The sequence below is a fragment of the Lactuca virosa genome, chromosome 9 (genome assembly GCF_052849685.1).
Source record: "Lactuca virosa cultivar CGN04683 chromosome 9, Lactuca_virosa_CGN04683_v6, whole genome shotgun sequence".
Lineage (NCBI taxonomy): Eukaryota > Viridiplantae > Streptophyta > Magnoliopsida > Asterales > Asteraceae > Lactuca > Lactuca virosa.
Window position 1 is genome coordinate 193,027,478 of NC_136434.1, and position 141,161 is coordinate 193,168,638.

General features: G+C 34.1%; 25 protein-coding genes across 28 annotated transcripts; all 25 read left to right on the forward strand.

Annotated features, from left to right (window-relative positions):
* Positions 1–4,169: 4,169 nt before the first annotated feature.
* Positions 4,170–4,862, forward strand: LOC145138416 (putative germin-like protein 2-3). The gene is made up of 2 exons (XM_079072507.1): positions 4,170–4,212; positions 4,393–4,862. Exon 2 carries the CDS (start codon positions 4,404–4,406, stop codon positions 4,860–4,862), a length of 459 nt encoding a protein of 152 aa, XP_078928633.1. The 5' UTR covers positions 4,170–4,212; positions 4,393–4,403.
* A 4,322-nt stretch (positions 4,863–9,184) lies between these two features.
* On the forward strand, positions 9,185–9,946 carry LOC145140776 (putative germin-like protein 2-1). The gene is made up of 2 exons (XM_079074164.1): positions 9,185–9,296; positions 9,411–9,946. Exons 1-2 carry the CDS (start codon positions 9,185–9,187, stop codon positions 9,944–9,946), a joined length of 648 nt encoding a protein of 215 aa, XP_078930290.1.
* Positions 9,947–14,258: 4,312 nt separating this feature from the next.
* LOC145137630 (putative germin-like protein 2-3) lies at positions 14,259–15,020 on the forward strand. Of its 2 annotated transcripts, none has more exons than XM_079071758.1 (2): positions 14,259–14,370; positions 14,485–15,020. In XM_079071758.1, exons 1-2 carry the CDS (start codon positions 14,259–14,261, stop codon positions 15,018–15,020), a joined length of 648 nt encoding a protein of 215 aa, XP_078927884.1. The 2 variants fall into 2 exon arrangements, with proteins under 2 accessions (XP_078927884.1, XP_078927885.1); XM_079071759.1 differs by having other exon boundaries at positions 14,328–14,370; positions 14,551–15,020.
* A 4,319-nt stretch (positions 15,021–19,339) lies between these two features.
* Positions 19,340–20,101, forward strand: LOC145140894 (putative germin-like protein 2-1). Its single transcript, XM_079074281.1, has 2 exons — positions 19,340–19,451; positions 19,566–20,101. The coding sequence occupies exons 1-2, from the start codon at positions 19,340–19,342 to the stop codon at positions 20,099–20,101; spliced, it is 648 nt and encodes a 215-aa protein (XP_078930407.1).
* Positions 20,102–24,423: 4,322 nt separating this feature from the next.
* Positions 24,424–25,185, forward strand: LOC145140888 (putative germin-like protein 2-1). Its single transcript, XM_079074273.1, has 2 exons — positions 24,424–24,535; positions 24,650–25,185. Exons 1-2 carry the CDS (start codon positions 24,424–24,426, stop codon positions 25,183–25,185), a joined length of 648 nt encoding a protein of 215 aa, XP_078930399.1.
* A 4,018-nt stretch (positions 25,186–29,203) lies between these two features.
* On the forward strand, positions 29,204–30,271 carry LOC145140147 (putative germin-like protein 2-1). The gene is made up of 3 exons (XM_079073738.1): positions 29,204–29,265; positions 29,500–29,621; positions 29,736–30,271. Exons 1-3 carry the CDS (start codon positions 29,204–29,206, stop codon positions 30,269–30,271), a joined length of 720 nt encoding a protein of 239 aa, XP_078929864.1.
* Positions 30,272–34,590: 4,319 nt separating this feature from the next.
* Positions 34,591–35,352, forward strand: LOC145137728 (putative germin-like protein 2-1). Its single transcript, XM_079071867.1, has 2 exons — positions 34,591–34,702; positions 34,817–35,352. Exons 1-2 carry the CDS (start codon positions 34,591–34,593, stop codon positions 35,350–35,352), a joined length of 648 nt encoding a protein of 215 aa, XP_078927993.1.
* A 4,315-nt stretch (positions 35,353–39,667) lies between these two features.
* LOC145137761 (putative germin-like protein 2-1) lies at positions 39,668–40,429 on the forward strand. Its single transcript, XM_079071900.1, has 2 exons — positions 39,668–39,779; positions 39,894–40,429. The coding sequence occupies exons 1-2, from the start codon at positions 39,668–39,670 to the stop codon at positions 40,427–40,429; spliced, it is 648 nt and encodes a 215-aa protein (XP_078928026.1).
* Positions 40,430–44,749: 4,320 nt separating this feature from the next.
* LOC145137834 (putative germin-like protein 2-1) lies at positions 44,750–45,511 on the forward strand. Its single transcript, XM_079071970.1, has 2 exons — positions 44,750–44,861; positions 44,976–45,511. The coding sequence occupies exons 1-2, from the start codon at positions 44,750–44,752 to the stop codon at positions 45,509–45,511; spliced, it is 648 nt and encodes a 215-aa protein (XP_078928096.1).
* A 4,324-nt stretch (positions 45,512–49,835) lies between these two features.
* LOC145137911 (putative germin-like protein 2-1) lies at positions 49,836–50,597 on the forward strand. Its single transcript, XM_079072051.1, has 2 exons — positions 49,836–49,947; positions 50,062–50,597. The coding sequence occupies exons 1-2, from the start codon at positions 49,836–49,838 to the stop codon at positions 50,595–50,597; spliced, it is 648 nt and encodes a 215-aa protein (XP_078928177.1).
* Positions 50,598–54,909: 4,312 nt separating this feature from the next.
* Positions 54,910–55,671, forward strand: LOC145137987 (putative germin-like protein 2-1). Its single transcript, XM_079072131.1, has 2 exons — positions 54,910–55,021; positions 55,136–55,671. The coding sequence occupies exons 1-2, from the start codon at positions 54,910–54,912 to the stop codon at positions 55,669–55,671; spliced, it is 648 nt and encodes a 215-aa protein (XP_078928257.1).
* Positions 55,672–59,981: 4,310 nt separating this feature from the next.
* LOC145138094 (putative germin-like protein 2-1) lies at positions 59,982–60,743 on the forward strand. Its single transcript, XM_079072242.1, has 2 exons — positions 59,982–60,093; positions 60,208–60,743. The coding sequence occupies exons 1-2, from the start codon at positions 59,982–59,984 to the stop codon at positions 60,741–60,743; spliced, it is 648 nt and encodes a 215-aa protein (XP_078928368.1).
* A 4,317-nt stretch (positions 60,744–65,060) lies between these two features.
* LOC145138240 (putative germin-like protein 2-1) lies at positions 65,061–65,822 on the forward strand. The gene is made up of 2 exons (XM_079072351.1): positions 65,061–65,172; positions 65,287–65,822. Exons 1-2 carry the CDS (start codon positions 65,061–65,063, stop codon positions 65,820–65,822), a joined length of 648 nt encoding a protein of 215 aa, XP_078928477.1.
* A 4,318-nt stretch (positions 65,823–70,140) lies between these two features.
* Positions 70,141–70,902, forward strand: LOC145140148 (putative germin-like protein 2-1). Its single transcript, XM_079073739.1, has 2 exons — positions 70,141–70,252; positions 70,367–70,902. Exons 1-2 carry the CDS (start codon positions 70,141–70,143, stop codon positions 70,900–70,902), a joined length of 648 nt encoding a protein of 215 aa, XP_078929865.1.
* Positions 70,903–75,215: 4,313 nt separating this feature from the next.
* On the forward strand, positions 75,216–75,977 carry LOC145138321 (putative germin-like protein 2-3). Of its 2 annotated transcripts, none has more exons than XM_079072423.1 (2): positions 75,216–75,327; positions 75,442–75,977. In XM_079072423.1, the coding sequence occupies exons 1-2, from the start codon at positions 75,216–75,218 to the stop codon at positions 75,975–75,977; spliced, it is 648 nt and encodes a 215-aa protein (XP_078928549.1). The 2 variants fall into 2 exon arrangements, with proteins under 2 accessions (XP_078928549.1, XP_078928550.1); XM_079072424.1 differs by having other exon boundaries at positions 75,285–75,327; positions 75,508–75,977.
* Positions 75,978–84,265: 8,288 nt separating this feature from the next.
* LOC145138461 (putative germin-like protein 2-1) lies at positions 84,266–85,027 on the forward strand. Its single transcript, XM_079072544.1, has 2 exons — positions 84,266–84,377; positions 84,492–85,027. Exons 1-2 carry the CDS (start codon positions 84,266–84,268, stop codon positions 85,025–85,027), a joined length of 648 nt encoding a protein of 215 aa, XP_078928670.1.
* Positions 85,028–89,342: 4,315 nt separating this feature from the next.
* LOC145138736 (putative germin-like protein 2-1) lies at positions 89,343–90,104 on the forward strand. The gene is made up of 2 exons (XM_079072767.1): positions 89,343–89,454; positions 89,569–90,104. Exons 1-2 carry the CDS (start codon positions 89,343–89,345, stop codon positions 90,102–90,104), a joined length of 648 nt encoding a protein of 215 aa, XP_078928893.1.
* Positions 90,105–94,423: 4,319 nt separating this feature from the next.
* On the forward strand, positions 94,424–95,185 carry LOC145141020 (putative germin-like protein 2-1). Its single transcript, XM_079074379.1, has 2 exons — positions 94,424–94,535; positions 94,650–95,185. Exons 1-2 carry the CDS (start codon positions 94,424–94,426, stop codon positions 95,183–95,185), a joined length of 648 nt encoding a protein of 215 aa, XP_078930505.1.
* An 8,286-nt stretch (positions 95,186–103,471) lies between these two features.
* On the forward strand, positions 103,472–104,233 carry LOC145138884 (putative germin-like protein 2-1). Its single transcript, XM_079072898.1, has 2 exons — positions 103,472–103,583; positions 103,698–104,233. Exons 1-2 carry the CDS (start codon positions 103,472–103,474, stop codon positions 104,231–104,233), a joined length of 648 nt encoding a protein of 215 aa, XP_078929024.1.
* A 4,314-nt stretch (positions 104,234–108,547) lies between these two features.
* LOC145140717 (putative germin-like protein 2-1) lies at positions 108,548–109,309 on the forward strand. Its single transcript, XM_079074124.1, has 2 exons — positions 108,548–108,659; positions 108,774–109,309. The coding sequence occupies exons 1-2, from the start codon at positions 108,548–108,550 to the stop codon at positions 109,307–109,309; spliced, it is 648 nt and encodes a 215-aa protein (XP_078930250.1).
* A 4,320-nt stretch (positions 109,310–113,629) lies between these two features.
* Positions 113,630–114,391, forward strand: LOC145141299 (putative germin-like protein 2-1). The gene is made up of 2 exons (XM_079074592.1): positions 113,630–113,741; positions 113,856–114,391. The coding sequence occupies exons 1-2, from the start codon at positions 113,630–113,632 to the stop codon at positions 114,389–114,391; spliced, it is 648 nt and encodes a 215-aa protein (XP_078930718.1).
* Positions 114,392–118,710: 4,319 nt separating this feature from the next.
* On the forward strand, positions 118,711–119,472 carry LOC145140912 (putative germin-like protein 2-1). Its single transcript, XM_079074295.1, has 2 exons — positions 118,711–118,822; positions 118,937–119,472. Exons 1-2 carry the CDS (start codon positions 118,711–118,713, stop codon positions 119,470–119,472), a joined length of 648 nt encoding a protein of 215 aa, XP_078930421.1.
* Positions 119,473–123,791: 4,319 nt separating this feature from the next.
* LOC145140149 (putative germin-like protein 2-1) lies at positions 123,792–124,553 on the forward strand. Its single transcript, XM_079073740.1, has 2 exons — positions 123,792–123,903; positions 124,018–124,553. The coding sequence occupies exons 1-2, from the start codon at positions 123,792–123,794 to the stop codon at positions 124,551–124,553; spliced, it is 648 nt and encodes a 215-aa protein (XP_078929866.1).
* Positions 124,554–128,865: 4,312 nt separating this feature from the next.
* LOC145137927 (putative germin-like protein 2-3) lies at positions 128,866–129,627 on the forward strand. Of its 2 annotated transcripts, none has more exons than XM_079072066.1 (2): positions 128,866–128,977; positions 129,092–129,627. In XM_079072066.1, exons 1-2 carry the CDS (start codon positions 128,866–128,868, stop codon positions 129,625–129,627), a joined length of 648 nt encoding a protein of 215 aa, XP_078928192.1. The 2 variants fall into 2 exon arrangements, with proteins under 2 accessions (XP_078928192.1, XP_078928193.1); XM_079072067.1 differs by having other exon boundaries at positions 128,935–128,977; positions 129,158–129,627.
* A 10,241-nt stretch (positions 129,628–139,868) lies between these two features.
* Positions 139,869–140,630, forward strand: LOC145140152 (putative germin-like protein 2-1). Its single transcript, XM_079073741.1, has 2 exons — positions 139,869–139,980; positions 140,095–140,630. The coding sequence occupies exons 1-2, from the start codon at positions 139,869–139,871 to the stop codon at positions 140,628–140,630; spliced, it is 648 nt and encodes a 215-aa protein (XP_078929867.1).
* Positions 140,631–141,161: the final 531 nt, after the last annotated feature.

Here is a 141,161-nt window from a genome sequence, read left to right on the forward strand (position 1 = left end):
TACGTAAGTGTGTGCAAGAAATAGACTTAGAAATCAGAAAGACAAACCTAAGTTTGTGCAAGAAATAGACTTAGAAATCACAAAGACAAACCTAAGAGTGTGCAAGAAATAGACTTAGAAATCACAAAGACAAATTTACGTAAATAACCCACTTGCTTTAGAAAGACTAGAAGTTCAACCATCAAATTTTTCAAAAAGATTAATATGGTCCTTGGTGTTTCGATCAGTTACTAGGTTAGCCAACCACCTTGACCTATACAAATTTAATTTTTTATCCTTTTAACTCTTTTATTTTAGTTGTCATAATAAAAATGAAACTAAATAATCACCAACCCCATCCACCTCACTTTACGCCACCCACCTCCCATTCCATTCCCTTCTTCTGTCGCCTTCCACCACCACCACCACCTTTGTCAACCAGAAGGTGGTTAGGGTTTTACCCAAACCTATTTGAATCGTCTATCTTCAACATATCCATCTATAATCAAAGAAAAAACCTCCCAAGATCCAAGCCTAAAAATAGAAATCACGAAGTGGTTTGGTCTCCGACCAGCCTTTCAAGATTTTGTTAACTAAAAGAAAATGAAGTATACATAGCAAAACATAAAAATCTATGTTTGAAAAAGCCACAGAAGAGCTTCTATTGGCATTCATTGGTAACTAGAAAGTGAGAGCATCAAACATAGAAACAAATATGTCAAAAATACAATGTCACGGACAGAAAAAGAAAATGTATGGATGTTGTCTACTACTTCAAACAAATTAAACACATGTAGCTACATCCATATCAATACCCAATAACATACAAAATGAAAAATCTAAGTTTCATAGATTAAAGAACAAAACCATATGTTACTCATGACATAAGACGATCGGTTTGAATAGCCGATTACAACCACATGAACACAAAGTAAAGAAAATAGAGTTTCAAATACCATTCTTTATTAATCAAAATCAAATCCTAAAAGTCAAAGGCGGCTAACCTATTTATAATTAAACTAAAACCCTAATATGACTCATAATTATGATTGAAATCATCTAAATTAGGAGATTACATAAATCTAAATATTTTATGAATATAGGGCATAAAAATTCCTAATAAAGATAAATCTTAACCGAAAAAATTATAAAATAAAATAACCTTAATAAAATTAAATCATTGATTTATCTTTCATATACCTTCCATCATCTTCCTCATAGTGATGCAACTCATCATCGAGTGTACATCTCTCATCCACGGTTTCCAAAGGACAAACAACTTCCACACTTTAAAACAAAGACGGATAAATCAAACAAGACAACATGCACGATTATAGTTTCCACCTACATATATTCCTACTGATTGTCTCATTTATGAGTTCTTGAGTAACCTTAGGAGGACAACCATGTTTATAAGAAAATGCAATATATTATAACATTCGTGCCTTTATTTAATTTTATTGAATTTCCCTTAAGAGTTATAATAAATATATAAATAATATTAAAAAATAATTATTATTAATTATCTAACATAAAAAGATGTATATTTTTGGCAAAGAACTAAAATCTATAATATTAAAACTTAAAATGCTAAGATCTTGGAAGGAGGGACCAAAGTTGACAAATTCTTTTTACTTGCATGAAATCACATGGGGGAGGAGATCCTTCATCGAGGCCGATGGTAAGACTTATCTCTCTTTCATCCCATGTAAAACTCGACCTTTTGAATCCTTATCAGACCATATCGTAACCTAAATGTCCCCGAAATCGGTTTGTTGTGTTTCAAGATAAGAGTGTAACGAGAAAGTAGAGAAATATGAGGAAGAGGGTAATCAAGTTGAAGGCAGCAGGACAATAAAAGGTCATATGACCTTTCCCTTCGTTAAACCCAAATTTTGCAAAAGAGAACTCGATTTTTTCAAAAACCATGTCTTCATTTACTTGTCTTATGTGCCTATTTGTATTAGATTAAATCATACAATGTGCTTTAAAAAAGTGAGAAGTTCAGTGCTTATTGTTTTTATCTTGACGAGTATGGTTGTTATGGTTTCACTTACTTGTGTGACCGATACATAACTATGTAAACTGACTTTCGTATATTTTTAAATATGTTTTTTTTTGTCTTTTTGTTTTACTTTTTATAGTTAAGAAAGATAACTAATAAACCCAAACCCTACGCCCCCCCCAACCTACTTTATGTCACCATACCTACCCCCATTCCATTCGTCTACCTTCATCGGTCTCCGTCAACCGCCACCGTCCCTACCATTACCATCCTCAATCACCATTTCAATGCAGAAGGTTTTTAGGGTTTAATCCACCCTTATTTCCGTTATTTGTCTTCAAACTGAACATGAATAAATAAAGCAACAACCTCCCCATACCCATGGCAAATAAATAGAAATTATGAAGCCCTATGGTAACTGGCAAATGAGAGCAAAACACATACAAGGATTCTCTTGAAATTTATTAGTAACTAGCAAGTGTGAACCTAAAACATATGAACAAGTAAGCCAGAAATACAATGTCACTAGAAACAAAAAGTGGAAGTGTGGACGTTGCCTACTACTTAATTAAATTAAACACATGTAGCTACATCCATATCAACAGCCAATAACATACACAATTACGAATCTAGGTTTCATGGATTAAAGAACAAAACCTTGTGTTACTAATGGCAAATGGATTAAGATGACACAAGTTCCCCTATCATTAAAACTCGTAGGGAATGGAGTCGAACAAGGGGGTGCACATATCGCCTGATCAAGCAAGGAAGACGAGAATCACTATGAAATAATTTATTTTTTCCAGATTTTTTTAGAGTTGTTTAATAATTTAACCATTCCTCAATCTTCGCCTCTTTGCTCGGTGTTCTATCATCGCTGAAATCTAGGGAGATCGTTGATCCAACATCCACACATAAATCAAAATTGGTGGTTGGGGTGTGTTTTAGAAAAAGGTTAGTGGAAGAGACATATGATTAGATGTAGATTATTGTAGGATGTTCCTTCCAAATTCTTCACTAGAAAGCACACATAGAGATTAGGCACATGAAACATGGTTTTAAATCTCAGCCATTGGTTGATCAAACGGCGTTAATTAGGCATTGCTATTTAGCAACCTACCTTGCTTTTTCCTAGTAGTTTAGTTTTATGGGTTCTTTTTTTTGCAAAATTTTGGACTTATATTTACTGTTTCCATTCATACTATAAAATCCAAATATATTTTTTGTTATAATTTATCTTTCTTTTATTTATTCAGGAAAATTAAGATTTTTTTTTTCTTTTTTTTGTAATTTTAGACGTCAAATTAATACAAGTAATTTACAGACAGCTAGTAAAGACGCTGTGTTGGTAAATGGATCTTAAATTTGTGTGCAATACATCGCTATAAAGTTTATGATGATAATCTGTAGTACGTATTGTGCATTTGTCAGTGAAAGTAGTAAGTTTGTAATGTTTGTTATGTATGTGTACAAGATATTGCCCACGTACACCTTCTTCTAACCAATTTTGATATGTGTCTAACAAACCAGTAAAACCCATTATCAAACGGACTATACACATAAATGGTTTTTGATAATTGTGCACATTTTTGTAGTGCACGTAGGTAATATTTTGTTTCAAGAAAAGCCTGGAATGCATCAATTGAAAAATAAAATATACATAAAGCATTCTTTAACTATAATATTGATCTCATTTGGAAACGGTCAATATTGTTCTTCAAGACTTTTTCATTTTCTTAAAAAATTGATATAAGTAGAAAATTCCTATGCATAATAAACATTCAAGGTTCTATTAAAATTAATCCTAAGTATGGAAGTTATGAAAAAGTACATAAGTAAATATACGAAATGGAAGGATCATAGACATATAAGGTTAGTAGTTGCAACCTTTATGAAATTAAGAACCAGACAACGTAAGTTGAATGTATCTTGCTTCTAGAAATTGAACAGCAAAATTTGAATGCATCTCAAGATGATAATGATGACGCTATGATGGTATTAGTCTTAATGTTCCTATATTTTCACTATAAAAGCATGGCGAGTTCCATTCTTTATTTCATAGATTTCCCAGCTACCATAATTAAGTCATGAAAAACAAGTTTTCGGCTTCTCAACAATGACGTCTCATTTGCTTTTATTTGGTCTCTTGGTGGCGGGTTGCTCCCTTGCGTTTGCTTCGGACCCTAGTCCTCTTCAGGACTTCTGTGTGGCAGACCAAAATAGCAGAGGTAAGAATTTATTGCTGAAAGTCGAGAAACTCTCCTGCATTCATGCATGATTTGAAAATATATTATATTTAATTGTGATTAATAGTTTATTTATTTATTTATTTTTCTTGGTAGTATTGGTGAATGGCTTGGTTTGTAAAGAGGCGAGGCTTGTACAACCTGATGATTTCTTTTATAGAGGACTGCAGCTAATGGGAAATACCTCGAATGCGGTTGGGTCTGCTGTGACTCCGGTGACCGTAGAAGAGTTGCCAGGACTTAACACTCTTGGTATCTCAATGGCACGTATTGACTTCGCACCACAGGGTATTAACCCCCCACATACACACCCTCGGGCCACTGAAATTTTGACTGTTATGGAAGGCCGTATTCTAGTCGGATTTGTCACGTCCAACCCTCAAAACCGACTCATCACAAAAGAACTTCAGAAAGGCGATGTTTTCGTGTTCCCAGAAGGCCTGATTCACTTCCAGAAAAACGTGGGAAATGGCTATGCTGTTGCTATTGCAGCTTTGAGTAGTCAAAATCCAGGTGTTATTACCATTGCAAACGCTGTTTTTGGGTCAAATCCCGATATCGCTGGAGATATTCTTGCGAAGGCCTTTCAAGTTGACATCAACGTCGTCTATCAAATTCAATCGAAATTCTAGCTTTTACATGCTTCTAAAATGTTGATTTTCTTATCAATGTTGTGATATTTGTTATGTTTATGTTGTTATATTTAAAATCGAATAGTATATATACTACTGTCATAGTGATTTTGATTTACTTATGTGGAATTAACTACTTCAAAAGTAAGATATAAACTATCAAAACCCAAGAGTGTGCAAGAAATAGACTTAGAAATGACAAAGTTAAATTTACGTAAGTGTGTGCAAGAAATAGACTTAGAAATCAGAAAGACAAACCTAAGTTTGTGCAAGAAATAGACTTAGAAATCACAAAGACAAACCTAAGAGTGTGCAAGAAATAGACTTAGAAATCACAAAGACAAATTTACGTAAATAACCCACTTGCTTTAGAAAGACTAGAAGTTCAACCATCAAATTTTTCAAAAAGATTAATATGGTCCTTGGTGTTTCGATCAGTTACTAGGTCAGTCAACCACCTTGACCTATACAAATTTAATTTTTTATCCTTTTAACTCTTTTATTTTAGTTGTCATAATAAAAATGAAACTAAATAATCACCAACCCCATCCACCTCACTTTACGCCACCCACCTCCCATTCCATTCCCTTCTTCTGTCACCTTCCACCACCACCACCGTTGTCAACCAGAAGGTGGTTAGGGTTTTACCCAAACCTATTTGCATCATCTATCTTCAACATATCCATCTATAATCAAAGAAAAGACCTCCCAAGATCCAAGCCTAAAAATAGAAATCACGAAGTGCTTTGGTCTCCAACCAACCTTTCAAGATTTTGTTAACTAAAAGAAAATGAAGTATACATAGCAAAACATAAAAATCTATGTTTGAAAAAGCCACAGAAGAGCTTCTATTGGCATTCATTGGTAACTAGAAAGTGAGAGCATCAAACATAGAAACAAATATGTCAAAAATACAATGTCACGGACAGAAAAAGAAAATGTATGGATGTTGTCTACTACTTCAAACAAATTAAACACATGTAGCTACATCCATATCAATACCCAATAACATACAAAATGAAAAATCTAAGTTTCATGGATTAAAGAACAAAACCATATGTTACTCATGACATAAGACGATCGGTTTGAATAGCCGATTACAACCACATGAACACAAAGTAAAGAAAATAGAGTTTCAAATACCATTCTTTATTAATCAAAATCAAATCCTAAAAGTCAAAGGCGGCTAACCTATTTATAATTAAACTAAAACCCTAATATGACTCATAATTATGATTGAAATCATCTAAATTAGGAGATTACATAAATCTAAATATTTTATGAATATAGGGCATAAAAATTTCTAATAAAGATAAATCTTAACCGAAAAAATTATAAAATAAAATAACCTTAATAAAATTAAATCATTGATTTATCTTTCATATACCTTCCATCATCTTCCTCATAGTGATGCAACTCATCATCGAGTGTACATCTCTCATCCACGGTTTCCAAAGGACAAACAACTTCCACACTTTAAAACAAAGACGGATAAATCAAACAAGACAACATGCACGATTATAGTTTCCACCTACATATATTCCTACTGATTGTCTCATTTATGAGTTCTTGAGTAACCTTAGGAGGACAACCATGTTTATAAGAAAATGCAATATATTATAACATTCGTGCCTTTATTTAATTTTATTGAATTTCCCTTAAGAGTTATAATAAATATATAAATAATATTAAAAAATAATTATTATTAATTATCTAACATAAAAAGATGTATATTTTTGGCAAAGAACTAAAATCTATAATATTAAAACTTAAAATGCTAAGATCTTGGAAGGAGGGACCAAAGTTGACAAATTCTTTTTACTTGCATGAAATCACATGGGGGAGGAGATCCTTCATCGAGGCCGATGGTAAGACTTATCTCTCTTTCATCCCATGTAAAACTCGACCTTTTGAATCCTTATCAGACCATATCGTAACCTAAATGTCCCCGAAATCGGTTTGTTGTGTTTCAAGATAAGAGTGTAACGAGAAAGTAGAGAAATATGAGGAAGAGGGTAATCAAGTTGAAGGCAGCAGGACAATAAAAGGTCATATGACCTTTCCCTTCGTTAAACCCAAATTTTGCAAAAGAGAACTCGATTTTTTCAAAAACCATGTCTTCATTTACTTGTCTTATGTGCCTATTTGTATTAGATTAAATCATACAATGTGCTTTAAAAAAGTGAGAAGTTCAGTGCTTATTGTTTTTATCTTGACGAGTATGGTTGTTATGGTTTCACTTACTTGTGTGACCGATACATAACTATGTAAACTGACTTTCGTATATTTTTAAATATGTTTTTTTTTTGTCTTTTTGTTTTACTTTTTATAGTTAAGAAAGATAACTAATAAACCCAAACCCTACGCCCCCCCCCCCCCCCCCCCAACCTACTTTATGTCACCATACCTACCCCCATTCCATTCGTCTACCTTCATCGGTCTCCGTCAACCGCCACCGTCCCTACCATTACCATCCTCAATCACCATTTCAATGCAGAAGGTTTTTAGGGTTTAATCCACCCTTATTTCCGTTATTTGTCTTCAAACTGAACATGAATAAATAAAGCAACAACCTCCCCATACCCATGGCAAATAAATAGAAATTATGAAGCCCTATGGTAACTGGCAAATGAGAGCAAAACACATACAAGGATTCTCTTGAAATTTATTAGTAACTAGCAAGTGTGAACCTAAAACATATGAACAAATAAGCCAGAAATACAATGTCACTAGAAACAAAAAGTGGAAGTGTGGACGTTGCCTACTACTTAATTAAATTAAACACATGTAGCTACATCCATATCAACAGCCAATAACATACAAAATTACGAATCTAGGTTTCATGGATTAAAGAACAAAACCTTGTGTTACTAATGGCAAATGGATTAAGATGACACAAGTTCCCCTATCATTAAAACTCGTAGGGAATGGAGTCGAACAAGGGGGTGCACATATCGCCTGATCAAGCAAGGAAGATGAGAATCACTATGAAATAATTTATTTTTTCCAGATTTTTTTAGAGTTGTTTAATAATTTAACCATTCCTCAATCTTCGCCTCTTTGCTCGGTGTTCTATCATCGCTGAAATCTAGGGAGATCGTTGATCCAACATCCACACATAAATCAAAATTGGTGGTTGGGGTGTGTTTTAGAAAAAGGTTAGTGGAAGAGACATATGATTAGATGTAGATTATTGTAGGATGTTCCTTCCAAATTCTTCACTAGAAAGCACACATAGAGATTAGGCACATGAAACATGGTTTTAAATCTCAGCCATTGGTTGATCACACGGCGTTAATTAGGCATTGCTATTTAGCAACCTACCTTGCTTTTTCCTAGTAGTTTAGTTTTATGGGTTCTTTTTTTTGCAAAATTTTGGACTTATATTTACTGTTTCCATTCATACTATAAAATCCAAATATATTTTTTGTTATAATTTATCTTTCTTTTATTTATTCAGGAAAATTAAGATTTTTTTTTTTCTTTTTTTTTGTAATTTTAGACGTCAAATTAATACAAGTAATTTACAGACAGCTAGTAAAGACGCTGTGTTGGTAAATGGATCTTAAATTTGTGTGCAATACATCGCTATAAAGTTTATGATGATAATCTGTAGTACGTATTGTGCATTTGTCAGTGAAAGTAGTAAGTTTGTAATGTTTGTTATGTATGTGTACAAGATATTGCCCACGTACACCTTCTTCTAACCAATTTTGATATGTGTCTAACAAACCAGTAAAACCCATTATCAAACGGACTATACACATAAATGGTTTTTGATAATTGTGCACATTTTTGTAGTGCACGTAGGTAATATTTTGTTTCAAGAAAAGCCTGGAATGCATCAATTGAAAAATAAAATATACATAAAGCATTCTTTAACTATAATATTGATCTCATTTGGAAACGGTCAATATTGTTCTTCAAGACTTTTTCATTTTCTTAAAAAATTGATATAAGTAGAAAATTCCTATGCATAATAAACATTCAAGGTTCTATTAAAATTAATCCTAAGTATGGAAGTTATGAAAAAGTACATAAGTAAATATACGAAATGGAAGGATCATAGACATATAAGGTTAGTAGTTGCAACCTTTATGAAATTAAGAACCAGACAACGTAAGTTGAATGTATCTTGCTTCTAGAAATTGAACAGCAAAATTTGAATGCATCTCAAGATGATAATGATGACGCTATGATGGTATTAGTCTTAATGTTCCTATATTTTCACTATAAAAGCATGGCGAGTTCCACTCTTTATTTCATAGATTTCCCAGCTACCATAATTAAGTCATCAAAAACAAGTTTTCAGCTTCTCAACAATGACGTCTCATTTGCTTTTATTTGGTCTCTTGGTGGCGGGTTGCTCCCTTGCGTTTGCTTCGGACCCTAGTCCTCTTCAGGACTTCTGTGTGGCAGACCAAAATAGCAGAGGTAAGAATTTATTGCTGAAAGTCGAGAAACTCTCCTGCATTCATGCATGATTTGAAAATATATTATATTTAATTGTGATTAATAGTTTATTTATTTATTTATTTTTCTTGGTAGTATTCGTGAATGGCTTGGTTTGTAAAGAGGCGAGGCTTGTACAACCTGATGATTTCTTTTATAGAGGACTGCAGCTAATGGGAAATACCTCGAATGCGGTTGGGTCTGCTGTGACTCCGGTGACCGTAGAAGAGTTGCCAGGACTTAACACTCTTGGTATCTCAATGGCACGTATTGACTTCGCACCACAGGGTATTAACCCCCCACATACACACCCTCGGGCCACTGAAATTTTGACTGTTATGGAAGGCCGTATTCTAGTCGGATTTGTCACGTCCAACCCTCAAAACCGACTCATCACAAAAGAACTTCAGAAAGGCGATGTTTTCGTGTTCCCAGAAGGCCTGATTCACTTCCAGAAAAACGTGGGAAATGGCTATGCTGTTGCTATTGCAGCTTTGAGTAGTCAAAATCCAGGTGTTATTACCATTGCAAACGCTGTTTTTGGGTCAAATCCCAATATCGCTGGAGATATTCTTGCGAAGGCCTTTCAAGTTGACATCAACGTCGTCTATCAAATTCAATCGAAATTCTAGCTTTTACATGCTTCTAAAATGTTGATTTTCTTATCAATGTTGTGATATTTGTTATGTTTATGTTGTTATATTTAAAATCGAATAGTATATATACTACTGTCATAGTGATTTTGATTTACTTATGTGGAATTAACTACTTCAAAAGTAAGATATAAATTATCAAAACCCAAGAGTGTGCAAGAAATAGACTTAGAAATGACAAAGTTAAATTTACGTAAGTGTGTGCAAGAAATAGACTTAGAAATCAGAAAGACAAACCTAAGTTTGTGCAAGAAATAGACTTAGAAATCACAAAGACAAACCTAAGAGTGTGCAAGAAATAGACTTAGAAATCACAAAGACAAATTTACGTAAATAACCCACTTGCTTTAGAAAGACTAGAAGTTCAACCATCAAATTTTTCAAAAAGATTAATATGGTCCTTGGTGTTTCGATCAGTTACTAGGTTAGCCAACCACCTTGACCTATACAAATTTAATTTTTTATCCTTTTAACTCTTTTATTTTAGTTGTCATAATAAAAATGAAACTAAATAATCACCAACCCCATCCACCTCACTTTACGCCACCCACCTCCCATTCCATTCCCTTCTTCTGTCGCCTTCCACCACCACCACCACCTTTGTCAACCAGAAGGTGGTTAGGGTTTTACCCAAACCTATTTGAATCGTCTATCTTCAACATATCCATCTATAATCAAAGAAAAAACCTCCCAAGATCCAAGCCTAAAAATAGAAATCACGAAGTGGTTTGGTCTCCGACCAGCCTTTCAAGATTTTGTTAACTAAAAGAAAATGAAGTATACATAGCAAAACATAAAAATCTATGTTTGAAAAAGCCACAGAAGAGCTTCTATTGGCATTCATTGGTAACTAGAAAGTGAGAGCATCAAACATAGAAACAAATATGTCAAAAATACAATGTCACGGACAGAAAAAGAAAATGTATGGATGTTGTCTACTACTTCAAACAAATTAAACACATGTAGCTACATCCATATCAATACCCAATAACATACAAAATGAAAAATCTAAGTTTCATAGATTAAAGAACAAAACCATATGTTACTCATGACATAAGACGATCGGTTTGAATAGCCGATTACAACCACATGAACACAAAGTAAAGAAAATAGAGTTTCAAATACCATTCTTTATTAATCAAAATCAAATCCTAAAAGTCAAAGGCGGCTAACCTATTTATAATTAAACTAAAACCCTAATATGACTCATAATTATGATTGAAATCATCTAAATTAGGAGATTACATAAATCTAAATATTTTATGAATATAGGGCATAAAAATTCCTAATAAAGATAAATCTTAACCGAAAAAATTATAAAATAAAATAACCTTAATAAAATTAAATCATTGATTTATCTTTCATATACCTTCCATCATCTTCCTCATAGTGATGCAACTCATCATCGAGTGTACATCTCTCATCCACGGTTTCCAAAGGACAAACAACTTCCACACTTTAAAACAAAGACGGATAAATCAAACAAGACAACATGCACGATTATAGTTTCCACCTACATATATTCCTACTGATTGTCTCATTTATGAGTTCTTGAGTAACCTTAGGAGGACAACCATGTTTATAAGAAAATGCAATATATTATAACATTCGTGCCTTTATTTAATTTTATTGAATTTCCCTTAAGAGTTATAATAAATATATAAATAATATTAAAAAATAATTATTATTAATTATCTAACATAAAAAGATGTATATTTTTGGCAAAGAACTAAAATCTATAATATTAAAACTTAAAATGCTAAGATCTTGGAAGGAGGGACCAAAGTTGACAAATTCTTTTTACTTGCATGAAATCACATGGGGGAGGAGATCCTTCATCGAGGCCGATGGTAAGACTTATCTCTCTTTCATCCCATGTAAAACTCGACCTTTTGAATCCTTATCAGACCATATCGTAACCTAAATGTCCCCGAAATCGGTTTGTTGTGTTTCAAGATAAGAGTGTAACGAGAAAGTAGAGAAATATGAGGAAGAGGGTAATCAAGTTGAAGGCAGCAGGACAATAAAAGGTCATATGACCTTTCCCTTCGTTAAACCCAAATTTTGCAAAAGAGAACTCGATTTTTTCAAAAACCATGTCTTCATTTACTTGTCTTATGTGCCTATTTGTATTAGATTAAATCATACAATGTGCTTTAAAAAAGTGAGAAGTTCAGTGCTTATTGTTTTTATCTTGACGAGTATGGTTGTTATGGTTTCACTTACTTGTGTGACCGATACATAACTATGTAAACTGACTTTCGTATATTTTTAAATATGTTTTTTTTTGTCTTTTTGTTTTACTTTTTATAGTTAAGAAAGATAACTAATAAACCCAAACCCTACGCCCCCCCCAACCTACTTTATGTCACCATACCTACCCCCATTCCATTCGTCTACCTTCATCGGTCTCCGTCAACCGCCACCGTCCCTACCATTACCATCCTCAATCACCATTTCAATGCAGAAGGTTTTTAGGGTTTAATCCACCCTTATTTCCGTTATTTGTCTTCAAACTGAACATGAATAAATAAAGCAACAACCTCCCCATACCCATGGCAAATAAATAGAAATTATGAAGCCCTATGGTAACTGGCAAATGAGAGCAAAACACATACAAGGATTCTCTTGAAATTTATTAGTAACTAGCAAGTGTGAACCTAAAACATATGAACAAGTAAGCCAGAAATACAATGTCACTAGAAACAAAAAGTGGAAGTGTGGACGTTGCCTACTACTTAATTAAATTAAACACATGTAGCTACATCCATATCAACAGCCAATAACATACACAATTACGAATCTAGGTTTCATGGATTAAAGAACAAAACCTTGTGTTACTAATGGCAAATGGATTAAGATGACACAAGTTCCCCTATCATTAAAACTCGTAGGGAATGGAGTCGAACAAGGGGGTGCACATATCGCCTGATCAAGCAAGGAAGACGAGAATCACTATGAAATAATTTATTTTTTCCAGATTTTTTTAGAGTTGTTTAATAATTTAACCATTCCTCAATCTTCGTCTCTTTGCTCGGTGTTCTATCATCGCTGAAATCTAGGGAGATCGTTGATCCAACATCCACACATAAATCAAAATTGGTGGTTGGGGTGTGTTTTAGAAAAAGGTTAGTGGAAGAGACATATGATTAGATGTAGATTATTGTAGGATGTTCCTTCCAAATTCTTCACTAGAAAGCACACATAGAGATTAGGCACATGAAACATGGTTTTAAATCTCAGCCATTGGTTGATCAAACGGCGTTAATTAGGCATTGCTATTTAGCAACCTACCTTGCTTTTTCCTAGTAGTTTAGTTTTATGGGTTCTTTTTTTTGCAAAATTTTGGACTTATATTTACTGTTTCCATTCATACTATAAAATCCAAATATATTTTTTGTTATAATTTATCTTTCTTTTATTTATTCAGGAAAATTAAGATTTTTTTTTTCTTTTTTTTTGTAATTTTAGACGTCAAATTAATACAAGTAATTTACAGACAGCTAGTAAAGACGCTGTGTTGGTAAATGGATCTTAAATTTGTGTGCAATACATCGCTATAAAGTTTATGATGATAATCTGTAGTACGTATTGTGCATTTGTCAGTGAAAGTAGTAAGTTTGTAATGTTTGTTATGTATGTGTACAAGATATTGCCCACGTACACCTTCTTCTAACCAATTTTGATATGTGTCTAACAAACCAGTAAAACCCATTATCAAACGGACTATACACATAAATGGTTTTTGATAATTGTGCACATTTTTGTAGTGCACGTAGGTAATATTTTGTTTCAAGAAAAGCCTGGAATGCATCAATTGAAAAATAAAATATACATAAAGCATTCTTTAACTATAATATTGATCTCATTTGGAAACGGTCAATATTGTTCTTCAAGACTTTTTCATTTTCTTAAAAAATTGATATAAGTAGAAAATTCCTATGCATAATAAACATTCAAGGTTCTATTAAAATTAATCCTAAGTATGGAAGTTATGAAAAAGTACATAAGTAAATATACGAAATGGAAGGATCATAGACATATAAGGTTAGTAGTTGCAACCTTTATGAAATTAAGAACCAGACAACGTAAGTTGAATGTATCTTGCTTCTAGAAATTGAACAGCAAAATTTGAATGCATCTCAAGATGATAATGATGACGCTATGATGGTATTAGTCTTAATGTTCCTATATTTTCACTATAAAAGCATGGCGAGTTCCACTCTTTATTTCATAGATTTCCCAGCTACCATAATTAAGTCATCAAAAACAAGTTTTCAGCTTCTCAACAATGACGTCTCATTTGCTTTTATTTGGTCTCTTGGTGGCGGGTTGCTCCCTTGCGTTTGCTTCGGACCCTAGTCCTCTTCAGGACTTCTGTGTGGCAGACCAAAATAGCAGAGGTAAGAATTTATTGCTGAAAGTCGAGAAACTCTCCTGCATTCATGCATGATTTGAAAATATATTATATTTAATTGTGATTAATAGTTTATTTATTTATTTATTTTTCTTGGTAGTATTCGTGAATGGCTTGGTTTGTAAAGAGGCGAGGCTTGTACAACCTGATGATTTCTTTTATAGAGGACTGCAGCTAATGGGAAATACCTCGAATGCGGTTGGGTCTGCTGTGACTCCGGTGACCGTAGAAGAGTTGCCAGGACTTAACACTCTTGGTATCTCAATGGCACGTATTGACTTCGCACCACAGGGTATTAACCCCCCACATACACACCCTCGGGCCACTGAAATTTTGACTGTTATGGAAGGCCGTATTCTAGTCGGATTTGTCACGTCCAACCCTCAAAACCGACTCATCACAAAAGAACTTCAGAAAGGCGATGTTTTCGTGTTCCCAGAAGGCCTGATTCACTTCCAGAAAAACGTGGGAAATGGCTATGCTGTTGCTATTGCAGCTTTGAGTAGTCAAAATCCAGGTGTTATTACCATTGCAAACGCTGTTTTTGGGTCAAATCCCGATATCGCTGGAGATATTCTTGCGAAGGCCTTTCAAGTTGACATCAACGTCGTCTATCAAATTCAATCGAAATTCTAGCTTTTACATGCTTCTAAAATGTTGATTTTCTTATCAATGTTGTGATATTTGTTATGTTTATGTTGTTATATTTAAAATCGAATAGTATATATACTACTGTCATAGTGATTTTGATTTACTTATGTGGAATTAACTACTTCAAAAGTAAGATATAAACTATCAAAACCCAAGAGTGTGCAAGAAATAGACTTAGAAATGACAAAGTTAAATTTATGTAAGTGTGTGCAAGAAATAGACTTAGAAATCAGAAAGACAAACCTAAGTTTGTGCAAGAAATAGACTTAGAAATCACAAAGACAAACCTAAGAGTGTGCAAGAAATAGACTTAGAAATCACAAAGACAAATTTACGTAAATAACCCACTTGCTTTAGAAAGACTAGAAGTTCAACCATCAAATTTTTCAAAAAGATTAATATGGTCCTTGGTGTTTCGATCAGTTACTAGGTCAGCCAACCACCTTGACCTATACAAATTTAATTTTTTATCCTTTTAACTCTTTTATTTTAGTTGTCATAATAAAAATGAAACTAAATAATCACCAACCCCATCCACCTCACTTTACGCCACCCACCTCCCATTCCATTCCCTTCTTCTGTCGCCTTCCACCACCACCACCACCTTTGTCAACCAGAAGGTGGTTAGGGTTTTACCCAAACCTATTTGAATCGTCTATCTTCAACATATCCATCTATAATCAAAGAAAAAACCTCCCAAGATCCAAGCCTAAAAATAGAAATCACGAAGTGGTTTGGTCTCCGACCAGCCTTTCAAGATTTTGTTAACTAAAAGAAAATGAAGTATACATAGCAAAACATAAAAATCTATGTTTGAAAAAGCCACAGAAGAGCTTCTATTGGCATTCATTGGTAACTAGGAAGTGAGAGCATCAAACATAGAAACAAATATGTCAAAAATACAATGTCACGGACAGAAAAAGAAAATGTATGGATGTTGTCTACTACTTCAAACAAATTAAACACATGTAGCTACATCCATAGCAATACCCAATAACATACAAAATGAAAAATCTAAGTTTCATGGATTAAAGAACAAAACCATATGTTACTCATGACATAAGACGATCGGTTTGAATAGCCGATTACAACCACATGAACACAAAGTAAAGAAAATAGAGTTTCAAATACCATTCTTTATTAATCAAAATCAAATCCTAAAAGTCAAAGGCGGCTAACCTATTTATAATTAAACTAAAACCCTAATATGACTCATAATTATGATTGAAATCATCTAAATTAGGAGATTACATAAATCTAAATATTTTATGAATATAGGGCATAAAAATTCCTAATAAAGATAAATCTTAACCGAAAAAATTATAAAATAAAATAACCTTAATAAAATTAAATCATTGATTTATCTTTCATATACCTTCCATCATCTTCCTCATAGTGATGCAACTCATCATCGAGTGTACATCTCTCATCCACGGTTTCCAAAGGACAAACAACTTCCACACTTTAAAACAAAGACGGATAAATCAAACAAGACAACATGCACGATTATAGTTTCCACCTACATATATTCCTACTGATTGTCTCATTTATGAGTTCTTGAGTAACCTTAGGAGGACAACCATGTTTATAAGAAAATGCAATATATTATAACATTCGTGCCTTTATTTAATTTTATTGAATTTCCCTTAAGAGTTATAATAAATATATAAATAATATTAAAAAATAATTATTATTAATTATCTAACATAAAAAGATGTATATTTTTGGCAAAGAACTAAAATCTATAATATTAAAACTTAAAATGCTAAGATCTTGGAAGGAGGGACCAAAGTTGACAAATTCTTTTTACTTGCATGAAATCACATGGGGGAGGAGATCCTTCATCGAGGCCGATGGTAAGACTTATCTCGCTTTCATCCCATGTAAAACTCGACCTTTTGAATCCTTATCAGACCATATCGTAACCTAAATGTCCCCGAAATCGGTTTGTTGTGTTTCAAGATAAGAGTGTACCGAGAAAGTAGAGAAATATGAGGAAGAGGGTAATCAAGTTGAAGGCAGCAGGACAATAAAAGGTCATATGACCTTTCCCTTCGTTAAACCCAAATTTTGCAAAAGAGAACTCGATTTTTTCAAAAACCATGTCTTCATTTACTTGTCTTATGTGCCTATTTGTATTAGATTAAATCATACAATGTGCTTTAAAAAAGTGAGAAGTTCAGTGCTTATTGTTTTTATCTTGACGAGTATGGTTGTTATGGTTTCACTTACTTGTGTGACCGATACATAACTATGTAAACTGACTTTCGTATATTTTTAAATATGTTATTTTTTTTGTCTTTTTGTTTTCCTTTTTATAGTTAAGAAAGATAACTAATAAACCCAAACCCTACGCCCCCCCCCCCCAACCTACTTTATGTCACCATACCTACCCCCATTCCATTCATCTACCTTCATCGGTCTCCGTCAACCGCCACCGTCCCTACCATTACCATCCTCAATCACCATTTCAATGCAGAAGGTTTTTAGGGTTTAATCCACCCTTATTTCCATTATTTGTCTCTAAACTGAACATGAATAAATAAAGCAACAACCTCCCCATACCCATGGAAAATAAATAGAAATTATGAAGCCCTATGGGTACTGGCAAATGAGAGCAAAACACATACAAGGATTCTCTTGAAATTTATTAGTAACTAGCAAGTGTGAACCTAAAACATATGAACAAATAAGCTAGAAATACAATGTCACTAGAAACAAAAAGTGGAAGTGTGGACGTTGCCTACTACTTAATTAAATTAAACACATGTAGCTACATCCATATCAACAGCCAATAACATACAAAATTACGAATCTAGGTTTCATGGATTAAAGAACAAAACCTTGTGTTACTAATGGCAAATGGATTAAGATGACACAAGTTCCCCTATCATTAAAACTCGTAGGGAATGGAGTCGAACAAGGGGGTGCACATATCGCCTGATCAAGCAAGGAAGACGAGAATCACTATGAAATAATTTATTTTTTCCAGATTTTTTTAGAGTTGTTTAATAATTTAACCATTCCTCAATCTTCGCCTCTTTGCTCGGTGTTCTATCATCGCTGAAATCTAGGGAGATCGTTGATCCAACATCCACACATAAATCAAAATTGGTGGTTGGGGTGTGTTTTAGAAAAAGGTTAGTGGAAGAGACATATGATTAGATGTAGATTATTGTAGGATGTTCCTTCCAAATTCTTCACTAGAAATCACACATAGAGATTAGGCACATGAAACATGGTTTTAAATCTCAGACATTGGTTGTTCAAACGGCGTTAATTAGGCATTGGTATTTAGCAACCTACCTTGCTTTTTCCTAGTAGTTTAGTTTTATGGGTTCTTTTTTTTGCAAAATTTTGGACTTATATTTACTGTTTCCATTCATACTATAAAATCCAAATATATTTTTTGTTATAATTTATCTTTCTTTTATTTATTCAGGAAAATTAAGATTTTTTTTTCTTTTTTTTTTTGTAATTTTAGACGTCAAATTAATACAAGTAATTTACAGACAGCTAGTAAAGACGCTGTGTTGGTAAATGGATCTTAAATTTGTGTGCAATACATCGCTATAAAGTTTGTGATGATAATCTGTAGTACGTATTGTGCATTTGTCAGTGAAAGTAGTAAGTTTGTAATGTTTGTTATGTATGTGTACAAGATATTGCCCACGTACACCTTCTTCTAACCAATTTTGATATGTGTCTAACAAACCAGTAAAACCCATTATCAAACGGACTATACACATAAATGGTTTTTGATAATTGTGTACATTTTTGTAGTGCACGTAGGTAATATTTTGTTTCAAGAAAAGCCTGGAATGCATCAATTGAAAAATAAAATATACATAAAGCATTCTTTAACTATAATATTGATCTCATTTGGAAACGGTCAATATTGTTCTTCAAGACTTTTTCATTTTCTTAAAAAATTGATATAAGTAGAAAATTCCTATGCATAATAAACATTCAAGGTTCTATTAAAATTAATCCTAAGTATGGAAGTTATGAAAAAGTACATAAGTAAATATACGAAATGGAAGGATCATAGACATATAAGGTTAGTAGTTGCAACCTTTATGAAATTAAGAACCAGACAACGTAAGTTGAATGTATCTTGCTTCTAGAAATTGAACAGCAAAATTTGAATGCATCTCAAGATGATAATGATGACGCTATGATGGTATTAGTCTTAATGTTCCTATATTTTCACTATAAAAGCATGGCGAGTTCCACTCTTTATTTCATAGATTTCCCAGCTACCATAATTAAGTCATCAAAAACAAGTTTTCAGCTTCTAAACAATGACGTCTCATTTGCTTTTATTTGGTCTCTTGGTGGCGGGTTGCTCCCTTGCGTTTGCTTCGGACCCTAGTCCTCTTCAGGACTTCTGTGTGGCAGACCAAAATAGCAGAGGTAAGAATTTATTGCTGAAAGTCGAGAAACTCTCCTGCATTCATGCATGATTTGAAAATATATTATATTTAATTGTGATTAATAGTTTATTTATTTATTTATTTTTCTTGGTAGTATTCGTGAATGGCTTGGTTTGTAAAGAGGCGAGGCTTGTACAACCTGATGATTTCTTTTATAGAGGACTGCAGCTAATGGGAAATACCTCGAATGCGGTTGGGTCTGCTGTGACTCCGGTGACCGTAGAAGAGTTGCCAGGACTTAACACTCTTGGTATCTCAATGGCACGTATTGACTTCGCACCACAGGGTATTAACCCCCCACATACACACCCTCGGGCCACTGAAATTTTGACTGTTATGGAAGGCCGTATTCTAGTCGGATTTGTCACGTCCAACCCTCAAAACCGACTCATCACAAAAGAACTTCAGAAAGGCGATGTTTTCGTGTTCCCAGAAGGCCTGATTCACTTCCAGAAAAACGTGGGAAATGGCTATGCTGTTGCTATTGCAGCTTTGAGTAGTCAAAATCCAGGTGTTATTACCATTGCAAACGCTGTTTTTGGGTCAAATCCCAATATCGCTGGAGATATTCTTGCGAAGGCCTTTCAAGTTGACATCAACGTCGTCTATCAAATTCAATCGAAATTCTAGCTTTTACATGCTTCTAAAATGTTGATTTTCTTATCAATGTTGTGATATTTGTTATGTTTATGTTGTTATATTTAAAATCGAATAGTATATATACTACTGTCATAGTGATTTTGATTTACTTATGTGGAATTAACTACTTCAAAAGTAAGATATAAAGTATCAAAACCCAAGAGTGTGCAAGAAATAGACTTAGAAATGACAAAGTTAAATTTACGTAAGTGTGTGCAAGAAATAGACTTAGAAATCAGAAAGACAAACCTAAGTTTGTGCAAGAAATAGACTTAGAAATCACAAAGACAAACCTAAGAGTGTGCAAGAAATAGACTTAGAAATCACAAAGACAAATTTACGTAAATAACCCACTTGCTTTAGAAAGACTAGAAGTTCAACCATCAAATTTTTCAAAAAGATTAATATGGTCCTTGGTGTTTCGATCAGTTACTAGGTTAGCCAACCACCTTGACCTATACAAATTTAATTTTTTATCCTTTTAACTCTTTTATTTTAGTTGTCATAATAAAAATGAAACTAAATAATCACCAACCCCATCCACCTCACTTTACGCCACCCACCTCCCATTCCATTCCCTTCTTCTGTCGCCTTCCACCACCACCACCACCGTTGTCAACCAGAAGGTGGTTAGGGTTTTACCCAAACCTATTTGCATCATCTATCTTCAACATATCCATCTATAATCAAAGAAAAGACCTCCCAAGATCCAAGCCTAAAAATAGAAATCACGAAGTGCTTTGGTCTCCAACCAACCTTTCAAGATTTTGTTAACTAAAAGAAAATGAAGTATACATAGCAAAACATAAAAATCTATGTTTGAAAAAGCCACAGAAGAGCTTCTATTGGCATTCATTGGTAACTAGAAAGTGAGAGCATCAAACATAGAAACAAATATGTCAAAAATACAATGTCACGGACAGAAAAAGAAAATGTATGGATGTTGTCTACTACTTCAAACAAATTAAACACATGTAGCTACATCCATATCAATACCCAATAACATACAAAATGAAAAATCTAAGTTTCATGGATTAAAGAACAAAACCATATGTTACTCATGACATAAGACGATCGGTTTGAATAGCCGATTACAACCACATGAACACAAAGTAAAGAAAATAGAGTTTCAAATACCATTCTTTATTAATCAAAATCAAATCCTAAAAGTCAAAGGCGGCTAACCTATTTATAATTAAACTAAAACCCTAATATGACTCATAATTATGATTGAAATCATCTAAATTAGGAGATTACATAAATCTAAATATTTTATGAATATAGGGCATAAAAATTCCTAATAAAGATAAATCTTAACCGAAAAAATTATAAAATAAAATAACCTTAATAAAATTAAATCATTGATTTATCTTTCATATACCTTCCATCATCTTCCTCATAGTGATGCAACTCATCATCGAGTGTACATCTCTCATCCACGGTTTCCAAAGGACAAACAACTTCCACACTTTAAAACAAAGACGGATAAATCAAACAAGACAACATGCACGATTATAGTTTCCACCTACATATATTCCTACTGATTGTCTCATTTATGAGTTCTTGAGTAACCTTAGGAGGACAACCATGTTTATAAGAAAATGCAATATATTATAATATTCGTGCCTTTATTTAATTTTATTGAATTTCCCTTAAGAGTTATAATAAATATAAAAATAATATTAAAAAATAATTATTATTAATTATCTAACATAAAAAGATGTATTTTTTTTTGGCAAAGAACTAAAATCTATAATATTAAAACTTAAAATGCTAAGATCTTGGAAGGAGGGACCAAAGTTGACAAATTCTTTTTACTTGCATGAAATCACATGGGGGAGGAGATCCTTCATCGAGGCCGATGGTAAGACTTATCTCGCTTTCATCCCATGTAAAACTCGACCTTTTGAATCCTTATCAGACCATATCGTAACCTAAATGTCCCCGAAATCGGTTTGTTGTGTTTCAAGATAAGAGTGTACCGAGAAAGTAGAGAAATATGAGGAAGAGGGTAATCAAGTTGAAGGCAGCAGGACAATAAAAGGTCATATGACCTTTCCCTTCGTTAAACCCAAATTTTGCAAAAGAGAACTCGATTTTTTCAAAAACCATGTCTTCATTTACTTGTCTTATGTGCCTATTTGTATTAGATTAAATCATACAATGTGCTTTAAAAAAGTGAGAAGTTCAGTGCTTATTGTTTTTATCTTGACGAGTATGGTTGTTATGGTTTCACTTACTTGTGTGACCGATACATAACTATGTAAACTGACTTTCGTATATTTTTAAATATGTTTTTTTTTTGTCTTTTTGTTTTACTTTTTATAGTTAAGAAAGATAACTAATAAACCCAAACCCTACGCCCCCCCCCCCCCCCCAACCTACTTTATGTCACCATACCTACCCCCATTCCATTCATCTACCTTCATCGGTCTCCGTCAACCGCCACCGTCCCTACCATTACCATCCTCAATCACCATTTCAATGCAGAAGGTTTTTAGGGTTTAATCCACCCTTATTTCCGTTATTTGTCTTCAAACTGAACATGAATAAATAAAGCAACAACCTCCCCATACCCATGGCAAATAAATAGAAATTATGAAGCCCTATGGTAACTGGCAAATGAGAGCAAAACACATACAAGGATTCTCTTGAAATTTATTAGTAACTAGCAAGTGTGAACCTAAAACATATGAACAAATAAGCCAGAAATACAATGTCACTAGAAACAAAAAGTGGAAGTGTGGACGTTGCCTACTACTTAATTAAATTAAACACATGTAGCTACATCCATATCAACAGCCAATAACATACAAAATTACGAATCTAGGTTTCATGGATTAGAGAACAAAACCTTGTGTTACTAATGGCAAATGGATTAAGATGACACAAGTTCCCCTATCATTAAAACTCGTAGGGAATGGAGTCGAACAAGGGGGTGCACATATCGCCTGATCAAGCAAGGAAGACGAGAATCACTATGAAATAATTTATTTTTTCCAGATTTTTTTAGAGTTGTTTAATAATTTAACCATTCCTCAATCTTCGCCTCTTTGCTCGGTGTTCTATCATCGCTGAAATCTAGGGAGATCGTTGATCCAACATCCACACATAAATCAAAATTGGTGGTTGGGGTGTGTTTTAGAAAAAGGTTAGTGGAAGAGACATATGATTAGATGTAGATTATTGTAGGATGTTCCTTCCAAATTCTTCACTAGAAAGCACACATAGCGATTAGGCATATGAAACATGGTTTTAAATCTCAGCCATTGGTTGATCAAACAGCGTTGATTAGGCATTGCTATTTAGCAACCTACCTTGCTTTTTCCTAGTAGTTTAGTTTTATGGGTTCTTTTTTTTGCAAAATTTTGGACTTATATTTACTGTTTCCATTCATACTATAAAATCTAAATATATTTTTTGTTATAATTTATCTTTCTTTTATTTATTCAGGAAAATTAAGATTTTTTTTTTCTTTTTTTTGTAATTTTAGACGTCAAATTAATACAAGTAATTTACAGACAGCTAGTAAAGACGCTGTGTTGGTAAATGGATCTTAAATTTGTGTGCAATACATCGCTATAAAGTTTGTGATGATAATCTGTAGTACGTATTGTGCATTTGTCAGTGAAAGTAGTAAGTTTGTAATGTTTGTTATGTATGTGTACAAGATATTGCCCACGTACACCTTCTTCTAACCAATTTTGATATGTGTCTAACAAACCAGTAAAACCCATTATCAAACGGACTATACACATAAATGGTTTTTGATAATTGTGTACATTTTTGTAGTGCACGTAGGTAATATTTTGTTTCAAGAAAAGCCTGGAATGCATCAATTGAAAAATAAAATATACATAAAGCATTCTTTAACTATAATATTGATCTCATTTGGAAACGGTCAATATTGTTCTTCAAGACTTTTTCATTTTCTTAAAAAATTGATATAAGTAGAAAATTCCTATGCATAATAAACATTCAAGGTTCTATTAAAATTAATCCTAAGTATGGAAGTTATGAAAAAGTACATAAGTAAATATACGAAATGGAAGGATCATAGACATATAAGGTTAGTAGTTGCAACCTTTATGAAATTAAGAACCAGACAACGTAAGTTGAATGTATCTTGCTTCTAGAAATTGAACAGCAAAATTTGAATGCATCTCAAGATGATAATGATGACGCTATGATGGTATTAGTCTTAATGTTCCTATATTTTCACTATAAAAGCATGGCGAGTTCCACTCTTTATTTCATAGATTTCCCAGCTACCATAATTAAGTCATCAAAAACAAGTTTTCAGCTTCTAAACAATGACGTCTCATTTGCTTTTATTTGGTCTCTTGGTGGCGGGTTGCTCCCTTGCGTTTGCTTCGGACCCTAGTCCTCTTCAGGACTTCTGTGTGGCAGACCAAAATAGCAGAGGTAAGAATTTATTGCTGAAAGTCGAGAAACTCTCCTGCATTCATGCATGATTTGAAAATATATTATATTTAATTGTGATTAATAGTTTATTTATTTATTTATTTTTCTTGGTAGTATTCGTGAATGGCTTGGTTTGTAAAGAGGCGAGGCTTGTACAACCTGATGATTTCTTTTATAGAGGACTGCAGCTAATGGGAAATACCTCGAATGCGGTTGGGTCTGCTGTGACTCCGGTGACCGTAGAAGAGTTGCCAGGACTTAACACTCTTGGTATCTCAATGGCACGTATTGACTTCGCACCACAGGGTATTAACCCCCCACATACACACCCTCGGGCCACTGAAATTTTGACTGTTATGGAAGGCCGTATTCTAGTCGGATTTGTCACGTCCAACCCTCAAAACCGACTCATCACAAAAGAACTTCAGAAAGGCGATGTTTTCGTGTTCCCAGAAGGCCTGATTCACTTCCAGAAAAACGTGGGAAATGGCTATGCTGTTGCTATTGCAGCTTTGAGTAGTCAAAATCCAGGTGTTATTACCATTGCAAACGCTGTTTTTGGGTCAAATCCCAATATCGCTGGAGATATTCTTGCGAAGGCCTTTCAAGTTGACATCAACGTCGTCTATCAAATTCAATCGAAATTCTAGCTTTTACATGCTTCTAAAATGTTGATTTTCTTATCAATGTTGTGATATTTGTTATGTTTATGTTGTTATATTTAAAATCGAATAGTATATATACTACTGTCATAGTGATTTTGATTTACTTATGTGGAATTAACTACTTCAAAAGTAAGATATAAAGTATCAAAACCCAAGAGTGTGCAAGAAATAGACTTAGAAATGACAAAGTTAAATTTACGTAAGTGTGTGCAAGAAATAGACTTAGAAATCAGAAAGACAAACCTAAGTTTGTGCAAGAAATAGACTTAGAAATCACAAAGACAAACCTAAGAGTGTGCAAGAAATAGACTTAGAAATCACAAAGACAAATTTACGTAAATAACCCACTTGCTTTAGAAAGACTAGAAGTTCAACCATCAAATTTTTCAAAAAGATTAATATGGTCCTTGGTGTTTCGATCAGTTACTAGGTTAGCCAACCACCTTGACCTATACAAATTTAATTTTTTATCCTTTTAACTCTTTTATTTTAGTTGTCATAATAAAAATGAAACTAAATAATCACCAACCCCATCCACCTCACTTTACGCCACCCACCTCCCATTCCATTCCCTTCTTCTGTCGCCTTCCACCACCACCACCACCGTTGTCAACCAGAAGGTGGTTAGGGTTTTACCCAAACCTATTTGCATCATCTATCTTCAACATATCCATCTATAATCAAAGAAAAGACCTCCCAAGATCCAAGCCTAAAAATAGAAATCACGAAGTGCTTTGGTCTCCAACCAACCTTTCAAGATTTTGTTAACTAAAAGAAAATGAAGTATACATAGCAAAACATAAAAATCTATGTTTGAAAAAGCCACAGAAGAGCTTCTATTGGCATTCATTGGTAACTAGAAAGTGAGAGCATCAAACATAGAAACAAATATGTCAAAAATACAATGTCACGGACAGAAAAAGAAAATGTATGGATGTTGTCTACTACTTCAAACAAATTAAACACATGTAGCTACATCCATATCAATACCCAATAACATACAAAATGAAAAATCTAAGTTTCATGGATTAAAGAACAAAACCATATGTTACTCATGACATAAGACGATCGGTTTGAATAGCCGATTACAACCACATGAACACAAAGTAAAGAAAATAGAGTTTCAAATACCATTCTTTATTAATCAAAATCAAATCCTAAAAGTCAAAGGCGGCTAACCTATTTATAATTAAACTAAAACCCTAATATGACTCATAATTATGATTGAAATCATCTAAATTAGGAGATTACATAAATCTAAATATTTTATGAATATAGGGCATAAAAATTCCTAATAAAGATAAATCTTAACCGAAAAAATTATAAAATAAAATAACCTTAATAAAATTAAATCATTGATTTATCTTTCATATACCTTCCATCATCTTCCTCATAGTGATGCAACTCATCATCGAGTGTACATCTCTCATCCACGGTTTCCAAAGGACAAACAACTTCCACACTTTAAAACAAAGACGGATAAATCAAACAAGACAACATGCACGATTATAGTTTCCACCTACATATATTCCTACTGATTGTCTCATTTATGAGTTCTTGAGTAACCTTAGGAGGACAACCATGTTTATAAGAAAATGCAATATATTATAATATTCGTGCCTTTATTTAATTTTATTGAATTTCCCTTAAGAGTTATAATAAATATAAAAATAATATTAAAAAATAATTATTATTAATTATCTAACATAAAAAGATGTATTTTTTTTTGGCAAAGAACTAAAATCTATAATATTAAAACTTAAAATGCTAAGATCTTGGAAGGAGGGACCAAAGTTGACAAATTCTTTTTACTTGCATGAAATCACATGGGGGAGGAGATCCTTCATCGAGGCCGATGGTAAGACTTATCTCGCTTTCATCCCATGTAAAACTCGACCTTTTGAATCCTTATCAGACCATATCGTAACCTAAATGTCCCCGAAATCGGTTTGTTGTGTTTCAAGATAAGAGTGTACCGAGAAAGTAGAGAAATATGAGGAAGAGGGTAATCAAGTTGAAGGCAGCAGGACAATAAAAGGTCATATGACCTTTCCCTTCGTTAAACCCAAATTTTGCAAAAGAGAACTCGATTTTTTCAAAAACCATGTCTTCATTTACTTGTCTTATGTGCCTATTTGTATTAGATTAAATCATACAATGTGCTTTAAAAAAGTGAGAAGTTCAGTGCTTATTGTTTTTATCTTGACGAGTATGGTTGTTATGGTTTCACTTACTTGTGTGACCGATACATAACTATGTAAACTGACTTTCGTATATTTTTAAATATGTTTTTTTTTTGTCTTTTTGTTTTACTTTTTATAGTTAAGAAAGATAACTAATAAACCCAAACCCTACGCCCCCCCCCCCCCCCCCCAACCTACTTTATGTCACCATACCTACCCCCATTCCATTCATCTACCTTCATCGGTCTCCGTCAACCGCCACCGTCCCTACCATTACCATCCTCAATCACCATTTCAATGCAGAAGGTTTTTAGGGTTTAATCCACCCTTATTTCCGTTATTTGTCTTCAAACTGAACATGAATAAATAAAGCAACAACCTCCCCATACCCATGGCAAATAAATAGAAATTATGAAGCCCTATGGTAACTGGCAAATGAGAGCAAAACACATACAAGGATTCTCTTGAAATTTATTAGTAACTAGCAAGTGTGAACCTAAAACATATGAACAAATAAGCCAGAAATACAATGTCACTAGAAACAAAAAGTGGAAGTGTGGACGTTGCCTACTACTTAATTAAATTAAACACATGTAGCTACATCCATATCAACAGCCAATAACATACAAAATTACGAATCTAGGTTTCATGGATTAGAGAACAAAACCTTGTGTTACTAATGGCAAATGGATTAAGATGACACAAGTTCCCCTATCATTAAAACTCGTAGGGAATGGAGTCGAACAAGGGGGTGCACATATCGCCTGATCAAGCAAGGAAGACGAGAATCACTATGAAATAATTTATTTTTTCCAGATTTTTTTAGAGTTGTTTAATAATTTAACCATTCCTCAATCTTCGCCTCTTTGCTCGGTGTTCTATCATCGCTGAAATCTAGGGAGATCGTTGATCCAACATCCACACATAAATCAAAATTGGTGGTTGGGGTGTGTTTTAGAAAAAGGTTAGTGGAAGAGACATATGATTAGATGTAGATTATTGTAGGATGTTCCTTCCAAATTCTTCACTAGAAAGCACACATAGCGATTAGGCATATGAAACATGGTTTTAAATCTCAGCCATTGGTTGATCAAACAGCGTTGATTAGGCATTGCTATTTAGCAACCTACCTTGCTTTTTCCTAGTAGTTTAGTTTTATGGGTTCTTTTTTTTGCAAAATTTTGGACTTATATTTACTGTTTCCATTCATACTATAAAATCTAAATATATTTTTTGTTATAATTTATCTTTCTTTTATTTATTCAGGAAAATTAAGATTTTTTTTTTCTTTTTTTTGTAATTTTAGACGTCAAATTAATACAAGTAATTTACAGACAGCTAGTAAAGACGCTGTGTTGGTAAATGGATCTTAAATTTGTGTGCAATACATCGCTATAAAGTTTGTGATGATAATCTGTAGTACGTATTGTGCATTTGTCAGTGAAAGTAGTAAGTTTGTAATGTTTGTTATGTATGTGTACAAGATATTGCCCACGTACACCTTCTTCTAACCAATTTTGATATGTGTCTAACAAACCAGTAAAACCCATTATCAAACGGACTATACACATAAATGGTTTTTGATAATTGTGCACATTTTTGTAGTGCACGTAGGTAATATTTTGTTTCAAGAAAAGCCTGGAATGCATCAATTGAAAAATAAAATATACATAAAGCATTCTTTAACTATAATATTGATCTCATTTGGAAACGGTCAATATTGTTCTTCAAGACTTTTTCATTTTCTTAAAAAATTGATATAAGTAGAAAATTCCTATGCATAATAAACATTCAAGGTTCTATTAAAATTAATCCTAAGTATGGAAGTTATGAAAAAGTACATAAGTAAATATACGAAATGGAAGGATCATAGACATATAAGGTTAGTAGTTGCAACCTTTATGAAATTAAGAACCAGACAACGTAAGTTGAATGTATCTTGCTTCTAGAAATTGAACAGCAAAATTTGAATGCATCTCAAGATGATAATGATGACGCTATGATGGTATTAGTCTTAATGTTCCTATATTTTCACTATAAAAGCATGGCGAGTTCCACTCTTTATTTCATAGATTTCCCAGCTACCATAATTAAGTCATCAAAAACAAGTTTTCAGCTTCTCAACAATGACGTCTCATTTGCTTTTATTTGGTCTCTTGGTGGCGGGTTGCTCCCTTGCGTTTGCTTCGGACCCTAGTCCTCTTCAGGACTTCTGTGTGGCAGACCAAAATAGCAGAGGTAAGAATTTATTGCTGAAAGTCGAGAAACTCTCCTGCATTCATGCATGATTTGAAAATATATTATATTTAATTGTGATTAATAGTTTATTTATTTATTTATTTTTCTTGGTAGTATTCGTGAATGGCTTGGTTTGTAAAGAGGCGAGGCTTGTACAACCTGATGATTTCTTTTATAGAGGACTGCAGCTAATGGGAAATACCTCGAATGCGGTTGGGTCTGCTGTGACTCCGGTGACCGTAGAAGAGTTGCCAGGACTTAACACTCTTGGTATCTCAATGGCACGTATTGACTTCGCACCACAGGGTATTAACCCCCCACATACACACCCTCGGGCCACTGAAATTTTGACTGTTATGGAAGGCCGTATTCTAGTCGGATTTGTCACGTCCAACCCTCAAAACCGACTCATCACAAAAGAACTTCAGAAAGGCGATGTTTTCGTGTTCCCAGAAGGCCTGATTCACTTCCAGAAAAACGTGGGAAATGGCTATGCTGTTGTTATTGCAGCTTTGAGTAGTCAAAATCCAGGTGTTATTACCATTGCAAACGCTGTTTTTGGGTCAAATCCCGATATCGCTGGAGATATTCTTGCGAAGGCCTTTCAAGTTGACATCAACGTCGTCTATCAAATTCAATCGAAATTCTAGCTTTTACATGCTTCTAAAATGTTGATTTTCTTATCAATGTTGTGATATTTGTTATGTTTATGTTGTTATATTTAAAATCGAATAGTATATATACTACTGTCATAGTGATTTTGATTTACTTATGTGGAATTAACTACTTCAAAAGTAAGATATAAACTATCAAAACCCAAGAGTGTGCAAGAAATAGACTTAGAAATGACAAAGTTAAATTTACGTAAGTGTGTGCAAGAAATAGACTTAGAAATCAGAAAGACAAACCTAAGTTTGTGCAAGAAATAGACTTAGAAATCACAAAGACAAACCTAAGAGTGTGCAAGAAATAGACTTAGAAATCACAAAGACAAATTTACGTAAATAACCCACTTGCTTTAGAAAGACTAGAAGTTCAACCATCAAATTTTTCAAAAAGATTAATATGGTCCTTGGTGTTTCGATCAGTTACTAGGTCAGTCAACCACCTTGACCTATACAAATTTAATTTTTTATCCTTTTAACTCTTTTATTTTAGTTGTCATAATAAAAATGAAACTAAATAATCACCAACCCCATCCACCTCACTTTACGCCACCCACCTCCCATTCCATTCCCTTCTTCTGTCACCTTCCACCACCACCACCGTTGTCAACCAGAAGGTGGTTAGGGTTTTACCCAAACCTATTTGCATCATCTATCTTCAACATATCCATCTATAATCAAAGAAAAGACCTCCCAAGATCCAAGCCTAAAAATAGAAATCACGAAGTGCTTTGGTCTCCAACCAACCTTTCAAGATTTTGTTAACTAAAAGAAAATGAAGTATACATAGCAAAACATAAAAATCTATGTTTGAAAAAGCCACAGAAGAGCTTCTATTGGCATTCATTGGTAACTAGAAAGTGAGAGCATCAAACATAGAAACAAATATGTCAAAAATACAATGTCACGGACAGAAAAAGAAAATGTATGGATGTTGTCTACTACTTCAAACAAATTAAACACATGTAGCTACATCCATATCAATACCCAATAACATACAAAATGAAAAATCTAAGTTTCATGGATTAAAGAACAAAACCATATGTTACTCATGACATAAGACGATCGGTTTGAATAGCCGATTACAACCACATGAACACAAAGTAAAGAAAATAGAGTTTCAAATACCATTCTTTATTAATCAAAATCAAATCCTAAAAGTCAAAGGCGGCTAACCTATTTATAATTAAACTAAAACCCTAATATGACTCATAATTATGATTGAAATCATCTAAATTAGGAGATTACATAAATCTAAATATTTTATGAATATAGGGCATAAAAATTCCTAATAAAGATAAATCTTAACCGAAAAAATTATAAAATAAAATAACCTTAATAAAATTAAATCATTGATTTATCTTTCATATACCTTCCATCATCTTCCTCATAGTGATGCAACTCATCATCGAGTGTACATCTCTCATCCACGGTTTCCAAAGGACAAACAACTTCCACACTTTAAAACAAAGACGGATAAATCAAACAAGACAACATGCACGATTATAGTTTCCACCTACATATATTCCTACTGATTGTCTCATTTATGAGTTCTTGAGTAACCTTAGGAGGACAACCATGTTTATAAGAAAATGCAATATATTATAATATTCGTGCCTTTATTTAATTTTATTGAATTTCCCTTAAGAGTTATAATAAATATAAAAATAATATTAAAAAATAATTATTATTAATTATCTAACATAAAAAGATGTATTTTTTTTTGGCAAAGAACTAAAATCTATAATATTAAAACTTAAAATGCTAAGATCTTGGAAGGAGGGACCAAAGTTGACAAATTCTTTTTACTTGCATGAAATCACATGGGGGAGGAGATCCTTCATCGAGGCCGATGGTAAGACTTATCTCGCTTTCATCCCATGTAAAACTCGACCTTTTGAATCCTTATCAGACCATATCGTAACCTAAATGTCCCCGAAATCGGTTTGTTGTGTTTCAAGATAAGAGTGTACCGAGAAAGTAGAGAAATATGAGGAAGAGGGTAATCAAGTTGAAGGCAGCAGGACAATAAAAGGTCATATGACCTTTCCCTTCGTTAAACCCAAATTTTGCAAAAGAGAACTCGATTTTTTCAAAAACCATGTCTTCATTTACTTGTCTTATGTGCCTATTTGTATTAGATTAAATCATACAATGTGCTTTAAAAAAGTGAGAAGTTCAGTGCTTATTGTTTTTATCTTGACGAGTATGGTTGTTATGGTTTCACTTACTTGTGTGACCGATACATAACTATGTAAACTGACTTTCGTATATTTTTAAATATGTTTTTTTTTTGTCTTTTTGTTTTACTTTTTATAGTTAAGAAAGATAACTAATAAACCCAAACCCTACGCCCCCCCCCCCCCCCCAACCTACTTTATGTCACCATACCTACCCCCATTCCATTCATCTACCTTCATCGGTCTCCGTCAACCGCCACCGTCCCTACCATTACCATCCTCAATCACCATTTCAATGCAGAAGGTTTTTAGGGTTTAATCCACCCTTATTTCCGTTATTTGTCTTCAAACTGAACATGAATAAATAAAGCAACAACCTCCCCATACCCATGGCAAATAAATAGAAATTATGAAGCCCTATGGTAACTGGCAAATGAGAGCAAAACACATACAAGGATTCTCTTGAAATTTATTAGTAACTAGCAAGTGTGAACCTAAAACATATGAACAAATAAGCCAGAAATACAATGTCACTAGAAACAAAAAGTGGAAGTGTGGACGTTGCCTACTACTTAATTAAATTAAACACATGTAGCTACATCCATATCAACAGCCAATAACATACAAAATTACGAATCTAGGTTTCATGGATTAAAGAACAAAACCTTGTGTTACTAATGGCAAATGGATTAAGATGACAGAAGTTCCCCTATCATTAAAACTCGTAGGGAATGGAGTCGAACAAGGGGGTGCACATATCGCCTGATCAAGCAAGGAAGACGAGAATCACTATGAAATAATTTATTTTTTCCAGATTTTTTTAGAGTTGTTTAATAATTTAACCATTCCTCAATCTTCGCCTCTTTGCTCGGTGTTCTATCATCGCTGAAATCTAGGGAGATCGTTGATCCAACATCCACACATAAATCAAAATTGGTGGTTGGGGTGTGTTTTAGAAAAAGGTTAGTGGAAGAGACATATGATTAGATGTAGATTATTGTAGGATGTTCCTTCCAAATTCTTCACTAGAAAGCACACATAGAGATTAGGCATATGAAACATGGTTTTAAATCTCAGCCATTGGTTGATCAAACAGCGTTGATTAGGCATTGCTATTTAGCAACCTACCTTGCTTTTTCCTAGTAGTTTAGTTTTATGGGTTCTTTTTTTTGCAAAATTTTGGACTTATATTTACTGTTTCCATTCATACTATAAAATCTAAATATATTTTTTGTTATAATTTATCTTTCTTTTATTTATTCAGGAAAATTAAGATTTTTTTTTTCTTTTTTTTGTAATTTTAGACGTCAAATTAATACAAGTAATTTACAGACAGCTAGTAAAGATGCTGTGTTGGTAAATGGATCTTAAATTTGTGTGCAATACATCGCTATAAAGTTTGTGATGATAATCTGTAGTACGTATTGTGCATTTGTCAGTGAAAGTAGTAAGTTTGTAATGTTTGTTATGTATGTGTACAAGATATTGCCCACGTACACCTTCTTCTAACCAATTTTGATATGTGTCTAACAAACCAGTAAAACCCATTATCAAACGGACTATACACATAAATGGTTTTTGATAATTGTGCACATTTTTGTAGTGCACGTAGGTAATATTTTGTTTCAAGAAAAGCCTGGAATGCATCAATTGAAAAATAAAATATACATAAAGCATTCTTTAACTATAATATTGATCTCATTTGGAAACGGTCAATATTGTTCTTCAAGACTTTTTCATTTTCTTAAAAAATTGATATAAGTAGAAAATTCCTATGCATAATAAACATTCAAGGTTCTATTAAAATTAATCCTAAGTATGGAAGTTATGAAAAAGTACATAAGTAAATATACGAAATGGAAGGATCATAGACATATAAGGTTAGTAGTTGCAACCTTTATGAAATTAAGAACCAGACAACGTAAGTTGAATGTATCTTGCTTCTAGAAATTGAACAGCAAAATTTGAATGCATCTCAAGATGATAATGATGACGCTATGATGGTATTAGTCTTAATGTTCCTATATTTTCACTATAAAAGCATGGCGAGTTCCACTCTTTATTTCATAGATTTCCCAGCTACCATAATTAAGTCATCAAAAACAAGTTTTCAGCTTCTCAACAATGACGTCTCATTTGCTTTTATTTGGTCTCTTGGTGGCGGGTTGCTCCCTTGCGTTTGCTTCGGACCCTAGTCCTCTTCAGGACTTCTGTGTGGCAGACCAAAATAGCAGAGGTAAGAATTTATTGCTGAAAGTCGAGAAACTCTCCTGCATTCATGCATGATTTGAAAATATATTATATTTAATTGTGATTAATAGTTTATTTATTTATTTATTTTTCTTGGTAGTATTCGTGAATGGCTTGGTTTGTAAAGAGGCGAGGCTTGTACAACCTGATGATTTCTTTTATAGAGGACTGCAGCTAATGGGAAATACCTCGAATGCGGTTGGGTCTGCTGTGACTCCGGTGACCGTAGAAGAGTTGCCAGGACTTAACACTCTTGGTATCTCAATGGCACGTATTGACTTCGCACCACAGGGTATTAACCCCCCACATACACACCCTCGGGCCACTGAAATTTTGACTGTTATGGAAGGCCGTATTCTAGTCGGATTTGTCACGTCCAACCCTCAAAACCGACTCATCACAAAAGAACTTCAGAAAGGCGATGTTTTCGTGTTCCCAGAAGGCCTGATTCACTTCCAGAAAAACGTGGGAAATGGCTATGCTGTTGCTATTGCAGCTTTGAGTAGTCAAAATCCAGGTGTTATTACCATTGCAAACGCTGTTTTTGGGTCAAATCCCGATATCGCTGGAGATATTCTTGCGAAGGCCTTTCAAGTTGACATCAACGTCGTCTATCAAATTCAATCGAAATTCTAGCTTTTACATGCTTCTAAAATGTTGATTTTCTTATCAATGTTGTGATATTTGTTATGTTTATGTTGTTATATTTAAAATCGAATAGTATATATACTACTGTCATAGTGATTTTGATTTACTTATGTGGAATTAACTACTTCAAAAGTAAGATATAAACTATCAAAACCCAAGAGTGTGCAAGAAATAGACTTAGAAATGACAAAGTTAAATTTACGTAAGTGTGTGCAAGAAATAGACTTAGAAATCAGAAAGACAAACCTAAGTTTGTGCAAGAAATAGACTTAGAAATCACAAAGACAAACCTAAGAGTGTGCAAGAAATAGACTTAGAAATCACAAAGACAAATTTACGTAAATAACCCACTTGCTTTAGAAAGACTAGAAGTTCAACCATCAAATTTTTCAAAAAGATTAATATGGTCCTTGGTGTTTCGATCAGTTACTAGGTCAGTCAACCACCTTGACCTATACAAATTTAATTTTTTATCCTTTTAACTCTTTTATTTTAGTTGTCATAATAAAAATGAAACTAAATAATCACCAACCCCATCCACCTCACTTTACGCCACCCACCTCCCATTCCATTCCCTTCTTCTGTCACCTTCCACCACCACCACCGTTGTCAACCAGAAGGTGGTTAGGGTTTTACCCAAACCTATTTGCATCATCTATCTTCAACATATCCATCTATAATCAAAGAAAAGACCTCCCAAGATCCAAGCCTAAAAATAGAAATCACGAAGTGCTTTGGTCTCCAACCAACCTTTCAAGATTTTGTTAACTAAAAGAAAATGAAGTATACATAGCAAAACATAAAAATCTATGTTTGAAAAAGCCACAGAAGAGCTTCTATTGGCATTCATTGGTAACTAGAAAGTGAGAGCATCAAACATAGAAACAAATATGTCAAAAATACAATGTCACGGACAGAAAACGAAAATGTATGGATGTTGTCTACTACTTCAAACAAATTAAACACATGTAGCTACATCCATATCAATACCCAATAACATACAAAATGAAAAATCTAAGTTTCATGGATTAAAGAACAAAACCATATGTTACTCATGACATAAGACGATCGGTTTGAATAGCCGATTACAACCACATGAACACAAAGTAAAGAAAATAGAGTTTCAAATACCATTCTTTATTAATCAAAATCAAATCCTAAAAGTCAAAGGCGGCTAACCTATTTATAATTAAACTAAAACCCTAATATGACTCATAATTATGATTGAAATCATCTAAATTAGGAGATTACATAAATCTAAATATTTTATGAATATAGGGCATAAAAATTCCTAATAAAGATAAATCTTAACCGAAAAAATTATAAAATAAAATAACCTTAATAAAATTAAATCATTGATTTATCTTTCATATACCTTCCATCATCTTCCTCATAGTGATGCAACTCATCATCGAGTGTACATCTCTCATCCACGGTTTCCAAAGGACAAACAACTTCCACACTTTAAAACAAAGACGGATAAATCAAACAAGACAACATGCACGATTATAGTTTCCACCTACATATATTCCTACTGATTGTCTCATTTATGAGTTCTTGAGTAACCTTAGGAGGACAACCATGTTTATAAGAAAATGCAATATATTATAATATTCGTGCCTTTATTTAATTTTATTGAATTTCCCTTAAGAGTTATAATAAATATAAAAATAATATTAAAAAATAATTATTATTAATTATCTAACATAAAAAGATGTATTTTTTTTTGGCAAAGAACTAAAATCTATAATATTAAAACTTAAAATGCTAAGATCTTGGAAGGAGGGACCAAAGTTGACAAATTCTTTTTACTTGCATGAAATCACATGGGGGAGGAGATCCTTCATCGAGGCCGATGGTAAGACTTATCTCGCTTTCATCCCATGTAAAACTCGACCTTTTGAATCCTTATCAGACCATATCGTAACCTAAATGTCCCCGAAATCGGTTTGTTGTGTTTCAAGATAAGAGTGTACCGAGAAAGTAGAGAAATATGAGGAAGAGGGTAATCAAGTTGAAGGCAGCAGGACAATAAAAGGTCATATGACCTTTCCCTTCGTTAAACCCAAATTTTGCAAAAGAGAACTCGATTTTTTCAAAAACCATGTCTTCATTTACTTGTCTTATGTGCCTATTTGTATTAGATTAAATCATACAATGTGCTTTAAAAAAGTGAGAAGTTCAGTGCTTATTGTTTTTATCTTGACGAGTATGGTTGTTATGGTTTCACTTACTTGTGTGACCGATACATAACTATGTAAACTGACTTTCGTATATTTTTAAATATGTTTTTTTTTGTCTTTTTGTTTTACTTTTTATAGTTAAGAAAGATAACTAATAAACCCAAACCCTACGCCCCCCCCCCCCCAACCTACTTTATGTCACCATACCTACCCCCATTCCATTCATCTACCTTCATCGGTCTCCGTCAACCGCCACCGTCCCTACCATTACCATCCTCAATCACCATTTCAGTGCAGAAGGTTTTTAGGGTTTAATCCACCCTTATTTCCGTTATTTGTCTTCAAACTGAACATGAATAAATAAAGCAACAACCTCCCTATACCCATGGCAAATAAATAGAAATTATGAAGCCCTATGGTAACTGGCAAATGAGAGCAAAACACATACAAGGATTCTCTTGAAATTTATTAGTAACTAGCAAGTGTGAACCTAAAACATATGAACAAATAAGCCAGAAATACAATGTCACTAGAAACAAAAAGTGGAAGTGTGGACGTTGCCTACTACTTAATTAAATTAAACACATGTAGCTACATCCATATCAACAGCCAATAACATACAAAATTACGAATCTAGGTTTCATGGATTAAAGAACAAAACCTTGTGTTACTAATGGCAAATGGATTAAGATGACAGAAGTTCCCCTATCATTAAAACTCGTAGGGAATGGAGTCGAACAAGGGGGTGCACATATCGCCTGATCAAGCAAGGAAGACGAGAATCACTATGAAATAATTTATTTTTTCCAGATTTTTTTAGAGTTGTTTAATAATTTAACCATTCCTCAATCTTCGCCTCTTTGCTCGGTGTTCTATCATCGCTGAAATCTAGGAAGATCGTTGATCCAACATCCACACATAAATCAAAATTGGTGGTTGGGGTGTGTTTTAGAAAAAGGTTAGTGGAAGAGACATATGATTAGATGTAGATTATTGTAGGATGTTCCTTCCAAATTCTTCACTAGAAAGCACACATAGAGATTAGGCACATGAAACATGGTTTTAAATCTCAGCCATTGGTTGATCAAACAGCGTTGATTAGGCATTGCTATTTAGCAACCTACCTTGCTTTTTCCTAGTAGTTTAGTTTTATGGGTTCTTTTTTTTGCAAAATTTTGGACTTATATTTACTGTTTCCATTCATACTATAAAATCTAAATATATTTTTTGTTATAATTTATCTTTCTTTTATTTATTCAGGAAAATTAAGATTTTTTTTTTCTTTTTTTTGTAATTTTAGACGTCAAATTAATACAAGTAATTTACAGACAGCTAGTAAAGACACTGTGTTGGTAAATGGATCTTAAATTTGTGTGCAATACATCGCTATAAAGTTTGTGATGATAATCTGTAGTACGTATTGTGCATTTGTCAGTGAAAGTAGTAAGTTTGTAATGTTTGTTATGTATGTGTACAAGATATTGCCCACGTACACCTTCTTCTAACCAATTTTGATATGTGTCTAACAAACCAGTAAAACCCATTATCAAACGGACTATACACATAAATGGTTTTTGATAATTGTGCACATTTTTGTAGTGCACGTAGGTAATATTTTGTTTCAAGAAAAGCCTGGAATGCATCAATTGAAAAATAAAATATACATAAAGCATTCTTTAACTATAATATTGATCTCATTTGGAAACGGTCAATATTGTTCTTCAAGACTTTTTCATTTTCTTAAAAAATTGATATAAGTAGAAAATTCCTATGCATAATAAACATTCAAGGTTCTATTAAAATTAATCCTAAGTATGGAAGTTATGAAAAAGTACATAAGTAAATATACGAAATGGAAGGATCATAGACATATAAGGTTAGTAGTTGCAACCTTTATGAAATTAAGAACCAGACAACGTAAGTTGAATGTATCTTGCTTCTAGAAATTGAACAGCAAAATTTGAATGCATCTCAAGATGATAATGATGACGCTATGATGGTATTAGTCTTAATGTTCCTATATTTTCACTATAAAAGCATGGCGAGTTCCACTCTTTATTTCATAGATTTCCCAGCTACCATAATTAAGTCATCAAAAACAAGTTTTCAGCTTCTCAACAATGACGTCTCATTTGCTTTTATTTGGTCTCTTGGTGGCGGGTTGCTCCCTTGCGTTTGCTTCGGACCCTAGTCCTCTTCAGGACTTCTGTGTGGCAGACCAAAATAGCAGAGGTAAGAATTTATTGCTGAAAGTCGAGAAACTCTCCTGCATTCATGCATGATTTGAAAATATATTATATTTAATTGTGATTAATAGTTTATTTATTTATTTATTTTTCTTGGTAGTATTCGTGAATGGCTTGGTTTGTAAAGAGGCGAGGCTTGTACAACCTGATGATTTCTTTTATAGAGGACTGCAGCTAATGGGAAATACCTCGAATGCGGTTGGGTCTGCTGTGACTCCGGTGACCGTAGAAGAGTTGCCAGGACTTAACACTCTTGGTATCTCAATGGCACGTATTGACTTCGCACCACAGGGTATTAACCCCCCACATACACACCCTCGGGCCACTGAAATTTTGACTGTTATGGAAGGCCGTATTCTAGTCGGATTTGTCACGTCCAACCCTCAAAACCGACTCATCACAAAAGAACTTCAGAAAGGCGATGTTTTCGTGTTCCCAGAAGGCCTGATTCACTTCCAGAAAAACGTGGGAAATGGCTATGCTGTTGCTATTGCAGCTTTGAGTAGTCAAAATCCAGGTGTTATTACCATTGCAAACGCTGTTTTTGGGTCAAATCCCGATATCGCTGGAGATATTCTTGCGAAGGCCTTTCAAGTTGACATCAACGTCGTCTATCAAATTCAATCGAAATTCTAGCTTTTACATGCTTCTAAAATGTTGATTTTCTTATCAATGTTGTGATATTTGTTATGTTTATGTTGTTATATTTAAAATCGAATAGTATATATACTACTGTCATAGTGATTTTGATTTACTTATGTGGAATTAACTACTTCAAAAGTAAGATATAAACTATCAAAACCCAAGAGTGTGCAAGAAATAGACTTAGAAATGACAAAGTTAAATTTACGTAAGTGTGTGCAAGAAATAGACTTAGAAATCAGAAAGACAAACCTAAGTTTGTGCAAGAAATAGACTTAGAAATCACAAAGACAAACCTAAGAGTGTGCAAGAAATAGACTTAGAAATCACAAAGACAAATTTACGTAAATAACCCACTTGCTTTAGAAAGACTAGAAGTTCAACCATCAAATTTTTCAAAAAGATTAATATGGTCCTTGGTGTTTCGATCAGTTACTAGGTCAGTCAACCACCTTGACCTATACAAATTTAATTTTTTATCCTTTTAACTCTTTTATTTTAGTTGTCATAATAAAAATGAAACTAAATAATCACCAACCCCATCCACCTCACTTTACGCCACCCACCTCCCATTCCATTCCCTTCTTCTGTCACCTTCCACCACCACCACCGTTGTCAACCAGAAGGTGGTTAGGGTTTTACCCAAACCTATTTGCATCATCTATCTTCAACATATCCATCTATAATCAAAGAAAAGACCTCCCAAGATCCAAGCCTAAAAATAGAAATCACGAAGTGCTTTGGTCTCCAACCAACCTTTCAAGATTTTGTTAACTAAAAGAAAATGAAGTATACATAGCAAAACATAAAAATCTATGTTTGAAAAAGCCACAGAAGAGCTTCTATTGGCATTCATTGGTAACTAGAAAGTGAGAGCATCAAACATAGAAACAAATATGTCAAAAATACAATGTCACGGACAGAAAAAGAAAATGTATGGATGTTGTCTACTACTTCAAACAAATTAAACACATGTAGCTACATCCATATCAATACCCAATAACATACAAAATGAAAAATCTAAGTTTCATGGATTAAAGAACAAAACCATATGTTACTCATGACATAAGACGATCGGTTTGAATAGCCGATTACAACCACATGAACACAAAGTAAAGAAAATAGAGTTTCAAATACCATTCTTTATTAATCAAAATCAAATCCTAAAAGTCAAAGGCGGCTAACCTATTTATAATTAAACTAAAACCCTAATATGACTCATAATTATGATTGAAATCATCTAAATTAGGAGATTACATAAATCTAAATATTTTATGAATATAGGGCATAAAAATTCCTAATAAAGATAAATCTTAACCGAAAAAATTATAAAATAAAATAACCTTAATAAAATTAAATCATTGATTTATCTTTCATATACCTTCCATCATCTTCCTCATAGTGATGCAACTCATCATCGAGTGTACATCTCTCATCCACGGTTTCCAAAGGACAAACAACTTCCACACTTTAAAACAAAGACGGATAAATCAAACAAGACAACATGCACGATTATAGTTTCCACCTACATATATTCCTACTGATTGTCTCATTTATGAGTTCTTGAGTAACCTTAGGAGGACAACCATGTTTATAAGAAAATGCAATATATTATAATATTCGTGCCTTTATTTAATTTTATTGAATTTCCCTTAAGAGTTATAATAAATATAAAAATAATATTAAAAAATAATTATTATTAATTATCTAACATAAAAAGATGTATTTTTTTTTGGCAAAGAACTAAAATCTATAATATTAAAACTTAAAATGCTAAGATCTTGGAAGGAGGGACCAAAGTTGACAAATTCTTTTTACTTGCATGAAATCACATGGGGGAGGAGATCCTTCATCGAGGCCGATGGTAAGACTTATCTCGCTTTCATCCCATGTAAAACTCGACCTTTTGAATCCTTATCAGACCATATCGTAACCTAAATGTCCCCGAAATCGGTTTGTTGTGTTTCAAGATAAGAGTGTACCGAGAAAGTAGAGAAATATGAGGAAGAGGGTAATCAAGTTGAAGGCAGCAGGACAATAAAAGGTCATATGACCTTTCCCTTCGTTAAACCCAAATTTTGCAAAAGAGAACTCGATTTTTTCAAAAACCATGTCTTCATTTACTTGTCTTATGTGCCTATTTGTATTAGATTAAATCATACAATGTGCTTTAAAAAAGTGAGAAGTTCAGTGCTTATTGTTTTTATCTTGACGAGTATGGTTGTTATGGTTTCACTTACTTGTGTGACCGATACATAACTATGTAAACTGACTTTCGTATATTTTTAAATATGTTTTTTTTTGTCTTTTTGTTTTACTTTTTATAGTTAAGAAAGATAACTAATAAACCCAAACCCTACGCCCCCCCCCCCCCCCCCCAACCTACTTTATGTCACCATACCTACCCCCATTCCATTCATCTACCTTCATCGGTCTCCGTCAACCGCCACCGTCCCTACCATTACCATCCTCAATCACCATTTCAGTGCAGAAGGTTTTTAGGGTTTAATCCACCCTTATTTCCGTTATTTGTCTTCAAACTGAACATGAATAAATAAAGCAACAACCTCCCTATACCCATGGCAAATAAATAGAAATTATGAAGCCCTATGGTAACTGGCAAATGAGAGCAAAACACATACAAGGATTCTCTTGAAATTTATTAGTAACTAGCAAGTGTGAACCTAAAACATATGAACAAATAAGCCAGAAATACAATGTCACTAGAAACAAAAAGTGGAAGTGTGGACGTTGCCTACTACTTAATTAAATTAAACACATGTAGCTACATCCATATCAACAGCCAATAACATACAAAATTACGAATCTAGGTTTCATGGATTAAAGAACAAAACCTTGTGTTACTAATGGCAAATGGATTAAGATGACAGAAGTTCCCCTATCATTAAAACTCGTAGGGAATGGAGTCGAACAAGGGGGTGCACATATCGCCTGATCAAGCAAGGAAGACGAGAATCACTATGAAATAATTTATTTTTTCCAGATTTTTTTAGAGTTGTTTAATAATTTAACCATTCCTCAATCTTCGCCTCTTTGCTCGGTGTTCTATCATCGCTGAAATCTAGGAAGATCGTTGATCCAACATCCACACATAAATCAAAATTGGTGGTTGGGGTGTGTTTTAGAAAAAGGTTAGTGGAAGAGACATATGATTAGATGTAGATTATTGTAGGATGTTCCTTCCAAATTCTTCACTAGAAAGCACACATAGAGATTAGGCACATGAAACATGGTTTTAAATCTCAGCCATTGGTTGATCAAACAGCGTTGATTAGGCATTGCTATTTAGCAACCTACCTTGCTTTTTCCTAGTAGTTTAGTTTTATGGGTTCTTTTTTTTGCAAAATTTTGGACTTATATTTACTGTTTCCATTCATACTATAAAATCTAAATATATTTTTTGTTATAATTTATCTTTCTTTTATTTATTCAGGAAAATTAAGATTTTTTTTTTCTTTTTTTTGTAATTTTAGACGTCAAATTAATACAAGTAATTTACAGACAGCTAGTAAAGACACTGTGTTGGTAAATGGATCTTAAATTTGTGTGCAATACATCGCTATAAAGTTTGTGATGATAATCTGTAGTACGTATTGTGCATTTGTCAGTGAAAGTAGTAAGTTTGTAATGTTTGTTATGTATGTGTACAAGATATTGCCCACGTACACCTTCTTCTAACCAATTTTGATATGTGTCTAACAAACCAGTAAAACCCATTATCAAACGGACTATACACATAAATGGTTTTTGATAATTGTGCACATTTTTGTAGTGCACGTAGGTAATATTTTGTTTCAAGAAAAGCCTGGAATGCATCAATTGAAAAATAAAATATACATAAAGCATTCTTTAACTATAATATTGATCTCATTTGGAAACGGTCAATATTGTTCTTCAAGACTTTTTCATTTTCTTAAAAAATTGATATAAGTAGAAAATTCCTATGCATAATAAACATTCAAGGTTCTATTAAAATTAATCCTAAGTATGGAAGTTATGAAAAAGTACATAAGTAAATATACGAAATGGAAGGATCATAGACATATAAGGTTAGTAGTTGCAACCTTTATGAAATTAAGAACCAGACAACGTAAGTTGAATGTATCTTGCTTCTAGAAATTGAACAGCAAAATTTGAATGCATCTCAAGATGATAATGATGACGCTATGATGGTATTAGTCTTAATGTTCCTATATTTTCACTATAAAAGCATGGCGAGTTCCACTCTTTATTTCATAGATTTCCCAGCTACCATAATTAAGTCATCAAAAACAAGTTTTCAGCTTCTCAACAATGACGTCTCATTTGCTTTTATTTGGTCTCTTGGTGGCGGGTTGCTCCCTTGCGTTTGCTTCGGACCCTAGTCCTCTTCAGGACTTCTGTGTGGCAGACCAAAATAGCAGAGGTAAGAATTTATTGCTGAAAGTCGAGAAACTCTCCTGCATTCATGCATGATTTGAAAATATATTATATTTAATTGTGATTAATAGTTTATTTATTTATTTATTTTTCTTGGTAGTATTCGTGAATGGCTTGGTTTGTAAAGAGGCGAGGCTTGTACAACCTGATGATTTCTTTTATAGAGGACTGCAGCTAATGGGAAATACCTCGAATGCGGTTGGGTCTGCTGTGACTCCGGTGACCGTAGAAGAGTTGCCAGGACTTAACACTCTTGGTATCTCAATGGCACGTATTGACTTCGCACCACAGGGTATTAACCCCCCACATACACACCCTCGGGCCACTGAAATTTTGACTGTTATGGAAGGCCGTATTCTAGTCGGATTTGTCACGTCCAACCCTCAAAACCGACTCATCACAAAAGAACTTCAGAAAGGCGATGTTTTCGTGTTCCCAGAAGGCCTGATTCACTTCCAGAAAAACGTGGGAAATGGCTATGCTGTTGCTATTGCAGCTTTGAGTAGTCAAAATCCAGGTGTTATTACCATTGCAAACGCTGTTTTTGGGTCAAATCCCGATATCGCTGGAGATATTCTTGCGAAGGCCTTTCAAGTTGACATCAACGTCGTCTATCAAATTCAATCGAAATTCTAGCTTTTACATGCTTCTAAAATGTTGATTTTCTTATCAATGTTGTGATATTTGTTATGTTTATGTTGTTATATTTAAAATCGAATAGTATATATACTACTGTCATAGTGATTTTGATTTACTTATGTGGAATTAACTACTTCAAAAGTAAGATATAAACTATCAAAACCCAAGAGTGTGCAAGAAATAGACTTAGAAATGACAAAGTTAAATTTACGTAAGTGTGTGCAAGAAATAGACTTAGAAATCAGAAAGACAAACCTAAGTTTGTGCAAGAAATAGACTTAGAAATCACAAAGACAAACCTAAGAGTGTGCAAGAAATAGACTTAGAAATCACAAAGACAAATTTACGTAAATAACCCACTTGCTTTAGAAAGACTAGAAGTTCAACCATCAAATTTTTCAAAAAGATTAATATGGTCCTTGGTGTTTCGATCAGTTACTAGGTCAGTCAACCACCTTGACCTATACAAATTTAATTTTTTATCCTTTTAACTCTTTTATTTTAGTTGTCATAATAAAAATGAAACTAAATAATCACCAACCCCATCCACCTCACTTTACGCCACCCACCTCCCATTCCATTCCCTTCTTCTGTCACCTTCCACCACCACCACCGTTGTCAACCAGAAGGTGGTTAGGGTTTTACCCAAACCTATTTGCATCATCTATCTTCAACATATCCATCTATAATCAAAGAAAATACCTCCCAAGATCCAAGCCTAAAAATAGAAATCACGAAGTGCTTTGGTCTCCAACCAACCTTTCAAGATTTTGTTAACTAAAAGAAAATGAAGTATACATAGCAAAACATAAAAATCTATGTTTGAAAAAGCCACAGAAGAGCTTCTATTGGCATTCATTGGTAACTAGAAAGTGAGAGCATCAAACATAGAAACAAATATGTCAAAAATACAATGTCACGGACAGAAAAAGAAAATGTATGGATGTTGTCTACTACTTCAAACAAATTAAACACATGTAGCTACATCCATATCAATACCCAATAACATACAAAATGAAAAATCTAAGTTTCATGGATTAAAGAACAAAACCATATGTTACTCATGACATAAGACGATCGGTTTGAATAGCCGATTACAACCACATGAACACAAAGTAAAGAAAATAGAGTTTCAAATACCATTCTTTATTAATCAAAATCAAATCCTAAAAGTCAAAGGCGGCTAACCTATTTATAATTAAACTAAAACCCTAATATGACTCATAATTATGATTGAAATCATCTAAATTAGGAGATTACATAAATCTAAATATTTTATGAATATAGGGCATAAAAATTCCTAATAAAGATAAATCTTAACCGAAAAAATTATAAAATAAAATAACCTTAATAAAATTAAATCATTGATTTATCTTTCATATACCTTCCATCATCTTCCTCATAGTGATGCAACTCATCATCGAGTGTACATCTCTCATCCACGGTTTCCAAAGGACAAACAACTTCCACACTTTAAAACAAAGACGGATAAATCAAACAAGACAACATGCACGATTATAGTTTCCACCTACATATATTCCTACTGATTGTCTCATTTATGAGTTCTTGAGTAACCTTAGGAGGACAACCATGTTTATAAGAAAATGCAATATATTATAATATTCGTGCCTTTATTTAATTTTATTGAATTTCCCTTAAGAGTTATAATAAATATAAAAATAATATTAAAAAATAATTATTATTAATTATCTAACATAAAAAGATGTATTTTTTTTTGGCAAAGAACTAAAATCTATAATATTAAAACTTAAAATGCTAAGATCTTGGAAGGAGGGACCAAAGTTGACAAATTCTTTTTACTTGCATGAAATCACATGGGGGAGGAGATCCTTCATCGAGGCCGATGGTAAGACTTATCTCGCTTTCATCCCATGTAAAACTCGACCTTTTGAATCCTTATCAGACCATATCGTAACCTAAATGTCCCCGAAATCGGTTTGTTGTGTTTCAAGATAAGAGTGTACCGAGAAAGTAGAGAAATATGAGGAAGAGGGTAATCAAGTTGAAGGCAGCAGGACAATAAAAGGTCATATGACCTTTCCCTTCGTTAAACCCAAATTTTGCAAAAGAGAACTCGATTTTTTCAAAAACCATGTCTTCATTTACTTGTCTTATGTGCCTATTTGTATTAGATTAAATCATACAATGTGCTTTAAAAAAGTGAGAAGTTCAGTGCTTATTGTTTTTATCTTGACGAGTATGGTTGTTATGGTTTCACTTACTTGTGTGACCGATACATAACTATGTAAACTGACTTTCGTATATTTTTAAATATGTTTTTTTTTTGTCTTTTTGTTTTACTTTTTATAGTTAAGAAAGATAACTAATAAACCCAAACCCTACGCCCCCCCCCCCCCCCCCCCCCAACCTACTTTATGTCACCATACCTACCCCCATTCCATTCATCTACCTTCATCGGTCTCCGTCAACCGCCACCGTCCCTACCATTACCATCCTCAATCACCATTTCAATGCAGAAGGTTTTTAGGGTTTAATCCACCCTTATTTCCGTTATTTGTCTTCAAACTGAACATGAATAAATAAAGCAACAACCTCCCCATACCCATGGCAAATAAATAGAAATTATGAAGCCCTATGGTAACTGGCAAATGAGAGCAAAACACATACAAGGATTCTCTTGAAATTTATTAGTAACTAGCAAGTGTGAACCTAAAACATATGAACAAATAAGCCAGAAATACAATGTCACTAGAAACAAAAAGTGGAAGTGTGGACGTTGCCTACTACTTAATTAAATTAAACACATGTAGCTACATCCATATCAACAGCCAATAACATACAAAATTACGAATCTAGGTTTCATGGATTAAAGAACAAAACCTTGTGTTACTAATGGCAAATGGATTAAGATGACAGAAGTTCCCCTATCATTAAAACTCGTAGGGAATGGAGTCGAACAAGGGGGTGCACATATCGCCTGATCAAGCAAGGAAGACGAGAATCACTATGAAATAATTTATTTTTTCCAGATTTTTTTAGAGTTGTTTAATAATTTAACCATTCCTCAATCTTCGCCTCTTTGCTCGGTGTTCTATCATCGCTGAAATCTAGGGAGATCGTTGATCCAACATCCACACATAAATCAAAATTGGTGGTTGGGGTGTGTTTTAGAAAAAGGTTAGTGGAAGAGACATATGATTAGATGTAGATTATTGTAGGATGTTCCTTCCAAATTCTTCACTAGAAAGCACACATAGAGATTAGGCATATGAAACATGGTTTTAAATCTCAGCCATTGGTTGATCAAACAGCGTTGATTAGGCATTGCTATTTAGCAACCTACCTTGCTTTTTCCTAGTAGTTTAGTTTTATGGGTTCTTTTTTTTGCAAAATTTTGGACTTATATTTACTGTTTCCATTCATACTATAAAATCTAAATATATTTTTTGTTATAATTTATCTTTCTTTTATTTATTCAGGAAAATTAAGATTTTTTTTTTCTTTTTTTTGTAATTTTAGACGTCAAATTAATACAAGTAATTTACAGACAGCTAGTAAAGATGCTGTGTTGGTAAATGGATCTTAAATTTGTGTGCAATACATCGCTATAAAGTTTGTGATGATAATCTGTAGTACGTATTGTGCATTTGTCAGTGAAAATAGTAAGTTTGTAATGTTTGTTATGTATGTGTACAAGATATTGCCCACGTACACCTTCTTCTAACCAATTTTGATATGTGTCTAACAAACCAGTAAAACCCATTATCAAACGGACTATACACATAAATGGTTTTTGATAATTGTGCACATTTTTGTAGTGCACGTAGGTAATATTTTGTTTCAAGAAAAGCCTGGAATGCATCAATTGAAAAATAAAATATACATAAAGCATTCTTTAACTATAATATTGATCTCATTTGGAAACGGTCAATATTGTTCTTCAAGACTTTTTCATTTTCTTAAAAAATTGATATAAGTAGAAAATTCCTATGCATAATAAACATTCAAGGTTCTATTAAAATTAATCCTAAGTATGGAAGTTATGAAAAAGTAGATAAGTAAATATACGAAATGGAAGGATCATAGACATATAAGGTTAGTAGTTGCAACCTTTATGAAATTAAGAACCAGACAACGTAAGTTGAATGTATCTTGCTTCTAGAAATTGAACAGCAAAATTTGAATGCATCTCAAGATGATAATGATGACGCTATGATGGTATTAGTCTTAATGTTCCTATATTTTCACTATAAAAGCATGGCGAGTTCCACTCTTTATTTCATAGATTTCCCAGCTACCATAATTAAGTCATCAAAAACAAGTTTTCAGCTTCTCAACAATGACGTCTCATTTGCTTTTATTTGGTCTCTTGGTGGCGGGTTGCTCCCTTGCGTTTGCTTCGGACCCTAGTCCTCTTCAGGACTTCTGTGTGGCAGACCAAAATAGCAGAGGTAAGAATTTATTGCTGAAAGTCGAGAAACTCTCCTGCATTCATGCATGATTTGAAAATATATTATATTTAATTGTGATTAATAGTTTATTTATTTATTTATTTTTCTTGGTAGTATTCGTGAATGGCTTGGTTTGTAAAGAGGCGAGGCTTGTACAACCTGATGATTTCTTTTATAGAGGACTGCAGCTAATGGGAAATACCTCGAATGCGGTTGGGTCTGCTGTGACTCCGGTGACCGTAGAAGAGTTGCCAGGACTTAACACTCTTGGTATCTCAATGGCACGTATTGACTTCGCACCACAGGGTATTAACCCCCCACATACACACCCTCGGGCCACTGAAATTTTGACTGTTATGGAAGGCCGTATTCTAGTCGGATTTGTCACGTCCAACCCTCAAAACCGACTCATCACAAAAGAACTTCAGAAAGGCGATGTTTTCGTGTTCCCAGAAGGCCTGATTCACTTCCAGAAAAACGTGGGAAATGGCTATGCTGTTGCTATTGCAGCTTTGAGTAGTCAAAATCCAGGTGTTATTACCATTGCAAACGCTGTTTTTGGGTCAAATCCCGATATCGCTGGAGATATTCTTGCGAAGGCCTTTCAAGTTGACATCAACGTCGTCTATCAAATTCAATCGAAATTCTAGCTTTTACATGCTTCTAAAATGTTGATTTTCTTATCAATGTTGTGATATTTGTTATGTTTATGTTGTTATATTTAAAATCGAATAGTATATATACTACTGTCATAGTGATTTTGATTTACTTATGTGGAATTAACTACTTCAAAAGTAAGATATAAACTATCAAAACCCAAGAGTGTGCAAGAAATAGACTTAGAAATGACAAAGTTAAATTTACGTAAGTGTGTGCAAGAAATAGACTTAGAAATCAGAAAGACAAACCTAAGTTTGTGCAAGAAATAGACTTAGAAATCACAAAGACAAACCTAAGAGTGTGCAAGAAATAGACTTAGAAATCACAAAGACAAATTTACGTAAATAACCCACTTGCTTTAGAAAGACTAGAAGTTCAACCATCAAATTTTTCAAAAAGATTAATATGGTCCTTGGTGTTTCGATCAGTTACTAGGTCAGTCAACCACCTTGACCTATACAAATTTAATTTTTTATCCTTTTAACTCTTTTATTTTAGTTGTCATAATAAAAATGAAACTAAATAATCACCAACCCCATCCACCTCACTTTACGCCACCCACCTCCCATTCCATTCCCTTCTTCTGTCACCTTCCACCACCACCACCGTTGTCAACCAGAAGGTGGTTAGGGTTTTACCCAAACCTATTTGCATCATCTATCTTCAACATATCCATCTATAATCAAAGAAAAGACCTCCCAAGATCCAAGCCTAAAAATAGAAATCACGAAGTGCTTTGGTCTCCAACCAACCTTTCAAGATTTTGTTAACTAAAAGAAAATGAAGTATACATAGCAAAACATAAAAATCTATGTTTGAAAAAGCCACAGAAGAGCTTCTATTGGCATTCATTGGTAACTAGAAAGTGAGAGCATCAAACATAGAAACAAATATGTCAAAAATACAATGTCACGGACAGAAAACGAAAATGTATGGATGTTGTCTACTACTTCAAACAAATTAAACACATGTAGCTACATCCATATCAATACCCAATAACATACAAAATGAAAAATCTAAGTTTCATGGATTAAAGAACAAAACCATATGTTACTCATGACATAAGACGATCGGTTTGAATAGCCGATTACAACCACATGAACACAAAGTAAAGAAAATAGAGTTTCAAATACCATTCTTTATTAATCAAAATCAAATCCTAAAAGTCAAAGGCGGCTAACCTATTTATAATTAAACTAAAACCCTAATATGACTCATAATTATGATTGAAATCATCTAAATTAGGAGATTACATAAATCTAAATATTTTATGAATATAGGGCATAAAAATTCCTAATAAAGATAAATCTTAACCGAAAAAATTATAAAATAAAATAACCTTAATAAAATTAAATCATTGATTTATCTTTCATATACCTTCCATCATCTTCCTCATAGTGATGCAACTCATCATCGAGTGTACATCTCTCATCCACGGTTTCCAAAGGACAAACAACTTCCACACTTTAAAACAAAGACGGATAAATCAAACAAGACAACATGCACGATTATAGTTTCCACCTACATATATTCCTACTGATTGTCTCATTTATGAGTTCTTGAGTAACCTTAGGAGGACAACCATGTTTATAAGAAAATGCAATATATTATAATATTCGTGCCTTTATTTAATTTTATTGAATTTCCCTTAAGAGTTATAATAAATATAAAAATAATATTAAAAAATAATTATTATTAATTATCTAACATAAAAAGATGTATTTTTTTTTGGCAAAGAACTAAAATCTATAATATTAAAACTTAAAATGCTAAGATCTTGGAAGGAGGGACCAAAGTTGACAAATTCTTTTTACTTGCATGAAATCACATGGGGGAGGAGATCCTTCATCGAGGCCGATGGTAAGACTTATCTCGCTTTCATCCCATGTAAAACTCGACCTTTTGAATCCTTATCAGACCATATCGTAACCTAAATGTCCCCGAAATCGGTTTGTTGTGTTTCAAGATAAGAGTGTACCGAGAAAGTAGAGAAATATGAGGAAGAGGGTAATCAAGTTGAAGGCAGCAGGACAATAAAAGGTCATATGACCTTTCCCTTCGTTAAACCCAAATTTTGCAAAAGAGAACTCGATTTTTTCAAAAACCATGTCTTCATTTACTTGTCTTATGTGCCTATTTGTATTAGATTAAATCATACAATGTGCTTTAAAAAAGTGAGAAGTTCAGTGCTTATTGTTTTTATCTTGACGAGTATGGTTGTTATGGTTTCACTTACTTGTGTGACCGATACATAACTATGTAAACTGACTTTCGTATATTTTTAAATATGTTTTTTTTTTGTCTTTTTGTTTTACTTTTTATAGTTAAGAAAGATAACTAATAAACCCAAACCCTACGCCCCCCCCCCAACCTACTTTATGTCACCATACCTACCCCCATTCCATTCATCTACCTTCATCGGTCTCCGTCAACCGCCACCGTCCCTACCATTACCATCCTCAATCACCATTTCAGTGCAGAAGGTTTTTAGGGTTTAATCCACCCTTATTTCCGTTATTTGTCTTCAAACTGAACATGAATAAATAAAGCAACAACCTCCCTATACCCATGGCAAATAAATAGAAATTATGAAGCCCTATGGTAACTGGCAAATGAGAGCAAAACACATACAAGGATTCTCTTGAAATTTATTAGTAACTAGCAAGTGTGAACCTAAAACATATGAACAAATAAGCCAGAAATACAATGTCACTAGAAACAAAAAGTGGAAGTGTGGACGTTGCCTACTACTTAATTAAATTAAACACATGTAGCTACATCCATATCAACAGCCAATAACATACAAAATTACGAATCTAGGTTTCATGGATTAAAGAACAAAACCTTGTGTTACTAATGGCAAATGGATTAAGATGACAGAAGTTCCCCTATCATTAAAACTCGTAGGGAATGGAGTCGAACAAGGGGGTGCACATATCGCCTGATCAAGCAAGGAAGACGAGAATCACTATGAAATAATTTATTTTTTCCAGATTTTTTTAGAGTTGTTTAATAATTTAACCATTCCTCAATCTTCGCCTCTTTGCTCGGTGTTCTATCATCGCTGAAATCTAGGAAGATCGTTGATCCAACATCCACACATAAATCAAAATTGGTGGTTGGGGTGTGTTTTAGAAAAAGGTTAGTGGAAGAGACATATGATTAGATGTAGATTATTGTAGGATGTTCCTTCCAAATTCTTCACTAGAAAGCACACATAGAGATTAGGCACATGAAACATGGTTTTAAATCTCAGCCATTGGTTGATCAAACAGCGTTAATTAGGCATTGCTATTTAGCAACCTACCTTGCTTTTTCCTAGTAGTTTAGTTTTATGGGTTCTTTTTTTTGCAAAATTTTGGACTTATATTTACTGTTTCCATTCATACTATAAAATCTAAATATATTTTTTGTTATAATTTATCTTTCTTTTATTTATTCAGGAAAATTAAGATTTTTTTTTTCTTTTTTTTGTAATTTTAGACGTCAAATTAATACAAGTAATTTACAGACAGCTAGTAAGACACTGTGTTGGTAAATGGATCTTAAATTTGTGTGCAATACATCGCTATAAAGTTTGTGATGATAATCTGTAGTACGTATTGTGCATTTGTCAGTGAAAGTAGTAAGTTTGTAATGTTTGTTATGTATGTGTACAAGATATTGCCCACGTACACCTTCTTCTAACCAATTTTGATATGTGTCTAACAAACCAGTAAAACCCATTATCAAACGGACTATACACATAAATGGTTTTTGATAATTGTGCACATTTTTGTAGTGCACGTAGGTAATATTTTGTTTCAAGAAAAGCCTGGAATGCATCAATTGAAAAATAAAATATACATAAAGCATTCTTTAACTATAATATTGATCTCATTTGGAAACGGTCAATATTGTTCTTCAAGACTTTTTCATTTTCTTAAAAAATTGATATAAGTAGAAAATTCCTATGCATAATAAACATTCAAGGTTCTATTAAAATTAATCCTAAGTATGGAAGTTATGAAAAAGTACATAAGTAAATATACGAAATGGAAGGATCATAGACATATAAGGTTAGTAGTTGCAACCTTTATGAAATTAAGAACCAGACAACGTAAGTTGAATGTATCTTGCTTCTAGAAATTGAACAGCAAAATTTGAATGCATCTCAAGATGATAATGATGACGCTATGATGGTATTAGTCTTAATGTTCCTATATTTTCACTATAAAAGCATGGCGAGTTCCACTCTTTATTTCATAGATTTCCCAGCTACCATAATTAAGTCATCAAAAACAAGTTTTCAGCTTCTCAACAATGACGTCTCATTTGCTTTTATTTGGTCTCTTGGTGGCGGGTTGCTCCCTTGCGTTTGCTTCGGACCCTAGTCCTCTTCAGGACTTCTGTGTGGCAGACCAAAATAGCAGAGGTAAGAATTTATTGCTGAAAGTCGAGAAACTCTCCTGCATTCATGCATGATTTGAAAATATATTATATTTAATTGTGATTAATAGTTTATTTATTTATTTATTTTTCTTGGTAGTATTCGTGAATGGCTTGGTTTGTAAAGAGGCGAGGCTTGTACAACCTGATGATTTCTTTTATAGAGGACTGCAGCTAATGGGAAATACCTCGAATGCGGTTGGGTCTGCTGTGACTCCGGTGACCGTAGAAGAGTTGCCAGGACTTAACACTCTTGGTATCTCAATGGCACGTATTGACTTCGCACCACAGGGTATTAACCCCCCACATACACACCCTCGGGCCACTGAAATTTTGACTGTTATGGAAGGCCGTATTCTAGTCGGATTTGTCACGTCCAACCCTCAAAACCGACTCATCACAAAAGAACTTCAGAAAGGCGATGTTTTCGTGTTCCCAGAAGGCCTGATTCACTTCCAGAAAAACGTGGGAAATGGCTATGCTGTTGCTATTGCAGCTTTGAGTAGTCAAAATCCAGGTGTTATTACCATTGCAAACGCTGTTTTTGGGTCAAATCCCGATATCGCTGGAGATATTCTTGCGAAGGCCTTTCAAGTTGACATCAACGTCGTCTATCAAATTCAATCGAAATTCTAGCTTTTACATGCTTCTAAAATGTTGATTTTCTTATCAATGTTGTGATATTTGTTATGTTTATGTTGTTATATTTAAAATCGAATAGTATATATACTACTGTCATAGTGATTTTGATTTACTTATGTGGAATTAACTACTTCAAAAGTAAGATATAAACTATCAAAACCCAAGAGTGTGCAAGAAATAGACTTAGAAATGACAAAGTTAAATTTACGTAAGTGTGTGCAAGAAATAGACTTAGAAATCAGAAAGACAAACCTAAGTTTGTGCAAGAAATAGACTTAGAAATCACAAAGACAAACCTAAGAGTGTGCAAGAAATAGACTTAGAAATCACAAAGACAAATTTACGTAAATAACCCACTTGCTTTAGAAAGACTAGAAGTTCAACCATCAAATTTTTCAAAAAGATTAATATGGTCCTTGGTGTTTCGATCAGTTACTAGGTCAGTCAACCACCTTGACCTATACAAATTTAATTTTTTATCCTTTTAACTCTTTTATTTTAGTTGTCATAATAAAAATGAAACTAAATAATCACCAACCCCATCCACCTCACTTTACGCCACCCACCTCCCATTCCATTCCCTTCTTCTGTCACCTTCCACCACCACCACCGTTGTCAACCAGAAGGTGGTTAGGGTTTTACCCAAACCTATTTGCATCATCTATCTTCAACATATCCATCTATAATCAAAGAAAAGACCTCCCAAGATCCAAGCCTAAAAATAGAAATCACGAAGTGCTTTGGTCTCCAACCAACCTTTCAAGATTTTGTTAACTAAAAGAAAATGAAGTATACATAGCAAAACATAAAAATCTATGTTTGAAAAAGCCACAGAAGAGCTTCTATTGGCATTCATTGGTAACTAGAAAGTGAGAGCATCAAACATAGAAACAAATATGTCAAAAATACAATGTCACGGACAGAAAAAGAAAATGTATGGATGTTGTCTACTACTTCAAACAAATTAAACACATGTAGCTACATCCATATCAATACCCAATAACATACAAAATGAAAAATCTAAGTTTCATGGATTAAAGAACAAAACCATATGTTACTCATGACATAAGACGATCGGTTTGAATAGCCGATTACAACCACATGAACACAAAGTAAAGAAAATAGAGTTTCAAATACCATTCTTTATTAATCAAAATCAACTCCTAAAAGTCAAAGGCGGCTAACCTATTTATAATTAAACTAAAACCTTAATATGACTCATAATTATGATTGAAATCATCTAAATTAGGAGATTACATAAATCTAAATATTTTATGAATATAGGGCATAAAAATTCCTAATAAAGATAAATCTTAACCGAAAAAATTATAAAATAAAATAACCTTAATAAAATTAAATCATTGATTTATCTTTCATATACCTTCCATCATCTTCCTCATAGTGATGCAACTCATCATCGAGTGTACATCTCTCATCCACGGTTTCCAAAGGACAAACAACTTCCACACTTTAAAACAAAGACGGATAAATCAAACAAGACAACATGCACGATTATAGTTTCCACCTACATATATTCCTACTGATTGTCTCATTTATGAGTTCTTGAGTAACCTTAGGAGGACAACCATGTTTATAAGAAAATGCAATATATTATAATATTCGTGCCTTTATTTAATTTTATTGAATTTCCCTTAAGAGTTATAATAAATATATAAATAATATTAAAAAATAATTATTATTAATTATCTAACATAAAAAGATGTATTTTTTTTTTTGGCAAAGAACTAAAATCTATAATATTAAAACTTAAAATGCTAAGATCTTGGAAGGAGGGACCAAAGTTGACAAATTCTTTTTACTTGCATGAAATCACATGGGGGAGGAGATCCTTCATCGAGGCCGATGGTAAGACTTATCTCGCTTTCATCCCATGTAAAACTCGACCTTTTGAATCCTTATCAGACCATATCGTAACCTAAATGTCCCCGAAATCGGTTTGTTGTGTTTCAAGATAAGAGTGTACCGAGAAAGTAGAGAAATATGAGGAAGAGGGTAATCAAGTTGAAGGCAGCAGGACAATAAAAGGTCATATGACCTTTCCCTTCGTTAAACCCAAATTTTGCAAAAGAGAACTCGATTTTTTCAAAAACCATGTCTTCATTTACTTGTCTTATGTGCCTATTTGTATTAGATTAAATCATACAATGTGCTTTAAAAAAGTGAGAAGTTCAGTGCTTATTGTTTTTATCTTGACGAGTATGGTTGTTATGGTTTCACTTACTTGTGTGACTGATACATAACTATGTAAACTGACTTTCGTATATTTTTAAATATGTTTTTTTTTTGTCTTTTTGTTTTACTTTTTATAGTTAAGAAAGATAACTAATAAACCCAAACCCTACGCCCCCCCCCCCCCCAACCTACTTTATGTCACCATACCTACCCCCATTCCATTCATCTACCTTCATCGGTCTCCGTCAACCGCCACCGTCCCTACCATTACCATCCTCAATCACCATTTCAATGCAGAAGGTTTTTAGGGTTTAATCCACCTTTATTTCCGTTATTTGTCTTCAAACTGAACATGAATAAATAAAGCAACAACCTCCCTATACCCATGGCAAATAAATAGAAATTATGAAGCCCTATGGTAACTGGCAAATGAGAGCAAAACACATACAAGGATTCTCTTGAAATTTATTAGTAACTAGCAAGTGTGAACCTAAAACATATGAACAAATAAGCCAGAAATACAATGTCACTAGAAACAAAAAGTGGAAGTGTGGACGTTGCCTACTACTTAACTAAATTAAACACATGTAGCTACATCCATATCAACAGCCAATAACATACAAAATTACGAATCTAGGTTTCATGGATTAAAGAACAAAACCTTGTGTTACTAATGGCAAATGGATTAAGATGGCACAAGTTCCCCTATCATTAAAACTCGTAGGGAATGGAGTCGAACAAGGGGGTGCACATATCGCCTGATCAAGCAAGGAAGACGAGAATCACTATGAAATAATTTATTTTTTCCAGATTTTTTTAGAGTTGTTTAATAATTTAACCATTCCTCAATCTTCGCCTCTTTGCTCGGTGTTCTATCATCGCTGAAATCTAGGGAGATCGTTGATCCAACATCCACACATAAATCAAAATTGGTGGTTGGGGTGTGTTTTAGAAAAAGGTTAGTGGAAGAGACATATGATTAGATGTAGATTATTGTAGGATGTTCCTTCCAAATTCTTCACTAGAAAGCACACATAGAGATTAGGCACATGAAACATGGTTTTAAATCTCAGCCATTGGTTGATCAAACGGCGTTAATTAGGCATTGCTATTTAGCAACCTACCTTGCTTTTTCCTAGTAGTTTAGTTTTATGGGTTCTTTTTTTTGCAAAATTTTGGACTTATATTTACTGTTTCCATTCATACTATAAAATCTAAATATATTTTTTGTTATAATTTATCTTTCTTTTATTTATTCAGGAAAATTAAGATTTTTTTTTTCTTTTTTTTGTAATTTTAGACGTCAAATTAATACAAGTAATTTACAGACAGCTAGTAAAGACGCTGTGTTGGTAAATGGATCTTAAATTTGTGTGCAATACATCGCTATAAAGTTTGTGATGATAATCTGTAGTACGTATTGTGCATTTGTCAGTGAAAGTAGTAAGTTTGTAATGTTTGTTATGAAGATATTGCCCACGTACACCTTCTTCTAACCAATTTTGATATGTGTCTAACAAACCAGTAAAACCCATTATCAAACGGACTATACACATAAATGGTTTTTGATAATTGTGCACATTTTTGTAGTGCACGTAGGTAATATTTTGTTTCAAGAAAAGCCTGGAATGCATCAATTGAAAAATAAAATATACATAAAGCATTCTTTAACTATAATATTGATCTCATTTGGAAACGGTCAATATTGTTCTTCAAGACTTTTTCATTTTCTTAAAAAATTGATATAAGTAGAAAATTCCTATGCATAATAAACATTCAAGGTTCTATTAAAATTAATCCTAAGTATGGAAGTTATGAAAAAGTACATAAGTAAATATACGAAATGGAAGGATCATAGACATATAAGGTTAGTAGTTGCAACCTTTATGAAATTAAGAACCAGACAACGTAAGTTGAATGTATCTTGCTTCTAGAAATTGAACAGCAAAATTTGAATGCATCTCAAGATGATAATGATGACGCTATGATGGTATTAGTCTTAATGTTCCTATATTTTCACTATAAAAGCATGGCGAGTTCCACTCTTTATTTCATAGATTTCCCAGCTACCATAATTAAGTCATCAAAAACAAGTTTTCAGCTTCTCAACAATGACGTCTCATTTGCTTTTATTTGGTCTCTTGGTGGCGGGTTGCTCCCTTGCGTTTGCTTCGGACCCTAGTCCTCTTCAGGACTTCTGTGTGGCAGACCAAAATAGCAGAGGTAAGAATTTATTGCTGAAAGTCGAGAAACTCTCCTGCATTCATGCATGATTTGAAAATATATTATATTTAATTGTGATTAATAGTTTATTTATTTATTTATTTTTCTTGGTAGTATTCGTGAATGGCTTGGTTTGTAAAGAGGCGAGGCTTGTACAACCTGATGATTTCTTTTATAGAGGACTGCAGCTAATGGGAAATACCTCGAATGCGGTTGGGTCTGCTGTGACTCCGGTGACCGTAGAAGAGTTGCCAGGACTTAACACTCTTGGTATCTCAATGGCACGTATTGACTTCGCACCACAGGGTATTAACCCCCCACATACACACCCTCGGGCCACTGAAATTTTGACTGTTATGGAAGGCCGTATTCTAGTCGGATTTGTCACGTCCAACCCTCAAAACCGACTCATCACAAAAGAACTTCAGAAAGGCGATGTTTTCGTGTTCCCAGAAGGCCTGATTCACTTCCAGAAAAACGTGGGAAATGGCTATGCTGTTGCTATTGCAGCTTTGAGTAGTCAAAATCCAGGTGTTATTACCATTGCAAACGCTGTTTTTGGGTCAAATCCCGATATCGCTGGAGATATTCTTGCGAAGGCCTTTCAAGTTGACATCAACGTCGTCTATCAAATTCAATCGAAATTCTAGCTTTTACATGCTTCTAAAATGTTGATTTTCTTATCAATGTTGTGATATTTGTTATGTTTATGTTGTTATATTTAAAATCGAATAGTATATATACTACTGTCATAGTGATTTTGATTTACTTATGTGGAATTAACTACTTCAAAAGTAAGATATAAACTATCAAAACCCAAGAGTGTGCAAGAAATAGACTTAGAAATGACAAAGTTAAATTTACGTAAGTGTGTGCAAGAAATAGACTTAGAAATCAGAAAGACAAACCTAAGTTTGTGCAAGAAATAGACTTAGAAATCACAAAGACAAACCTAAGAGTGTGCAAGAAATAGACTTAGAAATCACAAAGACAAATTTACGTAAATAACCCACTTGCTTTAGAAAGACTAGAAGTTCAACCATCAAATTTTTCAAAAAGATTAATATGGTCCTTGGTGTTTCGATCAGTTACTAGGTCAGTCAACCACCTTGACCTATACAAATTTAATTTTTTATCTTTTTAACTCTTTTATTTTAGTTGTCATAATAAAAATGAAACTAAATAATCACCAACCCCATCCACCTCACTTTACGCCACCCACCTCCCATTCCATTCCCTTCTTCTGTCACCTTCCACCACCACCACCGTTGTCAACCAGAAGGTGGTTAGGGTTTTACCCAAACCTATTTGCATCATCTATCTTCAACATATCCATCTATAATCAAAGAAAAGACCTCCCAAGATCCAAGCCTAAAAATAGAAATCACGAAGTGCTTTGGTCTCCAACCAACCTTTCAAGATTTTGTTAACTAAAAGAAAATGAAGTATACATAGCAAAACATAAAAATCTATGTTTGAAAAAGCCACAGAAGAGCTTCTATTGGCATTCATTGGTAACTAGAAAGTGAGAGCATCAAACATAGAAACAAATATGTCAAAAATACAATGTCACGGACAGAAAAAGAAAATGTATGGATGTTGTCTACTACTTCAAACAAATTAAACACATGTAGCTACATCCATATCAATACCCAATAACATACAAAATGAAAAATCTAAGTTTCATGGATTAAAGAACAAAACCATATGTTACTCATGACATAAGACGATCGGTTTGAATAGCCGATTACAACCACATGAACACAAAGTAAAGAAAATAGAGTTTCAAATACCATTCTTTATTAATCAAAATCAAATCCTAAAAGTCAAAGGCGGCTAACCTATTTATAATTAAACTAAAACCCTAATATGACTCATAATTATGATTGAAATCATCTAAATTAGGAGATTACATAAATCTAAATATTTTATGAATATAGGGCATAAAAATTCCTAATAAAGATAAATCTTAACCGAAAAAATTATAAAATAAAATAACCTTAATAAAATTAAATCATTGATTTATCTTTCATATACCTTCCATCATCTTCCTCATAGTGATGCAACTCATCATCGAGTGTACATCTCTCATCCACGGTTTCCAAAGGACAAACAACTTCCACACTTTAAAACAAAGACGGATAAATCAAACAAGACAACATGCACGATTATAGTTTCCACCTACATATATTCCTACTGATTGTCTCATTTATGAGTTCTTGAGTAACCTTAGGAGGACAACCATGTTTATAAGAAAATGCAATATATTATAACATTCGTGCCTTTATTTAATTTTATTGAATTTCCCTTAAGAGTTATAATAAATATAAAAATAATATTAAAAAATAATTATTATTAATTATCTAACATAAAAAGATGTATTTTTTTTTGGCAAAGAACTAAAATCTATAATATTAAAACTTAAAATGCTAAGATCTTGGAAGGAGGGACCAAAGTTGACAAATTCTTTTTACTTGCATGAAATCAGATGGGGGAGGAGATCCTTCATCGAGGCCGATGGTAAGACTTATCTCGCTTTCATCCCATGTAAAACTCGACCTTTTGAATCCTTATCAGACCATATCGTAACCTAAATGTCCCCGAAATCGGTTTGTTGTGTTTCAAGATAAGAGTGTACCGAGAAAGTAGAGAAATATGAGGAAGAGGGTAATCAAGTTGAAGGCAGCAGGACAATAAAAGGTCATATGACCTTTCCCTTCGTTAAACCCAAATTTTGCAAAAGAGAACTCGATTTTTTCAAAAACCATGTCTTCATTTACTTGTCTTATGTGCCTATTTGTATTAGATTAAATCATACAATGTGCTTTAAAAAAGTGAGAAGTTCAGTGCTTATTGTTTTTATCTTGACGAGTATGGTTGTTATGGTTTCACTTACTTGTGTGACCGATACATAACTATGTAAACTGACTTTCGTATATTTTTAAATATGTTTTTTTTGTCTTTTTGTTTTACTTTTTATAGTTAAGAAAGATAACTAATAAACCCAAACCCTACGCCCCCCCCCCCCCCCCAACCTACTTTATGTCACCATACCTACCCCCATTCCATTCATCTACCTTCATCGGTCTCCGTCAACCGCCACCGTCCCTACCATTACCATCCTCAATCACCATTTCAATGCAGAAGGTTTTTAGGGTTTAATCCACCCTTATTTCCGTTATTTGTCTTCAAACTGAACATGAATAAATAAAGCAACAACCTCCCCATACCCATGGCAAATAAATAGAAATTATGAAGCCCTATGGTAACTGGCAAATGAGAGCAAAACACATACAAGGATTCTCTTGAAATTTATTAGTAACTAGCAAGTGTGAACCTAAAACATATGAACAAATAAGCCAGAAATACAATGTCACTAGAAACAAAAAGTGGAAGTGTGGACGTTGCCTACTACTTAATTAAATTAAACACATGTAGCTACATCCATATCAACAGCCAATAACATACAAAATTACGAATCTAGGTTTCATGGATTAAAGAACAAAACCTTGTGTTACTAATGGCAAATGGATTAAGATGACACAAGTTCCCCTATCATTAAAACTCGTAGGGAATGGAGTCGAACAAGGGGGTGCACATATCGCCTGATCAAGCAAGGAAGACGAGAATCACTATGAAATAATTTATTTCTTCCAGATTTTTTTAGAGTTGTTTAATAATTTAACCATTCCTCAATCTTCGCCTCTTTGCTCGGTGTTCTATCATCGCTGAAATCTAGGGAGATCGTTGATCCAACATCCACACATAAATCAAAATTGGTGGTTGGGGTGTGTTTTAGAAAAAGGTTAGTGGAAGAGACATATGATTAGATGTAGATTATTGTAGGATGTTCCTTCCAAATTCTTCACTAGAAAGCACACATAGAGATTAGGCACATGAAACATGGTTTTAAATCTCAGCCATTGGTTGATCAAACAGCGTTGATTAGGCATTGCTATTTAGCAACCTACCTTGCTTTTTCCTAGTAGTTTAGTTTTATGGGTTCTTTTTTTTGCAAAATTTTGGACTTATATTTACTGTTTCCATTCATACTATAAAATCTAAATATATTTTTTGTTATAATTTATCTTTCTTTTATTTATTCAGGAAAATTAAGATTTTTTTTTTCTTTTTTTTGTAATTTTAGACGTCAAATTAATACAAGTAATTTACAGACAGCTAGTAAAGACGCTGTGTTGGTAAATGGATCTTAAATTTGTGTGCAATACATCGCTATAAAGTTTGTGATGATAATCTGTAGTACGTATTGTGCATTTGTCAGTGAAAGTAGTAAGTTTGTAATGTTTGTTATGTATGTGTACAAGATATTGCCCACGTACACCTTCTTCTAACCAATTTTGATATGTGTCTAACAAACCAGTAAAACCCATTATCAAACGGACTATACACATAAATGGTTTTTGATAATTGTGCACATTTTTGTAGTGCACGTAGGTAATATTTTGTTTCAAGAAAAGCCTGGAATGCATCAATTGAAAAATAAAATATACATAAAGCATTCTTTAACTATAATATTGATCTCATTTGGAAACGGTCAATATTGTTCTTCAAGACTTTTTCATTTTCTTAAAAAATTGATATAAGTAGAAAATTCCTATGCATAATAAACATTCAAGGTTCTATTAAAATTAATCCTAAGTATGGAAGTTATGAAAAAGTACATAAGTAAATATACGAAATGGAAGGATCATAGACATATAAGGTTAGTAGTTGCAACCTTTATGAAATTAAGAACCAGACAACGTAAGTTGAATGTATCTTGCTTCTAGAAATTGAACAGCAAAATTTGAATGCATCTCAAGATGATAATGATGACGCTATGATGGTATTAGTCTTAATGTTCCTATATTTTCACTATAAAAGCATGGCGAGTTCCACTCTTTATTTCATAGATTTCCCAGCTACCATAATTAAGTCATCAAAAACAAGTTTTCAGCTTCTCAACAATGACGTCTCATTTGCTTTTATTTGGTCTCTTGGTGGCGGGTTGCTCCCTTGCGTTTGCTTCGGACCCTAGTCCTCTTCAGGACTTCTGTGTGGCAGACCAAAATAGCAGAGGTAAGAATTTATTGCTGAAAGTCGAGAAACTCTCCTGCATTCATGCATGATTTGAAAATATATTATATTTAATTGTGATTAATAGTTTATTTATTTATTTATTTTTCTTGGTAGTATTCGTGAATGGCTTGGTTTGTAAAGAGGCGAGGCTTGTACAACCTGATGATTTCTTTTATAGAGGACTGCAGCTAATGGGAAATACCTCGAATGCGGTTGGGTCTGCTGTGACTCCGGTGACCGTAGAAGAGTTGCCAGGACTTAACACTCTTGGTATCTCAATGGCACGTATTGACTTCGCACCACAGGGTATTAACCCCCCACATACACACCCTCGGGCCACTGAAATTTTGACTGTTATGGAAGGCCGTATTCTAGTCGGATTTGTCACGTCCAACCCTCAAAACCGACTCATCACAAAAGAACTTCAGAAAGGCGATGTTTTCGTGTTCCCAGAAGGCCTGATTCACTTCCAGAAAAACGTGGGAAATGGCTATGCTGTTGCTATTGCAGCTTTGAGTAGTCAAAATCCAGGTGTTATTACCATTGCAAACGCTGTTTTTGGGTCAAATCCCGATATCGCTGGAGATATTCTTGCGAAGGCCTTTCAAGTTGACATCAACGTCGTCTATCAAATTCAATCGAAATTCTAGCTTTTACATGCTTCTAAAATGTTGATTTTCTTATCAATGTTGTGATATTTGTTATGTTTATGTTGTTATATTTAAAATCGAATAGTATATATACTACTGTCATAGTGATTTTGATTTACTTATGTGGAATTAACTACTTCAAAAGTAAGATATAAACTATCAAAACCCAAGAGTGTGCAAGAAATAGACTTAGAAATGACAAAGTTAAATTTACGTAAGTGTGTGCAAGAAATAGACTTAGAAATCAGAAAGACAAACCTAAGTTTGTGCAAGAAATAGACTTAGAAATCACAAAGACAAACCTAAGAGTGTGCAAGAAATAGACTTAGAAATCACAAAGACAAATTTACGTAAATAACCCACTTGCTTTAGAAAGACTAGAAGTTCAACCATCAAATTTTTCAAAAAGATTAATATGGTCCTTGGTGTTTCGATCAGTTACTAGGTCAGTCAACCACCTTGACCTATACAAATTTAATTTTTTATCCTTTTAACTCTTTTATTTTAGTTGTCATAATAAAAATGAAACTAAATAATCACCAACCCCATCCACCTCACTTTACGCCACCCACCTCCCATTCCATTCCCTTCTTCTGTCACCTTCCACCACCACCACCGTTGTCAACCAGAAGGTGGTTAGGGTTTTACCCAAACCTATTTGCATCATCTATCTTCAACATATCCATCTATAATCAAAGAAAAGACCTCCCAAGATCCAAGCCTAAAAATAGAAATCACGAAGTGCTTTGGTCTCCAACCAACCTTTCAAGATTTTGTTAACTAAAAGAAAATGAAGTATACATAGCAAAACATAAAAATCTATGTTTGAAAAAGCCACAGAAGAGCTTCTATTGGCATTCATTGGTAACTAGAAAGTGAGAGCATCAAACATAGAAACAAATATGTCAAAAATACAATGTCACAGACAGAAAAAGAAAATGTATGGATGTTGTCTACTACTTCAAACAAATTAAACACATGTAGCTACATCCATATCAATACCCAATAACATACAAAATGAAAAATCTAAGTTTCATGGATTAAAGAACAAAACCATATGTTACTCATGACATAAGACGATCGGTTTGAATAGCCGATTACAACCACATGAACACAAAGTAAAGAAAATAGAGTTTCAAATACCATTCTTTATTAATCAAAATCAACTCCTAAAAGTCAAAGGCGGCTAACCTATTTATAATTAAACTAAAACCCTAATATGACTCATAATTATGATTGAAATCATCTAAATTAGGAGATTACATAAATCTAAATATTTTATGAATATAGGGCATAAAAATTCCTAATAAAGATAAATCTTAACCGAAAAAATTATAAAATAAAATAACCTTAATAAAATTAAATCATTGATTTATCTTTCATATACCTTCCATCATCTTCCTCATAGTGATGCAACTCATCATCGAGTGTACATCTCTCATCCACGGTTTCCAAAGGATAAACAACTTCCACACTTTAAAACAAAGACGGATAAATCAAACAAGACAACATGCACGATTATAGTTTCCACCTACATATATTCCTACTGATTGTCTCATTTATGAGTTCTTGAGTAACCTTAGGAGGACAACCATGTTTATAAGAAAATGCAATATATTATAACATTCGTGCCTTTATTTAATTTTATTGAATTTCCCTTAAGAGTTATAATAAATATATAAATAATATTAAAAAATAATTATTATTAATTATCTAACATAAAAAGATGTATTTTTTTTTTGGCAAAGAACTAAAATCTATAATATTAAAACTTAAAATGCTAAGATCTTGGAAGGAGGGACCAAAGTTGACAAATTCTTTTTACTTGCATGAAATCACATGGGGGAGGAGATCCTTCATCGAGGCCGATGGTAAGACTTATCTCGCTTTCATCCCATGTAAAACTCGACCTTTTGAATCCTTATCAGACCATATCGTAACCTAAATGTCCCCGAAATCGGTTTGTTGTGTTTCAAGATAAGAGTGTACCGAGAAAGTAGAGAAATATGAGGAAGAGGGTAATCAAGTTGAAGGCAGCAGGACAATAAAAGGTCATATGACCTTTCCCTTCGTTAAACCCAAATTTTGCAAAAGAGAACTCGATTTTTTCAAAAACCATGTCTTCATTTACTTGTCTTATGTGCCTATTTGTATTAGATTAAATCATACAATGTGCTTTAAAAAAGTGAGAAGTTCAGTGCTTATTGTTTTTATCTTGACGAGTATGGTTGTTATGGTTTCACTTACTTGTGTGACCGATACATAACTATGTAAACTGACTTTCGTATATTTTTAAATATGTTTTTTTTTTGTCTTTTTGTTTTACTTTTTATAGTTAAGAAAGATAACTAATAAACCCAAACCCTACGCCCCCCCCCCCCCCAACCTACTTTATGTCACCATACCTACCCCCATTCCATTCATCTACCTTCATCGGTCTCCGTCAACCGCCACCGTCCCTACCATTACCATCCTCAATCACCATTTCAATGCAGAAGGTTTTTAGGGTTTAATCCACCCTTATTTCCGTTATTTGTCTTCAAACTGAACATGAATAAATAAAGCAACAACCTCCCCATACCCATGGCAAATAAATAGAAATTATGAAGCCCTATGGTAACTGGCAAATGAGAGCAAAACACATACAAGGATTCTCTTGAAATTTATTAGTAACTAGCAAGTGTGAACCTAAAACATATGAACAAATAAGCCAGAAATACAATGTCACTAGAAACAAAAAGTGGAAGTGTGGACGTTGCCTACTACTTAACTAAATTAAACACATGTAGCTACATCCATATCAACAGCCAATAACATACAAAATTACGAATCTAGGTTTCATGGATTAAAGAACAAAACCTTGTGTTACTAATGGCAAATGGATTAAGATGGCACAAGTTCCCCTATCATTAAAACTCGTAGGGAATGGAGTCGAACAAGGGGGTGCACATATCGCCTGATCAAGCAAGGAAGACGAGAATCACTATGAAATAATTTATTTTTTCCAGATTTTTTTAGAGTTGTTTAATAATTTAACCATTCCTCAATCTTCGCCTCTTTGCTCGGTGTTCTATCATCGCTGAAATCTAGGGAGATCGTTGATCCAACATCCACACATAAATCAAAATTGGTGGTTGGGGTGTGTTTTAGAAAAAGGTTAGTGGAAGAGACATATGATTAGATGTAGATTATTGTAGGATGTTCCTTCCAAATTCTTCACTAGAAAGCACACATAGAGATTAGGCACATGAAACATGGTTTTAAATCTCAGCCATTGGTTGATCAAACGGCGTTGATTAGGCATTGCTATTTAGCAACCTACCTTGCTTTTTCCTAGTAGTTTAGTTTTATGGGTTCTTTTTTTTGCAAAATTTTGGACTTATATTTACTGTTTCCATTCATACTATAAAATCTAAATATATTTTTTGTTATAATTTATCTTTCTTTTATTTATTCAGGAAAATTAAGATTTTTTTTTTCTTTTTTTTGTAATTTTAGACGTCAAATTAATACAAGTAATTTACAGACAGCTAGTAAAGACGCTGTGTTGGTAAATGGATCTTAAATTTGTGTGCAATACATCGCTATAAAGTTTGTGATGATAATCTGTAGTACGTATTGTGCATTTGTCAGTGAAAGTAGTAAGTTTGTAATGTTTGTTATGTATGTGTACAAGATATTGCCCACGTACACCTTCTTCTAACCAATTTTGATATGTGTCTAACAAACCAGTAAAACCCATTATCAAACGGACTATACACATAAATGGTTTTTGATAATTGTGCACATTTTTGTAGTGCACGTAGGTAATATTTTGTTTCAAGAAAAGCCTGGAATGCATCAATTGAAAAATAAAATATACATAAAGCATTCTTTAACTATAATATTGATCTCATTTGGAAACGGTCAATATTGTTCTTCAAGACTTTTTCATTTTCTTAAAAAATTGATATAAGTAGAAAATTCCTATGCATAATAAACATTCAAGGTTCTATTAAAATTAATCCTAAGTATGGAAGTTATGAAAAAGTACATAAGTAAATATACGAAATGGAAGGATCATAGACATATAAGGTTAGTAGTTGCAACCTTTATGAAATTAAGAACCAGACAACGTAAGTTGAATGTATCTTGCTTCTAGAAATTGAACAGCAAAATTTGAATGCATCTCAAGATGATAATGATGACGCTATGATGGTATTAGTCTTAATGTTCCTATATTTTCACTATAAAAGCATGGCGAGTTCCACTCTTTATTTCATAGATTTCCCAGCTACCATAATTAAGTCATCAAAAACAAGTTTTCAGCTTCTCAACAATGACGTCTCATTTGCTTTTATTTGGTCTCTTGGTGGCGGGTTGCTCCCTTGCGTTTGCTTCGGACCCTAGTCCTCTTCAGGACTTCTGTGTGGCAGACCAAAATAGCAGAGGTAAGAATTTATTGCTGAAAGTCGAGAAACTCTCCTGCATTCATGCATGATTTGAAAATATATTATATTTAATTGTGATTAATAGTTTATTTATTTATTTATTTTTCTTGGTAGTATTCGTGAATGGCTTGGTTTGTAAAGAGGCGAGGCTTGTACAACCTGATGATTTCTTTTATAGAGGACTGCAGCTAATGGGAAATACCTCGAATGCGGTTGGGTCTGCTGTGACTCCGGTGACCGTAGAAGAGTTGCCAGGACTTAACACTCTTGGTATCTCAATGGCACGTATTGACTTCGCACCACAGGGTATTAACCCCCCACATACACACCCTCGGGCCACTGAAATTTTGACTGTTATGGAAAGCCGTATTCTAGTCGGATTTGTCACGTCCAACCCTCAAAACCGACTCATCACAAAAGAACTTCAGAAAGGCGATGTTTTCGTGTTCCCAGAAGGCCTGATTCACTTCCAGAAAAACGTGGGAAATGGCTATGCTGTTGCTATTGCAGCTTTGAGTAGTCAAAATCCAGGTGTTATTACCATTGCAAACGCTGTTTTTGGGTCAAATCCCGATATCGCTGGAGATATTCTTGCGAAGGCCTTTCAAGTTGACATCAACGTCGTCTATCAAATTCAATCGAAATTCTAGCTTTTACATGCTTCTAAAATGTTGATTTTCTTATCAATGTTGTGATATTTGTTATGTTTATGTTGTTATATTTAAAATCGAATAGTATATATACTACTGTCATAGTGATTTTGATTTACTTATGTGGAATTAACTACTTCAAAAGTAAGATATAAACTATCAAAACCCAAGAGTGTGCAAGAAATAGACTTAGAAATGACAAAGTTAAATTTACGTAAGTGTGTGCAAGAAATAGACTTAGAAATCAGAAAGACAAACCTAAGTTTGTGCAAGAAATAGACTTAGAAATCACAAAGACAAACCTAAGAGTGTGCAAGAAATAGACTTAGAAATCACAAAGACAAATTTACGTAAATAACCCACTTGCTTTAGAAAGACTAGAAGTTCAACCATCAAATTTTTCAAAAAGATTAATATGGTCCTTGGTGTTTCGATCAGTTACTAGGTCAGTCAACCACTTTGACCTATACAAATTTAATTTTTTATCCTTTTAACTCTTTTATTTTAGTTGTCATAATAAAAATGAAACTAAATAATCACCAACCCCATCCACCTCACTTTACGCCACCCACCTCCCATTCCATTCCCTTCTTCTGTCACCTTCCACCACCACCACCGTTGTCAACCAGAAGGTGATTAGGGTTTTACCCAAACCTATTTGCATCATCTATCTTCAACATATCCATCTATAATCAAAGAAAAGACCTCCCAAGATCCAAGCCTAAAAATAGAAATCACGAAGTGCTTTGGTCTCCAACCAACCTTTCAAGATTTTGTTAACTAAAAGAAAATGAAGTATACATAGCAAAACATAAAAATCTATGTTTGAAAAAGCCACAGAAGAGCTTCTATTGGCATTCATTGGTAACTAGAAAGTGAGAGCATCAAACATAGAAACAAATATGTCAAAAATACAATGTCACAGACAGAAAAAGAAAATGTATGGATGTTGTCTACTACTTCAAACAAATTAAACACATGTAGCTACATCCATATCAATACCCAATAACATACAAAATGAAAAATCTAAGTTTCATGGATTAAAGAACAAAACCATATGTTACTCATGACATAAGACGATCGGTTTGAATAGCCGATTACAACCACATGAACACAAAGTAAAGAAAATAGAGTTTCAAATACCATTCTTTATTAATCAAAATCAACTCCTAAAAGTCAAAGGCGGCTAACCTATTTATAATTAAATTAAAACCCTAATATGACTCATAATTATGATTGAAATCATCTAAATTAGGAGATTACATAAATCTAAATATTTTATGAATATAGGGCATAAAAATTCCTAATAAAGATAAATCTTAACCGAAAAAATTATAAAATAAAATAACCTTAATAAAATTAAATCATTGATTTATCTTTCATATACCTTCCATCATCTTCCTCATAGTGATGCAACTCATCATCGAGTGTACATCTCTCATCCACGGTTTCCAAAGGATAAACAACTTCCACACTTTAAAACAAAGACGGATAAATCAAACAAGACAACATGCACGATTATAGTTTCCACCTACATATATTCCTACTGATTGTCTCATTTATGAGTTCTTGAGTAACCTTAGGAGGACAACCATGTTTATAAGAAAATGCAATATATTATAACATTCGTGCCTTTATTTAATTTTATTGAATTTCCCTTAAGAGTTATAATAAATATATAAATAATATTAAAAAATAATTATTATTAATTATCTAACATAAAAAGATGTATTTTTTTTTGGCAAAGAACTAAAATCTATAATATTAAAACTTAAAATGCTAAGATCTTGGAAGGAGGGACCAAAGTTGACAAATTCTTTTTACTTGCATGAAATCACATGGGGGAGGAGATCCTTCATCGAGGCCGATGGTAAGACTTATCTCGCTTTCATCCCGTGTAAAACTCGACCTTTTGAATCCTTATCAGACCATATCGTAACCTAAATGTCCCCGAAATCGGTTTGTTGTGTTTCAAGATAAGAGTGTACCGAGAAAGTAGAGAAATATGAGGAAGAGGGTAATCAAGTTGAAGGCAGCAGGACAATAAAAGGTCATATGACCTTTCCCTTCGTTAAACCCAAATTTTGCAAAAGAGAACTCGATTTTTTCAAAAACCATGTCTTCATTTACTTGTCTTATGTGCCTATTTGTATTAGATTAAATCATACAATGTGCTTTAAAAAAGTGAGAATTTCAGTGCTTATTGTTTTTATCTTGACGAGTATGGTTGTTATGGTTTCACTTACTTGTGTGACCGATACATAACTATGTAAACTGACTTTCGTATATTTTTAAATATGTTTTTTTTTTGTCTTTTTGTTTTACTTTTTATAGTTAAGAAAGATAACTAATAAACCCAAACCCTACGCCCCCCCCCCCAACCTACTTTATGTCACCATACCTTACCCCATTCCATTCATCTACCTTCATCGGTCTCCGTCAACCGCCACCGTCCCTACCATTACCATCCTCAATCACCATTTCAATGCAGAAGGTTTTTAGGGTTTAATCCACCCTTATTTCCGTTATTTGTCTTCAAACTGAACATGAATAAATAAAGCAACAACCTCCCCATACCCATGGCAAATAAATAGAAATTATGAAGCCCTATGGTAACTGGCAAATGAGAGCAAAACACATACAAGGATTCTCTTGAAATTTATTAGTAACTAGCAAGTGTGAACCTAAAACATATGAACAAATAAGCCAGAAATACAATGTCACTAGAAACAAAAAGTGGAAGTGTGGACGTTGCCTACTACTTAACTAAATTAAACACATGTAGCTACATCCATATCAACAGCCAATAACATACAAAATTACGAATCTAGGTTTCATGGATTAAAGAACAAAACCTTGTGTTACTAATGGCAAATGGATTAAGATGGCACAAGTTCCCCTATCATTAAAACTCATAGGGAATGGAGTCGAACAAGGGGGTGCACATATCGCCTGATCAAGCAAGGAAGACGAGAATCACTATGAAATAATTTATTTTTTCCAGATTTTTTTAGAGTTGTTTAATAATTTAACCATTCCTCAATCTTCGCCTCTTTGCTCGGTGTTCTATCATCGCTGAAATCTAGGGAGATCGTTGATCCAACATCCACACATAAATCAAAATTGGTGGTTGGGGTGTGTTTTAGAAAAAGGTTAGTGGAAGAGACATATGATTAGATGTAGATTATTGTAGGATGTTCCTTCCAAATTCTTCACTAGAAAGCACACATAGAGATTAGGCACATGAAACATGGTTTTAAATCTCAGCCATTGGTTGATCAAACAGCGTTGATTAGGCATTGCTATTTAGCAACCTACCTTGCTTTTTCCTAGTAGTTTAGTTTTATGGGTTCTTTTTTTTGCAAAATTTTGGACTTATATTTACTGTTTCCATTCATACTATAAAATCCAAATATATTTTTTGTTATAATTTATCTTTCTTTTATTTATTCAGGAAAATTAAGATTTTTTTTTCTTTTTTTTGTAATTTTAGACGTCAAATTAATACAAGTAATTTACAAACAGCTAGTAAAGACGCTGTGTTGGTAAATGGATCTTAAATTTGTGTGCAATACATCGCTATAAAGTTTATGATGATAATCTGTAGTACGTATTGTGCATTTGTCAGTGAAAGTAGTAAGTTTGTAATGTTTGTTATGTATGTGTACAAGATATTGCCCACGTACACCTTCTTCTAACCAATTTTGATATGTGTCTAACAAACCAGTAAAACCCATTATCAAACGGACTATACACATAAATGGTTTTTGATAATTGTGCACATTTTTGTAGTGCACGTAGGTAATATTTTGTTTCAAGAAAAGCCTGGAATGCATCAATTGAAAAATAAAATATACATAAAGCATTCTTTAACTATAATATTGATCTCATTTGGAAACGGTCAATATTGTTCTTCAAGACTTTTTCATTTTCTTAAAAAATTGATATAAGTAGAAAATTCCTATGCATAATAAACATTCAAGGTTCTATTAAAATTAATCGTAAGTATGGAAGTTATGAAAAAGTACATAAGTAAATATACGAAATGGAAGGATCATAGACATATAAGGTTAGTAGTTGCAACCTTTATGAAATTAAGAACCAGACAACGTAAGTTGAATGTATCTTGCTTCTAGAAATTGAACAGCAAAATTTGAATTCATCTCAAGATGATAATGATGACGCTATGATGGTATTAGTCTTAATGTTCCTATATTTTCACTATAAAAGCATTGCGAGTTGCATTCTTTATTTCATAGATTTCCCAGCTACCATAATTAAGTCATCAAAAACAAGTTTTCGGCTTCTCAACAATGACGTCTCATTTGCTTTTATTTGGTCTCTTGGTGGCGGGTTGCTCCCTTGCGTGTGCTTCGGACCCTAGTCCTCTTCAGGACTTCTGTGTGGCAGACCAAAATAGCAGAGGTAAGAATTTATTGCTGAAAGTCGAGAAACTCTCCTGCATTCATGCATGATTTGAAAATATATTATATTTAATTGTGATTAATAGTTTATTTATTTATTTATTTTTCTTGGTAGTATTCGTGAATGGCTTGGTTTGTAAAGAGGCGAGGCTTGTACAACCTGATGATTTCTTTTATAGAGGACTGCAGCTAATGGGAAATACCTCGAATGCGGTTGGGTCTGCTGTGACTTCGGTGACCGTAGAAGAGTTGCCAGGACTTAACACTCTTGGTATCTCAATGGCACGTATTGACTTCGCACCACAGGGTATTAACCCCCCACATACACACCCTCGGGCCACTGAAATTTTGACTGTTATGGAAGGCCGTATTCTAGTCGGATTTGTCACGTCCAACCCTCAAAACCGACTCATCACAAAAGAACTTCAGAAAGGCGATGTTTTCGTGTTCCCAGAAGGCCTGATTCACTTCCAGAAAAACGTGGGAAATGGCTATGCTGTTGCTATTGCAGCTTTGAGTAGTCAAAATCCAGGTGTTATTACCATTGCAAACGCTGTTTTTGGGTCAAATCCCGATATCGCTGGAGATATTCTTGCGAAGGCCTTTCAAGTTGACATCAACGTCGTCTATCAAATTCAATCGAAATTCTAGCTTTTACATGCTTCTAAAATGTTGATTTTCTTATCAATGTTGTGATATTTGTTATGTTTATGTTGTTATATTTAAAATCGAATAGTATATATACTACTGTCATAGTGATTTTGATTTACTTATGTGGAATTAACTACTTCAAAAGTAAGATATAAACTATCAAAACCCAAGAGTGTGCAAGAAATAGACTTAGAAATGACAAAGTTAAATTTACGTAAGTGTGTGCAAGAAATAGACTTAGAAATCAGAAAGACAAACCTAAGTTTGTGCAAGAAATAGACTTAGAAATCACAAAGACAAACCTAAGAGTGTGCAAGAAATAGACTTAGAAATCACAAAGACAAATTTACGTAAATAACCCACTTGCTTTAGAAAGACTAGAAGTTCAACCATCAAATTTTTCAAAAAGATTAATATGGTCCTTGGTGTTTCGATCAGTTACTAGGTCAGTCAACCACCTTGACCTATACAAATTTAATTTTTTATCCTTTTAACTCTTTTATTTTAGTTGTCATAATAAAAATGAAACTAAATAATCACCAACCCCATCCACCTCACTTTACGCCACCCACCTCCCATTCCATTCCCTTCTTCTGTCACCTTCCACCACCACCAACGTTGTCAACCAGAAGGTGGTTAGGGTTTTACCCAAACCTATTTGCATCATCTATCTTCAACATATCCATCTATAATCAAAGAAAAGACCTCCCAAGATCCAAGCCTAAAAATAGAAATCACGAAGTGCTTTGGTCTCCAACCAACCTTTCAAGATTTTGTTAACTAAAAGAAAATGAAGTATACATAGCAAAACATAAAAATCTATGTTTGAAAAAGCCACAGAAGAGCTTCTATTGGCATTCATTGGTAACTAGAAAGTGAGAGCATCAAACATCGAAACAAATATGTCAAAAATACAATGTCACGGACAGAAAAAGAAAATGTATGGATGTTGTCTACTACTTCAAACAAATTAAACACATGTAGCTACATCCATATCAATACCCAATAACATACAAAATGAAAAATCTAAGTTTCATGGATTAAAGAACAAAACCATATGTTACTCATGACATAAGACGATCGGTTTGAATAGCCGATTACAACCACATGAACACAAAGTAAAGAAAATAGAGTTTCAAATACCATTCTTTATTAATCAAAATCAACTCCTAAAAGTCAAAGGCGGCTAACCTGTTTATAATTAAACTAAAACCCTAATATGACTCATAATTATGATTGAAATCAACTAAAACCCTAATATGACTCTATAATATTAAAACTTAAAATGCTAAGATCTTGGAAGGAGGGACCAAAGTTGACAAATTCTTTTTACTTGCATGAAATCACATGGGGGAGGAGATCCTTCATCGAGGCCGATGGTAAGACGTCAAATAAAAGAAAGATAAATCAGTTACTAGGTCAGCCAACCACCTTGACCTATACAAATTTAATTTTCTATCCTTTTAACTCTTTTATTTTAGTTGTCATAATAAAAATGAAACTAAATAATCACCAACCCCATCCACCTCACTTTACGCCACCCACCTCCCATTCCATTCCCTTCTTCTGTCACCTTCCACCATCACAGCCACCACCACTGTTGTCAACCAGAAGGTGGTTAGGGTTTTACCCAAACCTATTTGCATCATCTTGTTGGAATTTATAAAATAATTTGTATGCAAGAAAGCTAAAGTTTTGTGAACAAATATGGGTTTCAGATGTTATCTAAATAAATTGGACGTGCATGGAGATGTTGCCAAAAGGCTATTGTTGATAAAATATTTGAAAGACAAATTACAATATGGGATATATTCTTTTACTTCAAGCCTACGATTCGGCTTCTTATATAAGCTTAAAAAATCCTAACTACTTGGTAAAAGTCATGGATAGCTGCAACCAAATTTATTATTCTACCAAATGTATGGCTTATTTTCAAACATAGGGAAAACTAAAGTCACGCCTACCGTGAAACAAGGAAGATGTTTCTGACTTTGTGTGTGGTCAGGTTTATATCACATTCTCCCTCTTAAACCGGACCAAGTTCAATATCTGTCACACCGATCATATTTCGCATTTCGCCGTGCTTCACTTGTGTCAAGGCCTTTGTAAAGATGTCTGCTCGCTGATCCTTTGAGTCGACATGTTCCACTACAACTTTCCCTTCCTCGACACATTCTCTTATGAAGTGATAGCGAATGTCAATGTGTTTGCTTCTACCATGAAACACAGGATTCTTCATCAACTCAATTGCTGACTTGTTGTCAACATACAACGTGATAGGCATAACATGATCACCTGTAAGCTCCTTCACGAGATTACCAAGCCAAATGGCTTGACATGCCGCTACCGTGGCTGCCATGAACTCGGCTTCGCATGTTGACAAAGCAACGGTCCTTTGTTTTTGAGATTGCCATGTCACCGCATTTCTTCCTAGGTAGAAAATCATCCCGCTTGTGCTTTTTCCACTAACTTTGTCACCACCATGATCACTATCGCTAAACCCAACCAAGTCTTCAACTTCACGACCCTTTCCATAGTTGAGTCCGTAATCAATGGTTCCTTTGACATATCGTAAAATGTGTTTTACTACTTGGAAATGCAAAGTGGTGGGTTGCTCCATGAAACGACTTGCAATTCCAACCGCGTACGACAAATCTGGTCGAGTATGCGTCAAGTACCTCAAACATCCCACTACTCGTCTATATTCGGTCGGGTCAATTTTTTCACCGTCTTCGTCTTTCTTGACTTTCAACTTTGGTTCGATCGGTGAACTTGCAGGGTTGCAATCTAGTAACCCAAATTGATCCAAAATCTTCTTTGCGTAATCCGTTTGTCGTAAAGAAATTCCCCACTTCTTTTGTGCCACTTCTATTCCAAGGTAGTAAGAAAGTAAACCCAAGTCACTCATTTCGAATTCTTTTTTCATTTGGTCCTTGAATTCGATAATGTCTTCGTTGTTTGATCCGGTAACAATCAAATCGTCAACATAGACACCAACTAAAAGAGTTTTTCCTTTTGAGTTCCTTTTGTACACCGCCGTGTCTTGTGAACATTTCGAAAAACCAAGTCCTTTTAGGCTTTTATCCAAGCGAATGTTCCATGCTCGAGGGGCTTGTCGTAAACCATAAAGAGCTTTTGAGAGTTTTAGCACCTTGTGACTATGTACTTTGTCAACGAATCCTTCCGGTTGACTTACATAGACCTCCTCTTCAAGATCACCATTAAGGAAAGCCGACTTGACATCTAAATGGTGGACAACCCACCCATGTTGAGCTGCTAAGGCAAGAAAGAGCCTTATCGTGTCAAGTCGTGCTACCGGTGCAAAAACTTCATCAAAATCAATTCCTTGCTTTTGTACGTAACCTTTTGCGACAAGTCGAGCTTTGTGTTTTACCACATTTCCAAGATTGTCTTTTTTCACTTTAAAGACCCACTTTAATCCTATCACTTTCTGACCCGGTGGCAAGTCGGTGAGTTGTCACGTCTTGTTTTTAACGATCGCATCCAACTCTGTTTGCATGGCCTCCCGCCATGGTTTATAGGTAACCGCCTCTTCAAAATTCAAGGGTTGATCCGCTGCAATCATTAACAATTCTCCGGGTTCTAGGATCACATTTTCGGAATCATTATAGATATCGGCAAGCGAACGGAGTCCTTTTGGCCCAACCCAGTTTGGAGGGATATCCGTGTCGGTCAAAGTTGGAGAAATCGGGGCTGTAGTAGGAGAACTTGGGGCTGTTACGGGCTGGACAGGTTCGATATGGGGGTTGTCCGGATTTTCCAGATCGACTTCGGGGATGTCCGGATTCATCGGGTTGACTTCGTCACCGTCCAACTCGATTATTGTGAATGTTTTAGCAGTCGTCTCTTCCTCTTCCTTGTTTTTGTACCAATTCCATCCTTCGTTTTCGTCAAAAACAACATCACGACTAACCCGCAATTTCCGACTCTCCGGATCAAATAATCGACACCCTTTAGTTCCATCTTCTACTCCAAAATACACCATCTTTTTGCTTCGGTCTTCAAGTTTCTTCAAATGACCTCCTACACTTTTGGCAAAGACAACACAACCAAAAACCTTCAAATGTTCAAGGTTTGGTTTTTTGTCAAACCATGCTTCATACGGCGTGATGTCGGTGAGCGCTTTTGTAGGTAAGCGATTTAGAAGATAAACCGCATGTCTAACGGCTTCTCCCCAAAACTCTCCGGGTACATTTCTTCCTTTAAGAAGACTTCTTGCCATATCCATAACCGTACGATTTCGCCTTTCTACAACACCATTTTGTTGAGGCGAATATGGTGTCGTAAGATGTCTTTTTACGTAAATAACCCACTTGCTTTAGAAAGACTAGAAGTTCAACCATCAAATTTTTCAAAAAGATTAATATAGTCCTTGGTGTTTCGATCAGTTACTAGGTCAGTCAACCACCTTGACCTATACAAATTTAATTTTTTATCCTTTTAACTCTTTTATTTTAGTTGTCATAATAAAAATGAAACTAAATAATCACCAACCCCATCCACCTCACTTTACGCCACCCACCTCCCATTCCATTCCCTTCTTCTGTCACCTTCCACCACCACCACCGTTGTCAACCAGAAGGTGGTTAGGGTTTTACCCAAACCTATTTGCATCATCTATCTTCAACATATCCATCTATAATCAAAGAAAAGACCTCCCAAGATCCAAGCCTAAAAATAGAAATCACGAAGTGCTTTGGTCTCCAACCAACCTTTCAAGATTTTGTTAACTAAAAGAAAATGAAGTATACATAGCAAAACATAAAAATCTATGTTTGAAAAAGCCACAGAAGAGCTTCTATTGGCATTCATTGGTAACTAGAAAGTGAGAGCATCAAACATAGAAACAAATATGTCAAAAATACAATGTCACGGACAGAAAAAGAAAATGTATGGATGTTGTCTACTACTTCAAACAAATTAAACACATGTAGCTACATCCATATCAATACCCAATAACATACAAAATGAAAAATCTAAGTTTCATGGATTAAAGAACAAAACCATATGTTACTCATGACATAAGACGATCGGTTTGAATAGCCGATTACAACCACATGAACACAAAGTAAAGAAAATAGAGTTTCAAATACCATTCTTTATTAATCAAAATCAAATCCTAAAAGTCAAAGGCGGCTAACCTATTTATAATTAAACTAAAACCCTAATATGACTCATAATTATGATTGAAATCATCTAAATTAGGAGATTACATAAATCTAAATATTTTATGAATATAGGGCATAAAAATTCCTAATAAAGATAAATCTTAACCGAAAAAATTATAAAATAAAATAACCTTAATAAAATTAAATCATTGATTTATCTTTCATATACCTTCCATCATCTTCCTCATAGTGATGCAACTCATCATCGAGTGTACATCTCTCATCCACGGTTTCCAAAGGACAAACAACTTCCACACTTTAAAACAAAGACGGATAAATCAAACAAGACAACATGCACGATTATAGTTTCCACCTACATATATTCCTACTGATTGTCTCATTTATGAGTTCTTGAGTAACCTTAGGAGGACAACCATGTTTATAAGAAAATGCAATATATTATAATATTCGTGCCTTTATTTAATTTTATTGAATTTCCCTTAAGAGTTATAATAAATATAAAAATAATATTAAAAAATAATTATTATTAATTATCTAACATAAAAAGATGTATTTTTTTTTGGCAAAGAACTAAAATCTATAATATTAAAACTTAAAATGATAAGATCTTGGAAGGAGGGACCAAAGTTGACAAATTCTTTTTACTTGCATGAAATCACATGGGGGAGGAGATCCTTCATCGAGGCCGATGGTAAGACTTATCTCGCTTTCATCCCATGTAAAACTCGACCTTTTGAATCCTTATCAGACCATATCGTAACCTAAATGTCCCCGAAATCGGTTTGTTGTGTTTCAAGATAAGAGTGTACCGAGAAAGTAGAGAAATATGAGGAAGAGGGTAATCAAGTTGAAGGCAGCAGGACAATAAAAGGTCATATGACCTTTCCCTTCGTTAAACCCAAATTTTGCAAAAGAGAACTCGATTTTTTCAAAAACCATGTCTTCATTTACTTGTCTTATGTGCCTATTTATATTAGATTAAATCATACAATGTGCTTTAAAAAAGTGAGAAGTTCAGTGCTTATTGTTTTTATCTTGACGAGTATGGTTGTTATGGTTTCACTTACTTGTGTGACCGATACATAACTATGTAAACTGACTTTCGTATATTTTTAAATATGTTTTTTTTTTGTCTTTTTGTTTTACTTTTTATAGTTAAGAAAGATAACTAATAAACCCAAACCCTACGCCCCCCCCCCCCCCAACCTACTTTATGTCACCATACCTACCCCCATTCCATTCATCTACCTTCATCGGTCTCCGTCAACCGCCACCGTCCCTACCATTACCATCCTCAATCACCATTTCAGTGCAGAAGGTTTTTAGGGTTTAATCCACCCTTATTTCCGTTATTTGTCTTCAAACTGAACATGAATAAATAAAGCAACAACCTCCCTATACCCATGGCAAATAAATAGAAATTATGAAGCCCTATGGTAACTGGCAAATGAGAGCAAAACACATACAAGGATTCTCTTGAAATTTATTAGTAACTAGCAAGTGTGAACCTAAAACATATGAACAAATAAGCCAGAAATACAATGTCACTAGAAACAAAAAGTGGAAGTGTGGACGTTGCCTACTACTTAATTAAATTAAACACATGTAGCTACATCCATATCAACAGCCAATAACATACAAAATTACGAATCTAGGTTTCATGGATTAAAGAACAAAACCTTGTGTTACTAATGGCAAATGGATTAAGATGACAGAAGTTCCCCTATCATTAAAACTCGTAGGGAATGGAGTCGAACAAGGGGGTGCACATATCGCCTGATCAAGCAAGGAAGACGAGAATCACTATGAAATAATTTATTTTTTCCAGATTTTTTTAGAGTTGTTTAATAATTTAACCATTCCTCAATCTTCGCCTCTTTGCTCGGTGTTCTATCATCGCTGAAATCTAGGAAGATCGTTGATCCAACATCCACACATAAATCAAAATTGGTGGTTGGGGTGTGTTTTAGAAAAAGGTTAGTGGAAGAGACATATGATTAGATGTAGATTATTGTAGGATGTTCCTTCCAAATTCTTCACTAGAAAGCACACATAGAGATTAGGCACATGAAACATGGTTTTAAATCTCAGCCATTGGTTGATCAAACAGCGTTGATTAGGCATTGCTATTTAGCAACCTACCTTGCTTTTTCCTAGTAGTTTAGTTTTATGGGTTCTTTTTTTTGCAAAATTTTGGACTTATATTTACTGTTTCCATTCATACTATAAAATCTAAATATATTTTTTGTTATAATTTATCTTTCTTTTATTTATTCAGGAAAATTAAGATTTTTTTTTTCTTTTTTTTGTAATTTTAGACGTCAAATTAATACAAGTAATTTACAGACAGCTAGTAAAGACACTGTGTTGGTAAATGGATCTTAAATTTGTGTGCAATACATCGCTATAAAGTTTGTGATGATAATCTGTAGTACGTATTGTGCATTTGTCAGTGAAAGTAGTAAGTTTGTAATGTTTGTTATGTATGTGTACAAGATATTGCCCACGTACACCTTCTTCTAACCAATTTTGATATGTGTCTAACAAACCAGTAAAACCCATTATCAAACGGACTATACACATAAATGGTTTTTGATAATTGTGCACATTTTTGTAGTGCACGTAGGTAATATTTTGTTTCAAGAAAAGCCTGGAATGCATCAATTGAAAAATAAAATATACATAAAGCATTCTTTAACTATAATATTGATCTCATTTGGAAACGGTCAATATTGTTCTTCAAGACTTTTTCATTTTCTTAAAAAATTGATATAAGTAGAAAATTCCTATGCATAATAAACATTCAAGGTTCTATTAAAATTAATCCTAAGTATGGAAGTTATGAAAAAGTACATAAGTAAATATACGAAATGGAAGGATCATAGACATATAAGGTTAGTAGTTGCAACCTTTATGAAATTAAGAACCAGACAACGTAAGTTGAATGTATCTTGCTTCTAGAAATTGAACAGCAAAATTTGAATGCATCTCAAGATGATAATGATGACGCTATGATGGTATTAGTCTTAATGTTCCTATATTTTCACTATAAAAGCATGGCGAGTTCCACTCTTTATTTCATAGATTTCCCAGCTACCATAATTAAGTCATCAAAAACAAGTTTTCAGCTTCTCAACAATGACGTCTCATTTGCTTTTATTTGGTCTCTTGGTGGCGGGTTGCTCCCTTGCGTTTGCTTCGGACCCTAGTCCTCTTCAGGACTTCTGTGTGGCAGACCAAAATAGCAGAGGTAAGAATTTATTGCTGAAAGTCGAGAAACTCTCCTGCATTCATGCATGATTTGAAAATATATTATATTTAATTGTGATTAATAGTTTATTTATTTATTTATTTTTCTTGGTAGTATTCGTGAATGGCTTGGTTTGTAAAGAGGCGAGGCTTGTACAACCTGATGATTTCTTTTATAGAGGACTGCAGCTAATGGGAAATACCTCGAATGCGGTTGGGTCTGCTGTGACTCCGGTGACCGTAGAAGAGTTGCCAGGACTTAACACTCTTGGTATCTCAATGGCACGTATTGACTTCGCACCACAGGGTATTAACCCCCCACATACACACCCTCGGGCCACTGAAATTTTGACTGTTATGGAAGGCCGTATTCTAGTCGGATTTGTCACGTCCAACCCTCAAAACCGACTCATCACAAAAGAACTTCAGAAAGGCGATGTTTTCGTGTTCCCAGAAGGCCTGATTCACTTCCAGAAAAACGTGGGAAATGGCTATGCTGTTGCTATTGCAGCTTTGAGTAGTCAAAATCCAGGTGTTATTACCATTGCAAACGCTGTTTTTGGGTCAAATCCCGATATCGCTGGAGATATTCTTGCGAAGGCCTTTCAAGTTGACATCAACGTCGTCTATCAAATTCAATCGAAATTCTAGCTTTTACATGCTTCTAAAATGTTGATTTTCTTATCAATGTTGTGATATTTGTTATGTTTATGTTGTTATATTTAAAATCGAATAGTATATATACTACTGTCATAGTGATTTTGATTTACTTATGTGGAATTAACTACTTCAAAAGTAAGATATAAACTATCAAAACCCAAGAGTGTGCAAGAAATAGACTTAGAAATGACAAAGTTAAATTTACGTAAGTGTGTGCAAGAAATAGACTTAGAAATCAGAAAGACAAACCTAAGTTTGTGCAAGAAATAGACTTAGAAATCACAAAGACAAACCTAAGAGTGTGCAAGAAATAGACTTAGAAATCACAAAGACAAATTTACGTAAATAACCCACTTGCTTTAGAAAGACTAGAAGTTCAACCATCAAATTTTTCAAAAAGATTAATATGGTCCTTGGTGTTTCGATCAGTTACTAGGTCAGTCAACCACCTTGACCTATACAAATTTAATTTTTTATCTTTTTAACTCTTTTATTTTAGTTGTCATAATAAAAATGAAACTAAATAATCACCAACCCCATCCACCTCACTTTACGCCACCCACCTCCCATTCCATTCCCTTCTTCTGTCACCTTCCACCACCACCACCGTTGTCAACCAGAAGGTGGTTAGGGTTTTACCCAAACCTATTTGCATCATCTATCTTCAACATATCCATCTATAATCAAAGAAAAGACCTCCCAAGATCCAAGCCTAAAAATAGAAATCACGAAGTGCTTTAGTCTCCAACCAACCTTTCAAGATTTTGTTAACTAAAAGAAAATGAAGTATACATAGCAAAACATAAAAATCTATGTTTGAAAAAGCCACAGAAGAGCTTCTATTGGCATTCATTGGTAACTAGAAAGTGAGAGCATCAAACATAGAAACAAATATGTCAAAAATACAATGTCACGGACAGAAAAAGAAAATGTATGGATGTTGTCTACTACTTCAAACAAATTAAACACATGTAGCTACATCCATATCAATACCCAATAACATACAAAATGAAAAATCTAAGTTTCATGGATTAAAGAACAAAACCATATGTTACTCATGACATAAGACGATCGGTTTGAATAGCCGATTACAACCACATGAACACAAAGTAAAGAAAATAGAGTTTCAAATACCATTCTTTATTAATCAAAATCAAATCCTAAAAGTCAAAGGCGGCTAACCTATTTATAATTAAACTAAAACCCTAATATGACTCATAATTATGATTGAAATCATCTAAATTAGGAGATTACATAAATCTAAATATTTTATGAATATAGGGCATAAAAATTCCTAATAAAGATAAATCTTAACCGAAAAAATTATAAAATAAAATAACCTTAATAAAATTAAATCATTGATTTATCTTTCATATACCTTCCATCATCTTCCTCATAGTGATGCAACTCATCATCGAGTGTACATCTCTCATCCACGGTTTCCAAAGGACAAACAACTTCCACACTTTAAAACAAAGACGGATAAATCAAACAAGACAACATGCACGATTATAGTTTCCACCTACATATATTCCTACTGATTGTCTCATTTATGAGTTCTTGAGTAACCTTAGGAGGACAACCATGTTTATAAGAAAATGCAATATATTATAACATTCGTGCCTTTATTTAATTTTATTGAATTTCCCTTAAGAGTTATAATAAATATAAAAATAATATTAAAAAATAATTATTATTAATTATCTAACATAAAAAGATGTATTTTTTTTGGCAAAGAACTAAAATCTATAATATTAAAACTTAAAATGCTAAGATCTTGGAAGGAGGGACCAAAGTTGACAAATTCTTTTTACTTGCATGAAATCAGATGGGGGAGGAGATCCTTCATCGAGGCCGATGGTAAGACTTATCTCGCTTTCATCCCATGTAAAACTCGACCTGTTGAATCCTTATCAGACCATATCGTAACCTAAATGTCCCCGAAATCGGTTTGTTGTGTTTCAAGATAAGAGTGTACCGAGAAAGTAGAGAAATATGAGGAAGAGGGTAATCAAGTTGAAGGCAGCAGGACAATAAAAGGTCATATGACCTTTCCCTTCGTTAAACCCAAATTTTGCAAAAGAGAACTCGATTTTTTCAAAAACCATGTCTTCATTTACTTGTCTTATGTGCCTATTTGTATTAGATTAAATCATACAATGTGCTTTAAAAAAGTGAGAAGTTCAGTGCTTATTGTTTTTATCTTGACGAGTATGGTTGTTATGGTTTCACTTACTTGTGTGACCGATACATAACTATGTAAACTGACTTTCGTATATTTTTAAATATGTTTTTTTTTGTCTTTTTGTTTTACTTTTTATAGTTAAGAAAGATAACTAATAAACCCAAACCCTACGCCCCCCCCCCCCCCCAACCTACTTTATGTCACCATACCTACCCCCATTCCATTCATCTACCTTCATCGGTCTCCGTCAACCGCCACCGTCCCTACCATTACCATCCTCAATCACCATTTCAATGCAGAAGGTTTTTAGGGTTTAATCCACCCTTATTTCCGTTATTTGTCTTCAAACTGAACATGAATAAATAAAGCAACAACCTCCCCATACCCATGGCAAATAAATAGAAATTATGAAGCCCTATGGTAACTGGCAAATGAGAGCAAAACACATACAAGGATTCTCTTGAAATTTATTAGTAACTAGCAAGTGTGAACCTAAAACATATGAACAAATAAGCCAGAAATACAATGTCACTAGAAACAAAAAGTGGAAGTGTGGACGTTGCCTACTACTTAATTAAATTAAACACATGTAGCTACATCCATATCAACAGCCAATAACATACAAAATTACGAATCTAGGTTTCATGGATTAAAGAACAAAACCTTGTGTTACTAATGGCAAATGGATTAAGATGACACAAGTTCCCCTATCATTAAAACTCGTAGGGAATGGAGTCGAACAAGGGGGTGCACATATCGCCTGATCAAGCAAGGAAGACGAGAATCACTATGAAATAATTTATTTTTTCCAGATTTTTTAGAGTTGTTTAATAATTTAACCATTCCTCAATCTTCGCCTCTTTGCTCGGTGTTCTATCATCGCTGAAATCTAGGGAGATCGTTGATCCAACATCCACACATAAATCAAAATTGGTGGTTGGGGTGTGTTTTAGAAAAAGGTTAGTGGAAGAGACATATGATTAGATGTAGATTATTGTAGGATGTTCCTTCCAAATTCTTCACTAGAAAGCACACATAGAGATTAGGCACATGAAACATGGTTTTAAATCTCAGCCATTGGTTGATCAAACAGCGTTGATTAGGCATTGCTATTTAGCAACCTACCTTGCTTTTTCCTAGTAGTTTAGTTTTATGGGTTCTTTTTTTTGCAAAATTTTGGACTTATATTTACTGTTTCCATTCATACTATAAAATCTAAATATATTTTTTGTTATAATTTATCTTTCTTTTATTTATTCAGGAAAATTAAGATTTTTTTTTTCTTTTTTTTGTAATTTTAGACGTCAAATTAATACAAGTAATTTACAGACAGCTAGTAAAGACGCTGTGTTGGTAAATGGATCTTAAATTTGTGTGCAATACATCGCTATAAAGTTTGTGATGATAATCTGTAGTACGTATTGTGCATTTGTCAGTGAAAGTAGTAAGTTTGTAATGTTTGTTATGTATGTGTACAAGATATTGCCCACGTACACCTTCTTCTAACCAATTTTGATATGTGTCTAACAAACCAGTAAAACCCATTATCAAACGGACTATACACATAAATGGTTTTTGATAATTGTGCACATTTTTGTAGTGCACGTAGGTAATATTTTGTTTCAAGAAAAGCCTGGAATGCATCAATTGAAAAATAAAATATACATAAAGCATTCTTTAACTATAATATTGATCTCATTTGGAAACGGTCAATATTGTTCTTCAAGACTTTTTCATTTTCTTAAAAAATTGATATAAGTAGAAAATTCCTATGCATAATAAACATTCAAGGTTCTATTAAAATTAATCCTAAGTATGGAAGTTATGAAAAAGTACATAAGTAAATATACGAAATGGAAGGATCATAGACATATAAGGTTAGTAGTTGCAACCTTTATGAAATTAAGAACCAGACAACGTAAGTTGAATGTATCTTGCTTCTAGAAATTGAACAGCAAAATTTGAATGCATCTCAAGATGATAATGATGACGCTATGATGGTATTAGTCTTAATGTTCCTATATTTTCACTATAAAAGCATGGCGAGTTCCACTCTTTATTTCATAGATTTCCCAGCTACCATAATTAAGTCATCAAAAACAAGTTTTCAGCTTCTCAACAATGACGTCTCATTTGCTTTTATTTGGTCTCTTGGTGGCGGGTTGCTCCCTTGCGTTTGCTTCGGACCCTAGTCCTCTTCAGGACTTCTGTGTGGCAGACCAAAATAGCAGAGGTAAGAATTTATTGCTGAAAGTCGAGAAACTCTCCTGCATTCATGCATGATTTGAAAATATATTATATTTAATTGTGATTAATAGTTTATTTATTTATTTATTTTTCTTGGTAGTATTCGTGAATGGCTTGGTTTGTAAAGAGGCGAGGCTTGTACAACCTGATGATTTCTTTTATAGAGGACTGCAGCTAATGGGAAATACCTCGAATGCGGTTGGGTCTGCTGTGACTCCGGTGACCGTAGAAGAGTTGCCAGGACTTAACACTCTTGGTATCTCAATGGCACGTATTGACTTCGCACCACAGGGTATTAACCCCCCACATACACACCCTCGGGCCACTGAAATTTTGACTGTTATGGAAGGCCGTATTCTAGTCGGATTTGTCACGTCCAACCCTCAAAACCGACTCATCACAAAAGAACTTCAGAAAGGCGATGTTTTCGTGTTCCCAGAAGGCCTGATTCACTTCCAGAAAAACGTGGGAAATGGCTATGCTGTTGCTATTGCAGCTTTGAGTAGTCAAAATCCAGGTGTTATTACCATTGCAAACGCTGTTTTTGGGTCAAATCCCGATATCGCTGGAGATATTCTTGCGAAGGCCTTTCAAGTTGACATCAACGTCGTCTATCAAATTCAATCGAAATTCTAGCTTTTACATGCTTCTAAAATGTTGATTTTCTTATCAGTGTTGTGATATTTGTTATGTTTATGTTGTTATATTTAAAATCGAATAGTATATATACTACTGTCATAGTGATTTTGATTTACTTATGTGGAATTAACTACTTCAAAAGTAAGATATAAACTATCAAAACCCAAGAGTGTGCAAGAAATAGACTTATAAATGACAAAGTTAAATTTACGTAAGTGTGTGCAAGAAATAGACTTAGAAATCAGAAAGACAAACCTAAGTTTTTGCAAGAAATAGACTTAGAAATCACAAAGACAAACCTAAGAGTGTGCAAGAAATAGACTTAGAAATCACAAAGACAAATTTACGTAAATAACCCACTTGCTTTAGAAAGACTAGAAGTTCAACCATCAAATTTTTCAAAAAGATTAATATGGTCCTTGGTGTTTCGATCGGTTACTAGGTCAGTCAACCACCTTGACCTATACAAATTTAATTTTTTATCCTTTTAACTCTTTTATTTTAGTTGTCATAATAAAAATGAAACTAAATAATCACCAACCCCATCCACCTCACTTTATGCCACCCACCTCCCATTCCATTCCCTTCTTCTGTCACCTTCCACCACCACCACCGTTGTCAACCAGAAGGTGGTTAGGGTTTTACCCAAACCTATTTGCATCATCTATCTTCAACATATCCATCTATAATCAAAGAAAAGACCTCCCAAGATCCAAGCCTAAAAATAGAAATCACGAAGTGCTTTGGTCTCCAACCAACCTTTCAAGATTTTGTTAACTAAAAGAAAATGAAGTATACATAGCAAAACATAAAAATCTATGTTTGAAAAAGCCACAGAAGAGCTTCTATTGGCATTCATTGGTAACTAGAAAGTGAGAGCATCAAACATAGAAACAAATATGTCAAAAATACAATGTCACAGACAGAAAAAGAAAATGTATGGATGTTGTCTACTACTTCAAACAAATTAAACACATGTAGCTACATCCATATCAATACCCAATAACATACAAAATGAAAAATCTAAGTTTCATGGATTAAAGAACAAAACCATATGTTACTCATGACATAAGACGATCGGTTTGAATAGCCGATTACAACCACATGAACACAAAGTAAAGAAAATAGAGTTTCAAATACCATTCTTTATTAATCAAAATCAACTCCTAAAAGTCAAAGGCGGCTAACCTATTTATAATTAAACTAAAACCCTAATATGACTCATAATTATGATTGAAATCATCTAAATTAGGAGATTACATAAATCTAAATATTTTATGAATATAGGGCATAAAAATTCCTAATAAAGATAAATCTTAACCGAAAAAATTATAAAATAAAATAACCTTAATAAAATTAAATCATTGATTTATCTTTCATATACCTTCCATCATCTTCCTCATAGTGATGCAACTCATCATCGAGTGTACATCTCTCATCCACGGTTTCCAAAGGACAAACAACTTCCACACTTTAAAACAAAGACGGATAAATCAAACAAGACAACATGCACGATTATAGTTTCCACCTACATATATTCCTACTGATTGTCTCATTTATGAGTTCTTGAGTAACCTTAGGAGGACAACCATGTTTATAAGAAAATGCAATATATTATAACATTCGTGCCTTTATTTAATTTTATTGAATTTCCCTTAAGAGTTATAATAAATATATAAATAATATTAAAAAATAATTATTATTAATTATCTAACATAAAAAGATGTATTTTTTTTTGGCAAAGAACTAAAATCTATAATATTAAAACTTAAAATGCTAAGATCTTGGAAGGAGGGACCAAAGTTGACAAATTCTTTTTACTTGCATGAAATCACATGGGGGAGGAGATCCTTCATCGAGGCCGATGGTAAGACTTATCTCGCTTTCATCCCATGTAAAACTCGACCTTTTGAATCCTTATCAGACCATATCGTAACCTAAATGTCCCCGAAATCGGTTTGTTGTGTTTCAAGATAAGAGTGTACCGAGAAAGTAGAGAAATATGAGGAAGAGGGTAATCAAGTTGAAGGCAGCAGGACAATAAAAGGTCATATGACCTTTCCCTTCGTTAAACCCAAATTTTGCAAAAGAGAACTCGATTTTTTCAAAAACCATGTCTTCATTTACTTGTCTTATGTGCCTATTTGTATTAGATTAAATCATACAATGTGCTTTAAAAAAGTGAGAAGTTCAGTGCTTATTGTTTTTATCTTGACGAGTATGGTTGTTATGGTTTCACTTACTTGTGTGACCGATACATAACTATGTAAACTGACTTTCGTATATTTTTAAATATGTTTTTTTTTTGTCTTTTTGTTTTACTTTTTATAGTTAAGAAAGATAACTAATAAACCCAAACCCTACGCCCCCCCCCCCCCCCCAACCTACTTTATGTCACCATACCTACCCCCATTCCATTCATCTACCTTCATCGGTCTCCGTCAACCGCCACCGTCCCTACCATTACCATCCTCAATCACCATTTCAATGCAGAAGGTTTTTAGGGTTTAATCCACCCTTATTTCCGTTATTTGTCTTCAAACTGAACATGAATAAATAAAGCAACAACCTCCCCATACCCATGGCAAATAAATAGAAATTATGAAGCCCTATGGTAACTGGCAAATGAGAGCAAAACACATACAAGGATTCTCTTGAAATTTATTAGTAACTAGCAAGTGTGAACCTAAAACATATGAACAAATAAGCCAGAAATACAATGTCACTAGAAACAAAAAGTGGAAGTGTGGACGTTGCCTACTACTTAACTAAATTAAACACATGTAGCTACATCCATATCAACAGCCAATAACATACAAAATTACGAATCTAGGTTTCATGGATTAAAGAACAAAACCTTGTGTTACTAATGGCAAATGGATTAAGATGGCACAAGTTCCCCTATCATTAAAACTCGTAGGGAATGGAGTCGAACAAGGGGGTGCACATATCGCCTGATCAAGCAAGGAAGACGAGAATCACTATGAAATAATTTATTTTTTCCAGATTTTTTTAGAGTTGTTTAATAATTTAACCATTCCTCAATCTTCGCCTCTTTGCTCGGTGTTCTATCATCGCTGAAATCTAGGGAGATCGTTGATCCAACATCCACACATAAATCAAAATTGGTGGTTGGGGTGTGTTTTAGAAAAAGGTTAGTGGAAGAGACATATGATTAGATGTAGATTATTGTAGGATGTTCCTTCCAAATTCTTCACTAGAAAGCACACATAGAGATTAGGCACATGAAACATGGTTTTAAATCTCAGCCATTGGTTGATCAAACGGCGTTGATTAGGCATTGCTATTTAGCAACCTACCTTGCTTTTTCCTAGTAGTTTAGTTTTATGGGTTCTTTTTTTTGCAAAATTTTGGACTTATATTTACTGTTTCCATTCATACTATAAAATCTAAATATATTTTTTGTTATAATTTATCTTTCTTTTATTTATTCAGGAAAATTAAGATTTTTTTTTTCTTTTTTTTGTAATTTTAGACGTCAAATTAATACAAGTAATTTACAGACAGCTAGTAAAGACGCTGTGTTGGTAAATGGATCTTAAATTTGTGTGCAATACATCGCTATAAAGTTTGTGATGATAATCTGTAGTACGTATTGTGCATTTGTCAGTGAAAGTAGTAAGTTTGTAATGTTTGTTATGTATGTGTACAAGATATTGCCCACGTACACCTTCTTCTAACCAATTTTGATATGTGTCTAACAAACCAGTAAAACCCATTATCAAACGGACTATACACATAAATGGTTTTTGATAATTGTGCACATTTTTGTAGTGCACGTAGGTAATATTTTGTTTCAAGAAAAGCCTGGAATGCATCAATTGAAAAATAAAATATACATAAAGCATTCTTTAACTATAATATTGATCTCATTTGGAAACGGTCAATATTGTTCTTCAAGACTTTTTCATTTTCTTAAAAAATTGATATAAGTAGAAAATTCCTATGCATAATAAACATTCAAGGTTCTATTAAAATTAATCCTAAGTATGGAAGTTATGAAAAAGTACATAAGTAAATATACGAAATGGAAGGATCATAGACATATAAGGTTAGTAGTTGCAACCTTTATGAAATTAAGAACCAGACAACGTAAGTTGAATGTATCTTGCTTCTAGAAATTGAACAGCAAAATTTGAATGCATCTCAAGATGATAATGATGACGCTATGATGGTATTAGTCTTAATGTTCCTATATTTTCACTATAAAAGCATGGCGAGTTCCACTCTTTATTTCATAGATTTCCCAGCTACCATAATTAAGTCATCAAAAACAAGTTTTCAGCTTCTCAACAATGACGTCTCATTTGCTTTTATTTGGTCTCTTGGTGGCGGGTTGCTCCCTTGCGTTTGCTTCGGACCCTAGTCCTCTTCAGGACTTCTGTGTGGCAGACCAAAATAGCAGAGGTAAGAATTTATTGCTGAAAGTCGAGAAACTCTCCTGCATTCATGCATGATTTGAAAATATATTATATTTAATTGTGATTAATAGTTTATTTATTTATTTATTTTTCTTGGTAGTATTCGTGAATGGCTTGGTTTGTAAAGAGGCGAGGCTTGTACAACCTGATGATTTCTTTTATAGAGGACTGCAGCTAATGGGAAATACCTCGAATGCGGTTGGGTCTGCTGTGACTCCGGTGACCGTAGAAGAGTTGCCAGGACTTAACACTCTTGGTATCTCAATGGCACGTATTGACTTCGCACCACAGGGTATTAACCCCCCACATACACACCCTCGGGCCACTGAAATTTTGACTGTTATGGAAGGCCGTATTCTAGTCGGATTTGTCACGTCCAACCCTCAAAACCGACTCATCACAAAAGAACTTCAGAAAGGCGATGTTTTCGTGTTCCCAGAAGGCCTGATTCACTTCCAGAAAAACGTGGGAAATGGCTATGCTATTGCTATTGCAGCTTTGAGTAGTCAAAATCCAGGTGTTATTACCATTGCAAACGCTGTTTTTGGGTCAAATCCCGATATCGCTGGAGATATTCTTGCGAAGGCCTTTCAAGTTGACATCAACGTCGTCTATCAAATTCAATCGAAATTCTAGCTTTTACATGCTTCTAAAATGTTGATTTTCTTATCAATGTTGTGATATTTGTTATGTTTATGTTGTTATATTTAAAATCGAATAGTATATATACTACTGTCATAGTGATTTTGATTTACTTATGTGGAATTAACTACTTCAAAAGTAAGATATAAACTATCAAAACCCAAGAGTGTGCAAGAAATAGACTTAGAAATGACAAAGTTAAATTTACGTAAGTGTGTGCAAGAAATAGACTTAGAAATCAGAAAGACAAACCTAAGTTTGTGCAAGAAATAGACTTAGAAATCACAAAGACAAACCTAAGAGTGTGCAAGAAATAGACTTAGAAATCACAAAGACAAATTTACGTAAATAACCCACTTGCTTTAGAAAGACTAGAAGTTCAACCATCAAATTTTTCAAAAAGATTAATATGGTCCTTGGTGTTTCGATCAGTTACTAGGTCAGTCAACCACCTTGACCTATACAAATTTAATTTTTTATCCTTTTAACTCTTTTATTTTAGTTGTCATAATAAAAATGAAACTAAATAATCACCAACCCCATCCACCTCACTTTACGCCACCCACCTCCCATTCCATTCCCTTCTTCTGTCACCTTCCACCACCACCAACGTTGTCAACCAGAAGGTGGTTAGGGTTTTACCCAAACCTATTTGCATCATCTATCTTCAACATATCCATCTATAATCAAAGAAAAGACCTCCCAAGATCCAAGCCTAAAAATAGAAATCACGAAGTGCTTTGGTCTCCAACCAACCTTTCAAGATTTTGTTAACTAAAAGAAAATGAAGTATACATAGCAAAACATAAAAATCTATGTTTGAAAAAGCCACAGAAGAGCTTCTATTGGCATTCATTGGTAACTAGAAAGTGAGAGCATCAAACATAGAAACAAATATGTCAAAAATACAATGTCACGGACAGAAAAAGAAAATGTATGGATGTTGTCTACTACTTCAAACAAATTAAACACATGTAGCTACATCCATATCAATACCCAATAACATACAAAATGAAAAATCTAAGTTTCATGGATTAAAGAACAAAACCATATGTTACTCATGACATAAGACGATCGGTTTGAATAGCCGATTACAACCACATGAACACAAAGTAAAGAAAATAGAGTTTCAAATACCATTCTTTATTAATCAAAATCAACTCCTAAAAGTCAAAGGCGGCTAACCTGTTTATAATTAAACTAAAACCCTAATATGACTCATAATTATGATTGAAATCAACTAAAACCCTAATATGACTCTATAATATTAAAACTTAAAATGCTAAGATCTTGGAAGGAGGGACCAAAGTTGACAAATTCTTTTTACTTGCATGAAATCACATGGGGGAGGAGATCCTTCATCGAGGCCGATGGTAAGACGTCAAATAAAAGAAAGATAAATCAGTTACTAGGTCAGCCAACCACCTTGACCTATACAAATTTAATTTTCTATCCTTTTAACTCTTTTATTTTAGTTGTCATAATAAAAATGAAACTAAATAATCACCAACCCCATCCACCTCACTTTACGCCACCCACCTCCCATTCCATTCCCTTCTTCTGTCACCTTCCACCATCACAACCACCACCACTGTTGTCAACCAGAAGGTGGTTAGGGTTTTACCCAAACCTATTTGCATCATCTTGTTGGAATTTATAAAATAATTTGTATGCAAGAAAGCTAAAGTTTTGTGAACAAATATGGGTTTCAGATGTTATCTAAATAAATTGGACGTGCATGGAGATGTTGCCAAAAGGCTATTGTTGATAAAATATTTGAAAGACAAATTACAATATGGGATATATTCTTTTACTTCAAGCCTACGATTCGGCTTCTTATATAAGCTTAAAAAATCCTAACTACTTGGTAAAAGTCATGGATAGCTGCAACCAAATTTATTATTCTACCAAATGTATGGCTTATTTTCAAACATAGGGAAAACTAAAGTCACGCCTACCGTGAAACAAGGAAGATGTTTCTGACTTTGTGTGTGGTCAGGTTTATATCACATTCTCCCTCTTAAACCGGACCAAGTTCAATATCTGTCACACCGATCATATTTCGCATTTCGCCGTGCTTCACTTGTGTCAAGGCCTTTGTAAAGATGTCTGCTCGCTGATCCTTTGAGTCGACATGTTCCACTACAACTTTCCCTTCCTCGACACATTCTCTTATGAAGTGATAGCGAATGTCAATGTGTTTGCTTCTACCATGAAACACAGGATTCTTCATCAACTCAATTGCTGACTTGTTGTCAACATACAACGTGATAGGCATAACATGATCACCTGTAAGCTCCTTCACGAGATTACCAAGCCAAATGGCTTGACATGCCGCTACCGTGGCTGCCATGAACTCGGCTTCGCATGTTGACAAAGCAACGGTCCTTTGTTTTTGAGATTGCCATGTCACCGCATTTCTTCCTAGGTAGAAAATCATCCCGCTTGTGCTTTTTCCACTAACTTTGTCACCACCATGATCACTATCGCTAAACCCAACCAAGTCTTCAACTTCACGACCCTTTCCATAGTTGAGTCCGTAATCAATGGTTCCTTTGACATATCGTAAAATGTGTTTTACTACTTGGAAATGCAAAGTGGTGGGTTGCTCCATGAAACGACTTGCAATTCCAACCGCGTACGACAAATCTGGTCGAGTATGCGTCAAGTACCTCAAACATCCCACTACTCGTCTATATTCGGTCGGGTCAATTTTTTCACCGTCTTCGTCTTTCTTGACTTTCAACTTTGGTTCGATCGGTGAACTTGCAGGGTTGCAATCTAGTAACCCAAATTGATCCAAAATCTTCTTTGCGTAATCCGTTTGTCGTAAAGAAATTCCCCACTTCTTTTGTGCCACTTCTATTCCAAGGTAGTAAGAAAGTAAACCCAAGTCACTCATTTCGAATTCTTTTTTCATTTGGTCCTTGAATTCGATAATGTCTTCGTTGTTTGATCCGGTAACAATCAAATCGTCAACATAGACACCAACTAAAAGAGTTTTTCCTTTTGAGTTCCTTTTGTACACCGCCGTGTCTTGTGAACATTTCGAAAAACCAAGTCCTTTTAGGCTTTTATCCAAGCGAATGTTCCATGCTCGAGGGGCTTGTCGTAAACCATAAAGAGCTTTTGAGAGTTTTAGCACCTTGTGACTATGTACTTTGTCAACGAATCCTTCCGGTTGACTTACATAGACCTCCTCTTCAAGATCACCATTAAGGAAAGCCGACTTGACATCTAAATGGTGGACAACCCACCCATGTTGAGCTGCTAAGGCAAGAAAGAGCCTTATCGTGTCAAGTCGTGCTACCGGTGCAAAAACTTCATCAAAATCAATTCCTTGCTTTTGTACGTAACCTTTTGCGACAAGTCGAGCTTTGTGTTTTACCACATTTCCAAGATTGTCTTTTTTCACTTTAAAGACCCACTTTAATCCTATCACTTTCTGACCCGGTGGCAAGTCGGTGAGTTGTCACGTCTTGTTTTTAACGATCGCATCCAACTCTGTTTGCATGGCCTCCCGCCATGGTTTATAGGTAACCGCCTCTTCAAAATTCAAGGGTTGATCCGCTGCAATCATTAACAATTCTCCGGGTTCTAGGATCACATTTTCGGAATCATTATAGATATCGGCAAGCGAACGGAGTCCTTTTGGCCCAACCCAGTTTGGAGGGATATCCGTGTCGGTCAAAGTTGGAGAAATCGGGGCTGTAGTAGGAGAACTTGGGGCTGTTACGGGCTGGACAGGTTCGATATGGGGGTTGTCCGGATTTTCCAGATCGACTTCGGGGATGTCCGGATTCATCGGGTTGACTTCGTCACCGTCCAACTCGATTATTGTGAATGTTTTAGCAGTCGTCTCTTCCTCTTCCTTGTTTTTGTACCAATTCCATCCTTCGTTTTCGTCAAAAACAACATCACGACTAACCCTCAATTTCCGACTCTCCGGATCAAATAATCGACACCCTTTAGTTCCATCTTCTACTCCAAAATACACCATCTTTTTGCTTCGGTCTTCAAGTTTCTTCAAATGACCTCCTACACTTTTGGCAAAGACAACACAACCAAAAACCTTCAAATGTTCAAGGTTTGGTTTTTTGTCAAACCATGCTTCATACGGCGTGATGTCGGTGAGCGCTTTTGTAGGTAAGCGATTTAGAAGATAAACCGCATGTCTAACGGCTTCTCCCCAAAACTCTCCGGGTACATTTCTTCCTTTAAGAAGACTTCTTGCCATATCCATAACCGTACGATTTCGCCTTTCTACAACACCATTTTGTTGAGGCGAATATGGTGTCGTAAGATGTCTTTTTACGTAAATAACCCACTTGCTTTAGAAAGACTAGAAGTTCAACCATCAAATTTTTCAAAAAGATTAATATAGTCCTTGGTGTTTCGATCAGTTACTAGGTCAGTCAACCACCTTGACCTATACAAATTTAATTTTTTATCCTTTTAACTCTTTTATTTTAGTTGTCATAATAAAAATGAAACTAAATAATCACCAACCCCATCCACCTCACTTTACGCCACCCACCTCCCATTCCATTCCCTTCTTCTGTCACCTTCCACCACCACCACCGTTGTCAACCAGAAGGTGGTTAGGGTTTTACCCAAACCTATTTGCATCATCTATCTTCAACATATCCATCTATAATCAAAGAAAAGACCTCCCAAGATCCAAGCCTAAAAATAGAAATCACGAAGTGCTTTGGTCTCCAACCAACCTTTCAAGATTTTGTTAACTAAAAGAAAATGAAGTATACATAGCAAAACATAAAAATCTATGTTTGAAAAAGCCACAGAAGAGCTTCTATTGGCATTCATTGGTAACTAGAAAGTGAGAGCATCAAACATAGAAACAAATATGTCAAAAATACAATGTCACGGACAGAAAAAGAAAATGTATGGATGTTGTCTACTACTTCAAACAAATTAAACACATGTAGCTACATCCATATCAATACCCAATAACATACAAAATGAAAAATCTAAGTTTCATGGATTAAAGAACAAAACCATATGTTACTCATGACATAAGACGATCGGTTTGAATAGCCGATTACAACCACATGAACACAAAGTAAAGAAAATAGAGTTTCAAATACCATTCTTTATTAATCAAAATCAAATCCTAAAAGTCAAAGGCGGCTAACCTATTTATAATTAAACTAAAACCCTAATATGACTCATAATTATGATTGAAATCATCTAAATTAGGAGATTACATAAATCTAAATATTTTATGAATATAGGGCATAAAAATTCCTAATAAAGATAAATCTTAACCGAAAAAATTATAAAATAAAATAACCTTAATAAAATTAAATCATTGATTTATCTTTCATATACCTTCCATCATCTTCCTCATAGTGATGCAACTCATCATCGAGTGTACATCTCTCATCCACGGTTTCCAAAGGACAAACAACTTCCACACTTTAAAACAAAGACGGATAAATCAAACAAGACAACATGCACGATTATAGTTTCCACCTACATATATTCCTACTGATTGTCTCATTTATGAGTTCTTGAGTAACCTTAGGAGGACAACCATGTTTATAAGAAAATGCAATATATTATAATATTCGTGCCTTTATTTAATTTTATTGAATTTCCCTTAAGAGTTATAATAAATATAAAAATAATATTAAAAAATAATTATTATTAATTATCTAACATAAAAAGATGTATTTTTTTTTGGCAAAGAACTAAAATCTATAATATTAAAACTTAAAATGATAAGATCTTGGAAGGAGGGACCAAAGTTGACAAATTCTTTTTACTTGCATGAAATCACATGGGGGAGGAGATCCTTCATCGAGGCCGATGGTAAGACTTATCTCGCTTTCATCCCATGTAAAACTCGACCTTTTGAATCCTTATCAGACCATATCGTAACCTAAATGTCCCCGAAATCGGTTTGTTGTGTTTCAAGATAAGAGTGTACCGAGAAAGTAGAGAAATATGAGGAAGAGGGTAATCAAGTTGAAGGCAGCAGGACAATAAAAGGTCATATGACCTTTCCCTTCGTTAAACCCAAATTTTGCAAAAGAGAACTCGATTTTTTCAAAAACCATGTCTTCATTTACTTGTCTTATGTGCCTATTTATATTAGATTAAATCATACAATGTGCTTTAAAAAAGTGAGAAGTTCAGTGCTTATTGTTTTTATCTTGACGAGTATGGTTGTTATGGTTTCACTTACTTGTGTGACCGATACATAACTATGTAAACTGACTTTCGTATATTTTTAAATATGTTTTTTTTTTGTCTTTTTGTTTTACTTTTTATAGTTAAGAAAGATAACTAATAAACCCAAACCCTACGCCCCCCCCCCCCAACCTACTTTATGTCACCATACCTACCCCCATTCCATTCATCTACCTTCATCGGTCTCCGTCAACCGCCACCGTCCCTACCATTACCATCCTCAATCACCATTTCAGTGCAGAAGGTTTTTAGGGTTTAATCCACCCTTATTTCCGTTATTTGTCTTCAAACTGAACATGAATAAATAAAGCAACAACCTCCCTATACCCATGGCAAATAAATAGAAATTATGAAGCCCTATGGTAACTGGCAAATGAGAGCAAAACACATACAAGGATTCTCTTGAAATTTATTAGTAACTAGCAAGTGTGAACCTAAAACATATGAACAAATAAGCCAGAAATACAATGTCACTAGAAACAAAAAGTGGAAGTGTGGACGTTGCCTACTACTTAATTAAATTAAACACATGTAGCTACATCCATATCAACAGCCAATAACATACAAAATTACGAATCTAGGTTTCATGGATTAAAGAACAAAACCTTGTGTTACTAATGGCAAATGGATTAAGATGACAGAAGTTCCCCTATCATTAAAACTCGTAGGGAATGGAGTCGAACAAGGGGGTGCACATATCGCCTGATCAAGCAAGGAAGACGAGAATCACTATGAAATAATTTATTTTTTCCAGATTTTTTTAGAGTTGTTTAATAATTTAACCATTCCTCAATCTTCGCCTCTTTGCTCGGTGTTCTATCATCGCTGAAATCTAGGAAGATCGTTGATCCAACATCCACACATAAATCAAAATTGGTGGTTGGGGTGTGTTTTAGAAAAAGGTTAGTGGAAGAGACATATGATTAGATGTAGATTATTGTAGGATGTTCCTTCCAAATTCTTCACTAGAAAGCACACATAGAGATTAGGCACATGAAACATGGTTTTAAATCTCAGCCATTGGTTGATCAAACAGCGTTGATTAGGCATTGCTATTTAGCAACCTACCTTGCTTTTTCCTAGTAGTTTAGTTTTATGGGTTCTTTTTTTTGCAAAATTTTGGACTTATATTTACTGTTTCCATTCATACTATAAAATCTAAATATATTTTTTGTTATAATTTATCTTTCTTTTATTTATTCAGGAAAATTAAGATTTTTTTTTTCTTTTTTTTGTAATTTTAGACGTCAAATTAATACAAGTAATTTACAGACAGCTAGTAAAGACACTGTGTTGGTAAATGGATCTTAAATTTGTGTGCAATACATCGCTATAAAGTTTGTGATGATAATCTGTAGTACGTATTGTGCATTTGTCAGTGAAAGTAGTAAGTTTGTAATGTTTGTTATGTATGTGTACAAGATATTGCCCACGTACACCTTCTTCTAACCAATTTTGATATGTGTCTAACAAACCAGTAAAACCCATTATCAAACGGACTATACACATAAATGGTTTTTGATAATTGTGCACATTTTTGTAGTGCACGTAGGTAATATTTTGTTTCAAGAAAAGCCTGGAATGCATCAATTGAAAAATAAAATATACATAAAGCATTCTTTAACTATAATATTGATCTCATTTGGAAACGGTCAATATTGTTCTTCAAGACTTTTTCATTTTCTTAAAAAATTGATATAAGTAGAAAATTCCTATGCATAATAAACATTCAAGGTTCTATTAAAATTAATCCTAAGTATGGAAGTTATGAAAAAGTACATAAGTAAATATACGAAATGGAAGGATCATAGACATATAAGGTTAGTAGTTGCAACCTTTATGAAATTAAGAACCAGACAACGTAAGTTGAATGTATCTTGCTTCTAGAAATTGAACAGCAAAATTTGAATGCATCTCAAGATGATAATGATGACGCTATGATGGTATTAGTCTTAATGTTCCTATATTTTCACTATAAAAGCATGGCGAGTTCCACTCTTTATTTCATAGATTTCCCAGCTACCATAATTAAGTCATCAAAAACAAGTTTTCAGCTTCTCAACAATGACGTCTCATTTGCTTTTATTTGGTCTCTTGGTGGCGGGTTGCTCCCTTGCGTTTGCTTCGGACCCTAGTCCTCTTCAGGACTTCTGTGTGGCAGACCAAAATAGCAGAGGTAAGAATTTATTGCTGAAAGTCGAGAAACTCTCCTGCATTCATGCATGATTTGAAAATATATTATATTTAATTGTGATTAATAGTTTATTTATTTATTTATTTTTCTTGGTAGTATTCGTGAATGGCTTGGTTTGTAAAGAGGCGAGGCTTGTACAACCTGATGATTTCTTTTATAGAGGACTGCAGCTAATGGGAAATACCTCGAATGCGGTTGGGTCTGCTGTGACTCCGGTGACCGTAGAAGAGTTGCCAGGACTTAACACTCTTGGTATCTCAATGGCACGTATTGACTTCGCACCACAGGGTATTAACCCCCCACATACACACCCTCGGGCCACTGAAATTTTGACTGTTATGGAAGGCCGTATTCTAGTCGGATTTGTCACGTCCAACCCTCAAAACCGACTCATCACAAAAGAACTTCAGAAAGGCGATGTTTTCGTGTTCCCAGAAGGCCTGATTCACTTCCAGAAAAACGTGGGAAATGGCTATGCTGTTGCTATTGCAGCTTTGAGTAGTCAAAATCCAGGTGTTATTACCATTGCAAACGCTGTTTTTGGGTCAAATCCCGATATCGCTGGAGATATTCTTGCGAAGGCCTTTCAAGTTGACATCAACGTCGTCTATCAAATTCAATCGAAATTCTAGCTTTTACATGCTTCTAAAATGTTGATTTTCTTATCAATGTTGTGATATTTGTTATGTTTATGTTGTTATATTTAAAATCGAATAGTATATATACTACTGTCATAGTGATTTTGATTTACTTATGTGGAATTAACTACTTCAAAAGTAAGATATAAACTATCAAAACCCAAGAGTGTGCAAGAAATAGACTTAGAAATGACAAAGTTAAATTTACGTAAGTGTGTGCAAGAAATAGACTTAGAAATCAGAAAGACAAACCTAAGTTTGTGCAAGAAATAGACTTAGAAATCACAAAGACAAACCTAAGAGTGTGCAAGAAATAGACTTAGAAATCACAAAGACAAATTTACGTAAATAACCCACTTGCTTTAGAAAGACTAGAAGTTCAACCATCAAATTTTTCAAAAAGATTAATATGGTCCTTGGTGTTTCGATCAGTTACTAGGTCAGTCAACCACCTTGACCTATACAAATTTAATTTTTTATCTTTTTAACTCTTTTATTTTAGTTGTCATAATAAAAATGAAACTAAATAATCACCAACCCCATCCACCTCACTTTACGCCACCCACCTCCCATTCCATTCCCTTCTTCTGTCACCTTCCACCACCACCACCGTTGTCAACCAGAAGGTGGTTAGGGTTTTACCCAAACCTATTTGCATCATCTATCTTCAACATATCCATCTATAATCAAAGAAAAGACCTCCCAAGATCCAAGCCTAAAAATAGAAATCACGAAGTGCTTTAGTCTCCAACCAACCTTTCAAGATTTTGTTAACTAAAAGAAAATGAAGTATACATAGCAAAACATAAAAATCTATGTTTGAAAAAGCCACAGAAGAGCTTCTATTGGCATTCATTGGTAACTAGAAAGTGAGAGCATCAAACATAGAAACAAATATGTCAAAAATACAATGTCACGGACAGAAAAAGAAAATGTATGGATGTTGTCTACTACTTCAAACAAATTAAACACATGTAGCTACATCCATATCAATACCCAATAACATACAAAATGAAAAATCTAAGTTTCATGGATTAAAGAACAAAACCATATGTTACTCATGACATAAGACGATCGGTTTGAATAGCCGATTACAACCACATGAACACAAAGTAAAGAAAATAGAGTTTCAAATACCATTCTTTATTAATCAAAATCAAATCCTAAAAGTCAAAGGCGGCTAACCTATTTATAATTAAACTAAAACCCTAATATGACTCATAATTATGATTGAAATCATCTAAATTAGGAGATTACATAAATCTAAATATTTTATGAATATAGGGCATAAAAATTCCTAATAAAGATAAATCTTAACCGAAAAAATTATAAAATAAAATAACCTTAATAAAATTAAATCATTGATTTATCTTTCATATACCTTCCATCATCTTCCTCATAGTGATGCAACTCATCATCGAGTGTACATCTCTCATCCACGGTTTCCAAAGGACAAACAACTTCCACACTTTAAAACAAAGACGGATAAATCAAACAAGACAACATGCACGATTATAGTTTCCACCTACATATATTCCTACTGATTGTCTCATTTATGAGTTCTTGAGTAACCTTAGGAGGACAACCATGTTTATAAGAAAATGCAATATATTATAACATTCGTGCCTTTATTTAATTTTATTGAATTTCCCTTAAGAGTTATAATAAATATAAAAATAATATTAAAAAATAATTATTATTAATTATCTAACATAAAAAGATGTATTTTTTTTGGCAAAGAACTAAAATCTATAATATTAAAACTTAAAATGCTAAGATCTTGGAAGGAGGGACCAAAGTTGACAAATTCTTTTTACTTGCATGAAATCAGATGGGGGAGGAGATCCTTCATCGAGGCCGATGGTAAGACTTATCTCGCTTTCATCCCATGTAAAACTCGACCTGTTGAATCCTTATCAGACCATATCGTAACCTAAATGTCCCCGAAATCGGTTTGTTGTGTTTCAAGATAAGAGTGTACCGAGAAAGTAGAGAAATATGAGGAAGAGGGTAATCAAGTTGAAGGCAGCAGGACAATAAAAGGTCATATGACCTTTCCCTTCGTTAAACCCAAATTTTGCAAAAGAGAACTCGATTTTTTCAAAAACCATGTCTTCATTTACTTGTCTTATGTGCCTATTTGTATTAGATTAAATCATACAATGTGCTTTAAAAAAGTGAGAAGTTCAGTGCTTATTGTTTTTATCTTGACGAGTATGGTTGTTATGGTTTCACTTACTTGTGTGACCGATACATAACTATGTAAACTGACTTTCGTATATTTTTAAATATGTTTTTTTTTGTCTTTTTGTTTTACTTTTTATAGTTAAGAAAGATAACTAATAAACCCAAACCCTACGCCCCCCCCCCCCCCAACCTACTTTATGTCACCATACCTACCCCCATTCCATTCATCTACCTTCATCGGTCTCCGTCAACCGCCACCGTCCCTACCATTACCATCCTCAATCACCATTTCAATGCAGAAGGTTTTTAGGGTTTAATCCACCCTTATTTCCGTTATTTGTCTTCAAACTGAACATGAATAAATAAAGCAACAACCTCCCCATACCCATGGCAAATAAATAGAAATTATGAAGCCCTATGGTAACTGGCAAATGAGAGCAAAACACATACAAGGATTCTCTTGAAATTTATTAGTAACTAGCAAGTGTGAACCTAAAACATATGAACAAATAAGCCAGAAATACAATGTCACTAGAAACAAAAAGTGGAAGTGTGGACGTTGCCTACTACTTAATTAAATTAAACACATGTAGCTACATCCATATCAACAGCCAATAACATACAAAATTACGAATCTAGGTTTCATGGATTAAAGAACAAAACCTTGTGTTACTAATGGCAAATGGATTAAGATGACACAAGTTCCCCTATCATTAAAACTCGTAGGGAATGGAGTCGAACAAGGGGGTGCACATATCGCCTGATCAAGCAAGGAAGACGAGAATCACTATGAAATAATTTATTTTTTCCAGATTTTTTAGAGTTGTTTAATAATTTAACCATTCCTCAATCTTCGCCTCTTTGCTCGGTGTTCTATCATCGCTGAAATGTAGGGAGATCGTTGATCCAACATCCACACATAAATCAAAATTGGTGGTTGGGGTGTGTTTTAGAAAAAGGTTAGTGGAAGAGACATATGATTAGATGTAGATTATTGTAGGATGTTCCTTCCAAATTCTTCACTAGAAAGCACACATAGAGATTAGGCACATGAAACATGGTTTTAAATCTCAGCCATTGGTTGATCAAACAGCGTTGATTAGGCATTGCTATTTAGCAACCTACCTTGCTTTTTCCTAGTAGTTTAGTTTTATGGGTTCTTTTTTTTGCAAAATTTTGGACTTATATTTACTGTTTCCATTCATACTATAAAATCTAAATATATTTTTTGTTATAATTTATCTTTCTTTTATTTATTCAGGAAAATTAAGATTTTTTTTTTCTTTTTTTTGTAATTTTAGACGTCAAATTAATACAAGTAATTTACAGACAGCTAGTAAAGACGCTGTGTTGGTAAATGGATCTTAAATTTGTGTGCAATACATCGCTATAAAGTTTGTGATGATAATCTGTAGTACGTATTGTGCATTTGTCAGTGAAAGTAGTAAGTTTGTAATGTTTGTTATGTATGTGTACAAGATATTGCCCACGTACACCTTCTTCTAACCAATTTTGATATGTGTCTAACAAACCAGTAAAACCCATTATCAAACGGACTATACACATAAATGGTTTTTGATAATTGTGCACATTTTTGTAGTGCACGTAGGTAATATTTTGTTTCAAGAAAAGCCTGGAATGCATCAATTGAAAAATAAAATATACATAAAGCATTCTTTAACTATAATATTGATCTCATTTGGAAACGGTCAATATTGTTCTTCAAGACTTTTTCATTTTCTTAAAAAATTGATATAAGTAGAAAATTCCTATGCATAATAAACATTCAAGGTTCTATTAAAATTAATCCTAAGTATGGAAGTTATGAAAAAGTACATAAGTAAATATACGAAATGGAAGGATCATAGACATATAAGGTTAGTAGTTGCAACCTTTATGAAATTAAGAACCAGACAACGTAAGTTGAATGTATCTTGCTTCTAGAAATTGAACAGCAAAATTTGAATGCATCTCAAGATGATAATGATGACGCTATGATGGTATTAGTCTTAATGTTCCTATATTTTCACTATAAAAGCATGGCGAGTTCCACTCTTTATTTCATAGATTTCCCAGCTACCATAATTAAGTCATCAAAAACAAGTTTTCAGCTTCTCAACAATGACGTCTCATTTGCTTTTATTTGGTCTCTTGGTGGCGGGTTGCTCCCTTGCGTTTGCTTCGGACCCTAGTCCTCTTCAGGACTTCTGTGTGGCAGACCAAAATAGCAGAGGTAAGAATTTATTGCTGAAAGTCGAGAAACTCTCCTGCATTCATGCATGATTTGAAAATATATTATATTTAATTGTGATTAATAGTTTATTTATTTATTTATTTTTCTTGGTAGTATTCGTGAATGGCTTGGTTTGTAAAGAGGCGAGGCTTGTACAACCTGATGATTTCTTTTATAGAGGACTGCAGCTAATGGGAAATACCTCGAATGCGGTTGGGTCTGCTGTGACTCCGGTGACCGTAGAAGAGTTGCCAGGACTTAACACTCTTGGTATCTCAATGGCACGTATTGACTTCGCACCACAGGGTATTAACCCCCCACATACACACCCTCGGGCCACTGAAATTTTGACTGTTATGGAAGGCCGTATTCTAGTCGGATTTGTCACGTCCAACCCTCAAAACCGACTCATCACAAAAGAACTTCAGAAAGGCGATGTTTTCGTGTTCCCAGAAGGCCTGATTCACTTCCAGAAAAACGTGGGAAATGGCTATGCTGTTGCTATTGCAGCTTTGAGTAGTCAAAATCCAGGTGTTATTACCATTGCAAACGCTGTTTTTGGGTCAAATCCCGATATCGCTGGAGATATTCTTGCGAAGGCCTTTCAAGTTGACATCAACGTCGTCTATCAAATTCAATCGAAATTCTAGCTTTTACATGCTTCTAAAATGTTGATTTTCTTATCAGTGTTGTGATATTTGTTATGTTTATGTTGTTATATTTAAAATCGAATAGTATATATACTACTGTCATAGTGATTTTGATTTACTTATGTGGAATTAACTACTTCAAAAGTAAGATATAAACTATCAAAACCCAAGAGTGTGCAAGAAATAGACTTATAAATGACAAAGTTAAATTTACGTAAGTGTGTGCAAGAAATAGACTTAGAAATCAGAAAGACAAACCTAAGTTTTTGCAAGAAATAGACTTAGAAATCACAAAGACAAACCTAAGAGTGTGCAAGAAATAGACTTAGAAATCACAAAGACAAATTTACGTAAATAACCCACTTGCTTTAGAAAGACTAGAAGTTCAACCATCAAATTTTTCAAAAAGATTAATATGGTCCTTGGTGTTTCGATCGGTTACTAGGTCAGTCAACCACCTTGACCTATACAAATTTAATTTTTTATCCTTTTAACTCTTTTATTTTAGTTGTCATAATAAAAATGAAACTAAATAATCACCAACCCCATCCACCTCACTTTACGCCACCCACCTCCCATTCCATTCCCTTCTTCTGTCACCTTCCACCACCACCACCGTTGTCAACCAGAAGGTGGTTAGGGTTTTACCCAAACCTATTTGCATCATCTATCTTCAACATATCCATCTATAATCAAAGAAAAGACCTCCCAAGATCCAAGCCTAAAAATAGAAATCACGAAGTGCTTTGGTCTCCAACCAACCTTTCAAGATTTTGTTAACTAAAAGAAAATGAAGTATACATAGCAAAACATAAAAATCTATGTTTGAAAAAGCCACAGAAGAGCTTCTATTGGCATTCATTGGTAACTAGAAAGTGAGAGCATCAAACATAGAAACAAATATGTCAAAAATACAATGTCACAGACAGAAAAAGAAAATGTATGGATGTTGTCTACTACTTCAAACAAATTAAACACATGTAGCTACATCCATATCAATACCCAATAACATACAAAATGAAAAATCTAAGTTTCATGGATTAAAGAACAAAACCATATGTTACTCATGACATAAGACGATCGGTTTGAATAGCCGATTACAACCACATGAACACAAAGTAAAGAAAATAGAGTTTCAAATACCATTCTTTATTAATCAAAATCAACTCCTAAAAGTCAAAGGCGGCTAACCTATTTATAATTAAACTAAAACCCTAATATGACTCATAATTATGATTGAAATCATCTAAATTAGGAGATTACATAAATCTAAATATTTTATGAATATAGGGCATAAAAATTCCTAATAAAGATAAATCTTAACCGAAAAAATTATAAAATAAAATAACCTTAATAAAATTAAATCATTGATTTATCTTTCATATACCTTCCATCATCTTCCTCATAGTGATGCAACTCATCATCGAGTGTACATCTCTCATCCACGGTTTCCAAAGGATAAACAACTTCCACACTTTAAAACAAAGACGGATAAATCAAACAAGACAACATGCACGATTATAGTTTCCACCTACATATATTCCTACTGATTGTCTCATTTATGAGTTCTTGAGTAACCTTAGGAGGACAACCATGTTTATAAGAAAATGCAATATATTATAACATTCGTGCCTTTATTTAATTTTATTGAATTTCCCTTAAGAGTTATAATAAATATATAAATAATATTAAAAAATAATTATTATTAATTATCTAACATAAAAAGATGTATTTTTTTTTGGCAAAGAACTAAAATCTATAATATTAAAACTTAAAATGCTAAGATCTTGGAAGGAGGGACCAAAGTTGACAAATTCTTTTTACTTGCATGAAATCACATGGGGGAGGAGATCCTTCATCGAGGCCGATGGTAAGACTTATCTCGCTTTCATCCCATGTAAAACTCGACCTTTTGAATCCTTATCAGACCATATCGTAACCTAAATGTCCCCGAAATCGGTTTGTTGTGTTTCAAGATAAGAGTGTACCGAGAAAGTAGAGAAATATGAGGAAGAGGGTAATCAAGTTGAAGGCAGCAGGACAATAAAAGGTCATATGACCTTTCCCTTCGTTAAACCCAAATTTTGCAAAAGAGAACTCGATTTTTTCAAAAACCATGTCTTCATTTACTTGTCTTATGTGCCTATTTGTATTAGATTAAATCATACAATGTGCTTTAAAAAAGTGAGAAGTTCAGTGCTTATTGTTTTTATCTTGACGAGTATGGTTGTTATGGTTTCACTTACTTGTGTGACCGATACATAACTATGTAAACTGACTTTCGTATATTTTTAAATATGTTTTTTTTTTGTCTTTTTGTTTTACTTTTTATAGTTAAGAAAGATAACTAATAAACCCAAACCCTACGCCCCCCCCCCCCCCCCCAACCTACTTTATGTCACCATACCTACCCCCATTCCATTCATCTACCTTCATCGGTCTCCGTCAACCGCCACCGTCCCTACCATTACCATCCTCAATCACCATTTCAATGCAGAAGGTTTTTAGGGTTTAATCCACCCTTATTTCCGTTATTTGTCTTCAAACTGAACATGAATAAATAAAGCAACAACCTCCCCATACCCATGGCAAATAAATAGAAATTATGAAGCCCTATGGTAACTGGCAAATGAGAGCAAAACACATACAAGGATTCTCTTGAAATTTATTAGTAACTAGCAAGTGTGAACCTAAAACATATGAACAAATAAGCCAGAAATACAATGTCACTAGAAACAAAAAGTGGAAGTGTGGACGTTGCCTACTACTTAACTAAATTAAACACATGTAGCTACATCCATATCAACAGCCAATAACATACAAAATTACGAATCTAGGTTTCATGGATTAAAGAACAAAACCTTGTGTTACTAATGGCAAATGGATTAAGATGGCACAAGTTCCCCTATCATTAAAACTCGTAGGGAATGGAGTCGAACAAGGGGGTGCACATATCGCCTGATCAAGCAAGGAAGACGAGAATCACTATGAAATAATTTATTTTTTCCAGATTTTTTTAGAGTTGTTTAATAATTTAACCATTCCTCAATCTTCGCCTCTTTGCTCGGTGTTCTATCATCGCTGAAATCTAGGGAGATCGTTGATCCAACATCCACACATAAATCAAAATTGGTGGTTGGGGTGTGTTTTAGAAAAAGGTTAGTGGAAGAGACATATGATTAGATGTAGATTATTGTAGGATGTTCCTTCCAAATTCTTCACTAGAAAGCACACATAGAGATTAGGCACATGAAACATGGTTTTAAATCTCAGCCATTGGTTGATCAAACGGCGTTGATTAGGCATTGCTATTTAGCAACCTACCTTGCTTTTTCCTAGTAGTTTAGTTTTATGGGTTCTTTTTTTTGCAAAATTTTGGACTTATATTTACTGTTTCCATTCATACTATAAAATCTAAATATATTTTTTGTTATAATTTATCTTTCTTTTATTTATTCAGGAAAATTAAGATTTTTTTTTTCTTTTTTTTGTAATTTTAGACGTCAAATTAATACAAGTAATTTACAGACAGCTAGTAAAGACGCTGTGTTGGTAAATGGATCTTAAATTTGTGTGCAATACATCGCTATAAAGTTTGTGATGATAATCTGTAGTACGTATTGTGCATTTGTCAGTGAAAGTAGTAAGTTTGTAATGTTTGTTATGTATGTGTACAAGATATTGCCCACGTACACCTTCTTCTAACCAATTTTGATATGTGTCTAACAAACCAGTAAAACCCATTATCAAACGGACTATACACATAAATGGTTTTTGATAATTGTGCACATTTTTGTAGTGCACGTAGGTAATATTTTGTTTCAAGAAAAGCCTGGAATGCATCAATTGAAAAATAAAATATACATAAAGCATTCTTTAACTATAATATTGATCTCATTTGGAAACGGTCAATATTGTTCTTCAAGACTTTTTCATTTTCTTAAAAAATTGATATAAGTAGAAAATTCCTATGCATAATAAACATTCAAGGTTCTATTAAAATTAATCCTAAGTATGGAAGTTATGAAAAAGTACATAAGTAAATATACGAAATGGAAGGATCATAGACATATAAGGTTAGTAGTTGCAACCTTTATGAAATTAAGAACCAGACAACGTAAGTTGAATGTATCTTGCTTCTAGAAATTGAACAGCAAAATTTGAATGCATCTCAAGATGATAATGATGACGCTATGATGGTATTAGTCTTAATGTTCCTATATTTTCACTATAAAAGCATGGCGAGTTCCACTCTTTATTTCATAGATTTCCCAGCTACCATAATTAAGTCATCAAAAACAAGTTTTCAGCTTCTCAACAATGACGTCTCATTTGCTTTTATTTGGTCTCTTGGTGGCGGGTTGCTCCCTTGCGTTTGCTTCGGACCCTAGTCCTCTTCAGGACTTCTGTGTGGCAGACCAAAATAGCAGAGGTAAGAATTTATTGCTGAAAGTCGAGAAACTCTCCTGCATTCATGCATGATTTGAAAATATATTATATTTAATTGTGATTAATAGTTTATTTATTTATTTATTTTTCTTGGTAGTATTCGTGAATGGCTTGGTTTGTAAAGAGGCGAGGCTTGTACAACCTGATGATTTCTTTTATAGAGGACTGCAGCTAATGGGAAATACCTCGAATGCGGTTGGGTCTGCTGTGACTCCGGTGACCGTAGAAGAGTTGCCAGGACTTAACACTCTTGGTATCTCAATGGCACGTATTGACTTCGCACCACAGGGTATTAACCCCCCACATACACACCCTCGGGCCACTGAAATTTTGACTGTTATGGAAGGCCGTATTCTAGTCGGATTTGTCACGTCCAACCCTCAAAACCGACTCATCACAAAAGAACTTCAGAAAGGCGATGTTTTCGTGTTCCCAGAAGGCCTGATTCACTTCCAGAAAAACGTGGGAAATGGCTATGCTATTGCTATTGCAGCTTTGAGTAGTCAAAATCCAGGTGTTATTACCATTGCAAACGCTGTTTTTGGGTCAAATCCCGATATCGCTGGAGATATTCTTGCGAAGGCCTTTCAAGTTGACATCAACGTCGTCTATCAAATTCAATCGAAATTCTAGCTTTTACATGCTTCTAAAATGTTGATTTTCTTATCAATGTTGTGATATTTGTTATGTTTATGTTGTTATATTTAAAATCGAATAGTATATATACTACTGTCATAGTGATTTTGATTTACTTATGTGGAATTAACTACTTCAAAAGTAAGATATAAACTATCAAAACCCAAGAGTGTGCAAGAAATAGACTTAGAAATGACAAAGTTAAATTTACGTAAGTGTGTGCAAGAAATAGACTTAGAAATCAGAAAGACAAACCTAAGTTTGTGCAAGAAATAGACTTAGAAATCACAAAGACAAACCTAAGAGTGTGCAAGAAATAGACTTAGAAATCACAAAGACAAATTTACGTAAATAACCCACTTGCTTTAGAAAGACTAGAAGTTCAACCATCAAATTTTTCAAAAAGATTAATATGGTCCTTGGTGTTTCGATCAGTTACTAGGTCAGTCAACCACCTTGACCTATACAAATTTAATTTTTTATCCTTTTAACTCTTTTATTTTAGTTGTCATAATAAAAATGAAACTAAATAATCACCAACCCCATCCACCTCACTTTACGCCACCCACCTCCCATTCCATTCCCTTCTTCTGTCACCTTCCACCACCACCACCGTTGTCAACCAGAAGGTGGTTAGGGTTTTACCCAAACCTATTTGCATCATCTATCTTCAACATATCCATCTATAATCAAAGAAAAGACCTCCCAAGATCCAAGCCTAAAAATAGAAATCACGAAGTGCTTTGGTCTCCAACCAACCTTTCAAGATTTTGTTAACTAAAAGAAAATGAAGTATACATAGCAAAACATAAAAATCTATGTTTGAAAAAGCCACAGAAGAGCTTCTATTGGCATTCATTGGTAACTAGAAAGTGAGAGCATCAAACATAGAAACAAATATGTCAAAAATACAATGTCACAGACAGAAGAAGAAAATGTATGGATGTTGTCTACTACTTCAAACAAATTAAACACATGTAGCTACATCCATATCAATACCCAATAACATACAAAATGAAAAATCTAAGTTTCATGGATTAAAGAACAAAACCATATGTTACTCATGACATAAGACGATCGGTTTGAATAGCCGATTACAACCACATGAACACAAAGTAAAGAAAATAGAGTTTCAAATACCATTCTTTATTAATCAAAATCAACTCCTAAAAGTCAAAGGCGGCTAACCTATTTATAATTAAACTAAAACCCTAATATGACTCATAATTATGATTGAAATCATCTAAATTAGGAGATTACATAAATCTAAATATTTTATGAATATAGGGCATAAAAATTCCTAATAAAGATAAATCTTAACCGAAAAAATTATAAAATAAAATAACCTTAATAAAATTAAATCATTGATTTATCTTTCATATACCTTCCATCATCTTCCTCATAGTGATGCAACTCATCATCGAGTGTACATCTCTCATCCACGGTTTCCAAAGGATAAACAACTTCCACACTTTAAAACAAAGACGGATAAATCAAACAAGACAACATGCACGATTATAGTTTCCACCTACATATATTCCTACTGATTGTCTCATTTATGAGTTCTTGAGTAACCTTAGGAGGACAACCATGTTTATAAGAAAATGCAATATATTATAACATTCGTGCCTTTATTTAATTTTATTGAATTTCCCTTAAGAGTTATAATAAATATATAAATAATATTAAAAAATAATTATTATTAATTATCTAACATAAAAAGATGTATTTTTTGTTTGGCAAAGAACTAAAATCTATAATATTAAAACTTAAAATGCTAAGATCTTGGAAGGAGGGACCAAAGTTGACAAATTCTTTTTACTTGCATGAAATCACATGGGGGAGGAGATCCTTCATCGAGGCCGATGGTAAGACTTATCTCGCTTTCATCCCATGTAAAACTCGACCTTTTGAATCCTTATCAGACCATATCGTAACCTAAATGTCCCCGAAATCGGTTTGTTGTGTTTCAAGATAAGAGTGTACCGAGAAAGTAGAGAAATATGAGGAAAAGGGTAATCAAGTTGAAGGCAGCAGGACAATAAAAGGTCATATGACCTTTCCCTTCGTTAAACCCAAATTTTGCAAAAGAGAACTCGATTTTTTCAAAAACCATGTCTTCATTTACTTGTCTTATGTGCCTATTTGTATTAGATTAAATCATACAATGTGCTTTAAAAAAGTGAGAAGTTCAGTGCTTATTGTTTTTATCTTGACGAGTATGGTTGTTATGGTTTCACTTACTTGTGTGACCGATACATAACTATGTAAACTGACTTTCGTATATTTTTAAATATGTTTTTTTTTTGTCTTTTTGTTTTACTTTTTATAGTTAAGAAAGATAACTAATAAACCCAAACCCTACGCCCCCCCCCCCCCCCAACCTACTTTATGTCACCATACCTACCCCCATTCCATTCATCTACCTTCATCGGTCTCCGTCAACCGCCACCGTCCCTACCATTACCATCCTCAATCACCATTTCAATGCAGAAGGTTTTTAGGGTTTAATCCACCCTTATTTCCGTTATTTGTCTTCAAACTGAACATGAATAAATAAAGCAACAACCTCCCCATACCCATGGCAAATAAATAGAAATTATGAAGCCCTATGGTAACTGGCAAATGAGAGCAAAACACATACAAGGATTCTCTTGAAATTTATTAGTAACTAGCAAGTGTGAACCTAAAACATATGAACAAATAAGCCAGAAATACAATGTCACTAGAAACAAAAAGTGGAAGTGTGGACGTTGCCTACTACTTAACTAAATTAAACACATGTAGCTACATCCATATCAACAGCCAATAACATACAAAATTACGAATCTAGGTTTCATGGATTAAAGAACAAAACCTTGTGTTACTAATGGCAAATGGATTAAGATGGCACAAGTTCCCCTATCATTAAAACTCGTAGGGAATGGAGTCGAACAAGGGGGTGCACATATCGCCTGATCAAGCAAGGAAGACGAGAATCACTATGAAATAATTTATTTTTTCCAGATTTTTTTAGAGTTGTTTAATAATTTAACCATTCCTCAATCTTCGCCTCTTTGCTCGGTGTTCTATCATCGCTGAAATCTAGGGAGATCGTTGATCCAACATCCACACATAAATCAAAATTGGTGGTTGGGGTGTGTTTTAGAAAAAGTTTAGTGGAAGAGACATATGATTAGATGTAGATTATTGTAGGATGTTCCTTCCAAATTCTTCACTAGAAAGCACACATAGAGATTAGGCACATGAAACATGGTTTTAAATCTCAGCCATTGGTTGATCAAACGGCGTTGATTAGGCATTGCTATTTAGCAACCTACCTTGCTTTTTCCTAGTAGTTTAGTTTTATGGGTTCTTTTTTTTGCAAAATTTTGGACTTATATTTACTGTTTCCATTCATACTATAAAATCTAAATATATTTTTTGTTATAATTTATCTTTCTTTTATTTATTCAGGAAAATTAAGATTTTTTTTTTCTTTTTTTTGTAATTTTAGACGTCAAATTAATACAAGTAATTTACAGACAGCTAGTAAAGACGCTGTGTTGGTAAATGGATCTTAAATTTGTGTGCAATACATCGCTATAAAGTTTGTGATGATAATCTGTAGTACGTATTGTGCATTTGTCAGTGAAAGTAGTAAGTTTGTAATGTTTGTTATGTATGTGTACAAGATATTGCCCACGTACACCTTCTTCTAACCAATTTTGATATGTGTCTAACAAACCAGTAAAACCCATTATCAAACGGACTATACACATAAATGGTTTTTGATAATTGTGCACATTTTTGTAGTGCACGTAGGTAATATTTTGTTTCAAGAAAAGCCTGGAATGCATCAATTGAAAAATAAAATATACATAAAGCATTCTTTAACTATAATATTGATCTCATTTGGAAACGGTCAATATTGTTCTTCAAGACTTTTTCATTTTCTTAAAAAATTGATATAAGTAGAAAATTCCTATGCATAATAAACATTCAAGGTTCTATTAAAATTAATCCTAAGTATGGAAGTTATGAAAAAGTACATAAGTAAATATACGAAATGGAAGGATCATAGACATATAAGGTTAGTAGTTGCAACCTTTATGAAATTAAGAACCAGACAACGTAAGTTGAATGTATCTTGCTTCTAGAAATTGAACAGCAAAATTTGAATGCATCTCAAGATGATAATGATGACGCTATGATGGTATTAGTCTTAATGTTCCTATATTTTCACTATAAAAGCATGGCGAGTTCCACTCTTTATTTCATAGATTTCCCAGCTACCATAATTAAGTCATCAAAAACAAGTTTTCAGCTTCTCAACAATGACGTCTCATTTGCTTTTATTTGGTCTCTTGGTGGCGGGTTGCTCCCTTGCGTTTGCTTCGGACCCTAGTCCTCTTCAGGACTTCTGTGTGGCAGACCAAAATAGCAGAGGTAAGAATTTATTGCTGAAAGTCGAGAAACTCTCCTGCATTCATGCATGATTTGAAAATATATTATATTTAATTGTGATTAATAGTTTATTTATTTATTTATTTTTCTTGGTAGTATTCGTGAATGGCTTGGTTTGTAAAGAGGCGAGGCTTGTACAACCTGATGATTTCTTTTATAGAGGACTGCAGCTAATGGGAAATACCTCGAATGCGGTTGGGTCTGCTGTGACTCCGGTGACCGTAGAAGAGTTGCCAGGACTTAACACTCTTGGTATCTCAATGGCACGTATTGACTTCGCACCACAGGGTATTAACCCCCCACATACACACCCTCGGGCCACTGAAATTTTGACTGTTATGGAAGGCCGTATTCTAGTCGGATTTGTCACGTCCAACCCTCAAAACCGACTCATCACAAAAGAACTTCAGAAAGGCGATGTTTTCGTGTTCCCAGAAGGCCTGATTCACTTCCAGAAAAACGTGGGAAATGGCTATGCTGTTGCTATTGCAGCTTTGAGTAGTCAAAATCCAGGTGTTATTACCATTGCAAACGCTGTTTTTGGGTCAAATCCCGATATCGCTGGAGATATTCTTGCGAAGGCCTTTCAAGTTGACATCAACGTCGTCTATCAAATTCAATCGAAATTCTAGCTTTTACATGCTTCTAAAATGTTGATTTTCTTATCAATGTTGTGATATTTGTTATGTTTATGTTGTTATATTTAAAATCGAATAGTATATATACTACTGTCATAGTGATTTTGATTTACTTATGTGGAATTAACTACTTCAAAAGTAAGATATAAACTATCAAAACCCAAGAGTGTGCAAGAAATAGACTTAGAAATGACAAAGTTAAATTTACGTAAGTGTGTGCAAGAAATAGACTTAGAAATCAGAAAGACAAACCTAAGTTTGTGCAAGAAATAGACTTAGAAATCACAAAGACAAACCTAAGAGTGTGCAAGAAATAGACTTAGAAATCACAAAGACAAATTTACGTAAATAACCCACTTGCTTTAGAAAGACTAGAAGTTCAACCATCAAATTTTTCAAAAAGATTAATATGGTCCTTGGTGTTTCGATCAGTTACTAGGTCAGTCAACCACCTTGACCTATACAAATTTAATTTTTTATCCTTTTAACTCTTTTATTTTAGTTGTCATAATAAAAATGAAACTAAATAATCACCAACCCCATCCACCTCACTTTACGCCACCCACCTCCCATTCCATTCCCTTCTTCTGTCACCTTCCACCACCACCACCGTTGTCAACCAGAAGGTGATTAGGGTTTTGCCCAAACCTATTTGCATCATCTATCTTCAACATATCCATCTATAATCAAAGAAAAGACCTCCCAAGATCCAAGCCTAAAAATAGAAATCACGAAGTGCTTTGGTCTCCAACCAACCTTTCAAGATTTTGTTAACTAAAAGAAAATGAAGTATACATAGCAAAACATAAAAATCTATGTTTGAAAAAGCCACAGAAGAGCTTCTATTGGCATTCATTGGTAACTAGAAAGTGAGAGCATCAAACATAGAAACAAATATGTCAAAAATACAATGTCACGGACAGAAAAAGAAAATGTATGGATGTTGTCTACTACTTCAAACAAATTAAACACATGTAGCTACATCCATATCAATACCCAATAACATACAAAATGAAAAATCTAAGTTTCATGGATTAAAGAACAAAACCATATGTTACTCATGACATAAGACGATCGGTTTGAATAGCCGATTACAACCACATGAACACAAAGTAAAGAAAATAGAGTTTCAAATACCATTCTTTATTAATCAAAATCAACTCCTAAAAGTCAAAGGCGGCTAACCTATTTATAATTAAACTAAAACCCTAATATGACTCATAATTATGATTGAAATCATCTAAATTAGGAGATTACATAAATCTAAATATTTTATGAATATAGGGCATAAAAATTCCTAATAAAGATAAATCTTAACCGAAAAAATTATAAAATAAAATAACCTTAATAAAATTAAATCATTGATTTATCTTTCATATACCTTCCATCATCTTCCTCATAGTGATGCAACTCATCATCGAGTGTACATCTCTCATCCACGGTTTCCAAAGGATAAACAACTTCCACACTTTAAAACAAAGACGGATAAATCAAACAAGACAACATGCACGATTATAGTTTCCACCTACATATATTCCTACTGATTGTCTCATTTATGAGTTCTTGAGTAACCTTAGGAGGACAACCATGTTTATAAGAAAATGCAATATATTATAACATTCGTGCCTTTATTTAATTTTATTGAATTTCCCTTAAGAGTTATAATAAATATATAAATAATATTAAAAAATAATTATTATTAATTATCTAACATAAAAAGATGTATTTTTTTTTGGCAAAGAACTAAAATCTATAATATTAAAACTTAAAATGCTAAGATCTTGGAAGGAGGGACCAAAGTTGACAAATTCTTTTTACTTGCATGAAATCACATGGGGGAGGAGATCCTTCATCGAGGCCGATGGTAAGACTTATCTCGCTTTCATCCCGTGTAAAACTCGACCTTTTGAATCCTTATCAGACCATATCGTAACCTAAATGTCCCCGAAATCGGTTTGTTGTGTTTCAAGATAAGAGTGTACCGAGAAAGTAGAGAAATATGAGGAAGAGGGTAATCAAGTTGAAGGCAGCAGGACAATAAAAGGTCATATGACCTTTCCCTTCGTTAAACCCAAATTTTGCAAAAGAGAACTCGATTTTTTCAAAAACCATGTCTTCATTTACTTGTCTTATGTGCCTATTTGTATTAGATTAAATCATACAATGTGCTTTAAAAAAGTGAGAATTTCAGTGCTTATTGTTTTTATCTTGACGAGTATGGTTGTTATGGTTTCACTTACTTGTGTGACCGATACATAACTATGTAAACTGACTTTCGTATATTTTTAAATATGTTTTTTTTTTGTCTTTTTGTTTTACTTTTTATAGTTAAGAAAGATAACTAATAAACCCAAACCCTACGCCCCCCCCCCCCCCCCCAACCTACTTTATGTCACCATACCTTACCCCATTCCATTCATCTACCTTCATCGGTCTCCGTCAACCGCCACCGTCCCTACCATTACCATCCTCAATCACCATTTCAATGCAGAAGGTTTTTAGGGTTTAATCCACCCTTATTTCCGTTATTTGTCTTCAAACTGAACATGAATAAATAAAGCAACAACCTCCCCATACCCATGGCAAATAAATAGAAATTATGAAGCCCTATGGTAACTGGCAAATGAGAGCAAAACACATACAAGGATTCTCTTGAAATTTATTAGTAACTAGCAAGTGTGAACCTAAAACATATGAACAAATAAGCCAGAAATACAATGTCACTAGAAACAAAAAGTGGAAGTGTGGACGTTGCCTACTACTTAACTAAATTAAACACATGTAGCTACATCCATATCAACAGCCAATAACATACAAAATTACGAATCTAGGTTTCATGGATTAAAGAACAAAACCTTGTGTTACTAATGGCAAATGGATTAAGATGGCACAAGTTCCCCTATCATTAAAACTCATAGGGAATGGAGTCGAACAAGGGGGTGCACATATCGCCTGATCAAGCAAGGAAGACGAGAATCACTATGAAATAATTTATTTTTTCCAGATTTTTTTAGAGTTGTTTAATAATTTAACCATTCCTCAATCTTCGCCTCTTTGCTCGGTGTTCTATCATCGCTGAAATCTAGGGAGATCGTTGATCCAACATCCACACATAAATCAAAATTGGTGGTTGGGGTGTGTTTTAGAAAAAGATTAGTGGAAGAGACATATGATTAGATGTAGATTATTGTAGGATGTTCCTTCCAAATTCTTCACTAGAAAGCACACATAGAGATTAGGCACATGAAACATGGTTTTAAATCTCAGCCATTGGTTGATCAAACGGCGTTGATTAGGCATTGCTATTTAGCAACCTACCTTGCTTTTTCCTAGTAGTTTAGTTTTATGGGTTCTTTTTTTTGCAAAATTTTGGACTTATATTTACTGTTTCCATTCGTACTATAAAATCCAAATATATTTTTTGTTATAATTTATCTTTCTTTTATTTATTCAGGAAAATTAAGATTTTTTTTTTCTTTTTTTTGTAATTTTAGACGTCAAATTAATACAAGTAATTTACAAACAGCTAGTAAAGACGCTGTGTTGGTAAATGGATCTTAAATTTGTGTGCAATACATCGCTATAAAGTTTATGATGATAATCTGTAGTACGTATTGTGCATTTGTCGGTGAAAGTAGTAAGTTTGTAATGTTTGTTATGTATGTGTACAAGATATTGCCCACGTACACCTTCTTCTAACCAGTTTTGATATGTGTCTAACAAACCAGTAAAACCCATTATCAAACGGACTATACACATAAATGGTTTTTGATAATTGTGCACATTTTTGTAGTGCACGTAGGTAATATTTTGTTTCAAGAAAAGCCTGGAATGCATCAATTGAAAAATAAAATTACATAAAGCATTCTTTAACTATAATATTGATCTCATTTGGAAACGGTCAATATTGTTCTTCAAGACTTTTTCATTTTCTTAAAAAATTGATATAAGTAGAAAATTCCTATGCATAATAAACATTCAAGGTTCTATTAAAATTAATCCTAAGTATGGAAGTTATGAAAAAGTACATAAGTAAATATACGAAATGGAAGGATCATAGACATATAAGGTTAGTAGTTGCAACCTTTATGAAATTAAGAACCAGACAACGTAAGTTGAATGTATCTTGCTTCTAGAAATTGAACAGCAAAATTTGAATGCATCTCAAGATGATAATGATGACGCTATGATGGTATTAGTCTTAATGTTCCTATATTTTCACTATAAAAGCATGGCGAGTTCCATTCTTTATTTCATAGATTTCCCAGCTACCATAATTAAGTCATCAAAAACAAGTTTTCGGCTTCTCAACAATGACGTCTCATTTGCTTTTATTTGGTCTCTTGGTGGCGGGTTGCTCCCTTGCGTTTGCTTCGGACCCTAGTCCTCTTGAGGACTTCTGTGTGGCAGACCAAAATAGCAGAGGTAAGAATTTATTGCTGAAAGTCGAGAAACTCTCCTGCATTCATGCATGATTTGAAAATATATTATATTTAATTGTGATTAATAGTTTATTTATTTATTTATTTTTCTTGGTAGTATTCGTGAATGGCTTGGTTTGTAAAGAGGCGAGGCTCGTACAACCTGATGATTTCTTTTATAGAGGACTGCAGCTAATGGAAAATACCTCGAATGCGGTTGGGTCTGCTGTGACTCCGGTGACCGTAGAAGAGTTGCCAGGACTTAACACTCTTGGTATCTCAATGGCACGTATTGACTTCGCACCACAGGGTATTAACCCCCCACATACACACCCTCGGGCCACTGAAATTTTGACTGTTATGGAAGGCCGTATTCTAGTCGGATTTGTCACGTCCAACCCTCAAAACCGACTCATCACAAAAGAACTTCAGAAAGGCGATGTTTTCGTGTTCCCAGAAGGCCTGATTCACTTCCAGAAAAACGTGGGAAATGGCTATGCTGTTGCTATTGCAGCTTTGAGTAGTCAAAATCCAGGTGTTATTACCATTGCAAACGCTGTTTTTGGGTCAAATCCCGATATCGCTGGAGATATTCTTGCGAAGGCCTTTCAAGTTGACATCAACGTCGTCTATCAAATTCAATCGAAATTCTAGCTTTTACATGCTTCTAAAATGTTGATTTTCTTATCAATGTTGTGATATTTGTTATGTTTATGTTGTTATATTTAAAATCGAATAGTATATATACTACTGTCATAGTGATTTTGATTTACTTATGTGGAATTAACTACTTCAAAAGTAAGATATAAACTATCAAAACCCAAGAGTGTGCAAGAAATAGACTTAGAAATGACAAAGTTAAATTTACGTAAGTGTGTGCAAGAAATAGACTTAGAAATCAGAAAGACAAACCTAAGTTTGTGCAAGAAATAGACTTAGAAATCACAAAGACAAACCTAAGAGTGTGCAAGAAATAGACTTAGAAATCACAAAGACAAATTTACGTAAATAACCCACTTGCTATAGAAAGACTAGAAGTTCAACCATCAAATTTTTCAAAAAGATTAATATGGTCCTTGGTGTTTCGATCAGTTACTAGGTCAGTCAACCACCTTGACCTATACAAATTTAATTTTTTATCCTTTTAACTCTTTTATTTTAGTTGTCATAATAAAAATGAAACTAAATAATCACCAACCCCATCCACCTCACTTTACGCCACCCACCTCCCATTCCATTCCCTTCTTCTGTCACCTTCCACCACCACCACCGTTGTCAACCAGAAGGTGGTTAGGGTTTTACCCAAACCTATTTGCATCATCTATCTTCAACATATCCATCTATAATCAAAGAAAAGACCTCCCAAGATCCAAGCCTAAAAATAGAAATCACGAAGTGCTTTGGTCTCCAACCAACCTTTCAAGATTTTGTTAACTAAAAGAAAATGAAGTATACATAGCAAAACATAAAAATCTATGTTTGAAAAAGCCACAGAAGAGCTTCTATTGGCATTCATTGGTAACTAGAAAGTGAGAGCATCAAACATAGAAACAAATATGTCAAAAATACAATGTCACAGACAGAAAAAGAAAATGTATGGATGTTGTCTACTACTTCAAACAAATTAAACACATGTAGCTACATCCATATCAATACCCAATAACATACAAAATGAAAAATCTAAGTTTCATGGATTAAAGAACAAAACCATATGTTACTCATGACATAAGACGATCGGTTTGAATAGCCGATTACAACCACATGAACACAAAGTAAAGAAAATAGAGTTTCAAATACCATTCTTTATTAATCAAAATCAACTCCTAAAAGTCAAAGGCGGCTAACCTATTTATAATTAAACTAAAACCCTAATATGACTCATAATTATGATTGAAATCATCTAAATTAGGAGATTACATAAATCTAAATATTTTATGAATATAGGGCATAAAAATTCCTAATAAAGATAAATCTTAACCGAAAAAATTATAAAATAAAATAACCTTAATAAAATTAAATCATTGATTTATCTTTCATATACCTTCCATCATCTTCCTCATAGTGATGCAACTCATCATCGAGTGTACATCTCTCATCCACGGTTTCCAAAGGACAAACAACTTCCACACTTTAAAACAAAGACGGATAAATCAAACAAGACAACATGCACGATTATAGTTTCCACCTACATATATTCCTACTGATTGTCTCATTTATGAGTTCTTGAATAACCTTAGGAGGACAACCATGTTTATAAGAAAATGCAATATATTATAACATTCGTGCCTTTATTTAATTTTATTGAATTTCCCTTAAGAGTTATGATAAATATATAAATAATATTAAAAAATAATTATTATTAATTATCTAACATAAAAAGATGTATATTTTTGGCAAAGAACTAAAATCTATAATATTAAAACTTAAAATGCTAAGATCTTGGAAGGAGGGACCAAAGTTGACAAATTCTTTTTACTTGCATGAAATCACATGGGGGAGGAGATCCTTCATCGAGGCCGATGGTAAGACTTATCTCGCTTTCATCCCATGTAAAACTCGACCTTTTGAATCCTTATCAGACCATATCGTAACCTAAATGTCCCCGAAATCGGTTTGTTGTGTTTCAAGATAAGAGTGTACCGAGAAAGTAGAGAAATATGAGGAAGAGGGTAATCAAGTTGAAGGCAGCAGGACAATAAAAGGTCATATGACCTTTCCCTTCGTTAAACCCAAATTTTGCAAAAGAGAACTCGATTTTTTCAAAAACCATGTCTTCATTTACTTGTCTTATGTGCCTATTTGTATTAGATTAAATCATACAATGTGCTTTAAAAAAGTGAGAAGTTCAGTGCTTATTGTTTTTATCTTGACGAGTATGGTTGTTATGGTTTCACTTACTTGTGTGACCGATACATAACTATGTAAACTGACTTTCGTATATTTTTAAATATGTTTTTTTTTGTCTTTTTGTTTTACTTTTTATAGTTAAGAAAGATAACTAATAAACCCAAACCCTACGCCCCCCCCCCCCAACCTACTTTATGTCACCATACCTACCCCCATTCCATTCATCTACCTTCATCGGTCTCCGTCAACCGCCACCGTCCCTACCATTACCATCCTCAATCACCATTTCAATGCAGAAGGTTTTTAGGGTTTAATCCACCCTTATTTCCGTTATTTGTCTTCAAACTGAACATGAATAAATAAAGCAACAACCTCCCCATACCCATGGCAAATAAATAGAAATTATGAAGCCCTATGGTAACTGGCAAATGAGAGCAAAACACATACAAGGATTCTCTTGAAATTTATTAGTAACTAGCAAGTGTGAACCTAAAACATATGAACAAATAAGCCAGAAATACAATGTCACTAGAAACAAAAAGTGGAAGTGTGGACGTTGCCTACTACTTAATTAAATTAAACACATGTAGCTACATCCATATCAACAGCCAATAACATACAAAATTACGAATCTAGGTTTCATGGATTAAAGAACAAAACCTTGTGTTACTAATGGCAAATGGATTAAGATGACACAAGTTCCCCTATCATTAAAACTCGTAGGGAATGGAGTCGAACAAGGGGGTGCACATATCGCCTGATCAAGCAAGGAAGACGAGAATCACTATGAAATAATTTATTTTTTCCAGATTTTTTTAGAGTTGTTTAATAATTTAACCATTCCTCAATCTTCGCCTCTTTGCTCGGTGTCCTGTCATCGCTGAAATCTAGGGAGATCGTTGATCCAACATCCACACATAAATCAAAATTGGTGGTTGGGGTGTGTTTTAGAAAAAGGTTAGTGGAAGAGACATATGATTAGATGTAGATTATTGTAGGATGTTCCTTCCAAATTCTTCACTAGAAAGCACACATAGAGATTAGGCACATGAAACATGGTTTTAAATCTCAGCCATTGGTTGATCAAACAGCGTTGATTAGGCATTGCTATTTAGCAACCTACCTTGCTTTTTCCTAGTAGTTTAGTTTTATGGGTTCTTTTTTTTGCAAAATTTTGGACTTATATTTACTGTTTCCATTCATACTATAAAATCCAAATATATTTTTTGTTATAATTTATCTTTCTTTTATTTATTCAGGAAAATTAAGATTTTTTTTTTCTTTTTTTTGTAATTTTAGACGTCAAATTAATACAAGTAATTTACAAACAGCTAGTAAAGACGCTGTGTTGGTAAATGGATCTTAAATTTGTGTGCAATACATCGCTATAAAGTTTATGATGATAATCTGTAGTACGTATTGTGCATTTGTCAGTGAAAGTAGTAAGTTTGTAATGTTTGTTATGTATGTGTACAAGATATTGCCCACGTACACCTTCTTCTAACCAATTTTGATATGTGTCTAACAAACCAGTAAAACCCATTATCAAACGGACTATACACATAAATGGTTTTTGATAATTGTGCACATTTTTGTAGTGCACGTAGGTAATATTTTGTTTCAAGAAAAGCCTGGAATGCATCAATTGAAAAATAAAATATACATAAAGCATTCTTTAACTATAATATTGATCTCATTTGGAAACGGTCAATATTGTTCTTCAAGACTTTTTCATTTTCTTAAAAAATTGATATAAGTAGAAAATTCCTATGCATAATAAACATTCAAGGTTCTATTAAAATTAATCGTAAGTATGGAAGTTATGAAAAAGTACATAAGTAAATATACGAAATGGAAGGATCATAGACATATAAGGTTAGTAGTTGCAACCTTTATGAAATTAAGAACCAGACAACGTAAGTTGAATGTATCTTGCTTCTAGAAATTGAACAGCAAAATTTGAATTCATCTCAAGATGATAATGATGACGCTATGATGGTATTAGTCTTAATGTTCCTATATTTTCACTATAAAAGCATTGCGAGTTGCATTCTTTATTTCATAGATTTCCCAGCTACCATAATTAAGTCATCAAAAACAAGTTTTCGGCTTCTCAACAATGACGTCTCATTTGCTTTTATTTGGTCTCTTGGTGGCGGGTTGCTCCCTTGCGTTTGCTTCGGACCCTAGTCCTCTTCAGGACTTCTGTGTGGCAGACCAAAATAGCAGAGGTAAGAATTTATTGCTGAAAGTCGAGAAACTCTCCTGCATTCATGCATGATTTGAAAATATATTATATTTAATTGTGATTAATAGTTTATTTATTTATTTATTTTTCTTGGTAGTATTCGTGAATGGCTTGGTTTGTAAAGAGGCGAGGCTTGTACAACCTGATGATTTCTTTTATAGAGGACTGCAGCTAATGGGAAATACCTCGAATGCGGTTGGGTCTGCTGTGACTTCGGTGACCGTAGAAGAGTTGCCAGGACTTAACACTCTTGGTATCTCAATGGCACGTATTGACTTCGCACCACAGGGTATTAACCCCCCACATACACACCCTCGGGCCACTGAAATTTTGACTGTTATGGAAGGCCGTATTCTAGTCGGATTTGTCACGTCCAACCCTCAAAACCGACTCATCACAAAAGAACTTCAGAAAGGCGATGTTTTCGTGTTCCCAGAAGGCCTGATTCACTTCCAGAAAAACGTGGGAAATGGCTATGCTGTTGCTATTGCAGCTTTGAGTAGTCAAAATCCAGGTGTTATTACCATTGCAAACGCTGTTTTTGGGTCAAATCCCGATATCGCTGGAGATATTCTTGCGAAGGCCTTTCAAGTTGACATCAACGTCGTCTATCAAATTCAATCGAAATTCTAGCTTTTACATGCTTCTAAAATGTTGATTTTCTTATCAATGTTGTGATATTTGTTATGTTTATGTTGTTATATTTAAAATCGAATAGTATATATACTACTGTCATAGTGATTTTGATTTACTTATGTGGAATTAACTACTTCAAAAGTAAGATATAAACTATCAAAACCCAAGAGTGTGCAAGAAATAGACTTAGAAATGACAAAGTTAAATTTACGTAAGTGTGTGCAAGAAATAGACTTAGAAATCAGAAAGACAAACCTAAGTTTGTGCAAGAAATAGACTTAGAAATCACAAAGACAAACCTAAGAGTGTGCAAGAAATAGACTTAGAAATCACAAAGACAAATTTACGTAAATAACCCACTTGCTTTAGAAAGACTAGAAGTTCAACCATCAAATTTTTCAAAAAGATTAATATGGTCCTTGGTGTTTCGATCAGTTACTAGGTCAGTCAACCACCTTGACCTATACAAATTTAATTTTTTATCCTTTTAACTCTTTTATTTTAGTTGTCATAATAAAAATGAAACTAAATAATCACCAACCCCATCCACCTCACTTTACGCCACCCACCTCCCATTCCATTCCCTTCTTCTGTCACCTTCCACCACCACCACCGTTGTCAACCAGAAGGTGGTTAGGGTTTTACCCAAACCTATTTGCATCATCTATCTTCAACATATCCATCTATAATCAAAGAAAAGACCTCCCAAGATCCAAGCCTAAAAATAGAAATCACGAAGTGCTTTGGTCTCCAACCAACCTTTCAAGATTTTGTTAACTAAAAGAAAATGAAGTATACATAGCAAAACATAAAAATCTATGTTTGAAAAAGCCACAGAAGAGCTTCTATTGGCATTCATTGGTAACTAGAAAGTGAGAGCATCAAACATCGAAACAAATATGTCAAAAATACAATGTCACGGACAGAAAAAGAAAATGTATGGATGTTGTCTACTACTTCAAACAAATTAAACACATGTAGCTACATCCATATCAGTACCCAATAACATACAAAATGAAAAATCTAAGTTTCATGGATTAAAGAACAAAACCATATGTTACTCATGACATAAGACGATCGGTTTGAATAGCCGATTACAACCACATGAACACAAAGTAAAGAAAATAGAGTTTCAAATACCATTCTTTATTAATCAAAATCAACTCCTAAAAGTCAAAGGCGGCTAACCTGTTTATAATTAAACTAAAACCCTAATATGACTCATAATTATGATTGAAATCAACTAAAACCCTAATATGACTCTATAATATTAAAACTTAAAATGCTAAGATCTTGGAAGGAGGGACCAAAGTTGACAAATTCTTTTTACTTGCATGAAATCACATGGGGGAGGAGATCCTTCATCGAGGCCGATGGTAAGACGTCAAATAAAAGAAAGATAAATCAGTTACTAGGTCAGCCAACCACCTTGACCTATATAAATTTAATTTTCTATCCTTTTAACTCTTTTATTTTAGTTGTCATAATAAAAATGAAACTAAATAATCACCAACCCCATCCACCTCACTTTACGCCACCCACCTCCCATTCCATTCCCTTCTTCTGTCACCTTCCACCATCACAGCCACCACCACTGTTGTCAACCAGAAGGTGGTTAGGGTTTTACCCAAACCTATTTGCATCATCTTGTTGGAATTTATAAAATAATTTGTATGCAAGAAAGCTAAAGTTTTGTGAACAAATATGGGTTTCAGATGTTATCTAAATAAATTGGACGTGCATGGAGATGTTGCCAAAAGGCTATTGTTGATAAAATATTTGAAAGACAAATTACAATATGGGATATATTCTTTTACTTCAAGCCTACGATTCGGCTTCTTATATAAGCTTAAAAAATCCTAACTACTTGGTAAAAGTCATGGATAGCTGCAACCAAATTTATTATTCTACCAAATGTATGGCTTATTTTCAAACATAGGGAAAACTAAAGTCACGCCTACCGTGAAACAAGGAAGATGTTTCTGACTTTGTGTGTGGTCAGGTTTATATCACATTCTCCCTCTTAAACCGGACCAAGTTCAATATCTGTCACACCGATCATATTTCGCATTTCGCCGTGCTTCACTTGTGTCAAGGCCTTTGTAAAGATGTCTGCTCGCTGATCCTTTGAGTCGACATGTTCCACTACAACTTTCCCTTCCTCGACACATTCTCTTATGAAGTGATAGCGAATGTCAATGTGTTTGCTTCTACCATGAAACACAGGATTCTTCATCAACTCAATTGCTGACTTGTTGTCAACATACAACGTGATAGGCATAACATGATCACCTGTAAGCTCCTTCACGAGATTACCAAGCCAAATGGCTTGACATGCCGCTACCGTGGCTGCCATGAACTCGGCTTCGCATGTTGACAAAGCAACGGTCCTTTGTTTTTGAGATTGCCATGTCACCGCATTTCTTCCTAGGTAGAAAATCATCCCGCTTGTGCTTTTTCCACTAACTTTGTCACCACCATGATCACTATCGCTAAACCCAACCAAGTCTTCAACTTCACGAACCTTTCTATAGTTGAGTCCGTAATCAATGGTTCCTTTGACATATCGTAAAATGTGTTTTACTACTTGGAAATGCAAAGTGGTGGGTTGCTCCATGAAACGACTTGCAATTCCAACCGCGTACGACAAATCTGGTCGAGTATGCGTCAAGTACCTCAAACATCCCACTACTCGTCTATATTCGGTCGGGTCAATTTTTTCACCGTCTTCGTCTTTCTTGACTTTCAACTTTGGTTCGATCGGTGAACTTGCAGGGTTGCAATCTAGTAACCCAAATTGATCCAAAATCTTCTTTGCGTAATCCGTTTGTCGTAAAGAAATTCCCCACTTCTTTTGTGCCACTTCTATTCCAAGGTAGTAAGAAAGTAAACCCAAGTCACTCATTTCGAATTCTTTTTTCATTTGGTCCTTGAATTCGATAATGTCTTCGTTGTTTGATCCGGTAACAATCAAATCGTCAACATAGACACCAACTAAAAGAGTTTTTCCTTTTGAGTTCCTTTTGTACACCGCCGTGTCTTGTGAACATTTCGAAAAACCAAGTCCTTTTAGGCTTTTATCCAAGCGAATGTTCCATGCTCGAGGGGCTTGTCGTAAACCATAAAGAGCTTTTGAGAGTTTTAGCACCTTGTGACTATGTACTTTGTCAACGAATCCTTCCGGTTGACTTACATAGACCTCCTCTTCAAGATCACCATTAAGGAAAGCCGACTTGACATCTAAATGGTGGACAACCCACCCATGTTGAGCTGCTAAGGCAAGAAAGAGCCTTATCGTGTCAAGTCGTGCTACCGGTGCAAAAACTTCATCAAAATCAATTCCTTGCTTTTGTACGTAACCTTTTGCGACAAGTCGAGCTTTGTGTTTTACCACATTTCCAAGATTGTCTTTTTTCACTTTAAAGACCCACTTTAATCCTATCACTTTCTGACCCGGTGGCAAGTCGGTGAGTTGTCACGTCTTGTTTTTAACGATCGCATCCAACTCTGTTTGCATGGCCTCCCGCCATGGTTTATAGGTAACCGCCTCTTCAAAATTCAAGGGTTGATCCGCTGCAATCATTAACAATTCTCCGGGTTCTAGGATCACATTTTCGGAATCATTATAGATATCGGCAAGCGAACGGAGTCCTTTTGGCCCAACCCAGTTTGGAGGGATATCCGTGTCGGTCAAAGTTGGAGAAATCGGGGCTGTAGTAGGAGAACTTGGGGCTGTTACGGGCTGGACAGGTTCGATATGGGGGTTGTCCGGATTTTCCAGATCGACTTCGGGGATGTCCGGATTCATCGGGTTGACTTCGTCACCGTCCAACTCGATTATTGTGAATGTTTTAGCAGTCGTCTCTTCCTCTTCCTTGTTTTTGTACCAATTCCATCCTTCGTTTTCGTCAAAAACAACATCACGACTAACCCGCAATTTCCGACTCTCCGGATCAAATAATCGACACCCTTTAGTTCCATCTTCTACTCCAAAATACACCATCTTTTTGCTTCGGTCTTCAAGTTTCTTCAAATGACCTCCTACACTTTTGGCAAAGACAACACAACCAAAAACCTTCAAATGTTCAAGGTTTGGTTTTTTGTCAAACCATGCTTCATACGGCGTGATGTCGGTGAGCGCTTTTGTAGGTAAGCGATTTAGAAGATAAACCGCATGTCTAACGGCTTCTCCCCAAAACTCTCCGGGTACATTTCTTCCTTTAAGAAGACTTCTTGCCATATCCATAACCGTACGATTTCGCCTTTCTACAACACCATTTTGTTGAGGCGAATATGGTGTCGTAAGATGTCTTTTTACTCCATTTTCTTCACAAAATAATGAGAATTCTTTTGACGTAAACTCTCCCCCTCGATCTGTGCGTAGTGTCTTCAATTCATAACCCGAACTTTTTTCGACCATCAACTTGAAACGTTTGAAAACACCAAAGGCTTCAAACTTCCCGGATAACGTATAAACCCACATCCACCGACTATAATCGTCGACTAAAAGAAGAAAATACTTGCTTCCTCCAATAGAAGTGGGTGTGATCGGACCACATAAGTCCGCATGAACAAGTTGAAGTGGTTTTTGAGCTCGAAAAACTACTTGGTTTGGGAAAGAGATTCGGCTTTGTTTTGCAAGAACACACCCTTCACACACTTGATTTGGATGTTCAATCCTTGGAACTCCAGTTGCCATATTCTTTTCGGACAACTTCTTCAACGCGGGAAAGTTAACATGACCGAGTCTAGAATGCCATATCCAAGCCGGCTCATCCTTCGTGGCTAAATGACATGTTGGTCTACCGGTTTTCAAAGGAGTTTTGTATAACCTGTTTGCGGATCTTTGAACTTTTAAAAGTAGAATCTTATTTCTATCGTATACCGTCAAATCCGACCCGTCCATAATGACTCGACTTCCTTCTTCCGTCATTTGACCAAGACTAATAATGTTACTTTTTAGACTTGGGATGTAGTATACTTCATTTAAAAGTCGTTGGTCGCTATTTTTGCAATCGAATACAATCGAGCCTTTTCCAAAAATAGCAACAGTAGAACCGTCGCCAAATCTCACGTGACCCGTCACATTTCCATCTAACTCATGAAACTTTGAGCGGTCTCCCGTCATATGGTTGCTAGCACCGTTGTCGAGATACCACACCTCGGGTTCCACTCGACTCTCCCCCGAGGCAAGAAGATTGACACAAATCTTCTCGTTTAGCGACACCTTTCCGGGTACATATTCTTGTGAGATTGCCATCATCAAGATGGGTTGGTCGTCATTGGCTTGTGTGAGGTTCGCCTCCTCACCTTGGTTCTTTTCAGGGCACTCTGATGCATAATGACCAAACTTTTCACACCGAAAGCATTTTACTTTGCTTTTATCTTTTTTTATAGTTATTTTGGTTTGCATTGCATCCACGGCCACCTCCTCGGCCACGCCCTCGTCCGCGGCCTCTCCCTCGGCCTCGGCCACCATGACCACCTCTCTCCTTTGAGGTGTTTGACGAGCTCCCCTCGTCGGTCTTCTTGGATCGTGCTGCCCACTCGACATGAGTAAGCAACAAGGAAGGTCCGTCTCCTTGTTCACCATAACCCCGAAGCCTCTCTTCATGGGTTTTTAAGCGACCCACAACCTCTTCCACAGTCATGTTTTTTAAGTCACCAAATTGTTCGATAGATGTTACGATTTGCATAAATCGTAATGGGACGACTCGAAGGAACTTCTTCACCACCGTAATCTCCTCTATTTTTTCGCCCAGAGATCGAATACCGGTTACAATGGTATTCAAACTTATGAAAAAATCATCCACCGATTCACCGTCTTTCATTCGGATAACCTCGAAATCGCTTCTCAAGGTTTGAATTTTAGCCTCCTTTACTCGATCGGCGCCCATGTGCATCATCTTCAGCGTCTCCCATGCTTCTTTAGCCGTGTCCTTCTCAGCTAACATAAGTAGCACGTCCTCCGGAATCGCTTGATAGATAGCCGCAAGAGCCATCCGATCTTTTCGTTCATCCACGTCGTCTTTTTGAATTGCATCCCACACTCCTTGTGCTTGCAAATTCACACGCATCTTTATAGCCCACACCGAGTAATTTAGCTTTGTAAGCATCGGATAGTGGAACGTAACACTGCTGCTCTTCTCGGTTTTTTGAACACCTTCACCTTCGAGAGTTGTCATTCTTGGCATATATTTTGGCATACACTAACCTCGCTCTGATACCACTTGTTGGAATTTATAAAATAATTTGTATGCAAGAAAGCTAAAGTTTTGTGAACAAATATGGGTTTCAGATGTTATCTAAATAAATTGGACGTGTATGGAGATGTTGCCAAAAGGCTATTGTTGATAAAATATTTGAAAGACAAATTACAATATGGGATATATTCTTTTACTTCAAGCCTACGATTCGGCTTCTTATATAAGCTTAAAAAATCCTAACTACTTGGTAAAAGTCATGGATAGCTGCAACCAAATTTATTATTCTACCAAATGTATGGCTTATTTTCAAACATAGGGAAAACTAAAGTCACGCCTACCATGAAACAAGGAAGATGTTTCTGACTTTGTGTGTGGTCAGGTTTATATCACACATCTATCTTCAACATATCCATCTATAATCAAAGAAAAGACCTCCCAAGATCCAAGCCTAAAAATAGAAATCACGAAGTGCTTTGGTCTCCAACCAGCCTTTCAAGATTTTGTTAACTAAAAGAAAATGAAGAATACATAGCAAAACATAAAAATCTATGTTTGAAAAAGCCACAGAAGAGCTTCTATTGGCATTCATTGGTAACTAGAAAGTGAGAGCATCAAACATAGAAACAAATATGTCAAAAATACAATGTCACGGACAGAAAAAGAAAATGTATGGATGTTGTCTACTACTTCAAACAAATTAAACACATGTAGCTACATCCATATCAATACCCAATAACATACAAAATGAAAAATCTAAGTTTCATGGATTAAAGAACAAAACCATATGTTACTCATGACATAAGACGATCGGTTTGAATAGCCGATTACAACCACATGAACACAAAGTAAAGAAAATAGAGTTTCAAATACCATTCTTTATTAATCAAAATCAACTCCTAAAAGTCAAAGGCGGCTAACCTATTTATAATTAAACTAAAACCCTAATATGACTCATAATTATGATTGAAATCATCTAAATTAGGAGATTACATAAATCTAAATATTTTATGAATATAGGGCATAAAAATTCCTAATAAAGATAAATCTTAACCGAAAAAATTATAAAATAAAATAACCTTAATAAAATTAAATCATGGATTTATCTTTCATATACCTTCCATCATCTTCCTCATAATGATGCAACTCATCATCGAGTGTACATCTCTCATCCACGGTTTCCAAAGGACAAACAACTTCCACACTTTAAAACAAAGACGGATAAATCAAACAAGACAACATGCACGATTATAGTTTCCACCTACATATATTCCTACTGATTGTCTCATTTATGAGTTCTTGAGTAACCTTAGGAGGACAACCATGTTTATAAGAAAATGCAATATATTATAACATTCATGCCTTTATTTAATTTTATTGAATTTCCCTTAAGAGTTATAATAAATATATAAATAATATTAAAAAATAATTATTATTAATTATCTAACATAAAAAGATGTATATTTTTGGCAAAGAACTAAAATCTATAATATTAAAACTTAAAATGCTAAGATCTTGGAAGGAGGGACCAAAGTTGACAAATTCTTTTTACTTGCATGAAATCACATGGGGGAGGAGATCCTTCATCGAGGCCGATGGTAAGACTTATCTCGCTTTCATCCCATGTAAAACTCGACCTTTTGAATCCTTATCAGACCATATCGTAACCTAAATGTCCCCGAAATCGGTTTGTTGTGTTTCAAGATAAGAGTGTACCGAGAAAGTAGAGAAATATGAGGAAGAGGGTAATCAAGTTGAAGGCAGCAGGACAATAAAAGGTCATATGACCTTTCCCTTCGTTAAACCCAAATTTTGCAAAAGAGAACTCGATTTTTTCAAAAACCATGTCTTCATTTACTTGTCTTATGTGCCTATTTGTATTAGATTAAATCATACAATGTGCTTTAAAAAAGTGAGAAGTTCAGTGCTTATTGTTTTTAACTTGACGAGTATGGTTGTTATGGTTTCACTTACTTGCGTGACCGATACATAACTATGTAAACTGACTTTCGTATATTTTTAAAAATGTTTTTTTTTCTCTTTTTGTTTTACTTTTTATAGTTAAGAAAGATAACTAATAAACCCAAACCCTACGCCCCCCCAACCTACTTTATGTCACCATACCTACCCCCATTCCATTCATCTACCTTCATCGGTCTCCCTCAACTGCCACCGTCCCTACCATTACCATCCTCAATCACCATTTCAATGCAGAAGGTTTTTAGGGTTTAATCCACCCTTATTTCTATTATTTGTCTTCAAACTGAACATGAATAAATAAAGCAACAACCTCCCCATACGCATGGCAAATAAATAGAAATTATGAAGCCCTATGGTAACTAGCAAATGAGAGCAAAACACATACAAGGATTCTCTTGAAATTTATTAGTAACTAGCAAGTGTGAACCTAAAACATATGAACAAATAAGCCAAAAATACAATGTCACTAGAAACAAAAAGTGGAAGTGTGGACGTTGCCTACTACTTAATTAAATTAAACACATGTAGCTACATCCATATTAACAGCCAATAACATACAAAATTACGAATCTAGGTTTCATGGATTAAAGAACAAAACCTTGTGTTACTAATAGCAAATGTATTAAGATGACACAAGTTCCCCGGTCATTAAAACGCGTAGGGAATGGAGTCGAACAAGGGGGTGCACATATCGCCTGATCAAGCAAGGAAGACGAAAATCACTATGAAATAATTTATTGTGTCCTGATTTTTTTAGAGTTCTTTAATAATTTAACCATTCCTCAATCTTTGCCTCTTTGCTCGGTGTTCTATCATTGCTGAAATCTAGGGCGATCGTTGATCCAACATCCACACATAAATCAAAATTGGTGGTTGGGGTGTGTTTTAGAAAAATGTTAGTGGAAGAGACATATGATTAGATGTAGATTATTGTAGGATGTTCCTTAATTCCAAATTCTTCACTAGAAAGCACACATAGAGATTAGGCACATGAAACATGGTTTTAAATCTCAACCATTGGTTGATCAAACCGCGTTGATTAGGCATTGCTATTTAGCAACCTACCTTGCTTTTTCCTAGTAGTTTAGTTTTATGGGTTCTTTTTTTTTTGCAAAATTTTGGACTTATATTTACTGTTTCCATTCATACTATAAAATCCAAATATATTTTTTGTTATAATTTATCTTTCTTTTATTTATTCAGGAAAATTAAGATTTTTTTTGTGTAATTTTAGACGTCAAATTAATACAAATAATTTACAAACAGCTAGTAAAGACGTTGTGTTGGTAAATGGATCTTAAATTTGTGTGCAATACATCGCTATAAAGTTTATGATGATAATCTGTAGTACGTATTGTGCATTTGTCAGTGAAAGTAGTAAGTTTGTAATGTTTGTTATGTATGTGTACAAGATATTGCCCACGTACACCTTCTTCTAACCAATTTTGATATGTGTCTAACAAACCAGTAAAACCCATTATCAAACGGACTATACACATAAATGGTTTTCGATAATTGTGCACATTTTTGTAGTGCACGTAGGCTAATATTTTGTTTCAAGAAAAGCCTGGAATGCATCAATTGAAAAATAAAATATACATAAAGCATTCTTTAACTATAATATTGATCTCATTTGGAAACGGTCAATATTGTTCTTCAAGACTTTTTCATTTTCTTAAAAAATTGATATAAGTAGAAAATTCCTATGCATAATAAACATTCAAGGTTCTATTAAAATTAATCCTAAGTATGGAAGTTATGAAAAAGTATATAAGTAAATATACGAAATGGAAGGATCATAGACATATAAGGTTAGTAGTTGCAACCTTTATGAAATTAAGAACCAGACAACGTAAGTTGAATGTATCTTGCTTCTAGAAATTGAACAGCAAAATTTGAATGCATCTCAAGATGATAATGATGACGCTATGATGGTATTAGTCTTAATGTTCCTATATTTTCACTATAAAAGCATTGCGAGTTCCATTCTTTATTTCATAGATTTCCCAGCTACCATAATTAAGTCATCAAAAACAAGTTTTCGGCTTCTCAACAATGACGTCTCATTTGCTTTTATTTGGTCTCTTGGTGGCGGGTTGCTCCCTTGCGTTTGCTTCGGACCCTATTTCTCTTCAGGACTTCTGTGTGGCAGACCAAAATAGCAGAGGTAAGAATTTATTGCTGAAAGTAGAGAAACTCTCCTGCATTCATGCAAGATTTGAAAATATATTATATTTAATTGTGATTAATAGTTTATTTATTTATTTATTTTTCTTGGTAGTATTCGTGAATGGCTTGGTTTGTAAAGAGGCGAGGCTTGTACAACCTGATGATTTCTTTTATAGAGGACTGCAACTAATGGGAAATACCTCGAATGCGGTTGGGTCTGCTGTGACTCCGGTGACCGTAGAAGAGTTGCCAGGACTTAACACTCTTGGTATCTCAATGGCACGTATTGACTTCGCACCACAGGGTATTAACCCCCCACATACACACCCTCGGGCCACTGAAATTTTGACTGTTATGGAAGGCCGTATTCTAGTCGGATTTGTCACGTCCAACCCTCAAAACCGACTCATCACAAAAGAACTTCAGAAAGGCGATGTTTTCGTGTTCCCAGAAGGCCTGATTCACTTCCAGAAAAATGTGGGAAATGGCTATGCTGTTGCTATTGCAGCTTTGAGTAGTCAAAATCCAGGTGTTATTACCATTGCAAACGCTGTTTTTGGGTCAAATCCCGATATCGCTGGAGATATTCTTGCGAAGGCCTTTCAAGTTGACATCAACGTCGTCTATCAAATTCAATCGAAATTCTAGCTTTTACATGCTTCTAAAATGTTGATTTTCTTATCAATGTTGTGATATTTGTTATGTTTATGTTGTTATATTTAAAATCGAATAATATATATACTACTGTCATAGTGATTTTGATTTACTTATGTGGAATTAACTACTTCAAAAGTAAGATATAAACTCAAAACCCAAGAGTGTGCAAGAAATAGACTTAGAAATGACAAAGTTAAATTTACGTAAGAGTGTGAAAGAAATAGACTTAGAAATCAGAAAGACAAACCTAAGTTTGTGCAAGAAATAGACTTAGAAATCACAAAGACAAACCTAAGAGTGTGCAAGAAATAGACTTAGAAATCACAAAGACAAATTTACGTAAATAACCCACTTGCTTTAGAAAGATTAGAAGTTCAACCATCAAATTTTTCAAAAAGATTAATATGGTCCTTGGTGTTTCAATCAGTTACTCGGTCAGCCAACCACCTTGACCTATACAAATTTAATTTTCTATCCTTTTAACTCTTTCATTTTAGTTGTCATAATAAAAATGAAACTAAA

Excerpts from the sequence above, each read along its gene's own strand:
- LOC145140148 (XM_079073739.1), top strand. The coding sequence starts at position 70,141 with ATGACGTCTCATTTGCTTTTATTTGGTCTCTTGGTGGCGGGTTGCTCC. Across the intron at positions 70,253-70,366 it reads GGCAGACCAAAATAGCAGAG|TATTCGTGAATGGCTTGGTT; the intron begins GTAAGAATTTAT and ends TTTTCTTGGTAG.
- LOC145140888 (XM_079074273.1), top strand. The coding sequence starts at position 24,424 with ATGACGTCTCATTTGCTTTTATTTGGTCTCTTGGTGGCGGGTTGCTCC. Across the intron at positions 24,536-24,649 it reads GGCAGACCAAAATAGCAGAG|TATTCGTGAATGGCTTGGTT; the intron begins GTAAGAATTTAT and ends TTTTCTTGGTAG.
- LOC145138461 (XM_079072544.1), top strand. The coding sequence starts at position 84,266 with ATGACGTCTCATTTGCTTTTATTTGGTCTCTTGGTGGCGGGTTGCTCC. Across the intron at positions 84,378-84,491 it reads GGCAGACCAAAATAGCAGAG|TATTCGTGAATGGCTTGGTT; the intron begins GTAAGAATTTAT and ends TTTTCTTGGTAG.
- LOC145140894 (XM_079074281.1), top strand. The coding sequence starts at position 19,340 with ATGACGTCTCATTTGCTTTTATTTGGTCTCTTGGTGGCGGGTTGCTCC. Across the intron at positions 19,452-19,565 it reads GGCAGACCAAAATAGCAGAG|TATTCGTGAATGGCTTGGTT; the intron begins GTAAGAATTTAT and ends TTTTCTTGGTAG.
- LOC145140776 (XM_079074164.1), top strand. The coding sequence starts at position 9,185 with ATGACGTCTCATTTGCTTTTATTTGGTCTCTTGGTGGCGGGTTGCTCC. Across the intron at positions 9,297-9,410 it reads GGCAGACCAAAATAGCAGAG|TATTCGTGAATGGCTTGGTT; the intron begins GTAAGAATTTAT and ends TTTTCTTGGTAG.
- LOC145140152 (XM_079073741.1), top strand. The coding sequence starts at position 139,869 with ATGACGTCTCATTTGCTTTTATTTGGTCTCTTGGTGGCGGGTTGCTCC. Across the intron at positions 139,981-140,094 it reads GGCAGACCAAAATAGCAGAG|TATTCGTGAATGGCTTGGTT; the intron begins GTAAGAATTTAT and ends TTTTCTTGGTAG.
- LOC145137987 (XM_079072131.1), top strand. The coding sequence starts at position 54,910 with ATGACGTCTCATTTGCTTTTATTTGGTCTCTTGGTGGCGGGTTGCTCC. Across the intron at positions 55,022-55,135 it reads GGCAGACCAAAATAGCAGAG|TATTCGTGAATGGCTTGGTT; the intron begins GTAAGAATTTAT and ends TTTTCTTGGTAG.
- LOC145137834 (XM_079071970.1), top strand. The coding sequence starts at position 44,750 with ATGACGTCTCATTTGCTTTTATTTGGTCTCTTGGTGGCGGGTTGCTCC. Across the intron at positions 44,862-44,975 it reads GGCAGACCAAAATAGCAGAG|TATTCGTGAATGGCTTGGTT; the intron begins GTAAGAATTTAT and ends TTTTCTTGGTAG.
- LOC145137911 (XM_079072051.1), top strand. The coding sequence starts at position 49,836 with ATGACGTCTCATTTGCTTTTATTTGGTCTCTTGGTGGCGGGTTGCTCC. Across the intron at positions 49,948-50,061 it reads GGCAGACCAAAATAGCAGAG|TATTCGTGAATGGCTTGGTT; the intron begins GTAAGAATTTAT and ends TTTTCTTGGTAG.
- LOC145137728 (XM_079071867.1), top strand. The coding sequence starts at position 34,591 with ATGACGTCTCATTTGCTTTTATTTGGTCTCTTGGTGGCGGGTTGCTCC. Across the intron at positions 34,703-34,816 it reads GGCAGACCAAAATAGCAGAG|TATTCGTGAATGGCTTGGTT; the intron begins GTAAGAATTTAT and ends TTTTCTTGGTAG.
- LOC145140147 (XM_079073738.1), top strand. The coding sequence starts at position 29,204 with ATGGAAGTTATGAAAAAGTACATAAGTAAATATACGAAATGGAAGGAT. Across the intron at positions 29,266-29,499 it reads AAGGATCATAGACATATAAG|CTTCTCAACAATGACGTCTC; the intron begins GTTAGTAGTTGC and ends ACAAGTTTTCAG. Across the intron at positions 29,622-29,735 it reads GGCAGACCAAAATAGCAGAG|TATTCGTGAATGGCTTGGTT; the intron begins GTAAGAATTTAT and ends TTTTCTTGGTAG.
- LOC145138884 (XM_079072898.1), top strand. The coding sequence starts at position 103,472 with ATGACGTCTCATTTGCTTTTATTTGGTCTCTTGGTGGCGGGTTGCTCC. Across the intron at positions 103,584-103,697 it reads GGCAGACCAAAATAGCAGAG|TATTCGTGAATGGCTTGGTT; the intron begins GTAAGAATTTAT and ends TTTTCTTGGTAG.
- LOC145137630 (XM_079071758.1), top strand. The coding sequence starts at position 14,259 with ATGACGTCTCATTTGCTTTTATTTGGTCTCTTGGTGGCGGGTTGCTCC. Across the intron at positions 14,371-14,484 it reads GGCAGACCAAAATAGCAGAG|TATTCGTGAATGGCTTGGTT; the intron begins GTAAGAATTTAT and ends TTTTCTTGGTAG.
- LOC145137761 (XM_079071900.1), top strand. The coding sequence starts at position 39,668 with ATGACGTCTCATTTGCTTTTATTTGGTCTCTTGGTGGCGGGTTGCTCC. Across the intron at positions 39,780-39,893 it reads GGCAGACCAAAATAGCAGAG|TATTCGTGAATGGCTTGGTT; the intron begins GTAAGAATTTAT and ends TTTTCTTGGTAG.
- LOC145138321 (XM_079072423.1), top strand. The coding sequence starts at position 75,216 with ATGACGTCTCATTTGCTTTTATTTGGTCTCTTGGTGGCGGGTTGCTCC. Across the intron at positions 75,328-75,441 it reads GGCAGACCAAAATAGCAGAG|TATTCGTGAATGGCTTGGTT; the intron begins GTAAGAATTTAT and ends TTTTCTTGGTAG.
- LOC145137927 (XM_079072066.1), top strand. The coding sequence starts at position 128,866 with ATGACGTCTCATTTGCTTTTATTTGGTCTCTTGGTGGCGGGTTGCTCC. Across the intron at positions 128,978-129,091 it reads GGCAGACCAAAATAGCAGAG|TATTCGTGAATGGCTTGGTT; the intron begins GTAAGAATTTAT and ends TTTTCTTGGTAG.
- LOC145140912 (XM_079074295.1), top strand. The coding sequence starts at position 118,711 with ATGACGTCTCATTTGCTTTTATTTGGTCTCTTGGTGGCGGGTTGCTCC. Across the intron at positions 118,823-118,936 it reads GGCAGACCAAAATAGCAGAG|TATTCGTGAATGGCTTGGTT; the intron begins GTAAGAATTTAT and ends TTTTCTTGGTAG.
- LOC145140149 (XM_079073740.1), top strand. The coding sequence starts at position 123,792 with ATGACGTCTCATTTGCTTTTATTTGGTCTCTTGGTGGCGGGTTGCTCC. Across the intron at positions 123,904-124,017 it reads GGCAGACCAAAATAGCAGAG|TATTCGTGAATGGCTTGGTT; the intron begins GTAAGAATTTAT and ends TTTTCTTGGTAG.
- LOC145141020 (XM_079074379.1), top strand. The coding sequence starts at position 94,424 with ATGACGTCTCATTTGCTTTTATTTGGTCTCTTGGTGGCGGGTTGCTCC. Across the intron at positions 94,536-94,649 it reads GGCAGACCAAAATAGCAGAG|TATTCGTGAATGGCTTGGTT; the intron begins GTAAGAATTTAT and ends TTTTCTTGGTAG.
- LOC145138736 (XM_079072767.1), top strand. The coding sequence starts at position 89,343 with ATGACGTCTCATTTGCTTTTATTTGGTCTCTTGGTGGCGGGTTGCTCC. Across the intron at positions 89,455-89,568 it reads GGCAGACCAAAATAGCAGAG|TATTCGTGAATGGCTTGGTT; the intron begins GTAAGAATTTAT and ends TTTTCTTGGTAG.
- LOC145141299 (XM_079074592.1), top strand. The coding sequence starts at position 113,630 with ATGACGTCTCATTTGCTTTTATTTGGTCTCTTGGTGGCGGGTTGCTCC. Across the intron at positions 113,742-113,855 it reads GGCAGACCAAAATAGCAGAG|TATTCGTGAATGGCTTGGTT; the intron begins GTAAGAATTTAT and ends TTTTCTTGGTAG.
- LOC145138094 (XM_079072242.1), top strand. The coding sequence starts at position 59,982 with ATGACGTCTCATTTGCTTTTATTTGGTCTCTTGGTGGCGGGTTGCTCC. Across the intron at positions 60,094-60,207 it reads GGCAGACCAAAATAGCAGAG|TATTCGTGAATGGCTTGGTT; the intron begins GTAAGAATTTAT and ends TTTTCTTGGTAG.
- LOC145140717 (XM_079074124.1), top strand. The coding sequence starts at position 108,548 with ATGACGTCTCATTTGCTTTTATTTGGTCTCTTGGTGGCGGGTTGCTCC. Across the intron at positions 108,660-108,773 it reads GGCAGACCAAAATAGCAGAG|TATTCGTGAATGGCTTGGTT; the intron begins GTAAGAATTTAT and ends TTTTCTTGGTAG.
- LOC145138416 (XM_079072507.1), top strand. The coding sequence starts at position 4,404 with ATGGGAAATACCTCGAATGCGGTTGGGTCTGCTGTGACTCCGGTGACC.
- LOC145138240 (XM_079072351.1), top strand. The coding sequence starts at position 65,061 with ATGACGTCTCATTTGCTTTTATTTGGTCTCTTGGTGGCGGGTTGCTCC. Across the intron at positions 65,173-65,286 it reads GGCAGACCAAAATAGCAGAG|TATTCGTGAATGGCTTGGTT; the intron begins GTAAGAATTTAT and ends TTTTCTTGGTAG.